Genomic DNA, 121,896 nt, shown 5'->3' on the forward strand with positions numbered 1-121,896 from the left:
CCAGTTGCTGGGAAGGCAGGAGCTGGACTCATCCTACTTTAGGGGCATCTTTTCATGTTTCCTAAGTTGGGCTATGCGAGGGTGTACAGGGCAAAATCTTGAGTAAGATTCCTCTCTATTCCTTTGCCTCTCTTTCAGGAAATCCCACTTAATGTCTATCCTCTGTTCTTCCTGCTATACAGTCTGTTCTGTTTGCTGCCCCCAAAGCCAAGTTCCTTTCTTATCTCTTCCACCTACTGAGTATGTACTGTATTCTGGTACTTTCTTTGTATGAGTCATCTCATTTACCCTTTTAGGATGGCTTCATAGTTAAGAAAGCATATTTGGGATACAGCTCACGATCTGTCTTTACTAGTTGGGTGGCTTCCAGCAGGTCAGTTCACTGTTCTGTGCCTTATGTCCTTATCTGTGAAATGGGAGTAATGACTGGGCCTTCACAGCTTTCATAGGGCACTAGTGAGAATCAAACACAAGTACTCCACTGACAATGCTTAGCATATAATAAGCTTCAATACATATTATTGTTATTTTTTCACATCCTCAGGGGGAGGTGATGCCTGAAGGAAGCACAGTCTCCTGTTATTTGTTGTTATCTGAGTTGGACCTGGTTGGTTAAGCTGCCTCTCTTTAGTAGCTCACAGGGAGGCAGAGGGCTGGTCCTCTGAAGTCCAGCTGGGCACTCTGCCAGTCCCCAGCTCAGCCCAGCTCCTGTGGCCCTAGCAGGGCCTCTCTTCACCCACTGGGGCTGCACCAGCCCTGGCCCCCACTCAGCTTCCTGTCTCCCTTATCTCTCCCCAGCATGTGCTCTCTGCAGTGGGAAATCCTACCACTTGCTTCCTTCACTTCCCTTTGCTCACAGGACCCTCATTCTTTAGGTCTCAGTCAAATTCCAGTATCTGGCCCTGTGCCACTCTGCTTGGTGGTTTTCTGCCCTCTCGGCTACCCAGGCCAGGCGCAGCAGAGGCTGTGGCTCCAAGCGCAGTGCTTCTCTTCTCTTACCACTCTCATCCTTAGCTTTAGAAAGGGAATGCGGACACCCCTTGAGCAGCCCCCACTTAACCAGCTTCCTCACCCCCGACATTTTCTTTGTTCTTCCTGTGCCCAATCCCATACCCCATCCTCTTCGAGTTTCAATCCCTGCACTGCACCTCTCAGCTCTGTGACCTTGGGCAAGTTCATTACCCTTCCTGTGTTTTAATTACTCAATTTGTCACATGGAGACAATGAGCCTGGGGCTATCTGCCCCAGAGGAAGCTATAAGGGCCTAACACTTGGTATGAACTTTTGGCATGTTTTATATATTTATAATATATAACATATTCAAGCATGTTGGAAGCATGTGTTCAAAAATATATTGATGGAGAGTTAGCTCCCCCAATTTTTGAGATACTATGTGGTACTTAAATTCACAAACTTTGGCATCAGAGAGATGTGGTTTCAAATTAGAGCTTTTGCTGTAAGATCTTAGGTAAGTCTTTTACCCTCTCGAAGTCTCTGTTTCTTTATTTGTAAAATGACATTAATGAAACCTACCTGGTAGGGCTGACATATGAATAATGTGAGATTATCTGTGTAAAGATCTTAACTCTGTTCCTAGCCATGATAAATGTTACCTATAATAATTGCTATCTCTACTACTTAATTTTCAGGGCACCGGTGTGTGAAGAGGGTGCTTGGGAAACAGCTGTTGCTGTTATCACTGTGTCCACGACAGATCTTACCTTGGTGGGAAAGACCTCTCTGTAGTTAGCTCTATGTGTACTGGAGTGGATCCACTTTTTAAAATTTTTATTTATTTTTTAATTTATGGTTTTGGCCACGTGGCATGTAGGATGTTAGTTCCCTGACCAGGGATCAAACTTGCATCCCCTGTGTTGTAAGCATGGAGTCATAACCACTGGACCACCAGGGGAGTCCTGGTATGGATCCACTTTAATAATCTCAGTAACCTAGGCCCTATATACTTAGATCAAAGACTCACAGCCTTCAATTCCAAATTGGTTCCATCATATACTTTATTATGCTTCATCCCAAAGTACCCTTCCAGTCCCCAAGGGAGACAAAAGGCAAAGCAAAAATGCACAAACTCACTTGGAACCACATAAAGCAAAGGAGAACCAAAACCAAGTGCCACTTGACACCCAACATCTGACGATGTCTATAGCTGGCCAGGAGATGGATGAGGGAACTCTCATGCACTACTAGGGTATAACCTGGTCCAAACTTTTTGTAAAGCAGTTTGGCAATATCTAGTCAAACTGAAGATGTGCATATACCCTATGACTCAGCAATTCCACTCCCAGGTTTGTATCTACAAAAACTCTCCCACGCATGCACAAGAAAATGTTTATAAGAACATTCATGCTGTTTACAATATCAAAAAGTTAGAAAAAAAGACTGAAATGTGTAATAACAGGAAAACAGATAAATAGTGATATGTTCATAAACATGGTATGTCATAAAGCAGTGGAAATGAATAGACCAACACATGGCAGCGTGAACAAACCTTCTTAATATGTCAGGTGAAAAAGAGCAAATTGCAGAGGAATACAAACACTTCAATACCACTTACATAAAGCCCAACTTCTGCAGAATACCACCATATATTACTTAAGAGTAAATGCATATGCCATATAGGAATACAGAAGTGTAAGATGGTAAAAAATAACAAATTCTGATTAGTGGTTACTTTGGTGGTGGGCCATGGGGGAGAGAGATGCAATTAGGGAGGAGTATAGAAGGGGCTTCAATTATACTGGTAATATTTTACTTCTTACGCTGAGTGCTGGGGGCTTGTGTGTGTATGTGATAAAAATTCTTCAAGCGTGAATGACTTATTCAAGTATGAATTATTTCATACTAATTTTGTATAAATTTATATGCAGAGTACTTATAGGCAGAGTACAACATGAGAAACGCTGGGCTGGATGAAGCACAAGCTGAAATCAAGATTGCTGGAAGAAATATCAATAACTTTAGATATGCAGATGACACCACCGTTATGGCAGAAAGCAAAGAACTAAAGAGTCTCTTGATGAAAGTGAAAGAGGAGAGTGAAAAAGTTGGCTTAAAACTCAACATTCAGAAAACTAAGATCATGGCATCTGGTCCCATCACTTCATGGCAAATAGATGGGGCAACAGTGGAAACAGTGACAGAATTTATTTTGGGGGGCTCCAAAATCACTGCAGATGGTGACTGCAGCCATGAAATTGAAAGACCCTTGCTCCTTGGAAGAAAAGTTATGGCCAACCTAGACAGCATATTTTGTTTTGGTTTGTTTGTTTGTTTGTTTGTTTAGACAGCATATTAAAAAGCAGAGACATTACTTTGTCAGCAAAGGTCCATTTAGTCAAAGCTTTGGTTTTTCCAATAGTCATGTATGCATGTGAGAGTTGGACTATAAAGAAAGCTGAGCACTGAAGAATTGATGCTTTTGAACTGTGGTGTTGGAGAAGACTCTGGAGAGTCCTGTGGACAGCGAGGAGATCAAACCAGTCAATCCTAAAGGAAATCAGTCCTGAACAGTCATTGGAAGGACTGATACTGAAGCTGAAACTCCAATACTTTGGCCACCTGATGTGAAGAACTGACTCACTAGAAAAGACCCTGATGCTGGGAAGGATTGAAGGCGGGAGGAGAAGGGGACAACAGAGGATGAGATGGTTGGATGGCATCACTGACTCGATGGACTTGAGTTTGAGTAAGCTCCGGGAGTTGGTGATGGACAGGGAAGTCTGGCATGCTGCAGTCCATGGGGTCACAAAGAGTTGGACACGACTGAGCAACTGAACTGAACTGATCTGAATTTTGTATAAAAGATGAGACAATATAATTGGCAGCGACTTAAATTCTGCTTTTCCTGAGACTCAGTTCATGAAAACAAGGCCCATCTTCTCCTTCAGACTAGACTGTTTTGAGGAACTGGAAAAAACTTGTTATTTCTATGTTGTTTTATAACAACTGAGAGGTGAGTATGGACTCCTGCATATTTTCAGCTCAGAGACTGGGAGCCTCGTATGTACCCAAGGTTTGCCCCCAATTCTGACATCAACTCTCCCTCTGAGAAACAGTATGTAAAATAAAAAGTTAAAATCCCCGCATCAGCCCTTTATCTAATCTCATTTCCCAGAGGTACTCTCTACTGATTATCCCCTTGCAGGCATTTTTTTCTATGCATATAGTAATACATAGGTACACACATAAAGTTTCTTTTAATATAATAATGGAATTATATATGGATTACATGGACAGAAGTAAAATTTTTAAACTAAAAATAAACAGAATTTTATTGGGTTGGCCAAAAAGTTTGTTTGGGTTTTTCTGTAATATCTTACAAAAAAATCTGAATGTGGGAGAGGTGCGTTACATCCTTGGGTTGGGAAGATCCCCTAGAGGAGGGCATGGCAACCCACTCCAGTATTCTTGCCTGGAGAATCCCCATGGACAGAGGAGCCTGGTGGGCTACAGTCCATGGGGTCGCAGAGTCAGACACGACTGAGCGACTGAGTACAGCACAGCAATACTGTATGTATTGTTCCACACTTTCCTTTTTCATTTATCAGCATCTCATGTCAACACATCAGCTCATAATCATTTGCCACCTTCTTCTACCACAGTTTGTTCCTGAAACTTCTATTTTTAATTCAACAAGAGATACATGATCACATTCAAGATGCAAAATTTTCAAACAATACAGATAGAATGATAAAATCCTTCACAAAATAGAGAAAACCTTTCACAAAATTGCCATCCCTAACACACACACCACACACACTCTCTCTTAATCTCAGGCCCCTCCCTGGAGATAAACCACTGCTGTATTTGATGTATATCCTTCCAGATTCATTCACTCCCACAAAGAAATAGGTTGTTTAGTTGCTGTGTATGTGGTTGACATGTAAGTGGTTCTAAACTGTACATAATGTTCCATAACTTACTCTTGATGATTTCTACATATTATAACTATCTCATTCTGTCATCCACTAGCTGATATTTATTATTTATTATGCTATTATTTGCACTGTTCTAGGTATAGAAGCAAATAAGATGGACAGCCTCTATCCTCATGGAGTTTACATTTTGATGGGACATTCAGACAATAAACATGTAAATGAGTAGCTAATATAATTTCAGGTAGTGCTAAGTAATATGATGAAAATAGAGTGGGCATTGGTAGTAAGTTCCCTACATATAAACCTTCCAGTTGCAAATGTTCAAAGATTCGAACATGCATGCCAGTCCCTGTATGCCAACTGTTGTATTGTACTACTGTACTTTTCAAGGAACTGTACTGGAAGATTAAAAATGTTTTCTTTTTTTTGTTTGTTTTATTTGTCTGAAAAGTATTATAAACTTATTACAGTACGGTACTATATAGCTAATTGTGTTAGTGGGTACCCAGGCTAACTTTGATGGACTTATATGAATGCACTCTCAAAACAGAACTCATTTGTGTATAGGGGACTTACTGTATTTGCTTCCTAGAGTAAGATATACACTTTACACTGCTACTTAATATCCATCATAGAAACCTACATGCACAAAATCAATACACACACACATGTACAGTTGAACAAATATTTCATGAAATAATATTTACCCTGATTAAGGGTGATGCACTGAAAATTTTTATACTGTTCTATTACATTCAAAGGAAAAACCCTGCTAATCATAACCTGCCTAATTGTCTTCATTGCCCACTAATCAGAGAAGGCAAGGGCACCCCACTCCAGTACTCTTGCCTGGAAAAATCCCATGGATGGAGGAGCGTGGTAGGCTGCGGTCCATGGGGTCTCGAAGAGTCAGACACGACTGAGTGACTCACTTTCACTTTTCACTTTCATGCATTGGAGAAAGAAATGGCAACCCACTCCAGTGTTCTTGCCTGGAAAATCCCAGGGCCGGGGGAGCCTGGTGGGCTGCCGTCTATGGGGTCGTGAAGAGTCGGACACGACTGAAGCGACTTAGCAGCAGAAGGAGCAGCAGCAACCCGCTGCTAATAGTCGCTAATAGTTTGCGACTTCATTTTGAAAAATATTACTGCAAGGAACCAGTTCTCTACTGAGAAGTAGATTATTTATAATTCTCCCCTGTTTCAAACAATGCTGTATGAAGCAGATTTATCTTCATTTTGTGGCTATTTCTGAGAACAAGATCCCTGACTGTATAATTACTATTTATTTAAAATTCCGGTAAAATGCAGTCAATATATCGGAAAACTGAATTCTAATCCTGGCTCTGTCATCACCATGATGTATACACTTTGGGTAATTCCTTACATCTCTCTGGGCCTCAGTTTCCCCACCAGAAACATGCTGATCTCAACATCCTAAAATCTGCTCTAAGTGGATGCCCCACCCCCTGACTCAGCGAGGGCAGGACTTCTTTCTGGCCCTTCTCCCCCCTTTCCGCTGACTGTTCCTCGGAAGCGGCCCAGGGAAAAGGGAAAAGGCAGGTCTGGGCAGGAGGGTGTGATGCCGGGCGGGGCGGAGGGAGGGGAAGAGGGAGGCCGGCCCCCTAGTAGGAAATGAGACAGGGTAAGAATAACACTTTATAAGCCTGCCGCCCTCTTTCTCCTCCCAAGCCCTGGCCACCTTCCAGCCACCTCCGTCCAGCCTCCTCCCCTCCCAGACAGTCCTCATTTCTTTTTCCCCTAGGCAGCAGCCAGCCGGAGTCCCCAGTCTGCCAGAGCCAAGAGCCCAGGTGGGGTTGAGAACCTCAGCTACAGAATGTTGACAACACTGCTGCCCCTGCTGCCACTACTGCTCCTGCCCGGATGGGCCCGCTGCAGCCAGGAAGCCTCAGATGGTGAGTCGAGGGCACATGTCCTGTCCTGGGATGGTTCCAGTGACTCTCAGCCTGTCTGGGTACCCGGGCAAGACCAGAGGAAAGTTTATCCCCCAGGTTCTGGGCCTGCTGCCAGCTGGATCCCTCCAGGGGGCAGGCGATCCTGGGGACTGGTTTGTGTCCCAAAGCCAAGGTGAGGAAGTTACAGTTCAGCTCCTGGGAAGGGGGAGATGGGGGGGCTAGGGGGAAACAAGACTGGACAAATGGGAAAGGGGCTGGTAGAAAGGGTGAGAGAGTTAGCCATGGGGAGAGGGGAGAGATGGGTGGGTGAAGTCTGGAGAAGGAGAGGTCTGAGGGTGATGGTGGATGGAGGTGAGTTTAGGGAAGACGGGAAAAGAGATGAGACGGGAGATGGAAGGAATGAGAGACACTGGGAGAAGTGATGGGAGTTTGGGGAGAGACTAGATCTGAGAACTGTGAGGCAGAAGAGGAGACTAGAGACGATGGTGAGGGGAAATTCAGGGGAGAGACAAGCTGTAGTCAGTGGGAAAACTCAATGGGGATCAGGCTGTCGCAGTGGCTCCATTTAAGCAGAGAAGGGGAGTTTCTGCCCTGCATTATATTGCACAAGGACCTCCTCTCTCCTCTCCTGCAGTCCCGGTAGCTTCAGTCTCTCCCACTCCCTGCCCCAGAGAGACAGCAAATAACCAGTATTCAATGAATGCTCACTACACTTAATATGTGTATTGACTTATTTAACCTCAACAAAATCTTTACAAGGTGGGCAATGCTATTATCTCCATTTTACAAAGGAGACTGGTAACCAAGCAGGTAAGAACCTTGTCTGGGGGTGACCCACACAGACATACTTATTCACATCTATAGATACAGAGCACAACTTCTCAGATGCAGACATGGACAGAGACACACCCCCCACACAGATTTACAATCCTGGACTCATTTCCTCCTCAAACATTCTCTGGGCACCAATTCCATGCCAGGCCCTTGGCAGGTGTAGGAGGCAGAGATAACCAGACATGATTCCAGCGCCAAGAGGGATGGAAATCTGTGTGTTTGAAGACAGTTAAGCAGAATCTGGGATCGCTGGAATTGACCCATTGTGTATGAGAGGGTAAAGAGGAGAAGCAATAGGAAAACTTCTCCAAGAAGACGGCAATAGAGCTGGGCCTTAAAGCATAAATAGAAGTTCGCGAAGAAGCACAGCAACCCTGCCATGCTATTCACATGTCAGCAGAAAGGCAGCGTGATGGACTCCAAGTACTGATGTACTATCTAAGCATAGGGAAGAGACCAAAAGAGCTGGGTGGGGGGGCCGGGGGAGGGAACCAGCCTTCGGGAAGCTTTGAATGTCAGGCTAAAGACTTTGGATTCATTCTATAGACATATAGCTTAGGGGAAGACAGTGTAGTTGAGTGGCTAAGAGTGCTGGATTCAGACAGCCTGCATGCTAACCTTAACTCTCCTATGCCACTTGTCTGTTTTTCCATATGATGGGGTTAATAATAGTAGCTACTACATCAACTTAATGGGAGGAAGGCACAAATAAGATAATAGTGCATGTAAAGTATAGTGCCCAGGTCATAATAAGCACTTAATAGCTATTATTGTTGTTGCTGTTGATAGAGGAGTGTGTCCCTGGAAGATTTTAAGCAGAAGGATGTAATCTTATTTCTGGGCCAGGTGGAGGTCAGATAAAAAGGGGTGAGACTAAAAGATGAGTGGAGGGGACCAGGAAATCACTACTCCAGTCCAGATGAGAACGACTAAGGCCTGAAGTAGGGCAGCGGCAGAAGAGGCAGAGAACAGGAGATGAAATTGGGTCTTCATGTGAAAATATATTAGTTCCTCAGTCGTGTCCGATTCTTTGCGACCCCATGGACTGTAGCCCGCCAGGCTCCTCTGTCCATGGGAATTCTCAGGCAAGAATACTGGAGTGAGTTGCCATTTCCTTCTCCAGGGGATCTTCCGGACCCAGGGACTGAACCCAGGTCTCCCTCATTGCAGGTGTCTGAGCCACCAGGATTTAATAACCAACTGGAAATGACGGGGCGGAGCGGGGGGCAGTGGAGGGGAGGAAGGGGTGAGAGCTTGAAAGGAGGTCAGAGTGGCTCTTCCACTCGTCTGGATTATCCTGGGGCAAGTGGCTTCTGCACGTCTCGCCTCAGTTTCCTCATCTGTAAAACAAAGATAATAACCCCCGTCCTGCCCTCCTGACAGGGTTACTGACAGCGTCAAATGGGTGGAAGGGTGGGAGGGCAATTTATGTTTATAAAGGACCAAGGAGGTGGGCGGCTGACCTCTGGGTGGGGGGTTATTATCTCGAGTTACACGCTGACCCTCCCACGCCGGCCGGGACCCAACGCTCTTACTCCCGCCCCCAGGCCCGTTGGACCTCCACATGACCCAGGTCTCCTACTTCCGCAACCCCTCTCAAGTGTGGCACCGGGGCAACGCGACGCTGGGGGGCGTCCTGACGCACGTGCTGGAAGGCCCAGGCCACAACGTCTCGATCGAACAGCTGCAGCCCTTGCAGGACCCCGACAGCTGGGCACTCACGAAGAGTCACCTGAATCGCTACCTGGAAGAGTTCGTGGGCCTGGTGCAGGTGGTGCACCAGGAGCGGGGCGTGACCTGTGAGTGACGCACACGGGGGCGGGGCTGGCGGGGGCGGGCCCTTGAGGTGGGGGCGTGGCCCGTGGGCGGGCCATAACGAGGGGGCGGGCTTATGGAAGAACGGGGCGGGGCCGAGTTCTGGGATGGGTGTGCCCGCCCGGCGTTGCCTTTGCTGATTGCTGGGTGGGTGCTTGAGGCTGGAGAAAAGTCGGTATCCTAGCTGACCTACTGTACTGTCCGTCAGGCCCTTTTCCTGCTGGGCAAGACTTCGGGGTAGTCCCTGTTGGGAGTCCCTGTCCCTGGTCCACCTTGCACCCTGAACTCCCGTTTCCCCCTCACACCTGACACCTTTTCCACACTGTCCCCTGATCCTGAATCCCCTACCTACAGTTCCTCTGATCATTCGCTGCTTCCTGGGCTGCGAGTTGCCTCCTGAGGTCTCGGAAGCCCGTGTCTTCTTCGAAGTGACTGTGAATGCGAGCTCCTTTGTAAGTTTCCAGCCAAAGACAGCCTCATGGGTGGCGGAACCTCATGCACCGTCCAGAGTGGTCACTTACACGGTTGAGCAGCTCAACAAGTACAATCGTACTCGGTACGAACTGCGGGAATTTCTACAGGACACCTGTGTGCAATACATACAGAAACACATGACCGTGAACAACTTGAAAGGTATGATGGGCTCAGAGAGGGACCTATGTGTTGGGTGGGTTCCAGGTAAATGGGTGGAACTGAAAGATGGATATCTTGAGCAACAGGAGGCCCAGGGCTGGCGATTTGGGACTGAGTACACACATATGTGAATTGGTAAACTAGCCCCTCCCCTGCTTCCTTTGGGGAAGAAATCCTTTGGGGTTTGACTCAAACCAGGGACTCACTTGTTTGGGGGTATGTTCTTCAAGCTAACTCTTCCCACGTTCAGCAGGAAGCCAAACAGGCCGTTCCTACACTTCACTGGTCCTGGGCGTCCTGGTGGGCTGTTTCATCGTCACTGGAGTGGCTGTAGGCATCTTCCTGTGCACAGGTGGACGGCGGCGGTGTTGATTATCTCCAGCCCTCGCTGGAAAAAGGCTAGACTGATTCAGCTCACTGCAGAACTGTGCAGACTCTCCATCTGGGACATTATATTCCAGAAGATTTAGAGTGGCAGCTCATTCTTCTCTGAGATCTGCCCACGAAGAGTTTGGGGGAAGGAAGGGGAGGAGCCTAGGTAGACAGGGTACTAGGCTTGCCAAGAACCAAAGAACTCCCATATTTTGCTGAATTGGTCTGGGAAGTGAATGCTTATTTGTATTTGTGGAAAACAGATAATGGAGTTGGGGCAACGGAGGTGGTCTATGACCCATCTTTCAAAGACAGAATCTGAGGCATTCAGAACACTCAACCAAGTAAAACAAGTCATCCACAACCCAAATAACCAATATTCTGTGCTTTCAGGTATGTTAGATTTGGGGAGAGACACTGGTGCAATAGAGGTAGTGGTAACCAGAGAAATGATGGAAGTGTGACATTCAAGTAATGTGGGAGCAAGGAGTTATTAAGTAATCGATAATAATAACTAATAAAATTCCTTTCTTATGTATACAGCATTATTATTTCCTCTACTTTGCAAAACTTTGGGGAAAGTAGCTTATACCCCCTACCCCCGCTTTTTTTTTTTTTTTTTTTTTTTTAAGAAAGAGAGAATTTCTTTTTTAAGAAAATATTTATTTGGCTGTGCCAGGTCTTAGCTACAATATGTGGGATCTTCAGTTGCAGCACGTGGGATCTAGTTCCCTAACCAGGGAAGTCCTTAACCTATACCCTTGCTTCTGCTTCCTCATCTCCCACTCACTATCCAGCCCACTGCAATCTGACTTGTCTATAAACTACTCTTAAATCATCAATGACCTCTACATGTGAAACCTTCATCTTCTGTGATATTTGCAACAATTCACTTTGTGGACTAGGAATTTCTTTTTACCCTAACTTCTGAGATAGCATACTTCTCACTTTTAAAAACTGTTCTGGCCACTCAGTCAGTCCTTTTGCATGTGTCAGCTTCCTCAATTCACCTTTGAAATGTTGACTTCTTTAAAATTCCTTTTTTGGCTCCTTTTGTCCCTCCTTAAACTGTACCATTTCCGGTGACCTATTAACTTCCATGACTTCAAAAAGAAAAAGAAAAAAAACTTCCATGACTTCAAATACTGTCTACATACGGTGGTTTTCGTGGGGAGACATGGTGTCTTTGAGAGCATGTGCTTTGTCGTAAGACAGACTCAAGTTTTGCCTCCTTGAGCCAGGCACTTAACTTCCTCACTTCATAAACAAAAGGTATAATAAAATATACAAAAAGGGTATAATAAAAACAATACCTACCTCATAGAGGCATTATGAGTATTAAATTATATGTGTGTGTGTGTATCTATCTATCTATCTATCTGTCTATATATATATGATAAATGGGCTTTCTGGTGGCTCAGCAATAAAGAAACTGCCTGCAGTGCAGAAGTGGGTTCGATCCCTGGGTCAGGAAGATCCCCTGAAGAAGGAAATGACAACCCACTCCAGTTTTCTTGCTTGGGAAATCCTATAGACAGAGGAGCCTGGCGGGTTACAGTCAATGGGGGTCACAAGAGTCAGACACAACTTAGTAACTAAACCACCACCACACCACCATATAAGACAATATATGTATACTTAATAAATTTGGCACTTGCTGCTGAGCTCCTCATCCACCCCCATTTGCCTTGATTTTTTGAATCATCTCTACCTTAATATTTTGCAGACATTTTAGAGTCAACATGTTCAAAATGAAATTCCTTATCTTCCTCTCCAAACCTGTTCTCTCCCATCTGTTGTTTACTCAGGTTAAACAGCATTACCGTCAAATCATATCGATGTAGAGACCTCAGTGTTAACCTTTGTTTACCCCCTCTTCATCCCCACCTACAAAATACAGTATCTGTGGAATCCTCTCCCTCCTTTCCACTCTATTGCTTTGTTCACGATGTTATAATTCGTCTTTTTCTCTAGTAGGCACAACAGGTGTGACACCCAGTTCTGCCTTCAAGGAAAGATGTACTGTTAGCTATGGAGAGTCTAATCAGCAGATCCCCTCTAAAGGCTTCCGTTCCTTTAGCGTCTGTCTCACTGCAGGACACAGTCCTGCACAAGGTCATGCTCATCCTGGGATGGTTCTCACCCAGTGACTGAGCAAAGCCAGGGTATAAAGTATAAAAGTTCAGCCATTCTGACCCACTGTATTTCTTTTTAAATTTTATTTATTTGCTTATGGCTGTGCTGGGTCTTTGTTGCTGTGCTCGGGTTCTCTCTAGTTGTGGCAGGTGGGGGCTACCCTTCATTGCAGTGTATAGGCTTCTCATTGTGATGGCTTCTCTTGTTGTGGAGCACAGGCTCTAGGCACACAGGCTTCAGTAGTTGCAGCACTCAGGCTCAGTAGTTGCGATTCACAGGCTCCAGAGTGCAGGCTCAGTGGTTGTGACACATGGGCTTACTCGCTCCAGGGCATGCAGAATCTTCTCCGATCAGAGATCAAACCCGTTTCCTGCCTGGCAGGCAGGTTCCAGTGGACCACCAGGGAAGTCACTGAAATACAGTGAAACACCACTGTATTTCTGATGAGCTGTATTCACTCCAGAGCTCCCCACCAGGTTGGCTGGGTCTTTGTCAGACCCACATTATAGTTTGATTTCTTCTCTTTTCAATCCTATTTCCTGACCCTAGTTAACGTCTTGCACCTCAAATCCTGTCTTGGCATCTGCTTCCCAAAGTTCCAATCTGTGACTGACTCTCTCTGTGTCTGTTTCCAAACTGAGAAAATTTCTCAGTCTTCTGACTAGACCATGATGATAGACTCTTCCTCATTTTTGTAATGATCTAGTTAAGGATACCGCAGCTGGAGTCACCGTTTTCATCACCACTGCATGATGCCATCTTAGAGAAATTCTACCCTGTGTCTTACACTACTTGTTCAAGATTCAAAGTCCTGGTGGAAGCATTCAAATGGCCATGCCTGGATCATGTTGCCTTTGCCATAGTTACAAGGGAGTGATGGGAGGGAAACTTTAAGTATCCTTGGTTTCTCTTGTGGGAGGTGGGACCTTATCTCTCATTAAGATCTTCACAGACGACAGGCTTTCAGATGTTGGAAAACCAAAACAAAACCCTAAATGTTCCTATATCTCTTACTGTATTTACTCATTTATTTATCAGTGCATTCACTCATTCAGTAAATGTTTATCAGCAACTTCCACATACAAGGGTTTATGCTATGTACTTTGTAAGATACTAAATGATTAAGACATGATCCTTCTTGAGGAGCTCATTGTTTACTTGGCAAGATGAAACATACACAAATAAAAATAATACAAGACAAGGGACTTCCATGGTGGTCCAGTGGTTAAGAATCTGCCTTGCAATGCAGGGGACTTGGGTTCAAACCCTGGTTGGGGAACTAATATCCCACCTCCCATGGGGCAAGTAGGCCCATGAACTGCAACTAGTGAGCCCACATGCTCTAGAGCCCATGCGCCTCAACTAGAGAAAGCCCAAGCACCACAGCAAAGACCCAGTGCAAAAAAGAAAAAAAAAAGTTGTGATATCCTAATATCTGGAAGAAACATATAAAGATGCTATGGTGTGATTTACATAGTACTTTATAATTTTTAAGTTCTTTAACTTTCATTTATGCTTTAATACTCCATAAGATCTCTTAAGAAAGGCAGTCTCCTCATTTTAAATTGGAAACAGGCTTAGTTAGAAGAGTATAAAAAGTAAACTAAGTAAACATAAGCTAAGTAAGTGGCAGAGTCAGAATTCAAACCCATGACTTCATGTTCTAGAATTTATGCTTTTTCAACACTTTCCAAAATAGAGCACCAGAGGAATGTGTGGAGTGAAGGGATGGGTTTTATGGAGGGTAAGATCTGACTGTGCTTAAAATATAGAGCAGCTTAAATAATGGCTTAGAGTTAGGGAAAAAAACAAAACAGAGTAGGTGTTAGGAAGGATAACCAGCTCAGTAGGACTAGAGAATAGAAGAGTGGAAAATGAGACTCAAGAGTAGGCTGGGGTTTTGTTGTACTGAACCTCTAGTGCCTGGTGACGGAGCGTTCTCTAGGTGGTAAGAAAAAACCTGGAAAATTATCACATGTTGTTGGTTAGAAAACTGCTGAAGTTTTCTTTCCCCTTGCAGCTGCATTGTATTTATTTATTTATTTTGGACACACCCTGCAGCATGTGGTATCTTAGTTCCCTGACCAGAGATAGAACCCCTGTCCCCTTGCGGTGGGAGCATGGAGTCTTAACCACTGGACCACCAGAGAAGTCCTCGGCTGCAGATAGACTGAGACCCATCGACCCTAAGCTTAAGGACCTGGCACGGACACTGTCCAGATCAAGACTACACGAACCCTTCTCCCAAGTTAGGAGGCAAAAGGGAAAGGAGAAGGTGGGAAGAAACCAGTCTGGAAAAGAGTGAAATCTTGGAGTGTGAGCCAGATGTACTAATGCTCTGAGATGTTACATCATCCCTTTCATCAATGCTGGAGCTGCTATAGTTCAGACTTTCACCAACTCTGTTAGAATTAGATCTAACTCTCTTTTAGTCCCCTCAAAAGGTTGCCATCAGAATGCTTTTTATAACATGCCAGTCTTCAGTTCAGAATTCTTTAGTTCTTCTGTTGTGTATAGGATAAAATTTAAATTCCTTAGTTTGGAATTCAGGACTCTCCATGAACCAGCACCAACCTATCTTTTCTCTAGCTTCATCTGCAACCCCTCTGTCTGAGTCTGTTCAGACTGGGTGGCTTAAACAAAAAACATTTATTTCTCACAGTTCTCAAAGCTAGGAAGTTCAAGATTGAGCTGCTGGCATATTCAGTGTCTGCTGAGGGCTTACTTCTTGGTCCACAGGTGCCCATCTTAGTGTTCTCATAAGGTAGAATTGGGGAGGGAGCTCTCTGGAGTCTCTTTTCTAGGGGTACTTATCCCATTCATGAATGTTCTACCCTTATGACCTAATCACCTTCCAAATGCCCCACCTCCACATATCACGCAATAAGGAATAGGTTTCTGAATTTGGGAGGGGGAAACACAAACATTCAGTTTATAGTACCCTCCCCCTCTCTCAACCTACCTTCTATCCCCTTCAAGCCACCCTTGTTTTCCCCACCACTTTTCTGGTCATGCCATTTCATGCCATGTTCTTTTCTCTCCCTGGCAAATTCCTATCCAACAATAATAGTTGCAGGCTTCAGTACTCCATTTATAGTAATGCCAGAAAATCAATAATGACACAGAAGACTTGAACAACCATATAAACCAACTAGACCTAATACACATCTATAGGATTCTCCATCTTACAACAGCAGAATATATATTCTTCTCAAGTATATGTGGACCGTTTTCAAGGACAGATCATGTGATAGACCATGAAACAAATCTCAATAATTTAAAAACAAATCATTAAAAGTATGTTCTTTGGGATTAAGTGGGATTAAATTAGAAATCAACAATAAAAAGAAAATTTGGAAAATTCACAGATTTGTATATAAACAACACATTCCTAAAATTTAAAATGGGTCAAAAAAATTTGTGAGGTAAACTAGAAAATAGTTTGAGGTGAGTGAAACATCTCAAAACTTATGAGATGTAACTAGATTAGTTAGAGATGAGGGAAATGTATAGATTTAAGTGCCTGTATTAAAAAAGAAGGAATAGCTCAAATCAGTCACCTAACCTTCCATCTAAGAAGCTAGAAAAAGAGGAACAACCTAAACCTAAATCAAGTAGAAGAATGGAATTAATAAGATTTAGAGCAGAGAAGTGAAATAGAGACTAAAAAATAAAACAGAAGTTGATCTTTGAAAAAATAAACAAATTTGACAAAACTTTAGCTAGACTTATCAAGAAAAAAGAGAAGATCAAATTACAAATATTATCACAGAAATTAAAATGATTGTAAGGAATAGTACAAACAACTGTATGTCAACAAATTAGATAACATTGATGAAACTGACAAATTCCTAAAAAATACAAACGACTGACCCAGACTAAGAAGAAATCAAAAATGTAAATAGACCTTATAACAAGCAAAGATGTTGAATTAGTCATTTTTAAACTTCCCACCAAAAAATGCCAGCCCAGGCCCAGATTACTTCACTGGTGAATTCTACCACATTTAAAGAAGAACTAACATTAATCCTTGATAAACTCTTTCAAAAAATAGGAGACGGAACACTTTCCAGGTCATCCTGTCTATGAAGCCAGTGTTACTTTGAAATCAAAACCAGGTAGAGAATTACAAGACAACTACAGCTATCTAATTAATATAGACACAAAAATTCTTAACAAAGTACTAACAAATTGAATCCAACAAAATATAAAAAGGATGACATACCATGATCAAGTAAGATTTATCCCAGGGATAAATATATGGCTCAATTTATGAAAATCAGTCTGTGTAATACACCATATCAATAAAGTAAAAGACAAAATCAACCAGTCATCTCAGGAGATGAAGAAAGAGCATTTGATAAAATCCAATACCTTGTATTAAAAAAACACTTAACAAATTAGAAACAGAAGGAAACTTGTTCAACCTTATAAACATTATCTACAGACAAGCCCATAGCTAACATCATACTTAACTTTTTCCCTAAAATCAGAAACAACAAGAATTTCTGCTCTACCTTAAAAAAAGTACTGTATCAATACTTGAGGTTCTACAGTTAAGAGTAAAATCAGACAAGATAAAATGCACCTAGATTGGAAAGGAAGAAATAAAAGTATATCTATTCAGAAATGACATGATTTTATATGTGGAAAATCTTAAAGAATCTACTAAAAACAACCATTAGAGCTAATAAACAAGTTTGGCAACATTGCAGAATACAAGATCAATATATAAAAACAAATTGTAATTCTATGCACTAGCAACAAACCATCCAATAATTAATTTAAGAAGAAAAATCCCTTTATAATAGCCTGAAAAGGAATAAAATACTTGTTTTATTCTTATTTTAGGCTCTTATGTAAAGAGCATAAGATCTTTACAACAAAAAGTAAAAATCTTTATTGAAAAAAGTAAAGAAGTTCTAAATAAATGAAAAACAGCCTGTATTCCTTGATCAGAGACTTAATATATTAAGGCAGCAATAGTCTCCAAACTAATCTACAGATTCAATGCAGTCTCTATTAAAATCTCAGCTGTCTTTTTTTTTTTTCTGTAGAAATTGGTAAAATTCACATGGAAGTGCAAGAGATCCAAAATAGCTCACAAAAGTATATTGAAAAAAAAAGTTGAGGGCTCACACTTCTTGATTTAAAAACTTACTACAAAGCTACAGTGATCAACACAGTGTTTTACTGGCATAACAACAGACATATAGATCAAAGGAAAAGGACTGAGACTCCAGAAATAAACCCTTATATCATGGTCAATTGATTTTCTACAATTTGCTAAAGTAATTCAATGGAGAAAGAATAATTTTTTCAACAAATGGTGCTGGGACGGCTGGATATCCACATGCTAAAGAATGAAGTCAGAATTCCAACCTTACACTAAGACACAAATTAACTCAAAATGGATCAAAGCGCTAAATATAAGCCATGAAACTCTTAGAAGAAAACATAAGTGTAAATATTGGCCTAAGATTGGGCGGTGATTTCTTAGATATAATACAAAACATACAAGCAACAAAGGAAGAAAATAGATAAATTGCACTTCATCAAAATAAAATACTTTGGTGTTTCACAACACAGTATCAATAAAATGAAAACATATCCCACAGAATAGAAGAACATATTTGTAAATTGTATATCTAATAAGGATCTAATATTGAGAATATATAAAGAGCTCTTACAACACAACAATAAAAAGATAATCCAACATAAAAATAGGCAAAAAATTTGAATAGGCATTTCTTAAAGAATATATGCCAGTGGTCAAAAGCACATGAAAAGATGTTCAACATTATTAGTCATTAAGAAATGCAAATTGAGGCTATACTGAGATCCCATTTCACACCATCAAGAATGGCTAAAATTTAATGACAGACAATAAATCAGTATTGGTGAGGATGTAGAGAAAGTGGAACCCTCAGACATTGCTGTTGGAAATATAAAATGGTACACATACTTTGGAAAACATTTGACAGTTCCCAAAGAGTTAAACGTACTTTTCAATTGACTCAGCAATTCCAGTCCTGGTATGTACTCAAGAGAATTGAAAATATGTCTACACGAATGCTTCTGTGTAAATGTTCATAGCAGTATTGTTCACAACAGCCAAAGGGTGGGAACAATCCAAATATCTATCAGTTGATGAATGGATCAACAAAATCTGGTGTGTTTCTACAACAGAATATTGTATAGCCATAAGCATGAATGAAGTACTGATACGTGCTACAACATGGATAAGCCTTGAAAACATTATGATAAATGAAAGAAGAAGCCAGTTACAAAGAAACACATCTTGCATGATTCCATTTACCTGAAATGTCCAGAATAGGAAATCCATAGATATAGAAAATATATTGGTGGTGCTTAGTGTTGGGAGGAGGAGCTGTTGAGAGAAAGTGACTGCTAAAGGATACAGGGTTACTTTCTGGGGTAATGAAAATATTCTAAACTTAGACTGTGATGATAGTTGCATAAGATAGAGAAAACACTGAATTGCATTCTTTAAATGGATGAATTTTATGGTATGTGAGTTATATCTCAATGCAGGTGTACCTTGTTTTATTGTGTTTTGCTTTATTGCACCTCACAGATGTTGCAGGGTTGTAGGTCTGTGTTCCTTTTTTTTTTTCTTTTGGTATTCTTTTTTTTTTTTAATTGGAGTATAATTGCTGTAGAGCAACATGAATCGACCATAAGGATACATATATCCCTTCCCTCTTGAGCATCTCTCCCATCCCCCACCCCACCCCTCTAGGTCATCACAGAGCACCAGACTGGGAGTTGTTTTATACAGCAACTTCCCACTAGATATTTTACATATTACAGTTTTTTACAAACTGAAGGTTTGTGGCAACCCTGCCTTGAGTACGTCTACCAGAGGCATTTTTCCAACAGCATTTGCTTACCTCCTCTCTTTGTGTCACATTTTTGTTAATTCTCACAATATTTAACTTTTTCATCATTATTATCTCTGTTGTGGTGATCTGTGATCACTGATCTTTGATGTTACTGTTGTAAACTGTTTGGGGGCTCCATGAACTCTGCTTACGTAAGATGGCAAACTTATTAAACGTGTGTGTGTTCTGACTGCTCCGCCAACTCCAGGTTCCTCTGTCTCACTCCCTTTCCTTGGGCCTTTCTATTCCCTGAGACACAACAGTATTGAAATTAGGCCAATAATAATCCTACAATGGCTTCTAAGTGTTACATGAAAGGAAAAGTTGTACATCACATTAAATCAAAAGTTAGACATTATTAAAGTTAGTGAGAAAGGCATATTGAAAGCCAAAATAGGCTGAAAGCTAGACCTCTTGTACCAAAAAGTTAACTAAGTTGTGATTACAAAGGAAAAGTTCTTAAAGGAAATTAAAAATGCTACTTCAGTAGCTCATGAATGATAAGAAAGTGAAACAGCCTTATTGTTGATATGGAGAAAGGTTGGTCTGGAGAGAGGATCAAAGCAGCCACAACATTCCCTTATGTCAAAGTTTCATCTAGAATAAGGCCCTAACTCACTTCCCTGGTGGTTCAGCTGGTAAAGAATCTGCCTGCAATAGGGAGACCTGGGTTTGACCCCTGGGTTGGAAAGATCCCCTGGAGAAGGGAAAGACTACCCACTCAAGTATTCTGGCCTGGAGAATTCCATGGGGTCAATGGGGTCGCAAAGAGTCGGACACACTTGAGCAAATTTCACTTTCACTTTCACTCTTCAATTCTATGAAGCCTAAGAGAGGTGAGGAAGCTACAGAAGAAAAGTTTGAAGCTAGCAAATGTTAGTTCATGAGGCTGAGGATAGAAGCCATCCCTGCAACATAAAAGTGCAAGGTAAAGCAAAAACACTGATGTAGTTGTTGTTCAGTAGCTCTTTGTGACTCCATGGACCACAACATGCCAGGCTTCCCTGTCCTTCACCATCTACCGGAGCTCTGTCATCCCCTTCTCCTTCTGCCTTCAATCTTTCCCAGCACCAGGGTCTTTTCTGAGTCAGCTCTCCACTTCAGGTGACCAAAGTAGTAGAGCTTCAGCTTCAGCATCAGTCCTTCCAATGAATATTCAGGGCTGATGTAGAAGTTACAGCAAATTACCCAGAAGATCTAGTGAAGATAAGTAATGAAGGCAGTCACACTAAACAAGTGGGTTTCCCTGGTGGCACTAGAGGTAAAGAATCTGCCTGTCAATGCAGAAGACACAAGAGACACTAGTTCGATCCCTGGGTCAGGAAGATCCCCTGGAGTAGGAAATGGCAACCCACTCCAGTATTCCTGCCTGGTGAATTCCGTAGACATAGACAAAGCAGCACACACTAAACAACAGATTTTCCATGTAAATGAAACACCCTTTTATTGGAAGATGCCATCTAGGATTTTCATAGCTAGAGAAGAGAAGTCAATAGCTGGCTTTAAAGATTCAAAAGGCAGGCTAACTCTTTTGTTAGGGGTTAATGCACCTGGTAACTTTAAGTTGAAGCCAATGGTCATTTACTATCCCGAAAATCCTAGGGCCCTTAAGACTATGCTAAATCTACTTTGCCTGTGCTCTATAAATGGAACAATAAAGCTTGGATGACAGCACATCTGTTTACAACAGAGCTTACTGAATATTTTAAGCTCACTGTTGAGACCCACTTCTCTGGAATAAAGGTTAAAAAAAGATTCTTTTTAGAATATTACTGCTCATTATTGCAACTGGTCACCCAAGAGCTCCGATGAAGATAGACAATGAGGTTAATGTTATTTTCATGCCTGCTGACATAACATCCATTCTGTAGTCCATGGATCAAGGAGTCATTTCAACTTCACTTTCTTTATTTAAGAAATACTTTCCGTAAGCCTATAGCTGCCATAGTAGTGATTTCTCTGATGGATCTGGGCTAAGTCAATTAATAACCTTCTAGAAAGGAGTCACCAATCTAGATGCCATTAAAGACATTTAAGACAAGGCTGGACTTTTCTGGCAGTCCAGTGGTTAAGAATCTGCACTTCCAGTACAGGGGGTGGGGGTCAATCCCTGGTTTGGAAACTAAGATTCCACATGCCATGTGGCACATTTGAAAAAAATACATGTATATTAAGGGGTCAAATAGCAACATTAACAGAAATTTGGAAGAAGTTGATTCCAACCCTCCTGGGTGACTTTGAAAAGTTCAAGACTTCAGCAGAGAAAGCAACTGCAGATGGTGTGGAAATAGCAAGAGAACTAGAAGTAGAAATGCAGCCTGAATATGGGACTGAGTTTCTGCAGTAAAGATAGCATGGTACTGGCACAAAAACAGAAGTATAGGCCTCTTTCTATCTGTAAGTGTTTTGGAGAAATGTCTGTTTAGGTCTTCAGCCCATTTTTTAAAAATATATTTATTTATTTATTTGACTGTTCCAGGTCTTAGTTGTGGGATCTTTAGTTGTGGCATGTGGGATGTAGTTTCCTGATCATGGATTGAACCTGAGCCCCCTGCATTGGGAGCTCGAAGTCTTAGCCACTGGACCACCAGGGAAGTCCCTTCAGCCTGTTTTTTGACTTAGTTGCTTGTTATTTTTGGCATTGAGCTGCATGAGCTATTTGTATATTTTGGAGATTAATCCCTTGTCGGTTGCTATGTTTGCAAATACATTCTCCTATTCTGAGAGTTGTCTTTTCATCTTGTTTATGGTTTATTTTGCTATACAAAAGCTTTGAAGTTTAATTAGATCCCATTTATTTAGTTTTGTTTTTGCTTTCATTGCTCTAGGAGGTGGGTCAAAAAAGATCTTGCTGCAATTTATGTCAGAGTGTTCTGCCGATGTTTTCCTCTGGAAGTTTTTATAGTGTCCAGTCTTACATTTAAGTCTTTAACCCATTTTGAGTTTTTCTTATGATGTTAGGGAGTATTCTAATTTCATTCTTTACATATAGTTGTCCCGTCTTCCCAGAACTGCTTGTTGAAGGGACTGTCTTTTCTCCATTATATATTCTTGTCTGCTTTGTCATAGATTAAGTGATCATAGGTGTGTGGATTTATCTCTGAGCTTTCTGTCCCATTCCATTGAACTATATTTTTGTTTTTGTGCCAGTATCATACCGTCTTGATTACTGTAGCTTTTTAGTATTGTCTGAAGTAAGGGAGCCTGATTCCTCCAGATCGGTTTTTCTTTCTCAAGATTGCTTTGGCTATTCAGGGTCTTTTGTGTTTCCGTACAAATTTTAAGTTTTTTTGTTCTAATTTTCTGAAAAATATCATTGGCAATTTGAAAGGGATGGCATTGAATTTCCAGGTTGCTTTGGGTAGTATAGCCATTTTTACAATATTGATTCTTCCAATCGACCAACATAGTAAACATCTCTTAATCTGCATCATCTTTGGCTTCTTTCATCAGTATCTTACAGTTTAATTTCTTTTTCTGGTTTTTTATTGCTAGTGTATCAAAATGAAATTAGTAGAAGGAAATAAATCATAAAAATCAGAGCAGAAATAAATGAAACAGAAACAAAGTAGCAAAGATCAGTGAAACTAAAACCTGGTTCTATGAGAAGATAAACAAAATAGACAAACTTTTAGCCAGATTCATCAAGAAAAAAAGAGAGAGGACTCAAATCAATAAAATCAGAAATGAAATTACAACTGACACCACAGAAATACAAAGGGTCATAAGAGGCTACTGCAAGCAACTACATGTCAATAAAATGGATAAGCTGGAAGAAACTGACAAATTCTTAGAAAGGTATAAGCTTCTAGGACTGAATCACAAAGAAATGGAAAATATGGACAGACCAATCACAAGTAATGAAATTGAGACTGTGATTAAAAATCTTTCAACAAACAAAAGTCCAGGACCAAATGGCTTCATAGGCAAATTCTATCAAACATTTAGAGAAGAACTAACACCCATACTTCTCAAAATCTTCCAAAAAACTACAGAAGAAAACTCCCAAGCTGATTTTACAAGGTCACCATCACCAGATAATGGTGATATCACCATTATCCAAAACCAGATAATGATACCAAAACCAGATAATGATATCACAAAAAAAGAGAAAATTATACACCAGTATCATTGATGAACATAGAAGCAAAAATCCTCAACAGTATAATAGCAACCAGAATCTAACAATACATTAAAAAGATCACACACCATGATCAAGTGGGATTTATCCCAAGGATACAAGGACTCTTCAGTATATGCAAATCAATCAATATGATACACCATGTTAACAAATTGAAGAATAAAAACCATACAGTCATCTCAATAGATGCAGAAAAAGCTTTTGACAAAATTCAACACCATTTATGATAAAAAGTCTCCAGAAAGTGGGCATAGGGGGATCCTACCTCAACATAATAAAGGCCATATATTGAAAATACACAGAAAATATAATTTTCAATGGTGAAAAACTGAAAGTATTTCCTCTAAGATCAGAAACAAGACAAGAATGTCCACTCTTGCCACAGTTATTCAACACAGTTTTGGAATTCCTGGTCACAGCAATCAGAGACAATAAAGAAATAAAAGGAATCCAAACTGGAAAAGAAATAAAGCAATCACTATTTGCAAGTGGCATGATACTACACATAGAAAATCCTAAAGATGCCACCAGAAAGGGCAGTGCTAATCAGTGAATTTGGTAAAGTTCCAAGATACAAAATTAATGCACTGAAATCTCTTGCATTCCTACACCATATACTCTCATCAGGTCATATACTCTTGACCTGATGGAAAAACTGAAGCTGGGACAGACTAAGCAGCCTATCCGAGGTTCCACAGTTATCTGGTATGAAAACTGACGCTAGAACTTAGGACTTCTGACTTTTGATCCTGAGTTAATGCTCCTTTGCCATGCTGTGAGAGGTGGCAGGAATCATAAGTTGTAGAGGTAATGGGATTACTTGCAGGCTTTTTATGAAATTTCTTGTTCACATCCTGAAGAAGGAGCGGTAAAGCATCAGAAAAACAGTGGGATGAGTAACTCTGACCTTCTAGGGAGATGATATGATTCTCATTTCTAGAAAGTTCTACACAGTAAAGAGTTAATAGAAGGTTTGTTGCCTATGCTTATACATGTGAATATTTGTTCATAGCTATGTGACCTTAGCTAAGTCACACTCTGCGAAAAGGGAACTTAAATTTCTGAGTTACTTTCCAGCTCTGATAACCAGAATTTTAAGTTCCTAAGTCCAGACAGCTGGCATTTGGGAACTGTAAGAGTTCTAGAAGTCCCATTCTTCTTCCTGGAACAACCACAGAATGTTTGGCTTAGGCCTACCCATCAGTAGCCAGCCTATTGAAGGCCCAATTTGAGTTTAAGTAAATAAGTAAACAAATCTGGAATAAACTTAAACAAGTAACACCCTCATAAATTCTCAAAGCCTCCTCTGGGTAGCTTGGCTTACAGTCTTCTCCCTCATTTTAATTTAGGTCAATATGTATGGTTTTATGGATAAATGGAACAGAATAGAGAACCCAGAAATAAAGCTACTCACCTATGGTCAACAAAGGAGGCAAGTCTATCCAATAGGGAAAAGACAAATTCTTCAGTAAGTGGTGTTGGAAAAGCTGGACTGCCACATGTAAATAATTGAGGTTAGAATACTTCCTCATGCCATACACAAAAATAAACTCGAAATGGTTTAAAGACTTAAATATAAGAAAAGACACCATTAAACTTCTGTAAGAGGACATAGGCAAAACATTCTCTGCCATAAATTGTAGCAATGTTTTCTTAGGTCAGTCTCCCAAGGCAATAGAAATAAAAGTAAAAATAAACAAATGGGGCCTAATCAAGCCAGCAGGCAGGTCTGGTTCAGCCTCCTCTATGATCAGTGCTCCTTTCCCTTGAGTCTTGGTACACGCAAGATTTTATTTGAGCCCTCCAAGACTGGAGTCTCTTTCCCCCAGTCCTGTGGAAGTCCTGTAATCAAATCCTGCTGGCCTTCAAAGTCAGATTCCCTGGGGATTCCCAGTCCCTTTGCTGGATCCCCAGGATGGAAAGGTTGACATGGGGCTCAGAACCTTCTCAACAGTGGAAGAATGTCTTTGATGTTATTGTTCTCCTGTTTGTGGGTAGCTCACCTGGAGTGTATGGGATTTTATTCTATTATGATTGTTCTCCCCCTACCACCCCATTGCGGCTTCTTCTTTGTCTTTGGACATGGGGTATCTTTTTTTGGTGGGTTCCAGTGTCCTCCTATCAATGATTGTTCAGCAGCTAGTTGCAATTTTGGTGCTCTCCCAGGAGGAGATGAGAACACGTCCTTCTATGCCACCATCTTGAACCAAGTGGAGATATGCAAACTTCCAGAAAAATAATTCAGAATAATGCTAGTAAAGATGATCCAGGATCTTGGGAAAATAATGAAGAAGATGCAAGAAATATTTACCAAAGACCTAAAAGAACTAAAGAACAAACAGAGATGAACAATGCACTAGAAGGAATCAATAGCAGGATAGCTGAGGCATAAGAACAGATTTGGGCTTCCCTTGTGGCTCAGCTGGTAAAGAATCCGCCTGCAATGTGGAAGACCTGGGTTTGATCTCTGGGTTGGGAAGATCCCCTGGAGAAGGGAACAGCTACCCACTCCAGTATTCTGGCCTGGAGAATTCCATGGACCTGTACAGACCATGGGGTTACAAAGAGTTGGACATGACTGAGCAACTTTCACTTTCACTTTCACTTCCAAGAACAGATAAGTAACCTGGAAGATAGAATGGTGGAAATCAGTGCCACAGAACAAAACAAAGAAAAAAGAATGAAAAAAGAAAATGAAGAAAGCCTAAGAGGCCTCTGAGACAGCAGTCCAATACATGATTGTTTGATAAATGAATAATGAGTGGATTTTGGATGGATATGATAGCATAAAGGCAAACAGGGTGAAGTAGCACCATATGTTTGGAAAATAATAAATGGTCTGATCTGGCTGCTCTAAATATAGTCTGTGTAAATGTCTTGGGACATAAAATGGATCATTTGAGTACCAGATTAAGAGCTCCATGCTGGGGACATTCCGTGGTGGCCCATTGGTTTAAAATCTGTGCTTTCACTGCAGGGGACTTGGGTTCGATCCCTTGTCAAACCTAGGCAGCAAAGCCAATTTAAAAAAGAAAGAAGGAAAAAAAAAAAAAAAGAAAGAAGGAAAGAATGCCATGCTAAGAAGTTATATTTAATTCTACAGGCAGTAGTTAATTAGTTCCTCCTCAAGGGAATTCAAACACGCTTGTTCATCCTTGTAGCCTTAGTAACTAGAACAGTGCCAGGAATTTAGAAGAAAGACAACAAATGGCTAGATGAATGAATAAATTGACATTTTTTGAGAAATGAAGTTATGTCATCCAGTCTTCTCCTTAGTTAATAGTAATAATAATCCCTTTTGTATACAGTTTTATCATTACAGAAACATTTTTATTCCATTATCTCTTTAAAATTTTTGTTGATCTGCCAACCAAGTTTATTAGGAAAGAAGGGCAGGTATTATCCTCATTTCCTGTTGGATGTTATTATTCTCATTTCCTGGCAGATGTTATTATTCTCACTTGCAGTGTGCAGAATCCAAAACTCTACTTCCTCTGATATCCCCTCATACAGCTGAAGGACTGGCGTATGTGGACCTACATGTGACAGCCCTCTTCTGAGCAGCCTCAGCCTCACTCCACACTCACCAGACTCAAGATTTTTGTATATTCCCTCCTCAAATAGATTCAATTCTACAGTGCAAGGATATTTTACTGATTACTTAATGGAGAGCCTGGTAAAAATGATCATCATGCCATCAGCAGACACTTAATCAAATTCTCCTGTAGATATTTCTGTCCTTTCCCCCAAGATTCCACTCCCGAGCCATCAACTCATCTCCCTTCCTTCTCTTTCCTCTCAGAAGCCCTTTCCAACAAAATAAACCAGCAACAATTCTGTGTGTGTATGTATTCCCAGGTGGTGCTAGTGGTAAAGAACCCGCCTGCCAGTGCAAGAGACATAAGAGACGTGGGTTCTATTCCTGGGTTGGGAAGATCCCCTGGAGGAGGGCATGGCAACCCACTCCATTATTCTTGCCTGGAGAATCCCATGGACAGAGGAGCCTGGTGGGCTACAGTCCATGGGTTTGCAAAGAGTCAGGCACAACTGAACAACTTAGCAAGGTTTCCTTTCTACGAAACAGAAATCATGTCACTTTTTTCCTTTCATTTTTTTTAATTTCCTGAGGTATACCCATTGGTCTCTCTCTCTCTCTTTCTTTCTTTCTCCAATCAGGAATTGAACCAGGGCTCTTAGCAGTGAGACCTTGCAGTCCTAACCACTGGACTTCCAGGAATTCCCTCCCTTGATATCTCATTCCATCCAGTAACAGGTGAAGAGGGAAGGATATTTGATCTGTGGAGCTCCAGAGAACAGATTTGAGAACTTCCCTGGTAGCTCAGATGGTAAAGAATCTGCTTGCAATGAAGGAGACTGAGGTTCGATCCCTGGATCGGGATGCTCCCCTGGAAAAGGAAATGACAATTCACTCCAGTATTCTTGCCTGGAGAGTTCCATGGACAGAGGAGCCTGGCAGTCTCTAGTCCATAGCATCGCCAAGAGTTGAACATGACTGAGCAACTAACGCAGAGAACAGATTAATGAATAAGAGGAAGTCACAGAGAAATAAATGTTACTTCAGTATAACTTTCTAGCAGAGCACTCCAATGACAGAACTGGCAGCCTCACAAAGTAGGGAGCGCTCTGTCACTAAAAGTATTCAAATGGGTCAGGTCTAAATTCTGATCTCCAAAACCACAGGTGATAGCCCTGCATAGCTTCAAAGACAGTGATCCTATTCCCCCAAATCTTCTCTAAGTTAAACATCTCTGGTTCCCTCAAGGGTTTCTTACGTGACGTAGCTTTTTAGTATACTGGTATTATTTTTCTGAACTTACCACAACTTGTCAATTTATATGAATTTATTCCAAAAAGACATTGTGTGCCTACTATGTTTTAGACTCTATTTGAGGAGCTGGGACTGTAACAGAGAACAAAACCAAGTCCCTGTCCTGTAGAACTTACTGTCGACTGCTAGGTAGAAAAGTAAAAGAACATAGATGCAGAGAACAAATATATGGATGCTAAGTGGGGAAAGGGGGCTGGTAGGAGGACTTGGGAGATTGGGGTTGACATATATACACTACTGATATTGTATACAAAATAGATAACTAATGAGAACATATTGTGTAGCTCAGGGAACTGTACTTAACTCACTGTGTTGACCTAAACGAGAGGAAGTCCAAAAGGGATGGGATTTACATACGCGTATGGCTAATTCACTTTGCTGTGCAGTAGAAAGTAACACAACATTATAAAGCAACTTTACTCCAAGAAAAATTAATTTATAAAAGAAACAGGAAAGGCGGTGAGGGATGTAATAAAGGGATAAGGAACACCAGGGGTGATGAGTTGCTGTTTTGTATAGCACAGTCAGGACAGACCTCTCAAATCTGACTGTTGAGCTGAGATCTGAAGGAAGGAAGAGACAGAATGAACCATCACAAGGCTGTGGGAGCAACAATCTAATCTGAGTAGACAGAGCAACTGCCGAAGTCCTGAGGGCTAAGTTTCATTTATTTGAGCAATAAGGAAGTGTGTTTATCTGGGGAGCGGGGGGTATTGCCAAGGAGAAAACAAGAAGCAGGATCACGAAGGGCTTTGGAGGCCAATTATAACTACTTTGATTTTTTTTTTTTTTTTTTTATGCTGAGTGAGATGGGAAGCCATTGGAGGCTTTTGAGAAGAGGAGTGATGTGATCTGACTTCATTTGAAGAGCGTCACTGTGAATACCATGGGGAAGATAGAGCTCAGGGCGCAGAGACACACTCAGCGAGCCCCACGGACACATACACCCTTGTTACAAAGCTGCGCTAATAACATGGGTGAAAAATTATGGTGCCGTGGACCAGGGTGTGAAGAGAAGAGGTGAAAGTACTTGGATGTTGGACATACTATGAAGATAGAGGTGACAGAATTTACTGACAGATTGGATACGACATGAGAGAAATAGAGAAATAAAAAAGTGACTCTAAGAAATGCAAACTAAAGCCACAATATGGGGCTTCCCTGGTGGTCCAGTGGTTAAGAATTCACCTGCCAATGCAGGGGATACCAGTTCAGTCCCCGGTCCCGGAAGATCTCACAGGCAGCGGGGAAACTAACCCAAGGGCCCGTGTTCCGCAACAAGAGATGCCCCTGCAAAGGAGAAGCCTGCTGCACCGCAGCCAGAGAAAGCCCATGTGCAGCAACAAAGACCCACCGCAGCCAGAGAAAGCCCACGTGCAGCAATAAAGACCCAGCGCAGCCAAAAATAATTAATTAACTTAATTATTTCTTTATAAACAATATCACAGAGGAAAAAACAGTTTGGGGAACTGTGGGACAATATTTAAGAAAGTTGAATTCACAGACAAAGAAAATGCCAGATCTAGATGTTTTCACTGGCAAATTCTACCAAACACTTGAGGAAGGGTTTAGTAGACAAAGTGGTAGAGTTCTACACAAACCGCCCCAGAAAATAGAAAAGGGGGGACACTGTGCAACTTAACCATGAGGCCAGCATTATCCTGACACCAAAGTGAAAAAAACAAACAGAAAAAGACATTACAGGGAGACTACAGACCAACATTCCACGTGAACATAGACCACAAGCTCTCAGCAGACTATTAGCAAATCATATCCAGAAACATATAAAAAGGATAATAATTCACTAAGAATCGGGGTTTACTCAAGGTAAATCAATGCTGATATACCATCCAAAAATAAATTAATGTAATTCACCATGGTGGCTTAGTTCCTAAGTTGTGTCCAACTCTTGCGACCCCATGGACTGTAGCCAGGCTCCTCTGTCCATGGGATTCTCCAGGCAAGAATACTGGAGTGGGTTGTCATTTCCTTCTCCAGAGGATCTTCCTGACCCAGGGATCGAACCCAGGTCTCCTGCATTGCAGGCGGATTCTTTACCCACTATGGGACCGTCACTACCCACTAGTGACGGACTAAAAAGAAAAAAACACATATTAATCTCAACTGATGGAAAATGCATTAACAGAATTCAGCATCTGGGAGGGGGGATCGGGATGGGGAACACATGTAAATCCATGGCTGATTCATGTCAACGTATGGCAAAAACACTACAATATTGTAAAGTAATTAGCCTCCAACTAATAAAAATAAAAGGGAAAAAAAGAAGAAAAAAAAAGAATTCAGCATCTATTTATGATAAATTCTCATAACAAACTAGGAATAGAAGGAAACTTCCCTAACCTAAAAGAAGGACATTCACCAAAAGGGCATCATCCTTAAAGACTGAATGACTTCTCCCTAAGACTGAGAACACAAAAGGATATTCACTCTTGCCTATTCAATATTATCCAGAAAATTCTAACTAATGCAACAAGGCAAGGTAGAAAAAGACATATGGATTGGAAAGGAAGAAATGAAACGGTCTTTATTAATAACCAACATAATTGTCTCTATGGAAAATTCTATTAAATCTACAAAAAAAGTTGCTAAAACTAATTAATGAGTTTGGCAAAGTCACAGGATACGAAGTCATAATGTAAAAATCAATTATATGTTGGACTTCCCTGGTGGTCCAGTGGCTAAGACTCCAAGCTCCCGATGCACGGGCCCTAGGTTCGATCCCTGGTCAGGGAACTAGATCCCACATGCTACAGCTAAGAGTTTGTATGCCAAAACTGAACATCCTGCATTCCACAACTATTAATAGGACATGGCACAGCCTAAACAAATAAAATTTTTAAAAATCAACTATATGTCTATATACTGGCAATTGGAAAACTAATTTATTTTATTTTTTAAAATATTTATTTGGCTGCACCAGGTCTTAGTTATGGCACTCCAGATCTTAAATCTTCACTGGGGCATGTAAGATCTTCTTAGTTGTGGTGTGTGGGATCTAGCTCCCTGACCCCCAGGCCCCCTGCATTGGGAGTGTGGAGCCTTAGCCTCTGGACCACCAGGAAAGTCCCAACAAATTTAAGTAGATAATAATTTTCACTTGCACCAAAATAATGAAAGTCTTAAGGATAAATACAACAAAATAAATGATGGATCTTTATGCTGAAAAACACATCAGTGAAGGAAATCAAAGCAATATAACATGTTCATTGATTGGAAGCCTCAATTTTGTTAAGACGTCAATAGTTCCCCAATTGACATACGGACTCAACACAATCCCAATCAAAATCCCAGCAGGAGTTTTTGTAAATATCAATAAGCTGATTTTAAAATTTATATGGAAAAGCAAATAAGCTAGAAAGCTAAAACAATTTTGGGAAAGTAGAACAATGGCGGAGAAATACCACTACATTGATAAACATAGCACAGTCTGGAAAAAGGATAGATGCATAGATCAATAGAACAGAACAGGGAGTCAAGAAATAGACTGACACAAATACGGTCAATTGATTTTTTTTTTACAAAAGTGTCATGGGAAAGATTATCTTTTCAACAAATGATGCTAGAGTAACTGGACATTTCTATGTAAACATGTAAATCTGACCTGTATCTTACACTTTCCATTTTTTAAATTTAGTTGCAATGAATCTTGGACCTAAATGAAAACCTGTGAGACTTTTAGAAGAAAGCAAGGGAGAAAAACCTTTGTAACCTTAGGTTAGACAATTCTTAAATGCAACATTAAAACAAAATTCATAAAAGGAAAACTTGATAAATTGGACTACAGAGCTAAAGACACCATCAGTGTGATCAGGGCTTAAGGGTAGGAGATGGTTTGGACTACAAAGGGTTAATACGTGGATTCTTTTTTTTAAAGATATTTTTATGTTATGTATTTATTAACTGGATGCATCACAAGCTGGAATCAAGATTGCTGGGAGAAATCTCAACGACCTCAGATATTTCAGAAATCTCAACTATCTTCAGTGAAGGACAGGGAAGCCTGGCGTGCTGCCATCCATGGGATCACAAAGAGTTGGACACAACTGAGCGACTGAACAACAAATGTGGAATTCAGGTCTTAGTTCCCCAATCAGGGATCCAACCCATGCCCCGCTGCAGTGGAAGCTTGGTGTCTTAACCATTAGACCACCAGGGTAGTCCCAATACATGGACATTTTTAGGGAATGATGAACCATTCTGTATTTTTACTGTAGTGGTTGGTTACATGACGGTGCGTTTGTCAAAACTCACACAACTATACATCAAAAAGTCAACTGTACTGATAATAATTACAATTAAGTTGTGTATATGGATACATATACATTTATTATAAGAATGGATGGATGGATATCTTTATGATTTTTTTAAGTTTTTCTCCTCATGTTGCTGTCAAGGCATATCTAGCAGATTCTGTATTTGTATAATTATTTTTCTTGAGACTAAGATTTGCTGTTCAGTTGCACAGTTGTGTCCGACTCTGCAACCCCATGGACTGCAGAATGCCAGGCTTCCTTGTTCTTCACCACCTCCTGGAGCTTGCTCACTCATGTTCATTGAGTCAATGATGTTATCCAACCACCTTATACTCTGTAGGACTGCCTTAATCCTTGTTAACTTTCCATTTTTTCTTATTCCACAGAACCTAAAGCTTCATCATTTGGAATTTATTCTTTTTTTAAAAAAATTTTGTCCGAGAAGCATGTGGGATCTTAACTCCTTGACCAGGGATCAAACCTATGCCCTGCACTGGAAACATGGAATCTTAACCACTGGACTGCCAGGGAAGTCCTTGGAATGTATTCTTTCTGAGTTGTTGTTTAATCGCTCAGTTGTGTCCAACTCTTTGCAACCGCATGAACTGCAGCACTCCAGGCTTCCCTGTCCTCCACTATCTCCTGGAGTTTGTGCGAATTCATGTCCATTGAGTCGATGATGCCACTTACCATCTCATCCTCTGTCACCCGCTTCTCCTCCTGCCCTCAATCTTTCCCAGCATCGGGGTCTTTTCGAATAATTCAGATCTTCACATCAGGTGGCCAAAATATTGGAGCTTCAGCTTCACCATCCATCCCTCCAATGAGTATTCAGAGTTGATTTCTTTTGGGATTGACTGGTTTGATCTCCTTGCTGTCTGAGGGACTCTCAAGAGTCTTCTCCAGCGCCACAGTTTGAAAGCATCAATTCTTTGGTGCTCAGCCTTCTTTATGGCCCAATTCTCACATCCATACATGACTCCTGGAAAAATCATAGTTTTGACTATACGGACCTTTGTCAGCCAAGTGATGTCTCTGCTTTTTGATACACTGTCTAGGTTTGTCATAGTTTTTCTTCCAAGAAGCAAGTGTCTTTGTCAAATTCCTAAAAAAATTAGTTAATTACTTTCTTTTTTTAAAAAAAGAAAGTCCAACTCCTATTCCTGGGGGCAATAAAATAACACACTACCTGCCTTACCGTGTTAGCCAGGGCCCCTTATTGGGTTAACTGGCTGTCGTTGTGGATGGCGATGAGCAGGCCTCTGAGGGGCTGGGACACAGGACAGACGTGCTTTGATGAGAGGAAAGGGATAGAATGGGCTGCAACAGCGCAGTGAGTGATAGGGCACGAGAGGGCAGAGGTGGAAGGGGCGTAGGCAGTGATCAGAAAGCAGAGATAGGAGCCTGCCAAGAGCGCACTGTGTTAACTTCACAGCTTTGCCTCCGGTTGGCTCTGGACTCAGGCCAGCCTCTTCCTTGAACTTTCATTCTATCTCTTCTGACTGTCCAGTCTCCGCTTACGTCTGTTCCAGAATGTAACCAGATCCTCTTCCTCTGTCTCCGTTTATTCAACAAATATTTATCATAACGGACTCCAATAACACTCTCTTTTGTTTACACTAAAGCCCTTTTATATCTACTTATCTCTTTTGACCTGCGGGGAGAAGAATTAGCCTTAATTTCCGAGGAAGAAAATAAAGTCTATGAAAAGTTAAATCATTTCCTTAAAGTCACCCTTTTCAACACTGAGGACGAGATGCGTTCCATTAGCTGTACCCTGCTGCCCCCTACTGGGCACATAGTATTAGGCACTAAATTGCCAAGATAGGCATAGTTGCTACAATCTGTGTTCATATTTGTTAAATTAACAATGTTAAATTTGGGCTTCCCCTGTGGCTCAGATGGTAAAGAATCCACCTGCAATGCAGTAGAGCTGGGTTCTATCCCTGGGTTGGGAAGATCCCCTGGAGAAGGGAAAGGCTACCCACTCCAGTATTCTGGCCTGGAGAATTCCATGGACACAGGGTCGCAAAGAGTCAGACACGACTGAGCAAATTTCGCTTTCATTTTGGAGAAGGGAAAGGCTACCCACTCCAGTATTCTGGCCTAGAGAATTCCACGGACTGTATAGTCCTTGGGGTTGCAAAGTGTCGGACACTACTGGGTGACTTTCACTTTCACTTTCTTTCTTTCAACGGATATTTATTGAGATCCTACCATGTGTCAGAAAAAAGGCAGGCATGGTCCGCGTGCTTTCGGAGATCATGACGTAAGAGGGGAGAGACTTCCACAAATCATTATGTAGTTACAATTTGAATAAGTATTATAAAGTACAAGGTGCTATATGAGGGTATAGAATGGAGGTATGTAGCCTAGTCTGGAGGCTTAGGGGAATCTTGCATGAAGTGTAATCCATAGGAATAGAATGCTTATTGGCTATGGAGGAGGTTAAAGAGGTATCAAGGATGCCTTCCAGGCCTCTGGTATGAACTAGGCAGATGGAATACTATGACTCAGGTGAGGAAGCTTAATGGTTCCTTAATGCTGAAGCAGAAGATGATATTCTTAATAGGACAAACATGAGTTTGGCTTTCAGGTTTTTTTAGCATGAATTCTGTGGGACCTTCAGGTATAGATGTGTAATAAGCAACAGGATTTAGGAATTTGGGAACAAGGTCTTAGGCTACAGTAAGAAATCTGGGAGTTGTTGGAATGCAGATAGTATTGAAAATTGTGGTTAATGGATGAAATCTCTTAGTAAGGAAAGAGCAAAAAGAGGAAGGGGTCTAGAGGCTGGATTATGGGTCTGGAGAATATCACTCAATGCCCACTGGAATTCCCTTAAAATATTGCTTTCAAGGAAAAGCAACAGAGAAAGACTTGTTAACATGAATTACTAGGAATAAAAATAACCAAAGGCAGCAAAAAACAAACAAAACAGAAAGAGAAGAGGGATTATAACTGAAGTGCAAAATTGCTGAATTTAGAAGGTCAGTTGGAAGAGATGGTACTAGAAAAGGAAACTTAAAATGAAGGGTAGAGATAGAAAGGTAAATTAGAGTATGACAGTGCAAAAGCCCCAGAAAGAATGCATTTTAAGGGGGAGGCTACCAACTTCACTGGAAATTATGAGGAAATCAAGTGAAAATTAAATAAATATGTTTTTTAAAAGGGAAATCATGTAAGGACTTCCCTGGTGGTCTAGTGGTTAAGAATCCATCTGCCAATGCAGGGGACACAGGTTCAATCCCTGGTCCAGGAAGATTTCACGTGCCATGGGGCAGTTAAGACTGTGTGCCACAACTACTGAGCCTGTGCTCTAGAGCCTGAAAGCCACAACTACTGAAGCTCAGGCACCATAGAATTAGGGCTCTGCAACAAGAGAAGCCACCGCAATGAGAAGCCTGTGCAACTAGAGAGGAGTCCCCACTTGCTGCAACTAGAAAAAGCCTGCAGGCAGCAACAAAGACCCAGTGCAGCCAAAAATAAATACATTAATTAATTATTTTTTAAAAAGAAATCAAGTAAAAATTATTTACCTGACCCTCCTGGTAAAATTGAGGTTCAGTTGCAGAGGCCCAGAGGTTGAGAAGACCAGGCCAGGACCTCCTAGGGAACCCTCCAGAGGCTACCATAGTGTGTTGTTTTGAACCGGTGGTCTTCATATTATTTTTTTTCCACTTACCACTCAAAATAATTGTGATAAATGATGTCCCCCATAATGAAAAGATATTTCCTTGAAAACTGTCAACAAAATGAAAAGACAGCTGGTAGAAAACACTGCTGGTGAAAATACTGACTGGTAGAAGATAGTTGCAAACGATATATCTGGGGTTAATAACCAAAATGTACCAAGAAGTCATACAACTCAACATCAAAAAAACAAACAACCCAAGTAAAAAATGAACAGAGCACCTGAACAGATGTTTTTCTGAAGAAGACATGGGGATGACCAACAGACACATGAAAAGAAGCTCAACATCACTAATTATTGGGAATTGCAAATCAAAACCACAATGAGATATTACCTCCCACCTATCAGAATGGCTATCATCATCAACAAGACAACAAATAAATATTGATGAGAAAGTGGAGAAAAGGAAATCTTCATGAACTACTGGTGGGAATGCAAATTGGTCCAGCCACTACAGAAAACAAGATGGAGTTTCTTTAAAAAATTAAAGCTGAAACTACCATGTGACCTGGCAATTTCATTTCTAGGTATTTTCCTGGGGAAAAAAAAACCATAAATTAAAAAATATATACATCCCAATGTTCATAGCAGTATTATTTACAATAGCCAAGATACGGAAGCAACCTAAATATCCAATGAACGTTTGATGAAGATGTGGTGTATATGTACAATGGAATATTACTCAGCCGTCAAAAAAATGAAATCTTGCCATTTGCGACAACATGGATAGATAAACCTGCAGGGTATTATTCTAAGTGAGACGTCAGACAGAGAAAGACAAATGCCATATGATTCATTTATATATGGAATCTAAAAAACAAAACAAATGAACAAACATAACAAAATAGAAACAGACTCAGAGATACAGAGAACAAACAGGTGGTTGCTAGAGGGGAGGGAATATGGAGATGAGTGAAATAGGTGAGGAAGATCAAGTACAAACTTCCAGTTACAAAATAAATGAGTCACAGAGATGAAATGCACAGCATAAGGAACATAGTGACACTGTTATAACTTTGTATGGTGACAGATAGTACTAGACTTATTGTGGTGACTACTTTGTAAGATATAGAAATACCAAATTGCTATATTGTGTACTGAAACTAATACAGTGTTGTAGGTCATTACATTAATACTTAAAAAGAAAAGATCTTTCCCAGAAACTGATACTCAGGGAAATGATGCCCCTTTGTCACTTTCAGGATTTTTTGTTGCCCTAGTCAATAAATGTATTTTTAATTGCTCCAGGCAATAGATGTACTATAGTAAGGTTCAGATTGGCCCAGGATACGCCTTTCTTATGAAGGCTAGCAGAACTACAGTTAGGAAGCAAAAGCCAGCTTGAAGCCTCTAGCCCAGAACTTTCTCTGGTAGAATATATACAGAAGTGGAGGATCTGGAAATTAATTCCCTTAAAAATGATGAGTACTTGAGAACCCCACAGGAAGTCCCTATGGCATAGGGGTATCCATATCTCCATTTGAAAGCCAGTGTTGCAAAGGATTAGAGGCAATCTGAAACTACTGCCTGGTTCCTGGAACTGACTGATGGGGTCAGTTGGACCTGATGAAATCAAACCCCTATTTTTAAATGCCTGAAGTGTATAAAAGGAGATGCAGAGATAGGGGTGGGTGACTTGGGGGGTCCTCTAAAGGCTTTCAGTTTCAAGCCTCTTCTTCCCCTTCAGGGGACTATCTGAAACTATCATGGCTCTTAGAATCAAAAGCCAGTCGTCAGGGCCTGCTGACCTCAGTGAAATTAGAATCTAATCTGATTTAGCAACATAAAGGCAAAGTATAACCGTGAAACCATATGACTGATAATTTAACACCCCCCCCCAACTTATCCACTCCTATTCATTCATTCCTCACCTCCAGGCAATGTATGAAGTTCTAGGGTTACGCAAACAAGCATAAGCCAAACCTTTGAGAAGCTTAGAGGGAGAGATTTTTAAACAAATAATCATAATACACTGTGTTAAAGAGTTAATAAAACAGGGACTTCCCTGGCTGTCTAGTAAAGACTCAGCGCTTCCAATTCAGGGGGCATAGGTTCAATCACTGGCCTGGGAGTTAAGATCCCACCTGCGGACAAAAAGGGGAAAAAAAAAAAAAAAAACACGTTAATAAAACAATCTGGAAGGTTTGGAGCAGCAGTGAAGAAAAAGTGTCTTGGGTGAGAGAGTTCAAGGGAGAATTTCCCCCGTAATTTGAGTTACTTCTTGACAGACATGACAGGCATCAGACAGTGGTAGAAAGATGGTAGAGGCAGAGGAAACTGCATGCCATTTTGGCAGCCAGTGTCTAAGCTGTCACTCCCGAAGCAAAGCCAGCTTCCTGGATGTGCAACCTCTGCGGTCACACAAGGCCTCGCACTTAAAAAGGCCCCCACTCTTGTTTTAATACTCTGCTGTCGTCATCTTGGAATTCATAATGTTTGTTAAACAAGGGGCCCTGAAATTTCATCTTGCCCTGGGCCTGCACATTATGTAGCAGGTCCTGCAAGATAAAGGCAGGGAAACCCGGCAGGACACTGTAGTCCAAACAGGCGATAATGAGAGGGAATAAATTAATCTTGTCATAACAGTCATACGGAAGCACACTGTTCCTTTCAACACCTACCTAGTTTTCCTCTGTTTAGATGTAGCAGTTTCCCCAATTGGAAAATATTTAGGTTGATTTTGATGTCTTGTGATTACAAAGAATGCTGCAATGAATAATTTTATACATTTGTCTGAGTACATATGCAAGGATTATCCATCCAGGATAAATTCTCCAAATGAGAATTGGTGAGTCAAAGGCACACTCTCATTTTCAAGGTTGAAAAGCATCACTAATTTGTGCTCCAAAGAGAACCTACCAATTTATATTCTTTCTCAAAGTACGTTCACCATGCCCTCTTTAACACTCTGTAATATTCAGCTTTTTGGCATTTGCAGTCTCACAGGTGAGAAAGCAACAGCTCATTGTTCCAATTTGCCTTTCTCTAGTTACAAATGAAGTTGGACTTTAAAAAGAAGAGCAAAAGTCCATGTTTCTGTTTACATGAAGCCCATTTATCCTTTGCCATTTCTAAACTGGGTAATGGATCCTTTTCTTATTGGTTTCTAAAGAGCTGTCTTATGTTAAGAATATTAATAATAAATATTTTACCTTTAGTTTATTGTTTTTTTCTTTTTATTTCTGATATTTTTTTGGCCATGCAAATCAAGGCCAGAAATTTTGAAACTGACCACCTAAGTAAACTGCTTTTGCTTCTACCATATCATAATATATTTATTTATTATTATTATTATTTTGGCTGTACCACTGATGGCATGTGAGTTCTTGGCTCCTGCCCAGGGATCAAATCCTTGCCATCTGCCTTGGAAGGGCGGAGTCTTAACCACTGGATCTCCAGGGAAGTCCCCATGTCATAATATAAATGGCCTCCTTTCAGGTAATGTCCTTTAGAGACTAATACACTTAGTTTTTCAAAAGTTCAACTTAAATTTACTTATTTATCTAGATAGAAGTTAGATAGAACAGTGAGCGGGTCTGAACATTCCTAGCTTTTTTTCTTTTTTTTTTAATTTAAGTGCTCCTAACTTTGTTTGTCTGTAACTAAGTTTGCTTTTCTGCCCCCTACCTCTGCAGGAGCTACACTTCGTACCTATTTTCCTTTGGAAGAAAGTGATAGTGTTAGTTGCTCAGTCATATCCAACTCTTTGCAAACCCATGGACTGTAGCCTGCCAGCCTCCTCCGTCCATGGAATTCTCCAGGTGAGAATACTGGAGTGGCTTACCATGCCTTTCTCCAGGGAATCTTCCTGCCGCAGGGATCAAACCCAGGTCTCCTGTATTGCAGGCAGATTCTTTACCATCTGAGCCACCAGGGAAGCCCATTTATTTATCTACTTGTTTATATTTGATGTGGACCATTTTTAAAGTCTTTATTGAATTTGTAATGATATTGATTCTGTTTTATGTTTTGACTTTTTGGCCTTGAGACATGTGGGATTGTAGCTCCCCAAGAACCCACACCCTATGCATTGGAAGGTGAAGTCTTAACCACTGGACTGCTAGGGAAGTCACTATATGTATGTTTTTTTAATAGATAATATATCTACATGATTAAAGAGTCATAGAGGTATACAGTGAAAATTTTCCTCTCACCATGTCCTCAAGCCACATAGTTCCTCTCTAGGAAGACAATCACTATTATCTGTGCCCTGGGTATTTTTTCATATTTTATTGTAAACAAGGGATTGAACATACACACACACATATATCCACACACACTCTTTTTTTCCCATTATACCCAGTATTCTGCACTTTGCTTCATCTAACATCTTATTTTGTAAATAATTTCCTAACATTTTATAAAGTACTTCTTCATTTTCTTAAATGACTGAGTGTGTTTTATTGAGTACACATCACTTTGAGGATGTTCCTAAGGGAAAAAATCTAAGTGGAAAATAACCCGGAGTCATTTGAGGCTGGATTCTGAGACAGAGGTAAGAGATTGAACCAGGACCTCTCTACATCTTGAGCAATCAGATCCTTTCCTTCCTCCATGCCTTCATCCCCGCTTTCTGCAAATTAAAACTTCACATACTCTTGTCATTGCTTATAACTTTTAAACACATGTGTGGTAATGTTCAGTGTATATTGCACGTGAAGCAATTAGTTTTAAACATATTACTTGGTTACGCTTATCTCAAATGCTATTTCTGTTGGAAGCCTTGTTGATCTGATTTTCCCCAGCCAGAGTGACCTCACCCCCTCTGAAATCTTAGAGGACGTTGTAACTTTTTGTGGTCATTTGACACAGCTTGTGCTCAAGGGCTTCCCAGGTGACACTAGTGGTAAAGAACCTGCCTGCCAATGCAGGAGATGTAAGAGACCTGTGTTCCATCCCTGGGTCAGGAAGATCTCCTGGAGGAGGGCATGGCAACCCACTCCAGTGTTCTTGCCTGGAGAATCCCATGGACAATGGAGGCTGACGGGCTACAATCCATGGGGCTGCAAAGAGCTGGACAGGACTGAGCGACTTTGCACGCACACATGCGTGCTCAAGGCTTAGTTGTTTTACCTGCAGACAGTCTCATTCACCATAGCACCTTTTGAAATAGTTGTTTAGTAATGTTTATAGAATTTTTGAGGTGATTAATGAATGTAAAAAGGAACAAGGCATTAAAGACACAAGCTTTAGTGTCAGACACTTGGGTTTTAGTCTTGCTTTTGCCATTTTCCAGGTGTATTATCAGGTAGATTGCTTCTCCTCTCATCTTTTCTTTGAATCTGCCTCACAGGCTAATTGTGAAGACTAAGTGACATAATGAAGATAAATTGCTTTGCACATAATAAGCCCTCATTAAATGTCAGCTGTTGAACTAGGAATTCAGAGGGAGGAGAGAAATAAGGACTTCCTGAGATGGATCATGCCCTCCAACCTCCCAGCTATACTTCCTTTCAGACTCAAAATCAGAACATCACTCTCCTCTATCCCTGTATTTTCTTTCTGTCTTTATCTTTTGTGTAAATTTGCCTAGTTTCAGGCCCAGGGCACTCCAGTACCAAGAGCAGCCCAGTGCTGCAGACTGTGGGGACCACTCCATAGTTTTCTTCTTTAGAAGAAGCTAGCATCTCTATACTGCAGTTGAGCTAACAAGTTACTTTCTTCCTACTCAGTGTTAAAGGGGAAAAATATTCAGTGACACTTGTTAAAGTGCTGTAGGGAAGACTTTATTCTTGGAGGGGGACTATTGCAATAGACATAGGGTCCACTGCAATGGAATTGTCCTGGGGGAGAGATATTAGGCTCAACTATGAATGCAGAATGGGCAGGTGGGAATTTGTAGGCAAAGAGCAGGGAATGGAAAATTACTAGACAATGCTGAGAAGAAATAGCAGGGGTAAGGGTATTCTGGTTAAACCAACTTAACAGGATTCCTGCTGAAGATTAGCCAGGGTGATTAGACATCACCTGAGGGATGGTGGAGGATGAGGGACCTGATGAGATATTGAGGGTGATCAGATATTGAGGGGAGGGGAGGCTTCTGGTTAAACTGACTTAGCTGGGTTCCTGCTAAAATTAGACATTTATGGGACTTCCCTGGTGGGCCCAGTAGTTAAAACTCCAAAGCTTCCAAAGCAGGGGGCAAGGGTTCAATCCCTGGTAGGGGAACTAAGATCCCACATGGCACATGGCATGGCCAAAAAATAAAAATAAATGAAATAGGGATTTCCCTCGCTGTCAAGTGGTTAAGACTGCGCTTCCAATGCTGGGGGATGCAATTTCAATCCCTGGTTGGGGAACTAAGATCCCACATGCTGTAATGCAACCAAAATATTTTTTTTTTAATTTCTAATGAAATAACAATATTAATAATAAAACAAGTTTTTTTTAAAAAAGAATTATTTTAAAAATAAAATTAGATGTTTATGAGGACATGTGCACAGATGGTCCAGGAAAGGATTTAGGAGCCTGACTCAAGTTTGGCCAAGCAAATTATCTTTATCACCAAATGGAAGGCATTCTGATATCTACAATGAGAAGCCAAGGTGATCTAGAAAAAAAAGAAAAAGTTCTATGGGAGAGAACACATAGAGCAGAGTCTCTTCAAACTTTAGGAACATTAGTGCAGTTCTCAACTTTTGTATCTTTGTTCCAACAGCCTTATAATCCATCTCCCTCTTATATCACCCACTTATATCAAAGACTAGTATGAGGAGAGCATCCAGCACAATGCTGGACAAAAGCAAGTAGCCAATAAGTACAAGTTCCCCTCTACTCTCTGCCACTCTGGCACCAAGCTTACACTCCTACAAATCCTCTTCTTCCCTCTATCTGTGGATGAAGTGTCCTGGCTCATAACCAGCTCTCCACTTGTATACTTGTATGTTCAAGGACGTAGCTTCAGCAATGCTCCCCCTCTCCTGCAGCATCAAATTTTCTCTCTCTTCTGGAGCATTCTCGGTCAGCATCTAAACATTATTTCTCCCATATTGAAAACAAACAAAAACAATTGACCCTCTTTTGACTTTACTTCCTTCTCCAGCTGCCACATGTTCTCCTTCCCTTTGTAGCAAAGCTTGAAAAAGGTATATATACACACTCAACATTTTCAATTCCTCTTCTATTCTCTTGAACTTACTCCAAATCAGATTTTCATCCCTTACATGCCCCAAAATTGCTCTTCTCAAGATCACTGACTCCTCCACATCAGTTAATACAATGACCATTTTTTATTGCATATTGTTTTTCATATTCTGTTCCATTATGGCTAATTACAGGATATAGGACATAGTTCCTCATGCTATACAGTAGGTTGTTGTTTATCCATTCTATGTATAAGAGTTTGCATCTGCTAATCCCCAACTCCCAATCATCCCTCCCCTACATCCCTCCCTGCTGATTATCACAAATCTGTTCTCTATGTCTATGAGTCTGTTTCTGCTTTGTAAAGAAGTTCATTTGTGTCCTACTTTAGATTTCACATATAAGTGATGTCATATAGTATTTGTCTTTCTCTTTTAGACTTACTTCACTTAGTATGATAATCTCTAGGTCCATCCATGTTGCTGCCCAAACCATTATTTCATTCTTTTTATGGCTGAGCAGTATTTCATTCTATGTGTGTACCACATCTTCTTTAACCATTCACCTACTAATGGACATTTAATTTACTTCCATGTCGAATGACTATTTCTTAATCTGCATATGATTAGATCTCTAAGCAACATGTAACACAGTTGTTTATTCTCTCTTTCTTAAAATGTTTACCTCCAGAATTTCTCACTCTCCTGGGTTTCTTCTTTTTCTTCTTCCTTTTCAGTGTCTTTTGTCGATTCCCCTTCACTTTGCTGTTGTTCGGTTGCTATGTCGTGTCCAACTCTTTGGAACTCCATGGACTGCAGCACGCCAGGCTCCCCTGTCCTTCACTATCTCCTGGAGTTTGCTCAAATTCATGTTCATTGAGTCGGTAATGCTATCTAACCATCTCATCCTCTGCCACCTCCTTCTCCTTTTACTTTCATATTTCCCAACATCAGGAAGTACTGATGTTGAAGCTGAAACTCCAATACTTTGGCCAGCTGATACAAAGAGCTGACTCATTTGAAAAGACCCTGATGCTGGGAAAGATTCAAGGCAGGAGGAGAAGGGGACGACAGAGGATGAGATGGTTGGATGGCATCACTGACTCAATGGACATGAGTTTGGGTAGGCTCCGGGTGTTGGTGATGGACAGGGAGGCCTAGCGTGCTACAGCTCATGGAGTCACAAGGAGTTGGAAACAACTGAGTGACTGAACTGAACTGAACTGAAGCGTCTTTTTCAATGAGCAGGCTCCTTGTAGCAGGTGGCCAAAGTATTGGAGCTTCAGCTTTAGCATCCGTCCTTTCAATGAATATTCAGGGTTGATTTCCTTTAGGATTGACTGGTTTGATCTTCTTGCAGTCCAAGGCACTCTCACAAGTCTTCTTCAGCAGCACAGTTTGAAAGCATCAATTCTTCAGTGCTCAGCCTTCTTTATGGTCCAACTCTCACATCTGTACATGACTACTAGAAAACATACAGCTTTGACTAGATGGACCTTTGTTGGAAAAGTAATGTCTCTGCCTTTTAACATGCTGTCTAGGTTTGTCATATCTTTCCTTCCAAGGAGCAAGCATCTTTTAATTTCATGGCTGCAGTCACCGACCGCAGTGATTTGGGGATTGAAGCACTAGAACACTTTTCTTTTTCACCTTCACTCATCTCCTGAGTAATTTCGTCTGGTCCCTCAGTTTTTAAATATTATCTTTATTCTGAGAACCTCCAAATTCTTTTTCCCCTCTAGACCTCTCTCCTGAAGTCAGACCCACACTTGAAACAGCCTACCTGCCTGTCACATCCATTCAGGAGTTAACAGGCACTTCCCACTTAACATGTCCAAAACCAAGCTCTTGATATTTATCTTCCAACCCATCCCTTTTGCAGTCTTATTTGTGTCAAATAATGGCAGCCCCATTCTCCTAGTTACTCCATAACCTAGTTACTCAAACTCAAAATGGTTGGCTCTTAACTTTTTTTTTTTTTTGCTCTTAACTTTTTATGATACCTCATATCCAATCTTCTGTACATTTGGTCAACTTTACAAAATTTCTGGAGAATCTAGCTACATCCAACAACCCCACTTGGACTCTGGTTCAAACCACCATGCTCTTGTACTTGATGAATTGCTGTGATAATCTCATTTCCAGCCTTTCTGCTTATAACCTTCCACTTGTCCTCAGTAGTAACCAAAGTGCTTCTTTGGTTCTTACCTTCTTTAAAGATGTTAGAAGATGTTTCTTCAATTCTCAAAAGTTTTTATTGTTTTTTTTTTTTTTTTTTTCTTTCTCAGGGAGAGCACCCCTTCCCTCCCTAACCCTCACTTTCTAAAACCCTCACCCTTCTTCCACTCCAATCACACTGGTCTCCAAGATATTCCTCAAACCTTGGAGGCATACTCTTGACCCAGAATTTTTTCACTTACTATTTCCCCTCCTGAGTTCATTTCTCTCAGATGATGGCATGGTCCACTGTCTTTCTGTTCCTTCAGGTTTTTACTGAAAACACACCTTCTTACTGAGGTTTTCCCTGGCTATCCTATCCAAAATTACACACACACACACACCTTTCAGCTTTCATATCCTGGTATCCTGCTTTTCTCAATAGCTATTACCAACATATAGTACTATATATATATTGATTATTTGGTTTGTGTTCTGTTACACCCGATATAACATAAGTTCCATGAAAACAGGGAATTTGATTTGATTTGCTGACTGCCCTATTCCAGCACCTAGAATTGTTGTTGTCTTAGCCAGTAAGTTGTGTCCAACTCTTTTGCGACCCCATGGACTGTAGCCCACCAGGCTCCTCTGTCCATGGGATTTCCCAGCAAGAATACTGGAGTGGGTTGTCATTTCCTTCTCCAGGGGATCTCCCTGACCCAGAGTTTGAAGCCAGTTCTCCTGCACTGCAGGCAGATTCTTTATTGATAAGCCACCAGGGAAGCCCAGCACCTAGTCTAGTGCCAGGCGTAGAGTAGGTGTTGAATAAATACCTGTTGAACTATTTGTTGAAATATTATCATGTCATTCTTTTATTGAAAACCCTTCAGTGATGACCTACTACCTAGAACAAGGTTCTCAAACATTTTGGTCTCAAGATTGCCTTTAGGGAGGCGGACTATACAGCCATGGCCAAGATTAAGGCTCGAGACCTTCGAGGCAAGAATAAGGAGGAACTGCTGAAACAGCTGGAGGACCTGAAGGTGGAACTGTCCCAGCTGCACGTGGCTAAAGTGACAGGCGGCGTGGCTTCCAAACTCTCCAAGATCCGAGTGGTTCGTAAATCCATCGCCCGTGTACTGACCGTCATTAACCAGACTCAGAAAGAGAACCTCAGGAAATTCTATAAGGGCAAGAAGTATAAGCCCTGGATCTGCGGCCCAAGAGAACACGTGCCATGCGCCGTCGGCTCAACAAGCACGAAGAGAACCTGAAGACCAAGAAGCAGCAGCGAAGGAGCGGCTGTACCCCCTCCGACAGTACGCAGTCAGGGCCTGAGCTTCCAGCTGTCAATAAAACACACAGACCACTGGGAAAAGAAAAAAAGATTGCCTTTATATTCTTAAAAATTATTGAGGACTCCAAAGAGCTTCCTTCATGTAGATTACATCTATTGACAATTACCACCCTAGCAATCAAAGCTTTAAAAATATTTACAGGGAATTCCCTGGTGGTCCAGTGGTTAAGAATTTGCCTGCCAATGCAGGGGACATGGGTTCAACCTCTGGCCTGGGAAGATCCCTTATTCCATGGAGCAACTAAGCCCGTGTACCACAACTGCTAAGCCCACATGCTGCAACTACTGAAGCCCGTGTACCTAGAGCCCGTGTACCTAGAGCCTGCGTACCACAACAAACAGTAGCCCTGGCTCCCCCGGCAACAGAGCAACAAAGACCCAATGCAGCAAACTATAAATAGTAAATGAGTAAAATTTTTAAAAACAGAAATATTTACACAGTAATTCATTTAAAATAATAATATCTTACAGTCTTGAAAACCTGTTAAATCTGACTTAAAGAAGATAGTTGCCTTCTCATGCCTACGTCTGCAGTCTGTTGTGACATGTCAGGAGGCCTCTGGACAACCACACAGTCCACTCATAAGAAAATTAGAGCTAAAAAGAAAAATAACATCTTACTATTATTAGGAAAATAATTCTGATCTTTCAGACCCACCCAAGGGTCAGGACCACATTTTGAAAATTACTGGTTTAGAATGTGAAGTCCCAAATCCTTAGCACATGGACTTTCCTGGCGGTTCAGTGCAGTGAGCTTCCACTGCAGGGGGCATGGGTTCAATCTCTGGTCAGGGAACTAAGATCCCACATGCTGCAGGGTGCAGTCAAAATAAATAAATAAATAAAGTTGTATTTATAATTTTTTTTTATCCTTAGCATGGCGTTCATGTATCTCTACACTTTTGTGTATACAGTTCACTTCCCACTCTACCCAGCATATCCCTACTGGTCATTCAAGGCCCATCTCACCGCCTGTCATCTCTAGACATTTGTTCTTTCCTCTCTACTCCCAAAATATATTTCTTCTCCCTCTTATATAGCACATACTATTTTATCTTCTTGGTGTCTATTATTTATGTATCTATCCCAAACTTACTATGTTTCTAGAGGAAGCAATTATAACTTAATCTCCTTTATGTCCCCCACCCCAGCTAACACCCAAATAATATCTCAGAAATATTTGTTGAACAAAAAATTAAGAGAGGAGGTAAAGGAGAGGGTTCCAGTTTCCGTATAGGGGCTCTAGCACTGATTAAAATAATGCCTCTTGATAAGGTTATCAATATCTAACTTGTTCCTAACATCTGCTCAATTAACTGTTTAGTTTACAAAGTGAATCCCAAGCATTTATGTTGTCCTCCACATGAAGTGGAGAGGGCAGGATCATTAGTTTTGCTTTATAAATGTGGAAACCAAGGCTCAAAGAGATGAAATGACTTGCCCAAAGATGCACAACAAATTAGTGACAGCCAATACTGAATCCAGGTTTCTGACTCTAAGTCCAGTGCTTTTTCCATGAAGAGGGGAAAAGAGAAGTCAGCACTCTAGTGATCGCATCTTAGAGTGTTACTCTGAAGCCTGCTAAACCTCCTTGTGGGCTGGCTTCACAAAGCTCTCTAGACCTTTCCTACTAGGGACCTACCTTAGGGTTACATTTTATAAGCATCCAGCCTCTTCCTTCTTTATCACCAATTACCTACTGCCACTCATGTCCACCACCCTTGGTAGCTGGCTCATGGACCACTTGAGCCCTACATTCTCATTTGCATTTCAATGAGCATTTGGCCTTACGAATAAGGAGATGAATAAGACAGATCTTGTCCTTAGCCTCTCAGTCCAGTCTGTTTCCTTTCACTCCTTGAATGTGCTTTTTACTCCTTCTGAAATGTACCTACTCCCAAATCTTCTAACTTTGAGCGGTCTTTCCTCAGTGTTTCCATAAGAGTTTGTTCTCATCTCTGTTGTAATTTGTCACATAACCAAGATGACTTGCTTATGTCTATCTCCCTCCTATGCTATGAGCTGTTTAAGCAAATGGTGTGGATGCAGTCTTCCAACTCTGTGATCTCCCTGACACTGCCAATACCTCTCTCTTGCTTTGAAATCCTTCTTTCCCTTCCTTGGTGGCTCAGATGGTAAAGAACTCACCTGCATTGCAGGAGACCCGGGTTTGATCGCTGAATCGGGAAGATCCCCTGGAGAAGGGAATGGCAACCCACTCCAGTATTCTTGCCTGGAGAATTCCATGGACAGAGGAGGCTAGCAGGCTACAGTCCATGGGGTTGCAAAGAGTTGGACATGACTGAGCAACTAACACATATGTATTTCACAACCCTGATTCCTCAGTCTTTTCTCTTTTCTACTCCTATCCTTCAGATTCAACTATCATACTAACCTGGATGTTTCCAAAATATCTATTCTCCGCCCTCCTCTGAACTCATTGCTGTACCCATCTCAGGGGTCACCTCAACCACAGCAAGCCTAAAACCAAACTCCTTGTTGATTCCGTCAAGCCTGTTCCTCCTTATGACAAGTCTGCAAAGATCTCATCACCCATTTTTCTGGGTTTGCCATTACTCCAAACTTCTGTCCTTCTCTCCTTTGTTCAGTATGTCTTAAATTTCTTTTTTTATGGCCCCATTCTAAAAGAAAAAAAAAAAAAAAAGAGTTATGCAACCAGATTGCTTTGGCTCTGCCACTTATGAAACATGGTTAAAGATACAAAACATTAAACACATACACAAAACATTAAAGGGCTTAACCCAGTACTTGATACGTGGTTCAGTTCAGTTCAGTTCAGTCGCTCAGTCGTGTCCGACTCTTTGCGATCCCATGAATCGCAGCACGCCAGGCCTCCCTGTCCATCACCAACTCTCGGAGTTTACTCAAACTCGGGTACATGGTAGGCATTCAAAAAGTGCTAATTCTGTCTGTTACCATCATTTCCTTGTATCTAGACAGTTCCAGTAATCTCCCAACTAATCTCTCTGCCTCCTCTGGGATGGGAACTAATATTCAACACCTACTAGGTGCCAAGCACTTCATCCTTACGGCAACGTTATGCAGCAATATCAGCATCATTTTATAAAAATGGAACAGAGTCAAGATCTGAACATAGATCTGACTCCAAAGCCTGACACTTCCAAATTACAGGTAACCATAAAACACCATTTTCCACACACCATCCTGCTCAAAAAAGCCTTCAATCACCATCATTCCCATTGCCCTTCAGAATATAATCCATTTCCCTAGGATTTACAGTCTTGGACTATTTCCCTACTTCCCAGCACTTTCCTATGGGAAAACCCTGTGCTTCAGAGAAACAGATCTACTGGCCCAACCACATCTTGTACACCCTCACCTTCATGCCCAATATCCTGCCTTCTCCATTCCCCTTCCCTGGTCTAAATCTGGCCTTTCCTTCAAGGCTTAGTCAGAGTCGCCCACCTGACCCCAATAATGCCTGTCCTGACTTCACCCCCCCCCCATATAGTCCCCTTTGATCCCTGGAGCAGCTGCATGTATGCTTTTTGACATTTTGTTTGCCGCCCAGTTATGTTTTCTCACCAAACAATAAATCTCTACACTTCAGGGAATCAGCCTCTTTTTCTTTTTCTTCTAATCCCAAGTAGCCCAGAGCCCTACATATATATATAGAAAGTGTTCGATAAATACGTGTGGTTTTGGATGAAAGATGTCTGGTTGATGTCTCTGGCTCTGGGAGTGAGAGAATGAGCTTCACTTTACTGTCACCTAAAATCTCCAGGTCTACCCCTGAAAGGCTCCTCGGGTTTATTCTTTGGTCTCTCACCCTCCCTGCCCTCCCTTCTCCCCTGCCTCCCTCTCAGACCCTCTTCTCCAGGGCTATTTCTTCAGCTCGTCCCCTCCAACCTCACCATGACCCCAGGGCGCGCCTCACTCCCCTCTGCCAGACCCAGACCCCCGCCTGCAGTGTCACCCCCGCCTCATCTCAGACCCTCTCCCCCAAAACTATGTCTTTGGCTTCGGACCCCCAATCCCAGATATCCTCCCTCAGCGCCGTGGCGCGGTTGTGTTTCCAGGATTATTTATTTAGCTTCTTCCCCCTCCCACAGGGCTGCCCCTCGGGCCCCCTCCTCCAGTTCCATCTCTTTGGACCCTGCCTCCGGAGCTGTTCTTTTGGCCTCTGCGACCCGCACCCAGAGCCACTCCTCGGCTCGCGTCCCGAGGCTGGTCCGGAGCCGGCGGCCCCGCGGGTCCCGCCTGGGTGCTGCCCCCGCGCCCCTGGCCGCCCCCCGCCGGGGCGGGGCGCGCGGAGGCGGGGGCGCGCTGGCGGCCGAGGCGGCGGCGGCGGCGGAGACAGGCGGGCCGGGCGCGTGTCCGCGGCGCGGTGACTCGGCGGCTCCGCAGCGGCTGCAGCGGGAGGACCCGGCCGGAGCCGGCGCCGCCGCCGCCATCGCAGCCGGGCGGCCGGGCCCCGCCGCCGGGATGCCGAAGAGCCGGGGCGGCCGCGCCGCGCCGGGGCCGCCGCCGCCGCTGGGCCTGGCCCCGCGCTGCAGCCGCTGGCGGGCCCCGGGGCGGCTGCTGCTGCTGCTGCCCGCGCTCTGCTGCCTCCCGGGCGCCGCGCGGGCGGCGGCGGCGGCGGCGGCGGCGGCGGGGGCCGGGGACCCGGCGGCGCGGGCGGCCGAGGCGGAGGCGCCCTTCGCCGGGCAGGTGGGGCTGGCGCGCCGGGCCGGGTTGCGGGCTCGGGGCTTCCGGGCAGGGCGGGGGGCGGCGCCGGGGCCGGGGGCGCGGAGGTGGCGCGCCGGGGGGTCGGCGCCTGGGGTCCGGGCTAGCGACCCAGGGCGGGGGCCGGGGAGGGCCGCGCAGGCCCGCGGGGCCCGGAGCCTCTTCAGCACCGCGGACAGGGGCAGCGGGCGGGGGCGGAGCGGGAAGGGTCGGGATTGTTGTGGCGGCGGTGGGGTGTGTGGCCTGCATGACTATGTGTGAGGGAAACCGTACAACGCCTGGGAGTAAATAGTAAGCGCAGCCAGTCTGTTGTGGGTTGGGAGAAGAAACCGAGGATGTTCGAGCTGGAGACGGGAAGGTTGGGGGGAGGGGGGTGGCGGGGGACCGGAGAAGGACTCGATCACTGTCTTCCTATCTGAAGGGCTGTCACGTGGAGGAAGGATAGACTTGCTCTGCGTGGCCCCACAGAACAGAACTAGGGCCCACAGGGGCGGGGGTAAGGGTTTCAAGAAGGCAGATTTCGCTCAATACAGGAACAAGTTTGTAACAATCGGAGCTGCTCAACCAGCTTGGGAGGCGATGAGCTGCTCATCACAGACATGTGCAAGCAAAATCTCCAGGAAGGGATTGGATGGATGCATGCATAATACCTGCATGGATACAAGCATAATAATAACAATCATGCCAGCTAGCGTTTACTGTGCACTCACTATGTACCAGGCCTGGTACTAAGTTTTACAAGAATTATCTTGTTTAAGCCTTGAAACTAGGAGATAATTTCATTTTACAGATGAGGATATAGACCCGGAGAACTAAGTAACTTCCCCAAGGTCACACAGCTAGTGAGTGATGAAGTTGGTATTCTAACCTAGACAGGCTGACTCTAGCCTTCACATATTTAACCATGATATTATCCTGTGTCACGTAAGTCAGGGCAGGGGCATTGGACTAGGTAATTTCTTTGGTCTCTTCAAACCTATAGCAATTCTGATAAGTGATGTTGAGACAGTGGGTTTGGGGGTGGGGTGGGGTGGTGTTTGTTTTTTGTTGAAGAATACCAGAGTAAATTGCCTCACTTATCATAAGAGATGGAGTGTGTTTGTTGAAGCAGTCTGTTCAGAAGAATCTGCCAGAACAAGGATTCGTAACTGGGCATCTGAGTCTGAAATCTTGTATAAAATTGTGTTTGCATGTGCAAATGTGTTTTTCTTGGAGAGAATCCCTAGATTTCTTCAGACTGTGAAAGGGGTATATGATTCCCCCAAATCAAAGTGTGTGGAAAGTCTCTAGTCTTGCTGGTAGTTTTCTTCCAAAGGCCTTATTATTGCTGTTGACTTTGAGTGAAAACTTTCCTTAGCCTGTTTGTGTTTTCAGCTTTATTTCATCTCAAAGTGATGCATTTCATGAGTTTATACCCTATAAAAAGTAGAGTTCCTTTAGTCTTCCCTGGTGCACAGGGTAAGATGGAAAGACCCCAGCCTGGGATTTAGGAGGCCTGGGCTTTTAATCCTACCATGGTTTCTGTGACCTTGGCCATTTTCTTCCTGAACTTTACCACCTCTAATACAAAAAGAGAGGGGCTTCCCCGGTGGCTCAGCGGTAAGGCATCTGCCTGCAATGTAGGAGAGGTGCCAGGAGCCGAGGGTTTGATCCCTGGGTCAGGAAGATCCCCTGGAGAAGGAAATGACAACCCACTCCAGTATTCTTACCTGGAAAATCCCAAGGACAGAGGAGCCTGGTGGGCTACAGTCCATCGGGCTACAAAGAGTCCAGACATGACTTAGCAACTCAACAACAACAGTACAAAGAGATGGAGGTAAATGATGACAACTTTGAAACCCTTTTATTACTGTGATATTTCAAGCATTAAGAGCAAGCTCTTTCATTGAAAATGTTAGGATCTGAAGAGAGAGTAGTGCTACCTACTTTTTTTTTATCAGTTTTATAAAGGCTTTGATTATTCCACCTCTCTTAGCCTTTGTTTTTTCATACTTAAGTTTCCCCCTTACAACAGATCACCTCTAGAATAGCCACATTCATTCTCTGAGTCATTTTAGTTGCCCTTTTCTAGCTATCCTTGGGCCATAACTTTCAATAGATGTCAACCTGACCATTGTCCCCAGATATGGGAACTTCTCATCTTATACAATAGAGAATGATTTCCTCTTTGGTTTTTAGGTCCCTTCCCACTTCTGTGCATCATTTTGTCAGCCTTCCTGACCCCAACATGTTAGGACACTGCCTTTAGGAGACAATCTGCAGCACCTCCCTGATCCCCTTCCTGGGCCAAAACTGATAGTCTGGAACACAACACCCTATCCGTGGATTATTCTTACCAGAGCACATTGTTACCTTACATTTCCCCAGGGTGACGTTTATCTGCCATTTGCATCCCACTCAGTACCTTCCTTCAGCGCACGCTCTCTCTCTCTCTCTCCTTTGGCAGAGCATGCCCCTACCTGAAAGGGCTTAACACGATCTGCAGTCCTGAAATTTTCACTTTGCTCTACTTCTTCTGGATCACTTATAAAAAATTTAAATCAGACAAGTCCTGGCATGGCCTCTTGGGGCCCCCTGCATTTTTAATCTCCCTTCATTTAGAGACGTGACCAGCTCCATCTATTTATTTGTATCCACCTGTTTATTTCTTGCCTTCTATTCTACTGTTGTTTCTTTTCTTCTACTGTTTTCTATCTCTCTCTGAGTTCTCAGGCCTTGGTTTAAAAAAAAAATCACCCTCAATTTCACAATGACTCCATTTTCCGTTTCTAATATATCATCCAAAACTTTCTGTAAGATAATTATATCCACTGCTTCTCTGAATAATTTGCACACTATTATCCTCTCACTGAATCAGAGTGGATCACATGATTGAGACCTTATAGAAATATTGTTGCTTTTCAGCCAGCACATAACATTGATTAGTCCTCTCTCAGACTTTTAAGGTTTCTGGAGTCTGACTTCTCCCTACCTCCTCACTAGAAGCTGCCTTTTTCCCTGTTCGTCCATACACATCCTTACTCCAGACAAGCTCATCTCTCCTTTATCCTAAGACAAGCTACCTGTGTTTCCCTGGACATTTACACATGTTGTTTACATCTGTACCTCCCCGCATCTGTCTGCCTCCTTTCTTAAAGTTCCAGCTTAAGTCCTGCTCTCTAGGAAACTCTCTCTGACTTCTCTAGGCATTATCTTCTCTTTTCTCAGAGGAGCACTTTGAGACAGCTCCAGACAGTTTGTCATTAAAAAAAAAAAAATCTAAGCATCATTTAGGGGAAAAAAAAGTTGTGTTCTTAGGCAGGACCTTCCCCAATCAAAGCATTTTATGTTTTTATTTACTTATTTTACCCCCTCACCACCACCACCTCACTTTATGTTTTTAGATTCAGCACAGTCCCCAACTCTTGATGCTCATTGTTGGTGTTTTGTTTGGTGGTTGTTTTTCAGTGTGAACCATTTAAAAAGTCTCTATTGAATTTGTTACAATGTTGCTTCTGTCTTATGTTTTGGTGTTTTGACAGCAAGGCATGTGGGATCTTAGTTCCCCAGTCAGGGGTGGAAGCTGCACCATGTGCATGAGAAGGTGAAGTCTTAGCCACTGGACCACCAGGGAAGTCCCTCAGTGCTCCTTGTTAATTACTCAGTAAGCAACCCATGATTCTGCTCTTTATCCTTTATGCCAAAGAGTTACATGTATCTGAAATGGACACTCATGGGCCTGTGGTCTCAGGATGCCTTCTAAAATCTGCTTAGGGATAAGACTCATTGCCTCCCTATCCTTCCCTCAATGAAATTAGTGTTACTCCTCTTGACAGTGGTTCTATGATGATACCCTTGAGTTCTTTCACAACTCTTTAGGGAGGCTGTCTTCTAGTGGTAGTGGCATGCAATAGAGAGGAATTAAGAGGTGGCCATGACCTTAGAGATCACCAAGAAAGCACACAGCAGTACTTAACAGGTATTTCTTGAATTGCTGTAAGTTGCCCAAGGTCACTAAGCCTGAAGTAGAACTTTTCCTTGGTCTCCTGACTTCTTAGTTGAAAGCAATTTCACTATCCTTGGCTTTTATTTCATATTTCCAATCTTTTATCACCAAAAGACAAAGCCTCCCCCCCACCCCCACCCCAAATTCATTCAATGTTTTCTCCTTTGCTTTCTTGAGTCTTTCTTTTATATTTTGCACTTTGGGTGGTCCCACTGATTCTCTAACTGGCTTCCTGCATTTGGTTTATTTAAAACTTCTCTTTCTCTTGTTATTAGCTGAGTGCCCCACAAATAGATTTTTGGCCCTCCTAACTTTCAATTTAATTCTGAGGAAGGTTGCTATAGGCAGAAAGGGGTAAACCAATCACCACCGGCCACATGAGCACAGAAAGTGACTCCAGGTCCCAGTGGTTAATGGATTCCTGCTCTCGACTGGTTTTGAGAGTCTGCCCTGGGCAGATGAAGAAAGTTCTTCAATTTGCACCTGCAGTCAAGAAAAATTAGAGTCCTGAGTGAGTCTAGGGGTGCATATGTATGTGTGCGTGCTCAGTCATGTCCGATTCTTTGTGACCCCATAGAGTGTAGTCCACCAGGCTCCTCTGTCCATGGAATTTTCCAGGCAAGAATACAGCAGTAGGTTGCCATTTCCTCCTCCAGGGGATTTCCACGACCCAGGGATCTAACTCATGTCTCCTGCATCTTCTATGTTCGCAGAATACCACCTAGCCACCTAGGTCTAGTGATGGGAAGCGCTAACAAATTCCCAAGCCAAAAATTTATTTCAATGTGATCATGCCCTCCAATATATCTTCATTCTTGTCTGAAAAAATAACTTGTCAGGGATTTCCCTGGTGGTCCAGTGGCCAGGACTCCATTCTTCCCCTGCAGAGGGCACGGGTTCAATTCCTGGTTGGGGAATTAAGATCCCGCTTGCCACTCAGTGCAGCCAAAAATTAAATAAATAAATAGAAAGTGTCACACTTTCCCTAAAAGCAGCTATTCAAAAAATGTTTTTCACCATGAGGAAGTTCTTCCTTTTGCCTAACTTGAGCCTAACCTGCTGTATCTTTCATTCATTTTCTCTTATTATGACTGTGTTTTTTCCTGTCACTGTAACAGCCTCATAGCTTACAGTGCTTTGCACTTTCCAGATGCTTTCATGCATGTGGCCCCATTTGATCCTGGAAACAGCACCATGAGTTAGACAGGGACGATATCATCCTCATTCTATAGAGGGGCAAACGGAGACTCAGAGAGACGTGACTTATCCACATGTTGTCCAGGGACCCATGTGGAGCAAATAAACAATAAAGCAAGGACCCGAAACAGGGTTTTCTGTCCCAGATCTGAGTTTTCCCCTCTATACTAAACTGTCCTATTCTGGAATATTGTAATAACCTTTAGCCATTCCAGTCATTGAAGGAGATAGTTTTAGAGCAAATAGAAGTAAATTATAGTAGTACCATACAGGTTAATCTTAGGAAACATCTATCTTTATGATATGGTAGAGTTTAGACTCAAAACCAGAGGAACCAATTCTTAATAAGACTGCAGCCAATGACACCTAGCACAGTGTCTGCTTGGCACATTCTAGATACTTGAGAAATATTTTAAAATTGATTATATTATCTGTGTCCCCCACCAACTTTTTTTTTAATATTTGTATATTTTTGGCTGCATCAGATCTTAATTGAGGCAGGCAGGCTCAGTATTTGAGGTGTGCAGACCTAGTTGTGCTTTAGCACGTGAGATCTTAGTTCCCTCACTAGGAATCAAACCTGAGTCCCCTGCATTGGAAGGTGAATTCTTAACCACTGGAGTCCTCCCGACCAACTTCTTTTAATAGTGGTTGGAATGGTACAGATGAACCTATTTGCAGGGTAAGAACAGAAACACAGACATAGAGAACGGACTTGTGTCCATCGTAGGGGAAGGAGAGGGTGGGACAAGTGGGAAAAGTAACATTGACATATATACACTACCATGTGTAAAATAAAGAGCTACTGAGAAGGAGCTGGATAGCACAGGGCGCTCAGCTGGGTCTCTGTGATGACCTGGAAGGGTGGGAGGCTCAAGAGGGAGGGGATATATGTAACACAGAGCTGATTCACTTTGTTGTGCAGTAAAAACTAACACAGCATTGTAAAGCAATTATACTCCAATTAAAACATGAATTTTTTAAAAAGTAAAAAAAAAACATCGTGGTTGGCATGCAAAAGTCAGTACCTTTTTTGAAGAAGGATGACTGTGTGCTAGAAGTTTAAACAAGGTCTGGGCAAGCACCAAAATGGGAGATGTGGTTGGGGAGGTCAGGGAGTGTTCTAGGAAGAAGGTTGTATCAAAGATGAAACTTTGAGGGAGGACAAGGACAAAGAATGGTGAGTGGGGCTGTCCACAGAGAGAGAAAACATGAACCAAGGCTCCATACTACAAGTGTGGGGCATATTTAGGAAATGGTAGAGAATTTGATGTGCCTGAGGCCGTGACTTATTGCTGTTTCCAGTGAGAATGTTTGAGAAAAGTCTGGAAAGGGAGGCTAAGAGCAGATTGTGAAATTGGCTTTTGTCCAAAGGCTGAGGGGAGTCATAAAAGGTTTCTGAGCAGAGAAGTGACCTGCTCAGAGCCGTGTTGAGTGGGTGGAGGTACCCAGGCCAAGTTGTTCTGGGTGCTGGCCCCTGCTGGGGCTCTTTCAGCTTTCTTAGCACAACCCAGGTCTGTGTTCCTGTCCTAGTGTGTGGATAAAAGCTGTGCACCCCAGCGCTGGCCTCCCCCAACAGAGTGATTCTTGAACAAATCCTTCGGTTTCACTGGACCTCAGGATTGCTTTTGTTCAAGTTCTTCCCTGGTGTTTCTTCATCATTACTTTATGCATTCATTTTTTTAAAAAATATGTGTTTATTTATTTATCTGACTGTATTGGGTCTTAGTTGCAGCACATGGGATCTTCAATCTTCATTGGGGTATGCAGAATCTTTAGTTCCGACATCGTAGGATCTAGTTCCCTGACCAGGGATCAAACCCTGCATTGGCAGTGAGGCGTCTTAGCCACTGGACCACCAGAGAAGTCTCATGCGTTCATTTTAATGGGCAATTTGGAACTAGGCTTTGATGATCTATAGGATAACAGCAAAGCCATGTATAAAAAAGATAATATTTTCTCAAAGATCAGGCACATTGTTATAACAAACAAGGTAGAGAAAACAAGGCATGGTTATTAACAACTTTGTTAGCGATAATAATTTTAAAACACTTCCGTACCACAAACACTCACATGCACACCATTCTCTGTGCTCCAAAAGCAATGGACCAGAAACAGGTATCCTTCCCTTCATCTTCCCCTCACCCGCCTCAGGAGAACCAGCAGCCAGCCTAGCACCTCCACCTCCTGGACCAATCATCCCTGTAACTGCTTCTCTCCACCACCACTGCCTCCACTTTAAACTTCCATCCTGTCTCGTCTGGCTTCCAGAAACTTCCCACCTGATCAGCCTCTCTTGCCTACTTCTAATCCTTCTTCCCGTGGCAGCCAGAGTGACCTTTTAAAAATAAATCTACACAGGGATCAGTTATATCTGAAGCAAATATGGCAAAGCCAAGATTTAACAAAGTCAATAGGTGATTATCCAAGGCTTAAAAAAAAAAAGCTATTTTTATGCCTTTCTGAATGCTTGCAATATTTAATTTAAAAAAATTTTAAACAAAAACATCTGATATGTGACTTCCACTTTCACTTTGCTAAAAATGGTTTCTAAGGTAAAGGCTAAACTAATATTGCTGCACTACGGCCAGTTCTCTTAATTCTTATTATGGAAAAATTTCAAACACACATTGATGGTATAACAAACAGTATCATGAAGCCCCTGGTACCCAGCACCAGGCCTCTGAGGCCCTAAATCACCAAATCCTCCTCAGCTCTCTGCTCTCTTTTATACCAGCTTCTCAGTAACCTCCCTGAGAGGTTAGGCTTCCCTGGTGGCTCAGACGGTAAAGAATCTGCCTGCAGTGCAGGAGACCTGGGTTCAATCCCTGGGTTCGGAAGATGCCCTGGAGAAGGAAAGGGCAACCCACTCCAGTATTCTTGCCTGGGAAATCCCATGGATGGAGGAGTCTGGCAGGCTACAGCTCATGGGGTCGCAAAGAATTGAACACAACTGAGTGACTAACAGTCTTCAGTAACTAACCTCCAGCCATCCTGGCTTTCTTTCTCGTTTCCTAATATGCAGGCTTCTTCCCATTCAGGAATTCAATAAGATATTCTTTTCCAGGAGTGCTCATTCTTTGACCTTCACCTCTTTCACCCGTATACAGGTCTCAGCTGAGATGATACATCGTCCAGGAGGTCAAGATCTCCTGTCACATACTTTTTTTAATTTAATTTTATTTATTTGACCACACCAGGTCTTACCTGTGGCAATGAGGGATCTTTGATCTTTGTTGCTGTATGTGGGATCTTTAGTTGTGACATGTGGGATCTAGTTCCCTGACCAGGGATTGAACCTGGGCCCCCTGCATTGGGAGCACAGAGTCTTAGCCATTGGACCACCAGGGAAGTCCCGTGTCACGGGCTGTCTTTCCCAACACCTTCTACTTTTTCCTCATTCTACTTATCACCGTTGAAATGAAGCGTTTCATCTCTGCATGCCTACCTTCCCCGCCAGTAAGCTCCATGAATAAGAGTTCAGTGGGACTGACAGGCATGGAGACCACTGTTTATGATGAACTATGAAAGACGATGTAAGCGACAGGTGTACATGGGACCACACAGGTGGTGGTGATGGTGATCTAGTCACTAAGTCATGACTGACTCTTGGGACCCCACGGACTGTAGCCCACCAGGCTCCTCTGACCATGGGATTTCCCAGGCAAGAATACTGGAGTAGGTTGCCATTTCCTTCTCCAGGGCATCTTCCCCAAGCAGGGATCGAACCCAGGTCTCCTGCATTGCAGGCAGATTCTTTATCAACTGAGCTACCAAGGAAGCTCTGAAGCACAGAGAAAATCCATTTAACCCGGGATAGTCCTCCCAGGTGAAGTGGCGTTCAGGTTGCCTTTCTAAGGATACCTAATAGATCATCAGGGAGTGACTGGTATCCATGTAGGAAAGGCCTTCTAGGGAGAGGGAGTGAACCAAGACGCAGAGGAAGGAACTTGCAGGCTGTGTTCAGGCAACCCAGGTAGGTGAGTAGCTTGAGGAGGGGGCCCGTGGGGTGGGCAGTAGGAGAAGGGGCACGCAAGTCAGAGGCTAAGGCTGGAAAGGTGCACTGGCATCAGACTGTGAGGCTTGTGAGTGCTGGGCTGAGGAGCTCGGACTTTAAGACTGGCGGTGAGGAACCAGAGGATCTGCTCCACGCTCAATCTAATTAAGCTAAAGTAATAGAACTTTATATAATTACTTAGAGGTTATCTACTTCAGCCGTCTGTGTTTCAGCTGAGAAACTAAGGCCTGACCACCACGGTCTTTGTCTACCCTCTTCCCTTGTCTAAACTCATCACTAAGTCAAGCCCAAGAGGGCAGAAAACATAGCACTGGAAAGGACAAGGAAGACAAGAGGCGCTTCTCAGAGAGTGAATGAGCGCATGGCTACACTCCTGGCCTTGGAAGGAGGCCTGCCCAGAACTGGGAAACTCAGACATCCCAGGGCTGACCCAAAACCCCAAATGTGCCACCTCCCTGGGCAGGGCAACTGTCTGGCTTGTGGTGGCCTCCTGGGAGTGGGCCAAGGACACTGTGCAGAATGCCAGGGAATTCCCGCTAGTGCACTTACCACCCACTCAAGAGACGGTGGCAGCCAAGAGGCAATGCTGTGCCATTAAGGTGTTTGTCAAGAAGCTAAGTTGGGCGTTGTGGGCGATCCTGAGAGCCCTTTTTAGACTGGCTGTAAGTGGGGGAAAAAAACAACACAGCATTTGGAGGCAAACCAGAGCTAGTGTGGAGGGTGTAGCGTGGCAGCGGGAACGCTCCTGGGAGGCAGGGCCACTAGGCTCCAATTTCAGCAACTCCACCAACTTGCTCTGTGATTTTGGATAAGTCATTTCTCCCTCAGTTGAATTTTTCTCTCCTGCAAAATAAGCATGTTAAATTAGATAATCTTTAAGTTATTTATTGATGACTGGATTTTCTTGATAAACTACATGGTTAAGCCCTCAAGTCTGAAGTTTGAAAATATCAGTAATAACTCAGATGGGCTCTTTTCAACAGTGAGAGACTTTATTTTGGGGGCTCCAAAATCACTGCAGATGATGACTGCAGCCATGAAATTAAAAGATGCTTGCTCCTTGGAAGAAAAGCTATGTCCAACCCAGACAGCATATTTAAAAGCAGAGACATTACTTTGCCAACAAAGGTCCATCTACTCAAGGCTATGGTTTTTCCAGTAGTCATGTATGAATGTGAGAGTTGGGCCATAAAGAAGGCTGAGCACTGAAGAATTGATGCTTTTGAACTGTGGTGATGGAGAAGACTCTTGAGAGTCCATTGGACAGGAAGGAGATCCAACCAGTCCATCCTAAAGGAAATCAGTCCTGAGTATTCATGGGAAGGACTGATGCTGAAGTTGAAACTCCAATACTTTGGCCACCTGATGCAAAGAACTGACTCATTGGAAAAGACCCTGATGTTGGGAAAGGTTGAAGGCGGGAGGAGAAGGGGACAACAGAGAATGAGATGGTTGGATGGCATCACCGACTCATTGGATAGGAATCTGAGCAGGCTTTGGGAGTTGGTGATGGACAGGGAAGCCTGGTGTGCTGCAGCGCATGGCGTCACAAAGAGTCGGACACGACCGAGCAACTAAACTGAACTGAACAGATGGGTTCAGCGGCAAGGCTGGGACCTCAGCAGTGTGGGCAGAGAAAGAAGCAGGATTTTGGTGGGACAGGAGTTGCAGAGAACTGCCACAGTGATGAGGCTAACCTTTGAGGAGTCACCAAAGAGACACAGTGATTCGGTCCAGCAGCAACGACCAAAGGTGATAGTCCATGTGTTGCTGGAGAGGGTGGGAGCAAAAATACACAGTAACATTGAGAGAATGCTTCCTGTGTCCTGGGACCTGCTAAATGCTTTTTTGTTGTTCAGTCACTAAGTCATGTCCAACTCATTGAAACCCCATGAACGGCAGCACAACAGGCTTCCCTGTCCTTCAAGAAACCTAAGATCTTGAGAAAAAGATTCAGGTCCTGGCAATCTCAGTTTAGGACCTGAGAGCCAGGCAGGGAAACTGAGACCAAAACCCACTCGTAAGGACTGAGCTAACATAGCAATGAAAAGGAAAGGAAGATCTTAGGGCACGCTTGATAGCAGTCTGCAACAACTCAGTACAGTCTCAGTGTTGGAGTTGTAGCTGCTGATCGACTGTTTGCAGATGTCAGGGCTGTTGGGGAGATAGGCAGGTGAAGGACCCAGGAATGTGAACAGAGTTGAGGCACAGAAGGCAGGGGCTGGCTCTTGAGCCAACTTTAATAGAAGGCTTTCCGAAATGGCATCATGCTTCCTGTCCTAGTAGATCAGAGGTGATACTGAACATAACATGTTCATTCTTCACGGCACAAAGTCGTCACTCCCAGCCGTCCTTACTGCAGTGGTTCTCAAACTTTAGTAGGCAACAGAGTCATCTTAGGTGCTCGCTTAAAAAATTTTATTTATTTATTTATTTTTGGTTGCTCTGGGTCTTCTTTGCTGTGTGTAACCTTTCTCTAGTTGCCATGAGCAGGCTTCTCATTGCAGTAGCTTCTCTTGTTGTGGAGCACAAGCTCGACAGCTCGGGTTCAGTAGTTGTAGCACACAGGCTTAATCTCTCTACGGCATGTGACATCTTCCCAGACCAGGGATGGAACCCATGTCCCCTGCGTTGGCAGGCGGATTATCCATTGGACTACCAACGAAGTCCCAGTGCTCATATTTTAAAAATGCAGGTTCCCAGTTCCCAGCTTCAGAGGGTCTGATTTTATAAGTCTAAGTTCGCATTTGGTAACATGTATTTTTAACAAGCTCCTCGGATGATGCGATGCTGACAGACCATGATGTACAAAGACTGTCCAATGAGGGAACACAGCCTCAGTGTTTAGGGCTGCAGTGGTGGAGTGAGGGGTTTGAAATTGTCACCTATCAGGAAAATAACAGCTATTATTATTGCCATCTTTTACTGAGCACTTCATACCACGTATTAGTTATTTAATCTTCACAACCACTCCATGGGGCACATGCTAAGAACATGATGGAGATGGAGCTTGACGTGAGCAGTAAAGAGGCTGAATAATTTGCCAAAGGTCATGTAACAAGTAAACCACAGAATTAGGATTTGACCCCAGTGCCTTGTGTCTTCAGAACGTACACCCTTAACCATAACCCTAAACGCCCTCTCCACCTGCCTCGCTCCTCACCGCTCACCACACCCCACCAGAAGCCTGTTCATGTTCACCTCCTCATATAAGGAAAGCCGCTCTCCTTCTGAGTCCCATTCTAGGAGGCTATTGACTGAATGCCTAGTGCTTTCCTTAAAATGAAGAATTTAGGGTTGAAAGAAGCAGTAGAGAATATTCCAGAATATTCTATATAAGAATCCCTTTATAACAGTTCTTAACATGGGCAATTCTGCCCACCCTTGAGGGAACTCTTTGGCCAATGGAGACATTTCTGCTTGTCACAGCTGGTGGGCGGCGGGTACTGCTGCTAGCATCTCATTGTAAAAGCTAGGGTTGCTGCTAAATGTCCTACAATGTACAGGACAGCCCCCCAACAGCAGAATTATCTGGGCCAAAATATCAATACTGCAGGAGTTGAGAAACACTGTTCTATAGCAAACTCTGACCAGCGATCATTCATCCTCACCCTGAGCGCTTCAACTTGTTTTCATGCAATACATAGGTGTCTCTGCTGGCCCCGTGCTAGGTGTGGGGATACCGTAGTGAAGAAGACAGATTATGGCCTCTGCCCCCAGGCCCTGTGTAGTCTAGGAGAGGAGACAAGCAATGCCACTGCAACTCCATGTGATGAGAACTGTGATGAGGAAGACACTTGTTCCTTGGGAGAAGAGCTATGACCAACCTAGACAGCATATTAAAAAGCAGAGACATTACTTTGCTGACAAAGGTCCATATAGTCAAAGCAATGGTTTTTCCATTAGTCATGTATGAAAGTGAGAGTTGGACCATAAAGAAGGCTGAGTACTGAAGAATTGATGCTTTTGAACTGTGGTGCTGGAGAAGACTCTTGAGAGTCCCTTGGACTGCAAGGAGATCCAACCAGTCCATCCTAAAGGAAATCATTCCTGAATGTTCATTGGAAGAATGGATGCTGAAGCTTCAATACTTTGGCCACCTGATGAGAAGAGCTGACTGATTGGAAAAGACCCTGATGCTGGGAAAGATTGAAGGCAGGAGGAGAAGGGGACGACAGAGAACGAGATGGTTGGATGGCATCACTGACTCAATGGACATGAGTTTGAGTAAGCTCTGGGAGATGGTAAAGGACAGGGAGGCCTGGCGTGCTGCAGTCCATGGGGTTGCAAAGAGTCGGAAACGACTGAGCGACTGAACAACAAGAGGACTTCCAGTGGTCCAGTGGTTAAGAATCTGCCTGCCAATGCAGGAGACATGTGTTTGACCCCCCATCCAGGAAGATGCCACATGTCTTGGGGCAGCTAAGCCCGTGTACCATATGTACTAAGCCCGCACCCTAGAGCCTGGGCTCCACTACAAGGGAAGCCACCACAATGAGAGGCCTGCACACCACAACTAGAGAGTAGCCCCTGCTTGCTGCAACTAGAGAAAGCCCATGCACAGCAACAAAGACCCAGCACAGCCAACAAATAAATAACTGAATACAATTAAAGGGAAAAAAAAGAATTGTGATAAGAAGGATGAACACTGACCAGGGATGTAGGTGGAACTCCTGAGTTAAGGTTCAAGGAAGGCTTCCCCAGAGAAAGAAGAGTGTGATCTAGATAGAAGGAGCTATGTATGTCAGAATCTGGAAGAGTTAGAACATAGAATGCTAGGTGGGGAGTGGTAAAAGAGGCTGCAGAGGTAGTCAGGAGCCATATCATGATGCCTCGATTTAAAGAAAAAAAACACTTTATTAAGGTAAAATTGACATACAAAAATTTGCACATATTTAATGCACACAACTTAATGAGTTTAGAGATAAGTATACACCTGTGACACCATCACCGCAATCTATGCCATCAACAAATCCATGACTTCCAGAAGTTTCCTCCTGCCCTCTTTATTTCTATCATCAGCAACAGCATCATTGTCTTCTGCTAAGAACTTAAGAGCTGCCCTTTTAGCAAATGTTGTAAGTGTATGATACTGTATTGTTAACTATAGGCACTATGCTGAACAGTAGGTCTCCAGGATCTAGTCATCTTGTGTAACTGACACTTTGTACCCTTTGACTTACACCTCCCATCTCCCCCTCCCGTGAAAGCTCTTGATGGGAAGCCTTCGAAGCTGCCTCAGGGTATTTGCACTTTCTGTTCCCTCTTCCTGGAATTCCTTTGCCTCCTGCAGGTCCCTTGCTCTGACGTGACTTCCACAGAGACGTTCCCTGACTCTTCTCTGTAAGATAGCTGTCCCATACTCGCCATATCGTTACCCTACTTTATTTTTCATAGCACTAACTGTGATGTGGTTCATCCGCAAGACTGAAGTTAGAAAGTAAAGAGAGTGTTTTTGTTTGATGTTCTATCCCAGAGCCCGCCCACATGCCTGGGACATGGAGGTCCTTAGTAAGTAGGTCCTCAGTAAAGACTTACTGAATCAACAGATAGATGGAAACAAATTTGATGTTTAGGAGGCAGAGCCAATAGTTCTTTGGTAAAAGACAATGTGGGCCAAGGAGAGGGAGGAAACCTAGGTCATAAGAAGCTTCTGGTTTGATGGCATAGCCTGGCATAGGAATCTAGCCAAAGGGTATTGAGCATACTGTGATCTGAGATCAGGCATTGCTCTGTAGGAGTGTGAGGTCCAGAAAGTCCTGGAAGGGGAAGCCTGACTAGTGATTTGATAGTGTGAAATGCCTGGTTTCAGGTAAAACTGAGTTTGAATCCTGCCACTTATTAGCTTTGTGGCTCTGGATAATTATTTAACCTCTCCGAATCTGTTTCTTCATCTGCAGACTGGGGATCATAAATTCTACCTTGTGGGGTTGTTGCAGTCTAGAGTGCCTGGTACAGTGCCAGGTATATAATAAATGTTCTAATAATAGTAATTGCTGTCATTTTGGGGCTTCCCTGGTGGCTCAGGGGTAAAGAATCTGCCTGCCAATGTAGGAGACTCAGGTTTGATCCCTGAGTCTGAAAGATCCCCTGGAGAAGGAAATGGCAACCCACTCTAGTATTCTTGCCTGGGAAATCTGATGGACAAAGGAGCCTGGTGGGCCACAGTCCATGGGGGGTCACAAAAGAGTCAGACACAGCTTAGCAACTAAAACAACAACAATGTTATCATGGTTACTATAATTATAGTATGATTTATAATTCCATAAGATGTTATAGAAAAATCCAAATGAACTTTTTGGCCAACCCAATAGAACATCTCTATTAAAAAGTAGTTTATGTTCATGAGTCTGGATATATGTCCTGTGATCTCCTGTGCTGATCTTAGCTTGGCCCTCTGTGCCAACAAGAATAAATCTCCTTCATCCATAGCCATTTGACTTTTTAAAGACAGCCCTCGCCCCTGCAGCCCTCCCTTTTCCACCCTAAACATCCCTCATCTTTCTTCGTGGGCTACAGTTCCCATGAATGGCTGCCTCACTTTCCTGACCACTCTTCCTCAGTCATGCTCTAGCTTGTCACTGTCTCATCTACAAGGCTTCCCCAGTGGCTCAGCAGTAAAGAATCCACCTGCCAATGCAGGAGATACAGGAGACCCGGGTTCGATCCCTGGGTTGGGAAGATCCCCTAGAGGAGGGCAGGGCAACCCACTCGAGTATTCTTGCCTGGAGAATCCCATGGACAGAGGAGCCTGGTGGTCTACAGTCCATCAGGTTAAAAAGAGTCAGACACACACACAAAAAAAAAATTAAAAAAAGAGTCAGACACAAAAGCAGCTTAGCATGCACACACTGCATCTACCACCTCTAGAACTGGACTTGGGCCTCCCATGCATGTTGAGGTCAATCCCTCATTCCTGTTCCTTACATCATCACCCTAGGTTATGACCTCAGCTGCCCCAACTCTTTGATCAGGATCTTTGACTGTTTGTCATTCCAGTCCATGCTTCCCATTTTAATAAGCTTCCTGCCTGTCCCTTCTTTGTAGACTTCGCCTCTGACCTTTTTGATATTACCTCTCACCCTCTGTGTTCCTGACCAAACACCGGATCTTAATCATTCCCCTGCTCCAGGCCTGTACAGTCTGGTTTGCCCAGCCAGGAGTGAGGCTCCTGAACACCCCCAGGAGACACCCTGTCTTGGCCCATCCATCTCTCTCCTCCCCCAGGGCCATCTCTGTTTGCCAAGAGCAAACGGCAGCACACCGGTTGATCTGCTTCTGGCCGCCTCCTTTGACACGTCTAACCTCACCACCGCCTCTGCTGTCTGCCGCTCCCTTCCCACTCCAGGGCACTTTTTTTCCTCCTTGTTATTCTCCACTCTCTCCTTTGCCTGCCACTACCGCTCAACGTCTCCGCTTCCGCTTCTCCGCTTAGGCTTCGCCCGAACCAGAATCCCGCCTTCTGACCAGCGGACCAATCACGCGGTGTTGCCTGTGATCACTGCATCTCCGGCTCAGCCCAGCTATTTTGGTCCCTGCTCACACTCTGAGATCTTTCTCACTTTCCTGTGGGTTGACACCTCTTTCAGCACTTAAAGGGTGACAGACGTCGTCTTAGAGTTAGTTAACTGAGCTGTAAAGTTTAGAATTCTGACGTGGCTGGTGATGGATTAATGGATCCAGGTGTAAAAAGATGAAAGTTAGGTCATTCTGTTTAAAACTGAATGGGGCTTCTTTCCTTTAGCGAATTTTATCTTTTTTTAATTGGGACCATGAAGCCTGTTGCCTCATCAAGCAAAGTCAAACCACAAAAGATGGAATTTCAGCAAATAGTTTTTTCAGCGCCGAATCAATACCATGGGTTGTTCTTAGTGCTTTCGTGTGTATTACTCATTGAACCTCCCTAGATGAAATCCCTTCGTGGGCACACAGACAACACCTCCTAGACCAACTGTTAATTCGTTCATTCATTCACTTACTCTGATTATTTATTATGTCAGGCACTGTGCTAAGTACTGTAGCAGATATAAAAATAAATATGGCAATCTCTGCTCCTTGGGTACCAATCTAGTGAGGCAAACATATCAACCAACAGGTGTGGTTGGTGTGATACACGGTGGTAGTTGTGTTTAGAGCAGCAGAGAAGTAAGCGCTACAGGAGGGAATGGGGTTGCCCACGAGCTCTGCCAGGGAGAGTCTAGGAAGATTTTCCAAAGAAGGTGACATATCAGCTGGACTTTGAAGGATGAGTTTGCTAGCATGCCTAAGGAGAATGGGCTCTGTTGGCAGCAGGAATAGCCTGGAAGGGTCAATGGGCAGAGAGTGTTCTGAATTAGGGATGACTGCAGTGTAGAAGACTTGCTTCAACATCAGGAACTTCTGCTCAGAGGAGCCAGAGGATTGTCTGGGTTACAGGGCAGGTGAATAGTAGAGACAGGGTTAAACAGCGGAAGCTGGAATTGTCTGGTCCCTAATGCATAGGATTTAGCCTTCCACCTTGTACACACACACACACACACACACACACCCCAGGTCCAATCTTAATGACCCTGACTTAGAGCTGTCATTTGGCCAGCCCCTCTGTTCCCTTTTCTGCTCTTAGGCGACTGCCCCTGAGCCCTGAGGATTGTCCCCAGCGAACCCAGGAGGGAAGCAGAATCCAGAGAAAGCTTATCCATTCCAGTGTTTGTCCATGACCTAGACATTGGCCAAGGTCTGAGTACTTAGATCCTAACTCCTGACACTGCTGAGCTAGACTCTGTGACCTTCACAATGGATCCTGGTTGGCTTTGAGATGCTCCTTGCTTGAGTTCCCTAGTGGTTCAGATGGTAAATAATCTGCCTACAATGCGGGAGACCCAGGGATTGAACCTGGGATCTCCAGAAGATCCCCTGGAGAAGGGAATGGCTACCCATTCCAGTATTCTTGCCTGGAGAATCCCATGGATAGAGGAGCCTGGTGGGCTACAGTCCATGGGGTTACAAAGGGTCAGACACAACTGACAGACTAACACTTTGCTTGAGTATCCGAAAAAGGGGCTGGGTAAACATGGTTGCCCTTTACCAACTAGGAGCTCCTTTCAATCCCCCAAAATTTTAGAAAAGAGTTTATGCTAAAAATTCTCTGTTCCCTGTCTCCTACAATATCATAGTAATGAGGATAGGAGGGGAGAAAATTGTCAAATTCCATACTAGCTTGAAGGCGGGTGCTCAAAAAAATACTCCGTTGACCAGTTTGTTGGAAGCATCTGTCCAAAGTTCCCCAGCCAAGACTTCCACGGTGATCCAGAGTGGTTAAGAATCCTCCCTCCAATGCATCGGACACAGGTTGAATCCTGGTCAGAGAAATAAGATCCTACATGTTGTGAGGCAACTAAGTCCGCGTGTGGCAAACCACAGAGCCCACGTCTCCAAGGGAGATCTTGCATGTCGCAACTAAAACCCAACACGCCAAAAATAAATAAATATTTTTAAAATAAACCTTCCCCTTAGTGTTTCTTTTTAATAGTTCTCTAGCTATTTTCCAGATACTGTAATTCATCCTAATTGGATTTTAAGAGAATTAACTAATGGAGTCCACAAATAAGGAGGAAATGGATTTTAGACTGGTACCACACCTCTTTTGGGAAGGGTTTGAGGCAGTTTACAGAGTGAAACAATCTTTTTAAGTAAGATTTTTAAGGATGAAACACAACTTAGTGGTCAGAAAAATGAAAAACAGCAACATGCAAGCATCACCGTGTTCAACACTTACACGATAAATTTGACCAAAAGATTCCCAGCAGAAACACCAAAAAGGAAAACCACTGGGTTACCCAATATGCATTTTCTGAAACCAGAAAACATACAGAATCTCCTGTAGAGACACCATTTTCCTCAAGGTAAAGCTTGATGGAGAGTGATTGTGTTTGGTCTCAGTAAAGCTGAGTGACAGGGCGAAGAGAGCCGTTCCAGTCAGCTGTCATCTCTCTGCACGCGGTGTCCCCAATGCTGTGAGAGAGGTGGTCAGCCCCACAGCTCTCCGAGAGCAAGTGGACTTGATTGTGACTGTCACACTGCCCTGCATAGCACCCACAAGGTGGTTCTCGGTCCAGGGGGAGGGCAGGATAACCAGATTTCAGAATGCAGAGAAGAAGTCAAAGACCGTGTTTTCTATCTTGATTTTACAAAAGGTAACAGAGACACCATTCAAGGGGATAATAAACGAGTCACTTTTGAGTGATTATGTCAGGTACATTCGATCCTTTCGTCTTAACGCCATTCTTGTAGAGGAGGGTCATTGTTTACATTTTACAGATGAGGAAAAGTGTTTGTTGCTCAGTCGTGTCCAACTCTTTGCGACCCCATGAACTGTAGCCCGCCAGGCTCCTCCAGGAATTTTCCAGGAAAGAAGACTGGAGTGGGTAGCCATGCCCTTCTCCAGGGGATCTTTCTGACGCAGGGATTGAATCCAGGTCTCCTGCATTGCAGGCAGATTCTTTACCATCTGAGTCATCAGGGAAGCCCACAAATAAGGAAACTGATACTCAATTTGCCCGAAGTCACATAGCTGGCATGTGATGAACTGGGATTCAGCCTCAAAACACTCCCATGATAGCGCCCTGTTTATTCAATCCAACAATTCTTCAAGGAAGTTTCTGTAAAGTACATAATGTGGCATTCTGGCTGGAAGGGGTTTAATACTTTGATGACATAACTGACCTAGGAATAGAAGTTAGAGTTTGATGAATGGACAGGCAACTTGTCAGTTGCCCTGTCATGTCCATTTCCAGATGTTTTGAGTTTTTTGGCTAATCCAAGGCCATGGTCAAGTCACAAGTGATTGATTCTCTGTGATTTGTCCACTGTGTGAACAGGTAATTAATAGTGTATCATCTCTCTCCACTTCCTCCATTCCAATCCTCTCCACTCATCACCATACTCCTCTTCCCCAAGTTCCTACCATTTTAAATACTGCTCAGAATGTGCCACGCTCTCCAGCACCTCCAGGTAATTGCACATGCTGCATCCTTCAAGACCTAGCTCAGGACTGCCCTGGTGGTCCAGTGGTTAAGAATTCACCTGTCAATGTAGGGGACATAGGTTCAATCCCTGGTCCGGGAAGATTCCACATGCCTTGGAGTGACTAAGTTCATGTGTCCCAACTACTGAAGCCCACGTGCTATAGAGCCCATGCTCTGCAACAAGAGAAGCCACTGCAATAAGCCCTCACACCCCAACTAGAGAGTAGCCCCCACTCGCTGCAACCAGAGAAAGCCCATGCACAGCAACAAAGTCCCAGCACAGCCAAAAAATAATTAATTTTAAAAATATTGAGATACCACCACCACCTGGAAGCCTCCCCTGAGTTCCCCTTGCTCCCCATCCCCAACCCCTCTGTGTGGATAACATGTCCCCTACTTTGTTCTTCCATGGAACTCTCTACACATCTGATTTTTAGTGCTATATTTTCATGATGGGTTTATTTGTTGCTTGGTGAGCTCCTTATTCATCTTTGCATTCCCAGAGCCATGCACAGCGCCTACTAGGTAGTCTGTGCCCAATAATGTTCATTGAATGGACACAATGATCAGCTACTGTGTCAGGGGCTCCCTGGGCACCGGATATAGAGAGATGAGTAAAACATGGACCCTTCCCTGGAGGAGTTCAGAGTCTGATGAATACAATAATGATTGGAGCCCAATATTACAAGAACTATACTGTCTATAACAGGGGATTTAGGGAACACGGAAGAGGAGGAAAGTACCAGGCTAGGGAGGGAGGTAAGTCTTTCAGAGGGAGTGATTTATAGGCTTAACCTTAAAATAATGAAAGATTTTTGCCAAACTAAGAAGTATGCCAGGCATACAGGGGGAAGACATACAAAGGCATGACAGAGATTCAGCGTTAGGGGAAGCACAAGAAGCATTGAAATCCTGTGCCAAAATTTATAATGAAAAACAGGTTGTAGATTTCTAATGAAAGAGTAAGGTTGTCACTCTCTTGGGGATGTTTTAAGACTTTATTATTCTGACTATTTTGTTCTTAATCAGTCAGATGGATTTCATCACAAGGCAGTGAAGATGTGACAGCCTCCTTAGTGAAATAAATAATAACTTATTTATAGTTTCTGGTCTGCCTCCTTCCCAAAATGGTTTGATTTGACTTGTCATAACAGACACAGCCATAATAAGATGTTCATATAGAAACAGAGAAACAAAATTATGACGACTTCCCTGGTGGTCCAGTGGCTAAGACTCAGTGCTTCCAATGCAGGGGGGGATGCAGGGGGCCCAGGTTCAATTACTGATGGAAGAATAGATCCCACATGTTGCAACTTAGAGTTTGCATGCTGCAACTAAAAAAAAAAAAAAAAAAGATGGAAGATCCCTAGTGCTACAACTAAGAATTGGTGCAGCCAAATAAATAAATAATATTTTTTAAAAAGAAACAAAACTGGAGTTGGGAAGAGCATTAATACAACTTCCTAAGGTCTTTTTTCTTCATTTGCTCACTCGGTGTTCAAGATAATCTTCTGAGGATGGTTGGCAGTTTCCATGTGACTTAGAGACCAGCGTGTACGTGCACTCTCTACAGGACATGCTTGTGGGTTCCATAGATACATGGATGTTTTCTTCATTTTCCAATTAATGCCACAGATATTCCCGGTCCTCTGATTTCTAACTGGTCAATGAAAATACTCATCTTTACTTTTCTGACCTTCAGATTCATTGTCTGAACTTCTTCATCCAAACTACTTTCAGATTCTCTTGCCCTTTTAAAGTTTATCTCCTTTTTTTTTTAATGACTCCATGCATAACACTTAAATAAGCACAGAAAAAAGAAGTCCCCCATGATATTATAACTAAGGCTAATCACGTTTATTCCTTTTTTATTAAAAAAATTTTTTGACATTATTTCAGACTTTCAAAAAGGTTTTCAAGAATGGGACAAAGAATTCCTAAACACCTTTCTCCCAGATTCCCCATCTCTTAACATTCTACCACATTTTTTTTCCCCTCTCTCTCCTCTCTCTCTTTCTCTAATTTTTTCCCTGAATCTGTTAAAGAAAATGTTGCAGACTTCATGCATTGCATCCTTATGTAAGCTGAAACACTTCAGTGTATATTTCCTAAAAGCAAAGAATTCTCTTACGTAGCTATATTATTTTTTATGTGTGCCCTTCTAGACTTTTTTCTATGCTCATATTTATGTAGTTATATTTAAATTAAATAATACATTGTTTTATTTTGTCTCTATTTATTAATAATAGCTTGCTTCTTTGGAGGGATTAGTAATGAAGACTGTAGATAATCTCATTATCTACAGATAATCTATTATCTACAGATAATTCTACAAAAGGCTCCTACAGCAGCCTCTGTCTCTAGATACAGTGGGTGTCTGGGGGGCACAGTGTTTCATCAAGTCCCTCTGGTTCAGAGAATGGACTGTTCTGGTCCTCTTGCATGTCTAGTCATACGTCAGTGGAAACCACTGAGCACGTGGTAAAGAGATGGGGTGCTGGAAAGGCTAGGATGCATTTTAATCTTTATTCCATAGCCAATAGAAATTCAATGGAAGCTTGATAGCAGAAGAGTAAGCCAACAAGAGCCATGTTTTCTGGAGGTTCATTTGACAGCATCTGCAGGAGGGAGTGGAGGAGACAGAAATCAGAACATGTGTCCTTAGTCCCTTGGGTAAAATGGTCCCTAGTTTCAAGGGCAAATGAGCCTTCCCCGAGTGATGCGTTCTTTTCTTTTTGCGTGTTTTTCAGAACTGGTTAAAGTCCTACGGCTATCTGCTGCCCTCTGACTCACGGTCATCTGCGTTGCACTCAGGGAAGGCCTTACAATCAGCAGTCGCCACGATGCAGCAGTTTTATGGGATCCCCGTCACCGGTGTGTTGGATCAGACAACAATCGAGTAAGATTTGCACAGGACATTGTGCCTTTGAACTTCCCAGAGTTACGTTTGGGTTCACATTTGTCATGGCCTCATCTGTATACCCCGCCCATCCTACCTTCCTATCTTCCAGTCCTGAGTGTCAGTCGGGAGGGAGTACCCCAAGGGGCCTTCTCTTACGTGAGCTGGGGATGTATTCTGCCATAAACTTGCTGTGTGACCTTGGACAAGACTCTTGACTCTTCTGGGTCTCAGTTTCCTTATCAACACATAAGCGGTTTGGTTATAGGTGGCCTTAAATCTCTTCTGATTCTAATAAGTTGTGGGTCTGTGAGTCACCCTTCTGGCATCCCTGAGATGTATGCATCTCACTAAATACAGGAAATTCTAGAATAATGATGGCAAGTCTTGTTCCACTTTCCCCATTTATTAAACATTTGCTGAATGTCTGCATGTGCTGGGCAGTGGGCTTGGTCCTTTGATCCCTGCGCTCCAGAAGCTCCCCATTTAGTGAAAAACCCCATCAGCTAGCTCTGCTGGTCTAGAACTCAGAAGGAAACACTGAACCTCAGGGAGATACTTAGGAGGTAAGGACAAGTAGGCCAAACCACACGGATGGTTTTATACTCAGGGAGAAGATAAAGAGGAGGGAGAGAAGAGTGATGAGGGTGGAACCCCCAGGAAAAGGAGCCAGCTGAGAAGTGGAGGAAGCATAGCAGGGAGGCTATGGCCATTGTGGGGGGCAGAGGGGATGGTCAGCAGGGTCAGCCTTCCGTGGAGGTCAAACAGGAGCCTGAAAGGTGTCTGCTGAGTTTGGTAACAAACAGGGCGTTGAAACCTCCATGGAATGATGGCAGCAAAGTCAGATTGCGATAGGGAGAAGGGGAGGCGAGGAGCGGCAATGGCAAACTTAGGGGCAACTTTCAAGAAGCTGAGCAGTGGGAGTTTCCTGATGGTCCAGTGGTTAGGACTCCAGGCTTTCACTGCCGTGGCCTGGGTTCAATCCCTGGTCGGGAAACTGAGATCCTCTAAGCCTGCCCACCCCCTCAAAAAAAGTGCTGAACGGTAAAGGTAAGGAGGAATAGATGGTGGCTAGAGAGGGATGAATTTTTATTTAAGATGGGGGAGAGTTGAGTCTTTTTGACTCTATGGAATAGCCATGAAAGTTATTAAAGCTATTTTAGAAAAGCCATTACTGACATGTTTACGCTGCTGTGTTTAAAATGGATAACTAACGAGGACCTACTATATAGCAGAGGGAAATCTGCTCAGTGTAAATGTGGCAGCCTGGATGGGAGGGGAGTCTTGGGGGGAGAATGGATACGTGTACATGTATGGCTGAGTCCCTTTGCTGTTCACTGAAACTATCATAACATTGCTAATCGGCTGTACCCCAATACAAAATAAAAAGATTAAAAAAAAAAAAGACATAAAAAGGAAAAGAAAAGCCATTACTGCCAGGAAGGCACAGCCAAGAGCTTGGAAAGAGTTTCCTGGCGATGGGGGAGGGGGAAGGGCGTTGGGGGTGGAAGGAGAGAGCAGGGCTTGGGGAGGATGCAGGCAAGTAGGCGACTGGCAGAGAACAGGAAATCCAGCCAGTGGTGGATCCAGGATCAATCCACCCCTTGGGTGAGTCACTCCTTGAGGTAATCATCTCTCTAGGTCTCAGCTTGCTCATTTACTGAAGGGGTTGGGGGAGGGAGGGTAGGGGATGGAGGGGAAATGTTGGATTTTGACTCTCAGATTCTAGATTCCATTATTCTAAGCCTCAAGCTTTCAAATAAAATTTGGTGAGTCTGGGGTTTTATGATCCCATAGTCCCATACAAGCACTTCTTGTGCCTCAGATCCTCTGATTGTGAGGTTGTGAACCCCTGAGACAATACACTTGACGGCTCCTCTGATGCTGTGAGTAAGTGGGGAGCCCGGCCGCCTTTCCAAGCCGAGGTTATTTTGAGGGCTTTGCGCAGGCCTCAGGGCAGCGCCTCCTGCGGCGGCAGCACTGCTGGCTCTGCTGAGGTACCACCTGGCCCTGGGTTTCACCCTGTTCCAGAAGCCCCAGGCCCGCTGGACTGGGTTCAGGGAGTGGCAGGTGGCAGCAAGAGGAGGAGGCGGAGGGAGGGGCTGGCATTTCCCGCTTGCCGCTCTGCGCCCCCTCTTTGTAGGAAGGAGAGCGGGGTTGGGGGTGCTGTTTTGGAGGCACGGGGAGGGAGAAGGTGCTCACACTTAATCCCAGACCTGAGTGGGGAGCATGTTTGCAGGGAGAACTTGGAGACCTTCGTTTTGGCTCCAGCTCTGTGACCTCGGGTGTCGCTGCCTCTCTCTGAGCTGGTCTCCTCCCGGCCCCACCCCGGGGCCCTTCCAGGTCTAGCTCCACCTTGGCTGTAGCAAAGGTGCCTCCTGGGTCTCTTCCCAGGGACTGTCAGTGAAAGGAAGCTAGATCAGCCCCTCAAAGGATTATTTTTGAGTGACTGCCTTGGGAAATGTCACACCTTATTCACTCCTTCATTCATTCAACAAACATAGCTCCTCTAACCCAACCAAGTGCTAAGCAGAGTGAAAAAGAAAAGAAAAACCCCAACTTTTGTTTGTTCAGGTACATTAGTTGATATTTCATTTATTCATTCAACAGAATCCCAGTCCTGCCTCACCCTTTGTTGTATTTTGCAAGCTACTGATTTTATCTGTGTATCTTTTCCCTTGTCTAAAATCGGGATCAATCATTTCTGATCACTTCACAGAGTTGCTTTGAGAATCAAATTTTTCTTTTATTTTATTTTAATATTTATTTATTTGGTCGTGAGGGTCTTGGTTGCAGCACAAAGGATCTTTAGTTGGGGAAATTCTTAGTTGCAGCATATGGGATCTAGTTCCCTGAGCAGGGAACAAAACTAGGCCACCTGCATTGGGAGCCCAGAGTCTTAGCCACTGGGCCACCAGGGAGTCCCTCAAACTAATTTTTTTTTAAAAAGAGAATGAACACCGAAAATTATACACATTTATATCAATGCCTGTTACTGTCACTTTTTAGTCTTTTATTATTGATTTCTGAGTGTGAACATTCTAGATGAGGTAGATACAAAATGAGTGGAACTTGGTTAAGTCCCTCAAGGGGCTTTTAATATTTGGTTAAAATAGTCTCTGTCTCCTTTCCTCTCTATTGCCAAAGGCAACTGCTTTCAACAACTGGAAATGAGGTCAGACTGCTTTCCCCCGCAGCGATCTCAACCTCTAGTTCAGTGAGCTGGTCATTAGGGCGGCAAAGGGACATGAGATGCAACGGTGACCCTTCCAGTCAGCCATGATCTTTTAAATCTCCTTCCCCGGGCCCCTAGTTCACATCTCCAAAGAAGTCCCAGGCTCACTGTTCCCTAATGCAACTTTACTGATAACAAACAGTCGTCAAGATTTACTTAGCTCCTAGCACAAGGCTAGCTTCTAAGGCCAGGATGATCATTCTTGTCCTCAGAAAATTTACTATTTATTCAAGGCAATAAACTAATAGATTTCAAATCACAGTACAACATAGTTAAGTGCTGTGGATAACTACACTCTAAGCCCTACAGTTGTTCAGCCACTTTTTGAACATCTGGAGTGATATAAAATTTACTGTTTCCCAAGCTGTGCCTTTCTGCCATGGGCTAGTTCTCATTCATTCATTTAACCATCACCCTTGAACACCTCCTAAGTCAGACACTGTGATGACAGTGGGAATACAGGCAAGGTTCCCGCCCTCACGGACCTTAGAATCAGGTAAGAAAGATAAAGGATAAACAACAAGCTAATATAAGATGTCATTTCAGGCAGTGATAAAGGCCATGAAGAAAAATTAAGCAGGATAAACAGTTAGAGGTGGGATAGTGGGGGGAAGCTATTATTTTAGATAAGGTGGCAGGGAAACCCTCTTGGAAGGGGTGATGTTTGAGCAGTGACCTTCATAAAGTAAGGGAACAAACCATGTGATGAAGAGCATGGCAAGCAGAGGACACAGCAAATGCAAACACCCAGAACTGGAATGACCTTAGGATGTTCAAGGCACAGCAGGGTGGCCACTGGAGCTGGAGCAGAGTGGATTCAAGGAAGGGGATACAGGTGCCTGGTAGACGGGGTGGTCACAGATCATGTGGGGGCCGTGGGCCAAGGCGAGGAGTTTATTTTGATTGTTTGTTTTTAAATATGTAATTACTTGACTGTTCTGAGTCTTAGTTGCGGCACTCGGGATCTTTAATCTCCATTGCGGCATGCAGGATCTTTACTTGCTACATGTGAATTCTTGTAGTATGTGGGATCTAGTTCCCAGACCAGGGACCAAACCTGGGAGCGTGGAGTCTTAGCCACTGGACCACCTGGGAAGTCCCAAGGTGAGGAATTTGGATTTTATTCCAGGTGATTGGGAGTTTTAAAGCAAAGAGTGATGTGATCTGATTTCACATACAGAGCATGTCCACAGGCACTCCCTCCTTGAAGGCTCCGCACAAGCTGAGACCAGGGAGAACTGTAATTCTTGCATTGCCAATGAGAAGACTGAGGCTCACATCGATTCAGTCACTGGCCTGGACTCATGCGATTAGTGGCAGAGTTGGAACTAGCAAGCCCGTGTCTTCTGACTCCGAGCCCATCACGCAGCAGTGCTTCTTCATATTCAATTGGGAATGAATGAACAGATGACCAATCGATGGTGTTCCTGTTGGGGACCCCATCAGAGCCAGGGGCCCAGAGTTTAGGTTGAATGTGCACGTTGCTATCCAGCTTGGGACCAGGGATGCTGCAGTGCCTTCCTAGAGTGTCCAGTGACCACAGTGTCTGTGGGTGTGTCCTCTCTCTGCCCAGGTGGATGAAGAAACCCCGGTGTGGTGTCCCAGATCACCCGCACTTGAGCCGAAGGCGGAGACACAAGCGCTATGCCCTGACGGGACAGAAATGGAGACAGAAACACATCACCTACAGGTGCCTCAACGCCCCCTCCTCCTCCCTGGCTTTGGCTCCACCCTCACTGTCTTTTCCCGGCCTGAGTTTCTGAAGTTCACACTGTAGGTGGGTCTGTGATCAGGGCCTGGCTCTAAGAGCCTGTGACTTTGTCCTTCTTGTAACAGCCAGTGATTGCTGGGTCTCCAACTTCAGGTTTGTTTGGTCCTTTAGGGGCTCATGAATTATGTTCTGTTTAGATTCCTCGCATTTTTAGTTACGGAAAGTGGGGTATGACTTGTCTGATAACTTTCACCTGGGCTAAAGAACCATGGCTGAACTCATCCTCCCTACCACCGCTTGCCAAACCCCACTCCCTCTCATCTGGATCGCTTCCCCACTTAGCCTGATTGATGGACTTCAGTGGAGATTCCCAGCACAGAGTTCCAGTTGTTTCTTAAGGACTGTAAAGATCTGGGAGCTGAACTGCAACAGTGTTACCCCTTGACTGTCTGGGGAAACCACGGGCAAAGCAGGAACAGGCTCCAATTCAGACCAGTGACCACAGGCAGAGATGCTGGAACCCATCACAGGAGACACAGACATCTGGATTCATATGGGGTGGGGCCAGGGCCAGGCATAGTACAGGCTCGGCTGGGCCCTGGTTGGCACCTCTCAAGTCTCTGATTCCATCTCAGGTGGATCCCCTAGGTTCAGGAGTAGGACCTAAGACAGAGATCTTCAGAGCTGAGCTAAGCGCTCTCCTGGGGCTTCTCTAGTGGCTCAGATAGTAAAGAATCTGCCTGCACTGCAGGAGACCCAGGTTCGATCCCTGGGTTAGGAGGATCCCCTGGAGAAGGGAATGGCTACCCACTCCAGTATCCTTTCCTGGAGAATTCCATGGACAGAGGAGCCTGGTGAGCTACAGTCCATAGCGTCGCAGAGTCAGACATGACTGAGTGACTAACACTAACTTACTAAAGGCTCTCCTGCTCACCAGCTATAGAGGCCAGAACAGAATCTTTTCAGAAATCTGACAAGAAGGAGGAAACTTAAGAAGAATCTGGGTTAAAAACCTGGGTGGACTCTTAGAGTCTCCAGAAGAGGTAGAGTAGATGAAGAGAAAGAACTGGCTCCTAACTGAACTCTGACCTTAACTTCTATCCTGCAGCCTTTCTGGGCTTCGGTTTCCTTATCTGTAGAATGAGTGAATAGTCCTTGCCCCAGGTGTTCATGGGACAGAGCAGCCAGAAGTGGTGATGCTCCATCATGGAGACCCATGCAATATGGATACAGTAACCTTACATAGCCGAACCTATAACTGATTCAATCAGACGCTACTCTATACTAGCTTCTAGGTAGACAAATAGTAGTAGTTGGTGCCAAAGACTTAAAAAAATTTTAATTTCAGCATAATTGCTTTACAATGCTGTGTTAGTTTCTGATGTACAACAACGTGAATCAGCTCTATGTATACATATCTGGGCTTCCCAGGTGATTCACTGGGTAAAGAATCACCTGCGATGCAGGAGACATAGACAGAAACAGTTTCAGTCCCCAGGTCGGGAAGATCCCATGGAAGAAGGCATGGCAAGCCACTCCAGTATTCTTGCTTGGAGAATCCCAGGGACAGAGGAGCCTGGCAGGCTACAGACCATAGGGTCACAAAGAGTCCGATACAGCTGAAACAACGGAGCATGCACACACACATATATCCCCTCCCTCTTGAGCCTCCCCCATCATACCCCTCTAGGTCAACACAGAGCGCCGAACTGAAATGCCTGTGCCATGTAGCGGCTTCCCACTAGCTATGGTAGTGTATGTACATCGATGCTATTCCCTCTCCTTCCCCCACCCCCTTTCAAAGAAAGGGATGTTCCACTAAACCCTCTACAGTGTAAGAGTTTTTATAACTTTTATAAATGTACATATTTTATGTGTGGAGAGAAAAACTTAAAAATTAGGAAATGCCATGCACCAACTTGATTTTCTTCTACAAATTCAACATAACCTTTTTCAGAGATCAAATACAAAAGCACCGAGTAAAAGGCAGGATGAGGACCCAGAGCCTTATCTACCCCGCCTCTTCCTCAATCCCTGGGCTACCTCAGCAGAATTCTAGGCCCACATAGCTTCTCATGTTCCTTTTAGCTCTGCTAGTCTCTAATTCCCTGTCTGTTCCTCCCTGTGGTTTCTCCCTCTCTCACCAGCATTCACAACTACACCCCAAAGGTGGGTGAGCTAGACACTCGGAAAGCTATTCGCCAGGCTTTTGATGTGTGGCAGAAGGTGACCCCGCTGACCTTTGAAGAGGTGCCATACCACGAGATCAAAAGTGACCGGAAGGAGGCAGACATCATGATCTTCTTTGCCTCTGGTTTCCATGGCGACAGCTCCCCATTTGATGGAGAAGGGGGATTCCTGGCTCATGCCTACTTCCCTGGTCCAGGGATTGGTGGAGACACTCACTTTGACTCAGACGAGCCGTGGACGTTAGGAAATGCCAACCATGATGGTAAGGCCATGAGGGGACAGGGGATTGCTTGGCTGTGAGGAAATGAAGCCCTAAGGAGGAGCTTGAAGGATCCCATTGTTGAGTTTCCTGGTTTCCAGAGTTTCTTGTCAAACATCTGAGAACCTAAGAGAGTGGGAACTGTGGTCAACACTTGATCCATTGGAGCAGGGAGATGAGTCAGATCACTTGGTTCATGGTCTAATTGAATGGAGTCGGGAGGAAGTTTAGGCCATGACTAAGAAGATAAAGTAATGGATCAGAGGCTAGAGGAAAAGGTTAAATGGGGATTAAAGCTGAAAGTGGTAGGCTCTGGCCTGACTGATGAAGGCTTCAAAGGCCACGCTGTGGGAAGACATGACTGAGTCACCCTTACGTCAACCTCACAGGTGAATAACAGGCCCTGTAATTACTCTAGCATCTTCTGTGTAGGAGTAATAACAAGACTCCTCAGGTTGCAAGAGTTCCTCATCGGTATTTACTTCTAAGTCACTTGCTTAGTAAGTAGGCAAGTGTACATCATTATGCCCATTTTAAAGATGAGTTTGAGGCTCATATGGCATAGCTAGTAGGCAGCACTGCGGGGGCTCAACTAAAGCTTAACCACCTGGCCATGTGACCTGTAGTGAATCGTTCACACTTAGTCTCCTCGTTTATCAAATGAGAGGCTGGATTAGCTGACCCCTTCTGACTCTAATAGAACATGACTCATGTATTTGAACATTTAAAAAAGACACTGCCAAGGAGACTTCCCTGGCAGTCCAGTGGTTAACAGAGGGCACAGGTTCGATCCCTGGTCGGGGAACTAGGATCCCACATGCCACATGGCGTGGCCAATTAAGCAAATAAATAAAAAAATTTTAATGTAAATAATAAAAATATAAAAAAGACACAATCTCTGCCCTCTGGAAGTCCAGAGTCGAGTGGGGAAGACAGATGTGTACAGAAGTCACCCTGTCACAAGGCGGACTATACTGAAGGATGTAGCAGAAGTACCAAGAAAATCAGTAGGAATCTAGAGGGAAGAGGGACAAAGGATTCGATTTGATCCTATTTTAGGTTATAATAGGTTAGAATCCAGATGTTAATATTCTAAGGTCTATATCAAGTATTTTCCACGTACTATATAATATGTATATGTTATTATCCCCATTTTACAGATAGGTAAACTGAGGTGTAGAGAAACAGTAAGTAACCTACTAGGATCCCTACTAAGGGCCCACAGTTCGTATGGGGAAATAAGGCTTCAAACCAGGTATGTTGACCCCAAAACACATACTCTTAGCCACCATGCTGTTTCTGTGGCTCTCCCACTGTAGGGCACACCAGAACCACCTAGAAAGTTTTTTTATGAATTCCGATTCCAGGCTGCAGGCCCCTGACCTCTTGCTGTTCTGATTCTCTGGTTCTGGGGTCAGGAATTTGCACGTGAGAATTTGCACATGGTCTCATAAATTCCCCAAGGGCTTCTGAGGTAGGCGTTCAAGAAACACCGTCTTAATCTGCAGTTTCCTTAACTTGCCTGATCATAAGAATCGACCGGGGTTCTTATTATAAATGTGGATTCCCGGGCCCTTTCCCTGGAGATTCCGATTCTTAAATTTGGGAATCCTTAGTGATTTCTTTGTCCTTGGCGATGCTTCAGGCTGAGAGCAGCCTTTAAACACCCATTTCCTCAGAGGCTGTGTCTGCTGCAGACCACCTCCTTGAAAGCTTTTCATATCATTGCAAAGATCAGGGACCAGGACTCTTGGCCTGCCTGAGGGTGATCCAGGGGATGGCCTGGCCAACGCTATGAAGCTGCTCATTCCTCCCTGTCCCCTCCCCTCTTGTTTGGTCCTCCTTCCCATCCAGTTCCATTTCCTCTGCCCAGGCATTCCTTCCCTTGTGTCCTCAATGTGTTTCCCGGCTTTCTAAACACCTATTCTTTATCTCGTTCTTATTCTTGGATCAGTGTCAACCAGTTAGCGGTCTGTGCTCACTGATAAAATGTGAAGAGAGGAGAACTAACATTTTTGAGCCCCCATTATGTGCCAGGCACTGCTAGCTGATAACAGTCAGAGCCCTGAGAGAGATAAATGAATGATTAAAGACACTCTTCCTCTGCCCTGCCCTTCCCAGCTCTGGGTTTACACTTCTACCATGCTCCTTGCTGGTGGAGACCTTGGGCCAGTCCCCAAATCCAGAGAACTTCTGGGGGTGCGTGTGGGGAGGAGTGGATGGGCCCCATCCTGACACCCTCTTGTCGGTCCCGCCCCATTGTGACCAACGATCAACAATTCGGATAGAAATTCCAAGACAGCTCGTGTCTTCTTTGGATGGGAGTCAGGACTTTGTTCTGGAAAACCAGGCATGAATTATCCAGAGGCAGTTCATAACCCGGGTAATAGACTGCTGGAAACCAGAATACGGCCATTGCCTAAGGACAGCCTTTGGAAGGAGACGGAAGGAAGCAAGATTGATTGAGCACCTGTGTGTTATCTCCTTTAATTTCTGCATAAACTCAGTGAGGGCACTGAATGCAGCTTCCTGGGAATTTTTTGTTTGGTGGCTTTCTTCTCTATTCTAAATTTCCATAAGGAAAAATTTCAAATTCACAAAGTAGAAAGAATGATAATATGAGCCCCCAGGCACCAATCAGCCTAATCCAGCAATTATCAACATTACATCAGTACTGATTCATCTTCCTTCCCCCTACCTTGATTTTTTTTAAATATATACTTTAAAGAAAATTTTAAATACAATGTCACCTTATCTGTAAATACGCTAGTCCTGGGCTGGCCAAAAATTTCATTCAGGTTTTTCTGTAAGATGTTATGGAAAAACCCATTTGAACTTTTTAGTCAACCCAATACATACCTCTAACAGACTTTTTTTTTTCTTGTTGCTAAAAGACATTTCTTTCTACAGTAGGTCCTTGTTGATTACCTGTTTTAAATGCAACGCCATGTACATGTCAATCCCAAACTTCCAGTCTATCCCTCCCTCCTACCCTACCCCACTGGCAACCATAAGTTCATTCTCTAAGTTCTAAAAGTTAAAAAAAAAAAGAAGTGAAAGTACTAATCACTCCATTGTGTCCAACTCTGTGACCCCACGGACTGTAACCCACCAGGCTCCTCCGTCCATGGGATTTCCCAAGCAAGAATACTGGAGTGAGTTGCCATTCCCTTCTCCAGGGGATCTTCCCGACCCAGGGATAGAACCTGGGTCTCCTGCATTGCAGGTGGATTCTTTATCATCTGAGCCACCAGGGGACCCCCTGAGTTCTAACAGATTATTTTTAACACGACCACAAAATTATGATCAAACCCAACAACATTAATAATAATTTCATAAAATCCAAATACCCAAAAATAAAATTTTAAAAAAATCCAATACCCAATCTGTTCATTTTCCCAAATCACCTAAAAATGGCTTTTACAGTTGTTTACTTGCATCAGGATCCAAACAGTATCCACACATCATTCATGGTTGACACATCTCTTGAGGCGCTTTCCGTTTACAAGTCACCTCGCTTTTCTCATCCCTGTATCTGTTGAGGAAACTGGGTCACTTGTCTTGTTGAGGCATTAGGCTCAACTAGATTCGGATTCACTTTTTTTTTTTTTTCCATTTATTTTTATTAGTTGGAGGCTAATTATTTTACAATATTGTAGTGGTTTTTGCCATACATTGACATGAATCAGCCATGGATTTACATGTGTTCCCCATCCTGATCCCCCCTCCTGCCTCCCTCTCCATCCCATCCCTCAGGGTCTTCCCAGTGCACCAGCCCTGAGCACTTGTCTCATGCATCCAACCTGGGCTGGTGGTCTGTTTCACCTTTGATAGTATACTTGTTTCAATGCTATTCTCTTCAGATCATCCCACCCTCACCTTCTCCCAGAGTCCCAAAGTCTGTTCTATACATCTGTGTCTCTTTTTCTGTTTTGCATATAGGGTTATCGTTACCATCTTTTAAAATTCCATATATATGCATTAGTATACTGTATTGGTCTTTATCTTTCTGACTTACTTCACTCTGTATAATGGGCTCCAGTTTCATCCATCTCATTAGAACTGATTCAAATGAATTCTTTTTAATGGCTGAGTAATATTCCATTGTGTATATGTACCACAGCTTCTTTATCCATTCGTCTGCTGATGGGCATCTAGGTTGCTTCCATGTCCTGGCTATTATAAACAGTGCTGCAATGAACATTGGGGTGCACGTGTCTCTTTCAGATCTAGTTTCCTCAGTGTGTATGCCCAGGAGTGGGAGGGTTCACTTTTTTTTATATATAATTATTTCTTTTTATTGGAGTATAGTTGATTTACAGTTGTGTTAGTTTCAAGTTTCTAGCAATGTGAACTAGTTATACGTATATTCACTCTTTTTTAGATTCTTTTCCCATATAGGCCATTACAGAGAATTGAGTAGAGTTCCCTGTGCTATATGGGCCTTATTAGTTATCTGTTTTATATATAGTAGTGTGTGCATGTCAATCCCAATCTTCCCACTCTTGGTAACTGTAAGTTTATTTTCTGCATCTGTAACTCTGTTTCTGTTTTGCAGATAAATTCATTTGTACCTATTTCTTAAGATTCTACATATAAGCAATATCATGATACTTGTCTTTCTCTGATTTAGGTGCACTCTTACCATATCTCTCTTCCCTGTCTATCCTGAATATCAATAATTAGATGTAGGCTTCCCAGGTGGCACTAGTGGTTTAAAAAAAAAAAAAAACTCCTGCCTGCCAATGCGACAGATGTGGTTTCGATTCCTGGGTTGAAAAGATCCCCTTAAGGAGGGCAAGGCAACCCACTCCAGTATTCTTGCCTGGAGAATCCCATGGACAGAGGAGCCAGGTGGGCTACAGTCCATGGGGTCACACAGATTCGGACACGATGGAAGTGACTTAGCAGGTACACACAATAATTAGATCAACAGGCCTGGCTGGATAGACTCTACTGGAGAGAATGCTCCCCAGGTGGCACTGGTCCCCCCTGTTCCATCACATTTGGGAAGCACTTGTGATGCAGGCTGTCCCACTCCTAGTGACATGAAGGTTGAACGGTTGGTACAGGTGTGTCAGCCTGACCCAACCACTATAAAATCCACCCAGGGGACTTTATTTTAAAAATATTGCCTAAGCCCTAACCGCTCAGTCGTGTCTGACTCTTTGCCACCCCATGGAACTCTCCAGGCCAGAATACTGGAGTGGGTAGCCTTTCCCTTCTCCAGGGGATCTTCCCAACCCAGAGATTGAAGCAGGGTCTCCCACATTGCAGGCAGATTCTTTACCAGCTGAGCTTGCTCCTTGGAAGAAAAGTTATGACCAACCTAGACAGCATATTTAAAAGCAGAGACAATAATTGCCAACAAAGGTCCGTCTAGTCAAAGCTATGGTTTTTCCAGTAGTCATGGATGGATGTGAGAGTTGGACTCAAAAGAAAGCTGAGCGTTGAAGAACTGATGCTTTTGAACTGTGGTGTTGGAAAAGATTCTTGAGAGTCCCTTGAACAGCAAGGAGATCCAACCGGTCCATCCTAAAGGAAATCAGTCCTGAATATTCATTGGAAGAACTGATGCTGAAGCTGAAACTCCAATACTTTGACCACCTGATGCGAAGAACTGACTCACTAGAAAAGACCCTGATGCTGGGAAGGATTGAAGGCAGGAGGAGAAGGGGACAACAGGGGATGAGATGGTTGGATGGCATCACCAACTCGATGGACATGAGTTTGAGTAAGCTCCGGGAGTTGGTGATGGACACGGAAGCTTGGCGTGCTGCACTCCATGGGGTCGCAAAGAGTCAGACACGACTGAGCGACTGAACTGAACTGAACTGAAGCACTAACCACAGACTTCTTAATCAGAACCTCCTCCACCTGTGCATTTAGAAGGCGTTCCTGGAGAACCACTCCTGGATTGTGTAGATGATTCTTTTCCCCACCTCTTCGGAGCCCGTGTGAAGGGCAGTCTGGCCAACCACACCTTTAGGCTAAGTTCGGGGAGTCTCCCAGCCACCCCATGTCTTCATCTCTTTCCAGTGGATCAAGCAGGGAAGTCAGCAGAGAAGAGACTGGAAGGGAGCCCGGCCCTGGGGAAGGTGACAAGACCAGAAAAGTCATAGAGCCAGCCCTTCGCAGTTACTGTAGAGACCGCTCCTCACCCCGGGAACTAGACTGGCAGGGCGGTAGGGAAAGGATCGTTCTGAGTGGTTAAGTTCACACAGGCAGTGGCAGAGAATAGAGCAGAGAGCCAACAAACAAAAAATGCCCGGGAGGGGAACTTCCCTGGTGGCCCTGTGGCTAAGATTCCACGCTCCCAATGCAGGTTCGATCCCTGGTTGGGAAACTAGATCCCACGTGCCAAAACTAAGCAACTAAGATCTGGCATAGCCAAACAAAATAAGCCTATTAAAAAAAAAAAAAATTCCCAGGAGGCTGCACTCACGCCCTCACTGAGTTTCTGTGGAAATTAAACGAGATAACAACACAGGTGCTCAATCAATCTTGGTCCCTCTTGTCTCCTTCCAAAGGTTGTCCTTGGGCAATGGCTGCATTCCGGTTTCTAGCAGTCTATTGCTGGGGTTATGAGCTGCATCTGGAAAGTTTACGCTTGGTTTTCCAGAGCAAAGTTCTGACTCTTGTCCAAAGAAAACACGAGCTGTCTCACAACCAGGACTCTGAATTTTTAACAATTACCCCAGTTGGTTCTGCTGCAGGTGATCCAAAGACCACACCTGGAAAAATACTGACCATTCAGCATGGTTCTGTCCTGGCTGCTGTCACCTTACCTTGTTAAGCACAGAGGTTCCCCTTGAGGAGCTCACAGTCCTGGAGCAGATGATGTGATGGCTGTGATGGAGGGTGGAAAGAGGTCAGGGCCATCAAGATGGTATGGGTAAACTGCTGGGAGAGTGTAGAGAAGGAAGCACTTGCTGCCAGCTGGGGAAATTAAGGAAGGTTTCCTGGAGGATATGGCTGAACACCGAAGGAGTATGGTTGTTCCAGGTGGAGGGGACAGCACTGGTAAAAGAATAGAGGCAAAAGGAAATGCTGTCGTATTTTGGAGTTCTTCCCATGTGGCGATAGTGGTAAAGAAACCATTTGCCAATACAAGAGGCATAAGAGATGTGGGTTCGAGCCTTGGGTCGGGAAGATCTCCTGGAGGAAGGCACGGCAGGCAACCCACTCCAGTATTCTTGCCTGGAAATCTCATGGACAGAGGAGCCTGGCAGACTATTGTCCATAGGGTCCCAAAGAGTAGGACACAACTGAAGTGACTTAGCACATACCATTTTGGGGGGTGCAGGAGTCAGTGAGATGGGACTCACCAAAGATGGAGGTGCTAAGAGAAGGAAATGAAGCTGAGATCAGGTATACTGGAATGGCCAAGTAGACTGCTGGGTGCTTGCTTGGAGGCCCAAAGGACCTGAGCGCCCAGCTCAAGGGAACTCTCCCTGTTGAAGAGAGGTCACAGCTCAACGTGACCCTGATAATTAACCACGATAGTTCTGTGCCTGGAGGCAGTGTGAGCACTTTGTGTGTACCTTGCTGCTTTAATCTTCACCCCATTTTTATGATGAAAGTACCATCAGTCCCCTTGTCCTACAGAGGAAGAGATTTAAAATGTCACACTGCTAGGACTGGACAGAGCCGGGATTCCTGGCAGTCTGGCCCCCAAGGACGCCACTTCTGACCACGCCATTTCTCTGCCTCTCGCCCTCTTGGATGGTGAAGTCCCGAACTGCCTCCTGCTCAGTAAGCACGGGGGGTCTTCTCTATCCCTCTGCTTTCCCCCTCACAAGCTCCAGGAGTTCTCCTGTCCCTCTCCTCTCTCCTTCCATCTCCCCAAGCGTCCCCCACACTGAACAGGTCTTTCTGTGAAGTAGTATGCTAGTTCCCCAGCTATCCTCTGCCATTTTGGTCCCTGGAGCAAATCTACAGGCCCCTTTCCTTCAAGACTTACTTCTGTTCTCTGCCGAGACCCAGCACAGAGGCTCACAAGGTAATAGACACAGGACCAAGAGTTAGAGGCTGGCCAGGTGCTCGGGCTCTGCTCCCTGGTTGCTAGCTGAGGACACCCTCCCACCTCCACCCACCAAGGAAGAGCCCGGTCAAGAGACCGAGGCCCGAACAGCTTGTCCCAGGTCGTGGAACAGGCCAGGAGCAGAGCCAGGACTGAACCCCAGGAAGCAGAGCTGCCTCCCGCTGGCACTAGCAGCCGCCTTTGTTTGGGATGGAGCTCAAAGATGAGCTCACCCTTCCCCGCTGCCAGAGGGGCCAGGACCTGAGGAAGCAACTGGGGGCGGCCTGGCCTCCTCATGCCAGCTTGCCCTGCCCCAGCAGAAGGCCAGCCCCAGGCTCTTGGCCAACCTTGCCCTGATCTTACCCATCCCCCTTCGCTGAAGGCACTGGTGGCATCAGCAGCGCGGGAGGCAGGCACGTGTGCCCCAGAGGGCTCTTCTTTCTTCCCAAGACCTTAGCCAGGAAGGTCAGACGCAATCCCCGGCCTCCTCTGGCCCTTGGGGGACCCTCAGCCAGGTGGGCGTAGGGCAAGTTGATCAGTGACACTGGGGCCGGAGTGGGTGCAAGGACTCTTGAGCACCTCCTGGGCTCCTAGCAGCCTCCCCTGCACTTCAAGGTGGCAGGAACGGGCTGTGACATGCCTTGAAAGTGAAAGGGTTAGTTGCTCAGCCGTGTCCACCCCTTTGTGACACCATGGACTGTAGCCCATGGGATCTCCCAGGCAAGAATACTGGAGTGGGTTGTCATTCCCTTCTCCAGGGGAATCTTCCAAACCCAGGGATCGAACCCACATCTCTTATTGCAGGCAGATTCTTTACTGTCTGTTAGGGCTAGAGAAGGAAATGGCAATCCACTCCAGTGTTCTTGCCTGGAGAATCCCAGGGAAGGGGGAGCCTGGTGGGCTGCCGTCTATGGGGTCGCACAGAGTTGGACACGACTGAAGTGACTTAGCAGCAGCATCAGGGCCAGACAATAGAGGCAGGGCTCAAGGGACATTCAACTGCCAGAGGTCGAGGCCAGCAGGAATCTGTAACTGAACACATATGAGTCAGGACTGTTGAAATGCCAGCCTGCTCAACTTCCTGCCCCTTGGATTTATTTCCCAAAGTCAGGGCAATTTCATCCTTACAAAGTCAGGCCCTGCCCAGTCCCAGACTTGATTAAGACACTCGGGGGGAGTTGACTTTAAGAGGATCTGGTTGCTGGAACCCCAATGGCTTCATGCTTCATTTCTGGTCAATGAGCTTGTTCCGGGGACCAAGCTTCTGTCTTCTGCATGGTGACAACTGCTGTAACATGTCTTATTCTATCCAATCCTCTCACAGCCCTGCGGGGTAGATACGATCTCCCCACTGTACAGATGAGGACACTGAGATTCGGGAGGTAGACCTTCTGGGCAAGTTCACAAAGCTGGGTGTAGAGGGGAGGGTAGAGCTGGAAATGAACAAGACCTGTCCTGTTCTGGGGCCCAGCTCATGACCACTCTGCTGTGTTGCTGCCTCAGCTTCACACTGGGGATCCCACGTCCCGCTTTCAGCACCCAGACCTTGTTGTTTTCAGTGGCATCTGAATCCCCGCATTGATCTTGACCTCAGGACTGACAGCGGCTGCGTGACCCAAGCCCCACCTACCCCGGGTCTCTGAGGATGACGGCCAGCCTGCCGCCCCCAGGACTCCCCTCTGCCCATCCTGCTCCCTCCTCCTGGCACAGGCCCTTTCTTACTTCCAGACAGACCCCGTCTGATCTCCCCGCCTCTGGTCTCATCACCCACTGATCCTTCCTCCAACTGCGGAGTGATTACATCATGCCACCACCCCCACTCCTGCTCAAACCCCCCGCGGACCAAGAAGCCAATCTGAGTTCCTGAGCAGGCATCACAAGCCCTGCCCGCCAGCCCGGCTGACCTCATCTCCCTCTGGCCCTCCCCTCCTGCTTTGTTCCGGAGCCAAGTGGAATGAAACTGCTTGTCCCTGGACCTTGTTTACAGGCATTCCCGCTGCCAGGAAGGCCACTCCCACCCCTCTTCCTCTTCTTCCCACTGAATCCATTCTCCTGACTAACTTCTTATCTTTATAGACTTACCTGAAGCTTCACCTCTGCGAAGCTCTCCCTTGAACATCTTCCTTCCAAGTGTTGATAACTTCTCCCTCCTCCTCAGAATCCTTGCTTGACCCCTGGAGACAGCTGTTGGAGCCCCTGGAACACTAATGTCACTTATTTTCTTTTCTCTGCCCCTACCACTGCCACTGTATGGACAGTTCTGGAAGGCAGGGACATGTCTTGATTTCTCTGTATGTCCCAGTGTCCGGCTCAGGGCCTTGAGACAGTTTATGCCGAGTGTTGCTGAAGTAATGGATTGACTGACGCTGACACCTAAGTGGGCGCCCCGGGCACCTCCCCGTCTCGCCCTCTGCAGGGAACGACCTCTTCCTGGTGGCTGTGCATGAGCTGGGCCACGCGCTGGGCCTCGAGCACTCCAACGACCCCAGCGCCATCATGGCGCCCTTCTACCAGTACATGGAGACGCACAACTTCAAGCTGCCTCAGGACGATCTCCAGGGCATCCAGAAGATCTACGGTGTGTGGAGGGGAGAGGGCCCACCCTTCCTGCCCTGGAGGCTGGGCTGTCACTGTCTGGGCGGAGGGGGAGGCTGGGGAGCACTGCGGTCTCTGACCACTGTCTGACCTTCAGAGACCTGTGGTGTCTTTGCTTAACCAGAGAGGGCAAGGCTGCTCCCACCTCCCTTCCTGAACACTTGGGGAACCTAGGGAGGGTCCAGGCTGTCACTGGGAGGGACAAAAGTGACGAGCGGGCCACCCATTCCCTCTCCTCCACTTACCTTCCCTCCACGCACCTACCCTTACCTTCTGCGGTTCCCTCTCAAGGGTCCCACCTCAAGCCAAGAGATTCACACGTCCACCCAAGTGATGGTGGTACAACAGGATGAGTATTATCACCAGAGCTTTTTGCTTAAACAAGAAAAAAAGAAACTAGGCTATTATCTTGATGGGATTTGAGGGGCCTGCTACCATGCCCCATTCCATGCTCTGTTCACACTGGTGCGGGAAGTTCTTGTTCTTGTCAAGGTGGTTGAGGCGGGAAGACCCGTTTATTAGAGCAGATGCATGTCCATATAGCACGACCCCCACAGACCCCAGGATGTGGAGCGTGGGAGGAGGGCTCCGTCTGGGGCCCTGAGGACCTCACAGAGGAGGTGGCCTCACCCAAAGCCTGGAGGATGGGTAGGATCTCCACAGGTGAAGCCTTGGAGGACTGGATAGGTGGTGGGAACTCCATGGTGTTTTGAAAATAAAATGGACCGTATTTGCTGACAGAGTAGACATGGAGGTGAGGGGATGGATTATGCCAAGGTTTCTGGCTTTTGTAATTACAGAGCAACGGGATTGACTCCTATCACTCAGAGATCTGGGCTGGGATATTGATTTGGGATCTTTGGTGTTCAATATGGTAGCCACTAGCCACATGTGACTATTTAAATTCATATTAATTAGAATTAAATAAAATTAAAATTTCAGTTCCTCTGCCACGCTAATAATTAGTCAGCCATTTCAAGTGCTCAACAGCCACACGTGGCTAGAGGCTGCTATACAAGACAGTGCAGATATAGAACATTTATGTCATCACAGAACATCCTATGGGACAGTCTTTACAGCCGAGAACCTAGAAGAGATCACGGAGGGCAGTGATTCTCAACTTGGCCTTCCATTGGAATCATCTTGGGAACTGAATTTTAAAACATACTGTTACTCAGGCTTTGCCCCCAGAGATTTGCTTTTAATTGGTCTGGGGTGCCTTCTGAACATCAGGGTTTTCAAAGTTTTCCAGGTAATCCTAATCCTTGCAGCCCAAGTTGAGAAACACCTAGGGACCAAAACAGAGAGATGAGAAGAGGGCTCAGGGCTATGCTGATCTGTAGAGCAGAGTGGATGAGGAAAGACTGCCAGCAAAGGAGGCAAAGCCAGAACAGTCCATGGAGGCAGAAAGAAAACCAATAGAGTGCAGGCTTCTGGAAAACAGAGAAGAGTGTTTTAAGGAAAGCATTTCTATGATCTTGCTACTCAAAGTGTGGACCTCAGACCAGCAACTTTGGCCTCACCTGAGAGCTTGAAGAAAGGTAGAATGGCAGCCCCACCCCACCCCCACCGCCAGATACCCAGTCTGCATTTTTATCAAGACCCCTGGATGATTCATATGGACATCAAAGTCTGAGTCAAGTAACTGTCGGATTTGGCAACATGGAGGTCATGGGTGATCTTGACAGGAGTTTCCACGGGTGACGGGGTAGAGGCCGTACTGGAGCAGGGTAAAGAAAGAGGGGAGCAGGGAGGGAGGGTAGGGGACATGGAGCCTAAGAAGGGATACCTACTCTCTTGTAACAGGAAAAAAGAGAAGATCCCAGCTTTGGGGGGTGGGAAGATGAGCGTTCCCATTTAATGGCCGTTTTCATCTATTTTCTGAAAGATTGGGGCAGTAAACAATGGGGAGGGGGGACAGGATAGGAGGCGGAAGTGTGACAGGCTCGTCTCACACTGCCTGGGCGACGCAGCGGCAACAGCAGCAGTGCCCCCACCCTAAGACGCAGCCCCTCTCTCCAGGACCCCCGGCCGAGCCCCTGGAGCCCACCAGGCCCCTCCCCACGCTGCCGGTCCGCAGGATCCACTCACCGTCCGAGAGGAAGCACGAGCGCCAGCCCAGGCCCCCTCGGCCACCCCTCGGGGACCGGCCAGCCACGCCGGGCGCCAAACCCAACATCTGTGACGGCAACTTCAACACGGTGGCCCTCTTCCGGGGCGAGATGTTTGTGTTTAAGGTAGGACCTCGGTGCTCCCCTCCCACCCCTTCCCCCACCGTGGGTGGGAGAGAGCGGCTGCTCTGGGATTAGGCCTGCAGGGGGGCCCAGATGGACGGGAGCGAGTCCAGAGGCCAGGACATGGGGTCTCTTCCTGGCGCTGCTGGGTCAGTGGACTATGTTTTCAAGAGGGAGTAGGGAAGATGGGTGAGCCTGCCCCTTCCCAGGGGTCAACGCTGGGGAAAAAGTGCTGGAGACTGGCCTCTGGTCTGTGACTCTAGCAAGTCATGTCCATTGTCTGGATCTCGGTTTCTTCCCCTGAGAGCTGGGGGAGTCATTTGCTCTAACGAAGGCTGTGTGCAGATCCCCCGAGTCGTGGCTGTGACAACAGCGGCTTGGAGTAGGGGCTGGTGCAGCCGTGGCTGAGTCTGGGTCCGGGTCCTGGCCGGGCTGCGAGGATGGTCCTGAGGCGCCCCTGACAGAAAGCTGGCCAGGCCACGTCCCTTGTCCTGCTCTGGTCTCTCTAGCCACGGGCTGGCAGGGTGGTGGCCTGCTCCTGTGTTGCAGTTGGGCTGTCCGGGAAGCCGACTCTGGGACAGTGTTTGGGATGCAGGGTTTTTTGGTTTTGGGGTTTTTTTTTAGATTATTTCGATTTGGACCATTTAAAAGTCTTTGTTGGATTTGTTACAATATTGCTTCTGTTATATGTTTTGGCCTTTTGGCCGTGAGGCACATGGGCTCCTAGTTCCCCAGCCAGGGATCGAAACTATGCCCTCTACAGTGCAAGGCGAAGTCTTAACCAGTTCTGCCAGGGAAGTCCTGGGATGCAGGATTTTGACTAGGATGCACCTTTGGGGCCCACATCTGTGGAAAGGAGAGGGAGGCCTGGCAGGGCAGGAGGAGAAGACATTACTGAGTAGCAACTAGGCCCACTAGAGGGACTTCCCTGGTGGCTCAGACGGTAAAGAATCTGCCTGCAATGCAGGACACCCGAGTTTGATCCCTGGGTCGGGGAGATCCCCCTGGAGAAGGAAATGGCAACCCACTCCAGTATTCTTGCCTGGAGAATCCCATGGACAGAGGAGCCTGGAGGACTTTAGTCCATGGGATCGCAGAGAGTCGGACACGACTGAGCAATGAACAATACTCACAAACCCACTGCAGACCTGGCCACCCCCGTAGAGAGCTCTGGAACTAGAACGGCCTGTCAGAGTTGTCCCACTTGGGCCCCAAATGGCTGGAACTTTATTCAGTCCCTGGACAAAAGAGGCCGTGACCTTGGGGGAGCTCTCTGGAGCTGAGGCCATCCCCAGAGAGGTTGACAGGTGAAAATTGCCTGCTGACCACACTCCCAGCCCCCAGGACAAGAAGCCCTCCACTGACGGGGATCTGGGCAGCGTGTCTCCAGCACACTGGGGGATTGTGGAGGGCTGCCCCACCCCACCCACCCTTGTGGATTCTCCCCAGCAAGCTTTGAGCTCTGACTAAGAATCAGGTGACAGAGGTCCACTCCAGTCCTGCTCTGTGAGGCTCAAAGGAAGTTACTAGGCCTTTCTTAAGACTCTGTCTATCTCAGATCTACTTAACAGGAGTTGTGAAAGTTAAAATAAGGTTTAAAAAACTGGATGTGAAAGTGCTTTGTAAGACAAATCTTCTCTAGCTTTTGAACCATCTTTTATGTATCATGTTCACTCTTCTGTACCCTCGGATCCTCCAGCTGAATGATTCCTAAGCAAGTCTGGGTTGCATCATTCCCATTGACACATAAGAAAACTGAGGCCCTGGGAAGTTACGGGCCTGGCCCAGAGTGCCTACCAACCAGAACTGCAGTAGGACAAGGCACCAGTGTGTGGAGGAGGGCTTTTTTCCACCCTTGGCCTGTTGAGCTACCATTTAGTCAACATCAGCTATGTGCCCCGTACTGTTCTAGGCACTTCACCTATAATCTCTCATTTTCCCCTTATTACCTGGCTCACATGGCAAAGAATCTGCCTGCAACGCAGGAGACTAGAGTTTGATCCCTGGGTTGGGAAGATCCCCTGGAGGAGGGCATGGCAACCCACTCCAGTATTTTTGCCTAGAGAATCCCATGGACAGAGGAGCCTGGTGGGCTACAGTCCATCAGGTCACAAAGAGTCGGATACGACTGATCGACTAACCACAGCACAGTGCAGGTGAGGCTCTTCATGTACTGAGCCCCAGGCCATGCAATTGTAAGAGGATGAACCTGAACTCACAGCCAGGGCTTGCGGGAATTTCCACAGCTTGCTTCCCAAGGTCCTTGCGCTGCTTGCCAGCTGGAGCCAGCCATGAGGCGGGCACTCTGCCCGGCATCAATGAGCGCCCCCTGCTGCCCAGCCTCGGGAAGGGCGCCTCTGATGTCAGTAATTGTCCACTGCCCTCCTGTGGTCAACCCGGGCACCGCAACATCCTTTCCAGCTCCTCCACGCTGCCTCCTCTTCCCCCTAGGTCTGTCCACCAACTATGTCTCACCGCCCCTTGGGCAACAAGAGTCATTGGGTGCCTTATTGAAGAGAGGTGATGAGCATCCTGGCTTCGTCATTGGGCTCCGAAATTTAGATGCAGTAAATGGACAGACTTCATGGAAGCTTGCAAGGGGGGGACAAGGGGAAGGTGTTGGATTGTTGGGGCCCGAGTCCCAGGGCTCAGATCACTGGGTTCAAAGGCTATGCCTCTTCCTTTCCTCATTTTAACCCCCAGGATCGCTGGTTCTGGCGCCTGCGCAATAACCGGGTGCAGGAGGGCTACCCCATGCAGATCGAGCAGTTCTGGAAGGGCCTGCCCGCCCGCATAGACGCAGCCTATGAAAGGGCAGATGGAAGATTTGTCTTCTTCAAAGGTAACATGGTCTGTGCGGAGGGGTGGCACAGTCCCTTCCCTTTTCGGGACGCCCTTTCTCTACCTTTGAAGAGGCGGGGCGGGGCAGGGGGGTGCGGGGGGTGCGGGTGGTTCTCCTGCAAAGGTCTTTCCAGCCCTAACACTGACATTTGACAGGACAGACCCCTGCAGGCAGTTAAGTCAGGGAGTGACCGTTGAGGGTTTCTATGTGCCAGAGTTGGCAGGGTGACAGGCCTCACCCACACGGGGTAGAGGATGGTGGACAGGGCATCCATGCTCCACGGGAGGCCACCGCGTCAGCTCTGTGAGAGCTGGAGGGAGGGGCACACAGGCTGGAGCATCAGGGAATGCGGGAGCGGAGCTAGCTGTCCAGCTCACCCAGCAGGTGCTGGGTTGTTTCACTCCAGTTGACTTGGCCAGGCCTCAGAAGGATAAGATACAGGTAGTGAGAAGTGAGGGAAGCATTCCAAGGGGAAGGAAGAACATGGCCAAAGGGGTAGTTCAAGTCCTTTTAGAAAACCCACTGGATGGCCATGGAGTGGCACGCGAAAGCCATGCCTGGAAAGGTAGTTTAGGGGAGAGTCCTGAGAGCCCTGGTTGCCCAGCCAGACTGTGGTCTCCATCCATGAGGTCAGTGCTGGCATTCACTCTTCGCCTGTGAGCGGCAGAGAGCCAGAGGGCAGGCGGCAATTGGGGCAGAGGTGAGAAGCCATTTCTGGAGTTGAGGATGTTGCTGGAGTTGAGGAGGGCGATGTCTCTAAGGCTTGTGCCGGGAGGAGCAGTGAGATCAGGAGATGGCAAAGGCCTTGTAAGAGGCTGAGTGCTGAGAGGAGGAAAGAGAGGACCAAGGGTGATGCCACCTTCTTGGGGATGCTGCAGGGCAGAGAGGTGGTGAGGGAGGGAGCCCTCGCAGTGGAGATGAGGCACTCTGGAAGGAGACCTGGAAATTCCCAGAGGTCAGTGGGCAACCAGGGTCTTGGGCCTGGGGCCCAGGGCCACTGGGAGAGCGGCCATGGGCCACAGCCTCAGAGCTGGGTGTCACTGGTGGAAGGTGAGTACTTGTGTGAGGCCAGGAGAGGCTGAGGTCACCCAGAAAGGAGAAAGGAGCGAGTCACATGAAACAAAAAGAGGGTGGGGCACAGACCTGGGGCAGCGTGGGTCGAGTTGCCCAAGATCTGAGACTAGATTCCGGCTTCTTGCCCTCTAAGCTCTGCCTGGGCCAGGGGGCCCCAGCCTCCCCCGCCATGGGGATCAAACAGGCCTAGGGCTGTTTCCCCTTGACACTGGCTTCATGAATGATTTCGGTCCCAGTAAATGATGGGCAAGTGGATCTAACTACAATCTCCGGCATTGAATGACTGAGGAAAGCTAACCCTGGGCTCCTCTTGGCCACAGGTGACAAGTACTGGGTGTTTAAGGAGGTGACGGTGGAGCCTGGATACCCCCACAGCCTGGGAGAGTTGGGCAGCTGTCTGCCCCGAGAAGGCATTGATACAGCTCTGCGCTGGGAACCTGTGGGCAAGACCTACTTTTTCAAAGGCGAGCGGTACTGGCGCTACAGCGAGGAGCGGAGGGCCACGGACCCCGGCTACCCCAAGCCCATCACCGTGTGGAAGGGCATCCCCCAGGCTCCCCAAGGGGCCTTCATCAGCAAGGAAGGATGTACGTAAGAACCCAGCCGGGTTTGGGGGGATCTGGTTTAGCATAGGTCTCAGCGGGGTCTGCCCACGGGAGGCATACTCTCATGGTATCCAGGTTTGAGAAATATCACCTGGTGGCAAAGACAACCACCTCATATCGACCCACATTCACACAGTCACTTAATCTTCTCTTAACAGCTGCCAAGTCACAGTTTCTCATCTGTGGATATCATTCACAACTGAGAGAGGTTTTCATAATTGACTTCATTCCCTCAGGCAGTATTTCTCAAGCAGAGGTCCTCAAGAGTACTCTAGGAGTGCCTTGAGTTATCAGATCTGAAATGATGGATGTGGAGGTTCAAAGGGCTTTTTCACAGGGCTTGAAGATAACAGAGAGAAGCCTTAAAAATTTTTTTTTAACGTATGAGATATTTTCTAGGCTTCTCCTGGGTGGCAGGCTGACTTAGAGCCTCTCTCACCACTAGACTAGAAGCTTGTCAAGAAGAGGGACTGAGGGAATGCCGTGGTAGTCGAGTGGTTAGGACTTTGTACTTCAATGCCGAGGGCCTGGGTTCAGTCCCTGGTTGGGGTACTGAGACCCCACAAGCTGTACAGCACAATCAAAAAGAAAAAGAAAAAAAGAGGGGCTGGGACTTGCCAGGTGCCGAGCACATATCCATGAATGTTTGAATTCATCTCCATTGATCTGGTCAAAAGCAGACTCTGGAGCCAGCCTGGCTGGTTTCATATCCCTCCCCCACTACTCAATATGAGTTTGGGCATAGCACTTAAGTTTCTTCATCTATAAAATGGGGATAATGATGGTCCCTACTTCACAGAGCTTTGTGAGGATGAAGATAAATTACGTAGAGCAGTTGGCCCATACCACGTAAGTTTCAGCTGTTATCATTATCATCATCTTGTTGGGATGTTTTAGATTTTATGGAATGACAGGAGGCATTCATTCACTCCACAGTAATTACTGAGAGCCAGGTTGTGTGGGAGGACTGGAGATGGAGCTTGGACTGAGACGTGCATTGCATCTCTGGCTCCGAGCCTAGAGGCAGAAAAACAAGTAAGGTGGCACAAAGGCAGTACGGGAAAGCACTTGGGAGAGAGTATCTGAGCAGAGGGCCTTGTGAGAGAGGGTTGTCAGGAAGGGCTCTCCAAGGAGACGTCTCCGGTAAGACAGACAGGGGCACAGGGGTGGGGCTGCTATTTGGTGGCTCTCCTGTGTAGCTGATGCTTTTACATATGTGGCCTCACTCTTCAGGGGAGCCTCAAAGACAGGTGACATCAGGAACCTTAGCCAGTGAAAGTCCCAGCCAGGGTGAGGAGCCGGCCAATGGGAGAACGTTGAGTCAGTTGCTTTGCATCAGGACTGACTCGGCTGATAAGGCTGCTGCAGGGAGCCTTGTGGTGGCTGCCAAGCCCTGCTACCTCCTTTCCTTCCATCCCCTCCCCCAGCAGGGTCCCAGCGCCCCTGCAATCTGTGTTGTGAAGTCACGTGTGCCAAGCCCCCAAAAAGGCATGGTAGTTACCAAGAGGTGGTGTCCACTGTCGACAAAAGAATTCTGGCTCCTTGGCTCAGGCACAGCCCTGGAGCTAGCTGTGGAGGCAGCGCTGTCCAAGCCCTGAGTGGGGGTTTCATCTGACCATGTGGGGGTGGGGGGGGCATGAGGGGGTATAGACATAGTACAACAGGGCTGAGACCCCAGGCTGAGAAGGGGGCTTGTCTGGGAAACACAAAATGAACTCACCAGTTCTACCTAAAGCCCCTCAGTGGCTCCCCAGCACCTCTGAGATGACAGGGTGGGCTGCTCCGGGTCTGGGTGCCTCTGCAGCTGGGCAGGTCATAGTCCCTGACCAGCCACACCCTCTGTGGGGTGTGCCAGGCACTCCAGGTGTTCCAGCACGCTGCTCCCACCACCGCATGTGCCCACCCCAGCTTTCGAAGCTGCTCTGCGCTCCTCCTGGGTGAGAGAGGTACCCCCTCCTCCACACTGCCACAGCCCCTGTGCCTTTCCATGCTGGCCCAGAGCAGGTGCAAGGAAGTGTCTGGGATGGTGATGCTGGGCCGTGTTTCTACAGATTACACCTACTTCTACAAGGGCCGGGACTACTGGAAGTTTGACAACCAGAAGTTGAGCGTGGAACCAGGCTACCCGCGCAACATCCTGCGGGACTGGATGGGCTGCAACCAGAAGGAGGCGGAGCGGCGCAAGGAGCGGAGGCTGCCCCAGGACGACGTGGACATCATGGTGACCATCAATGACGTGCCGGGCTCTGTCAACGCGGTGGCCGTGGTTATTCCCTGCATCCTGTCCCTCTGCATCCTGGTGCTGGTCTACACCATCTTCCAGTTCAAGAACAAGGCGGGCCCTCAGCCTGTCACCTACTATAAGCGGCCAGTCCAGGAGTGGGTGTGAGCAGCCCAGAGCCCTCTTTGTCCACTCAGTCTGGCCGGCCAGGCCCTTCCTCACCAGGGTCTGAGGGGCAGCTCTGGCCACTGCCCACCGGGGCCAGCAGAGCCCTAGGCCAGCGGTCACGTAGCTGAAGTGGTGGTGCATTGGCCTGGGCTGAGCATGGAGCAGGGAGTGATGGCGGCTGTGCCCCAGGGTGGGTGCCTGGTGCCCAGCTGCCAGCCTTCTGTCCTGGGTAACCGCTCCCTACTCCAGGGAACAGGCCAGGCCCCGTCAGGAAGCAGGGCCCATGCCAGGAGGTGGCCCTGAGGTCACTGCGCCCCGTGGTGCCCATGAGGCACCACGGCGCCATACCTGGCTGGACCCAGCACCTTCTGTGGGAAGCCAGCACAGCTCTCGGCCCCATCTGGGAGATGCCACCAGTCCTGGTCCCCCTTTGCCAACACCTGCTGGTCAGATGTCCCCCCACCCCACTCCCACTGTCCTCCACGGCTACAGGACCCCTGCCGCCGACACAGTGGGCAACAAGCCTGGGTTTCCCCTGCTGGCCACAGCAGATCCCTCAGGAAACCTGCTCCACAAGTCAGGGTCTCCTTGGAGACCCAGAATTTAGGGTCACATGCTGCAGGCAGGGCTGTGGCCCAGCTGGGTCTGACAAGTACCCAGCTGTCATGTCGTGAATATTTTAATGTCCTGTCACTATTGTTTAAAGTCCCATTTTGCAAAGGCTGCTTGAGGCTTTAGGTGAATTAGCGGTGACTGTCTTGGCGAGGCCAGCCCTCCCCCCAGCGATAAGGACCAAGGTGCTGTTAAGGCCACTCCAGTGCCCCGACACCCCAGGAGCCGGGCCCTGCTAATGAGGCTACCGGGTGGGAGCAGGAGTTGACCCCTCTCTGGAGGCTGATCTAAGTTTGTAGCTGTCCTCTACTCTCCCGTCTCTCTCACCATCCCCCAAGTCCCTTCCCTGCTCCTGCCCTGCTCCAGCCTGTTGCCTGTGACCTGAGAGCTCAGCCTGATTGGTTAGGCGAGACAGAAATTATTCCAGGCCAACACTCTCATGACCCTGGGGGAAGGGGCCCAGGGCAGTCTTCTGAAATGCTCAGAGCCCGCACCCCTAGGTGCCCTGAGACCAACTCAACTTCTCAGCCCAGAAGCAGTGTTTATACCATGAGCTTGGCCCCTGCTAACCCAGCTCTCTGGGCCCACCACCCTGCACTGCTCTTCAGAAAAGGGCACCCATAACTGCTAACAGCCCCAAGCCTAGGGGCCTGCCCTTCACTGTCTCTGGCAGGAATTCCTAGGGCTCGGCTTGCCTCACACCAACACAGGAAGAGGCAGACCTGCTTGTCGCTAAGGAGCCAGAGGCAGGACCAACGGGCTCAATGATGTCCATGGGCTCTCTGCCAAATCCAAGAGGAGATATCAGTCTTTGGGGGTGCTGGCAGGGCCTCTGAGCTTTGGGTCTGCTTAACCTGTAGCAGACAGGGCCTCTGGGAGCCATCTTGAGCAAAATCTCTCTTGTCCCAGAGACACCTATATGGGTCCACTGTGTTCCGTCATCATCCTTCTGTTTCTTTTTTTTTTTTTTTTTCCTCATTTTGGTCAAGGGCGGGCTCCCTGGGGCGGGTGGGGAACAATTGCGGAGATATTAGTGATTCATAGGTTTGTACAGTGTTTTATACTTTGCAAAGCACTTTATTAGGTCACCCCTGTCCACTCACATGTAATTCATGTAGTCCTTGGGAGGCCAAGGATAACTCTCACTGTGCCCTCAAACACAGCACAGAGAGGCTGTTACTTGCCCAGGCCATTCAGTGGGCTTGCTGGGCACTGGGTCCCCACCTGTGGACCCCCTCCAGGGTCCAAGATGAGATCTGAAGTGTCTCTTTTATCCGTCTTTCCTCGGCCTCCCTTTCCCCTTCCCTGGTCCCTCTCCACTCCTCAGGTTGGTGCTCTCACTTCGCGAAAGCTCTAGGACCCCCAGGCTCCCCACTGGCTCCTGGTACTACTGAGGTCAGCTGACAAAGAGCAGGAGATGGAGGCAGGCAGCACAGGCTGCAGATGTGAGGGACGCAGGGCCAGGCCCAGAGAAGGCTGAGCCTGGAGGCTTCCAGTCAAGGATTCTCCTGCCTTGGGGTCATCTGTTTGTCCATCATCCCAGGACAGGGCAGACAGACAGAAGGGCAAAGCACTGGGGACCCCAGAGCCCAGCTTCCCCTCAGTCTGGGGAACATCACAGCATTTCAGTGTCAGTCACATTTTAAACTGATCAGCCTTTGTATAATGTTTTTTAAATCATTTCTAAATAAAACAAAAATACAGAGTGTGTCATTTCCCTGGACTGTCGGAACAGGGATCAGGTTCTGAGTGGCCTAAAGAAGCTTCTGGGAGACAGGATGCTTTGGGGTGTCTGGGAGCTGCCCCACACATCTCATCTGCCAGCCCCCAAAATCAGATGCCCTCTCTCTCCAAAAGGGTGGCCCTGGAGGCCCTCTGTGACTGGGGTCCCAGTGATACAACCGGATAATGCCAGGGTGGACACCCAGGATGGCGCCTCTCCCAGAAGAGGTATGGATGGGCAGGTTCACTGCAGCAAGGTCTTTTCTGAAGTCAAGACACAAGGTGCTATGACCAATACAAAAGCAAGAGCCCAGATCTTGGTGACAGGGAAAACTGAGGTGTGATGAGGTCAGTAGCCTTGGGGTCTTCTTACCGAGAGTCCTGACCTGGTTCTGGAAGCCAGTGACAGGAAGCCTGCCCCAGGACCCAGACAGCCGGAGAAACTGTGGGGTGGGCAAGAACACGAAGGTCTGAGCGAGTCTGGGTGCAGGCTAAGAAGCGAACAGATCCAGGGTAGCGGGAAGGGCCGGAGGAAAGACGGCGCCCTGAGGCCAGGCTGCGAAGGCTTCCTTCCAGGCCCCCTCGGGCTCCCCGACTCTCCGCGAGCCTCCAGGGTGGGCGAAGGTGGGGAAAGACAAGGGCCCGACCAAGAGAAGCGGGCCGGACGACAGGAGGCGGCGGGTGCTAACTGCGGAGGGCAGCCAGTCAGTACCAGGAGGTGCAGGCGATGAGAAAGCGCACGTCGTCCAGCGGCCCCCAGGGACTGGGCTCTGGCCGGGGCCGAGCAGGGCCCTCCGGCGCCGCAGGCTGGGGTTGGGGCTGCGGCTGAGGCTGCGGCGGCTCCGCGGCGCCCTGGCCACCGCTCAGCTGAGTGCCCATGTTCTGGAGGAGGAGAGGCCCATCAGGTGCGGGCCGGCCACACACCAACCCTGCCCCACCCCGCCCCGCCCCGCTGGGGGCCCGCCCCTCACCTCGCACCGCTGGAACCCCAGGTCGGAACGGTCCCAGCGCGGGTCTCCGCTGCCCGCTCGCCCGCACAGCTGCGTCTGGAGGCACCGGCGTCCTGACGTCACGGCGCACGAACCACGCCCCCTGAGCGCCTCGGAAGGTTTCAGAACGCAGGGGCGGGGCCCAACGTACCCGGCCCCACCCACCAGCAACCAGCCAAACCTGCCCCCGAGTTCCGGGCCCCACCTCCGCGAGCGACTCGGAGGCGATGGGATCCGCCCCAACTACCCACGCCTCTCCAAGGCTGGCTCCACACGCACCCAAGGCCCTAAGGCAAAGGGCGGGAGATGAGTCTGAGACTGTCCAGGGCACCTAGCAGCCAGGCCAACAACCTACATCCACCACTGAGGGACAAAGAGGACAAGGCTGCCCTGTGGCCAGGTGACCCAAAGCCCTTCATGATCCTCACATTGGCGTAGGGGAGAGTTGAAACAGACTCATTCTTTGAAGCCAAAAGGATGAGGCTGAAGTTGTGTGGAAAATGGGAGTAGAGTGGAGGGTTTCTTTCTCTTGCCCTGGGATGAAGCTGCCCATCTAATGATGGGGGGCAGGGCTGTAAAACTATGGGATATGTGCATCCTACTCCACCTTCCCCCTGGAACAATGATGAGGGGGCTGAGTGCAGGCTGAAATCCCCAAATAACACATTCAGAATGGCCAGAGGAAGCTGCCCTTTTAATGGGGTGGCACAGACAACAGAGCTCTCAGCCAGAAGCCATAGGACCTGCCAGCCAGCATGATGTGGCAGATTTTTGCAGTAACTATAGATTCAGGAGATGGGCACAGATGAAGAAAGGCTGGGCATACAACCACGAGTCCAGGTGAGTTCTCTGCCACCACCCTGCCAGCATTCAGGACAGACTGGGTGGAACACTGAGAGGGAGCCAAAGTCCAAGCCAGGACCAGTATGGAAGGTGACTCAGGTGAGGCTGGAGAGAGAGGAAGGAGTGTTGTCAGTAGGTGCTTCACAGAGCACAGCTCACCCTCCATGCTCAAGGTGCTTGCCTCCACCCTCACCCCAGGACCCTCTGTTCCAGCTCTGCCCTGAAGAGCCCCTTCCAGATTCCACTGCTCCCAGGAGTAACAATCCAGTCCAGAACTCTCAATGCTTAAAAAGGAAAAGTAACTCCTCCACTCAAGGGGGTGAACTCAAAATAACTTATTCAAATGGCTGATCATAATCAGAGCATCACAGGTCAAATCCACCACACTAAATTAAACAAGGGGGGTGCTCAGAGAGGGAAAAGAGACAGGACTAGGTCACAAATCCTCTAGTGGCAGGACTGAGGCCAGAACATTCTTCCTGGAGGTGGATAATCATTTGCAAGATTGTGAAAGTGAAGTACATCTTTTTTTGGCTGCACCTCACAGCTTACAGGATCTTGGTTCCCTGACCAGGCCTGAACCCAGGCCTTCAGCAGTGAAAGCAGTGAGTCCTAATCACTGGGCTTCCAGGGAACTGCCTGAAGTACACATTTCTAATCCCTTATCTGACACTGCCCTTGTAAGGTCTCATGGGCACCTCAAACTCAACAGGTTCAAAGCCAAAGGAGTCTAACGAGTTTTGTCGCTTCTTTATCAATACCCATTTTTAAAAAATACAATGCTGATGAGTGCCACTGCCTGTAGGCAGTTCTGCCTGGCAGTTTCTGAAGTTTTTCCATTAAATACAACATTGCTGTAGTTTTTTTTTAGTAGGTAACAATTATCAGGTTGAAGCTGAAACTCCAAAACTTTTGGCCACCTGATGCGAAGAGCTGACTCACTGGAAAAGACCCCGGTGCTGGGAAAGATTGAAGGCAGGAAGAGAAGGGGACGACAGAGGATGAGATGGTTGCATGGCATCACCGACTCAATGGACATGAGTTTCAGCAAGCTCCAGGAGTTGGTGATGGACAGAGAAGCCTGGCATGCCACAGTCCATGGAGAGTCAGACACGATTGAGCGACTGAACTGAACTGACCTGAATTATTAGGTTATAGAAATTTCTTTCTGTTCTCAGTTGCTAAGAAGTTTCTGTTTTATTCTTTAATTAAATGGTTAATTGTGGAAGTACTGTTTTATGAGGGTCAATGTTTCAAAAGGGGAGGGAGGGTATATTTTATTCATCACATCATTATTGTCTGATACATAGTAGGTATTAAAAAATAAAAGTTGTTAAATGACAAAACCACTGGTACCATTTTCCTGTTGAGAACTTTTCAACTGCTCTCCAGTGCTGAGAGCAGTTTGTCAGTGTGGTCTCCAAACTGCCCTCATCAGAATCACCCAGGAAAGATTACTGAAATAACTACACGTGGCTGGGTCCTACGCCAAACTGAGAATCAGGATTTGAAGGATGATGTCAAGAATCTACATTAATAAGCATCCCCAACACAGAACAGAGGTCAAAACACCTACTACAGTCAAAACTTCTGGACATGGGCATTCAGAGTCCTCAACCCTGGGGATAAAACCTTTCCCCTTCACATCCTCCACACTTCCCCACCCTATCTCTGCATATTCAATTACCTACTCATTCCCTGAAGCCCAGGCTGATTGATTTGTCTTTCCTAAAACCTTCCTGGACTCCAGGTAAGAGTCTCATGGGAGCCTCCAAGGCCACAAAAGGCGCTTTTTATTTCTTCTTTGATGGAAGCTAAGTTATATGTGGCCGTTACGTCTTCTCTCCCCAGCTACACACTGAATCCCTCTCAGAGGCAGGATGTAGCACTAAGTTGCCTGACTATCCCACATGGAGCCTTGTTCATAGGGTTCCATGAACATCAGGTGACTGAATGAATGAAGGTGGGAAATGAAGGGAAATTTAGGCCCTACTAAGGAGGGTGTCTGCTACTAGGCCCTTACTCTACTTTCTATCCTCATAAAGACTCCTGTGCCAGCTAGGTATGGCATGCCTTGAGAAGGATCCTCAATGGGGGAGGGGGTACTAAACATCCAGCACCTGATGCTCTTCCAAAGGAGGAGATTCTAGAACCTAACACTCTAAAATCTCCAGAGTTAGGGCTCAAGAACCCACTTTTGATTTAAACCCACCGAAGTACAGATGACGGTGATTCTGATGCACTCACCACATCCACCCCCAAGTCCCTTAGGAACCAAAGTAGCCTTCCCTTCTTCCCTCAATAAAAAGATCTCTCCTGTCTCAGGCTACTGGCTGGGTACACCAACACACAGGCAGATAAAAAACTTAAAAGAAGGTTGTCAGCGATAAAGCAAGACAGCCTAAAGAAGGGATACATTGAGTCAACGTCCTCAAAGATGGGGATGAGCAGATACTCAGGCAATGCTTGTGGCCTGTACCCTGTGGCTACTCAGCACTGTGTGGATGCAGCCTCACAGAGGAGAGCCTACCGGTATGAACAGTGTGGCTCCCACTATAGCTGGCATCTCCCTCCGCCCACCTCAACAGAAGAAAGGCCCAGATACCTGTCAATGAGGGAATCCCGCATGCTGGTAGCAATGGTGCTAGGCTGGGCTTCATTCAGCTTGAAGACACTCTCCACGACTGACAGCTCTGTGCTGGTTGTGTCCAGGCCACAGAAGGCACACCAGTCATTCACCACCATCCCAGCAGCGATGACCTCGCTGCCTCGGTTCACAGTGCCCGCCTGCCAAAGGATGGCTCAGTGTGGATCATGGTACCAACAGCCCAAGTCACGAGGACTCTCCCCAATCCCTGGTCTCTGACCCGCAGCCGCAGCCTCAACCCCAAACTGCGACACGTAATAACCCAGATTCCTAAATACTGGGCAAAGGGATCTACTCCAGCAGAAAACAGAGGTCAGAACATGACTGCTTACCACAAGGGGGACCTGAAGGAGAGAAGACAGCTCATCCTGGTCTTCAATTGAAGTCTTGGGATGTACCAGCCCTCCCTGGTTGCTGAAGACACAGTAGCTTCCTACCAGCACCTGGTCAGCCACTGTCTGTCTGAAGACTTCCACCTTTAGCACATCAGCCAGGATTTCTTCTGTTTCCTGTTAGCCAAAGGTACTGTACTCAGCACCCAGAACAAGCAGAGCAAAGTACCCAGGGCCTCCACACCCAGACCCACCCAGGGCGTGACTCCCCAAGCTCATTCCTCTGCTATGCAGCTGCATAAGGAAGCGTCACCCAGAAAAAGGAGGGAATACAGCTTGCAGCAGAGTCAAGGCCAGCTACAAAGCCATGCATGCCCTGAAGAGCCAGAGGCTGGTCTCCACATCACCTTCTTTCCCTCTAACCCATAGGCAAGAGTTCAACTGTCAATCTTCTCTCCAGCCCTGGCTGCAAGACTGAATGAGTCAATCTCCCTGATTAATACAGGGAGGATTAATACACTCCCTAGCTTCTTTTCCCTAGCTGGTCACATCACGAAAGGCCTCTATTCACTCTTCCAACCAGTGCTTGAACTGCAGGAGTCCAGGTATAAAGAGAAACCACAAGAGATACCCCAAATTCCTGCTTGATAGGGAAGAACAGTGGCTAGCCACTGACTAGGCTAATATCCTGTGACTCTTGGGCTGAACTGGGCTGCCTCACCCTGTCCAGGTCTGGGTGGACTAAGGCCACGTAGTCGTTGCAGGTGGTGACATTGCCCAGGGCTGAGAGTCGTTCCTCCACCCGCCGGATCTGCACGCTGTCTGGCAGGCAGTTGCGAATGTGCTGTAGCTCCTGGTCAGTGGTGTTGTTGGGCACCAGGAGACCATGCCTGTTCCCTGGAGACCCAAATTAGAGCAGGCTGTGTAAGGATGAACTGTTAATTCACAAGACCCCTGCTGAGCGCTTGGGCCTGAAGATACAACCCAGTCCAGGTAGCTTCCCCAGGAAAGCTTTAGAATCCAGACCCCAGTCCTTCAAACCACTGAGCCACACAGTCCCCTGGGAACCAGGAGTCCCACTGGGCAGGCCAGAGATGGCCTAGGAGTCTGTCCCAAACATCCTGTCCAATTCGCCATCATCTACCAGGGATGACCAGGACCAAAAGGAAGGGCTCTTGGGCATTAATTGTATATTTCGCTACTTAAAAACTGAGGTAACACTTCATACGTACCAGACGGCTAAATTCTTAAAAAGAACATCAACACCAAGGGTTGGCAAAGATATATGGAGCAACCAATAGGAGTGTAAATTGGGCAACAACTTCAGATACTTATGTGACATCATCTATTACATTGGATACCCAGCCATTCCTCTCCCAGATATTATATATCCAACAGAAATACATACATTTGTTCACTAAGAAACATAGCAGCACTACTCATAGTAGATCAAACTGAAAACTACCCCAAAGACCCACTGTCAACAGAATGAATGAATACACTGTGGTACATCTACACAAAACTGAGTACACAGCAACATGAATGAACTCTAATTATATTGTGACAACAATGACTAAACCTCTGCCTAACTCTGCAAAAACACAACTATGAACTTCTGAACTATGAGTTTCTCCCATCCTTAAAAAAAAAAAAAACCAATGGTCAGGCTAAATTCTCTCTTATTACATAAGAACTAGCTTCAAGTCCAAAGATCACCAAGTCCAGAGATAAGAGTGTTCTGCCTGAATAAGAAACACTCAAAGAGTCCAAGATCATCAAGCTTACAATATAAAATAAAGGAAAAACTCCTATTTGAGCAGAACTACAAATAAGGGGTGGCAGTAAAGGAAAACGGAGCCAGTTCAAAGGACGGACCAATGGCCAGAGTCAACAGTGCTGATGGATATAGGGGTACCTGCTAAATAGAACTTAAGCTTTAAAAAGCTAACTGCACAGGATGCCCCAGAATCTTAGCTTGTCATTTTTTAGAGGTAGAAATGGACCCTCAGAAAGAGGAAGCAATCTACCAGAGTCAGTGGCCAGGGAGGGAGAGATGACAATCCAATCTTCCCTCACAGTAGGTGTGGAACCAGGTGAGTCACCTGGGTTCTTTGATTTTTCAGCTTCCTCATCAATCAAATTAGGCCAGTAATTCCTACCTGCCAGGGTCTTCAGTGAAGAAGGACTGAAACAAGTGTAAAAGTGAAAACCTTTGCCAGAGGTTGTCCCTGATCTGTTGACACTTAAACCGGGTCCGGCACAGAACTGAGAGAGTCTGTAGTCGCTGGAGATGATGGATGAAAGCCTAGAAATTCCTGGGTCCTCCGGGTCCCTTCTAGGGGGAAGATTAAAGGCGCTGGGGGGCTCCACTCCCTCCCTCGGCGACTTTCAGCTAGCTTACCCACACACATGCGCCCGATGATGCGGCAGCCGGCGATGGACGCGTGCACTACGGGGATGGTACCAGCAAGCTCGCCCTCGAACACACTGTGGGGACACGGACTCAATGATCACGGGGCTGAGGGGCCCGAACCCTCCTTACTCTGCCGAAGCCCGACTCCAGCGACCTCTACCCGCCACCCACCCACGCACTGCCCGCGGGCCCGGGGCTTCCACGGCACCTGTAGAAGTTCTCCGACCCTCCGATGGCCACCAGGCAGTAGGAGTTGGTAAGTTTGGCAAAGCAGCCGATCTCGCAGTTGTTCTCGAACGACGCACGGACCGCCATGAGGCCTAGGGGTTGTGGGACTGGAGTTCAGGGCCTGAGGATCCTCTCCCGGGACCGGGTGCCTCGGCCTCGACGCCGGGCCCGGGTCACCGTCCCCCGCCCGGCCTCCGCGCGTCAGCCCCACTGCAACCCCGCCCCTCAGCCCTCAGCCCTCAGGTCCCGCCCACCGCGCGCATCCAGACTCTCTGGTCCCGAATCCTCTGGCCCCCACCCCTCACGACTCAGGACGCCCCGAGCTGACCCTTCCGGTGTCCAGCCACAACCGCTCACCAGGTAAACGCAACGTCCACACGCGGCAACAGCCCTCCTCTGCTCTCGGTAGGTTTCCGTTTCCGCCTCTACCCTAGGGGATTTCCGATAGAGCGCGGCGCACGCCTCCACGCATGCGGCCACTCTAGCTCCCAGCCCCTGAGCGGACTCTATGGTTGTAAGTGATCCGGCCAGACCCCCTCCTGGCCCCGCCTCCAGCAAGCTTCTCATTCATTCTTTTATTCATTCGTTCAATCGGGAGCTTTACAGGAGGAACAGCTGACAGAGACCTGTGCTGATTGGATGTGAGGTATCAGAATGGAGGAGCCAGGATGTCTCGCAAAAGATGGGTTGATGCTGGAGATATGTTCATTGAAGTTAAGCCTGGGGAGGAAGAGAAGGTGTAGGGGAGGTGAGGGACAGAGTAAGGTACGGGACAGATTTCCAGGCCGAATATGGAGCCCAGGGGAGACTGAAGGGCTGAGATGTGGGGCCGAAGCCTGGGATGGATGAGGTCATTCTTGGAGAAGGTGTCCATTAGGGAGGAGTGAGAAGTGACAGAGGCTGGAGGAGGAGGCACAGCCAGAGAAGTAAAGGAAATCATCGTACTGAAGAAGGTATTGGAGAGAGGATGGTAGATGAAGCAGAGTGTCGGGGAGCGGGGAAGGGGTGGTGTCCAGAGTGGGCAAGGGTCTGGGGGCTGATGGCTTCCACTTGTGCCCTTTGCATAGGCTTGATCACACTCAGCAGGCCAATTTCTGCCCCCGTCCCACCCCACCCACAAATGGTGGCAGTCAAGAGACATGCTTTGGTGGACAGATGAACTTGGCCCACGCTTTGAACAAAAGCCCAGGGTCTCTCAGGATGTCACTCTCAGAGAGAGCAGAGGGAAGCTTGGAGCCCCTTTCCTACCCCGGCCCCTGCCACTCCCACCCTCCTACAGCCATCCACTTTCCTCCAGGGAAAGGCCCGAATGGTGCCCTTCCCTTGTCCTTCACCTGCATAGTCCTAACTCAACCTTCTCAGTATATACCAGGCAGCCTCTGAGTCCAAGCTTGTCTACTTTTATTGATTTGTATCACAAATACACTCCCAAGCAGGCCGCAACTCAGGAGAGGGACCCACATCTGACAGCATATACTTCTGGCGACACTAAGCAAGATGATTGTTTGTGTATGTGTGTGTTAGAATCTGAGTATCTGTGTCCTCTCCATCCTCCTCGGTTCATCTCAGACCCACTCCCTCAGTCCTCTCCCTGGTCTCTCTTCACCTGGTTCCCTCTCCCAGGAATTCCTCTAAATCTCACCTCCACCTATCCAAGTCCTTCCCACCTTTCAAGGTTTGGCTCAAAGGTTGCCTCCTCTAAGAAACTTTTCTCAGCACTCCATCATCACCACCACTCTCTGGCCTTCATTCTCTACCACCTTCTGTCACTGGTTAGCCTTTCATTAGAAACACCAATGATTTTTGCACTGAATCCTTATTTTCCAGGGACTGGGAGCCCTGTTGTGTGTCTAGCACAGGACTGGATACACAGCTTTAGGTACAAAAAGTTATTGGATGGTACATGCATGCCCATGAGTGTGTATGTGTGTGTGTGTGTGGTTATGTGCATATTTATAGTCTGTGGATCCTGAGGGGTCTACAGTGTGCACCGAATGTGTACTGGATTCATTTAGCCAAGTGACATTTATTGAGTACCTACAACTAGAATCCTGAGTGTTGTGGTTTATCACATGGACCGTGTCTGTGGGTGTGAACCCTGTCAGTGTGCAGTGTACATTGTGCAGGTATTTGGGGCACCTCTGTGATATATGGATTTTGTGTGTATGAGGACATGGGAACTATTGATATTGTGTGTCCCATCTGTGCAAAAACAAAATCATAAGAAATAAAGATTTGAGCCCCTGTCAGTTACTTGGACCTGATTCCGAGAAAGTCATCAAACTCGCTAGATCTCAGCTTCCATATTTATATTATAGGGAAGATGATACCTATGGTCCTAGAATTGTATACCTACCAGAATCTGTCTTGTATGATATTGTGAGTAAGCATGAATGATGAGAAGTAACCAGTATGGAGGGCCCAGCACAGTGACAAGTGGCAGGTGCCCGGTAACTGTAAATTCCATTTTCCCATGTGTGTGCATGTGCGTATATGAACAAGAATCCCAAGCCCAGGGAATGTCTAACCTGGGCTTCTAGATCCCTCTCCCCATACAGTTCCTACCCGAGCTTCCTCCCCAGAGTCTGGGACCTGAACAAATCTGGTCACAGTAGGTGGAAGACAGACATGTCCCTTTCTGGGAGCATGACTAGGTCTCAAAGCGGCTTCGGAGCAACCTGAACTTGGACTTGTTGTACTTAGTGATGAGGTCCAGTTTGCTATGACCCAGGGTCCGCCGTTTCTCATCCTCAGACAGGCCATTGCTGTTGCCATTGCGCTGGCTACCCGCAGGGCCCCCGGAGAGGCTGGGCTCGGGTCCCTGCCTGGTGCCCTGCAACTGATGATACTTGGTGATGAGGTCCAGCTGGCTGTGGCCCAGCGTCCGCCGCTTCTCCTCCCCCAAGTCCACTCCAGCCTTTCGAGCAGGGCTCAGCCTAGGGAGTTCACTGGGCCCAGGCCCCTCACCCCGGAATGGACCAAACTTTGTGATAAGGTCCAGCTGGCTGTGGCCCAGGGTCTGCCGTCGTTCATCTGGACCCTGCTTGCCAGCACTGGCTGGGGAGTTGGCTTCAGGGGGCACTCTGGAGCCCCCAGTTTGGGGGGACTGCACCAGGAGGTCCAGTTGGCCATGGCTGTGGTTTGCGGACAGCCTCTTGTCCTCTGGGATCCAATTGCCAACCTTGGGTGAGCCTGACTCAGGGGCTCCCCTGGCAGCCTGGGCCTGGGGCAGGAAATCCAGTTGGTTATATCTCTGATTTGGGGCCAACCTCCTGTCCTCTGGGGCCCGCTCACCAGGCCAAAGAGAGCCTGAGTTGCGGCCCACCCCCAAATCAGGGCCTCCTGCTTCTCGTGCTCTGGGGAAGGGACCAAGGAGATCCAGCTGGCCTTGGCTCTGACTCAGAGACGGCTTGTTCTCCTCCAGTGTCTCCAGGGCTGTGCTGGGTACCCAGCGGCCTCGTGAGGGGCTAGGCTCCTGGCTTCCTGGGACCCCGTTCTCTGGGAACCGGGGCAGAGCTGAGACACTCCAGGGAAAGGGGAGGAGAGGGCGAGAGCAAGCAAGCAGAGGTGAGCCCCCTGCCAGGGTCACGGGGCTGGTGCTATTGTGGTTGAGGGCAGGGGAAGACTGGCACCAAGGGGATGCCCCCAGCTTGCTCAGGTTGGCCCTGTAGGGCCCTAGCAGCGGGCCGTGGTTAGGGTCTGACAGCTGGCGTTGCAGGGAGGGCTGGCCATCAGCCTCACAGCGGGTAGGGCCGGGGGATGAGGACCCCACACCCTTGTCAGTGCGGTTACCACCTCCTGGCAGAGCGAGGTATGAGTGGCCCATGCGAAGTGAGCGTTTGATGCTGCTGAGGCTGGTGCTGGAGGGTGATGAGGATGTGGTGCTGGGGACTCCTGGCCCAAAAGTCAAGGCCACTGGGGGAGGGCACGGTGCCCTGGGGGACGGGGGATCTTCACCTCCACAGAATCCCTCCACAGGCCGGGACTCGGCATAAAGACAGCGAAACTCCCGGTCAAAGTCTTCCACAATGCGGCCCCTCAGCTGCAGCACCATGCTCGTGTGGGCCTGGCTGCAAAGCCAGGTGAAGCTGGGGGCAAAGAGTCAGGGTCAGGAGGCAAACTGCAGGCCCTTGGGATGAGGCAGGAGTCACAACCAGGGGAGGGAGACAAAACCACCACCACCCTGACCACCACGAGGGCCCAGGTGAGGGGCAGAGCTCTGACTCCAGAGTCTGTGCTGCTCGGTTTAGTAGACTTGGACACACAGTTTCCCATCGCGGCCTCAACTTCCCCATCTGTAAAATGGACCGAGGGTTAGGTTCCCTGAAGTCCCTCCAGTTCCAAGGTGCAAGGGTTATTGGTTGACCAGAAAGTTCATTCAGGTTTTTCTATAGACTAGTATGGGAAAGCCTGAATTAACTTTTTGGCCAACACCAATATTTTCTAGGCTTCTCTGGTGGCTCAGCAGTAAAGAATCCGCCTGCCAAGACAGGAGACACGGGTTCAATCCCTGGGTCAGGAAGATTCCCCTGGAGAAGGAAATGGCAACCCACTCCAGTATTCTTGCCTGGAGAAGCCTGTGGACAGAGCAGCCTGGCGGGCTATAGTCCATGGGGTCGCAAAGAGTCGGACACAAGTTAGCAACTAAACAACAACAACAACATTTTCTGTGCCGGGGCTTTAAAGTAATCCTACCACAGGGTGAGTGCCTCCAGGGCCCAGTCCGGGGCTCTCTTGCTCCCCACACTGGTCCCTGGGCCCTGCACCATGCCTGACATTAGGCGGCTGCTCAGTCCATATTGGAAAGGATGGATGAAGGAAGGGCAATTCAAAGCTGCCAGCTCCCAGGCAGCTTCACCAGCCCATGGCCCAGCCCCAGGTGCATCACCCCCATCCCACTCACTCACCTGTAGCTGCCCGCCACCACCTGCTCACAGTCGATGATGACGAACTTCTCCAGGGCCTGCCCTGTGAAGCGGCGGCCTGCCTTGCTGCAATATGTGTCCCCACACGTGCTTCGTACACGCATGTTCTGAGCCAAGGAGGGAAGGGGGTTGGGGGTGACCTTGAGAGATCGGGGCTCAAACCATGTCTAAGTCCCATGGAGTCTCTGACCAGAAAGAGCTAAGAGAACCCGGCCCCCCTCCCATTGACTCCCAGTGCTCATGGACCACCCCACCCCATGCCCCGCCTCCTGCCCCATCCCTCGCTGACCGGCAGGTGCCCTCCGTTGAGGTCCATCTTGTAGCACATCTCCAGGAAGTGCCTCAGGTGATCCTGAGCCAGGAGCAGGTAGACAGGGACACCACGCCGGCCCGAGGCCTCCATGAGGTCACAGAGAAGCTCCATGTCGGTGAATATGTCCATCACGATAGCCACCACCTGGGGAGGGAGGGGGAGCTCAGCCCTGCCGGGGGGGCAGGGGCTAGATTCCAGGAAACAGGCACTGAACTGAAAAGCAGGAGACCATGAGACCATCTGAACTGGGAGCTTTTAATGGAACTTTTAGCCCCAGCCTGGGGCTTCTTGACTTAGAAAGAGAGAGGTTTCACTGTCTTGAAGCCCAGAAGGCTGTCTGAAAGGTTTGTGGGTGGTTTTTTTTTTTAATTGATTTATTGGATGTTTGAAAGTTTTTGTGTGCATTCTGATGTCAGAATCTCAAAGAGGTCCGTGGATCAACTGTACCAGTCTGAATGTCTACTCTACATAGGTGAGGACTGATGCCCAGAGAGGGAAAGTCAGAAGCAGAACCCAGACCCCAGTTCCCAGGCCAGCACCTCATACTACCCCCCCCCCCCACTAACTCCAGCTGTCACTCTGTGACTCTGAGGCTCCCTTGTCATGGATCAGAGCTGCAGGCAGTGACTGGGGTCTTCGGTGCCCTTTGCCAGACCCATCTGTTCCTCTGTGAAGCTGCAGAGGTTGCTGTGACCTTTTCCACCCACACCAACTGGGACCAAGTTTTCTGCTCACTGTCCGCTGTGAGAACCTCCCCTCCCAGTCCTCCAGGTTGAGAGGCAGCAGGTGTAGAGCAGAGCACTCCAGTTCTGGAGCCAAACAGAACTGTGTTCAAACCTGCAGTCTGCTACTTCCTAGTGACACAGCCATGAGCGAGTTCCTTCACCTCTGGGTGCCTCGACTTCCTCATCTGTTAAATGGAGATGATGATAGCTACCTCTCTGAGTTGTGGAGAATCAAACGTGAAAAGCCTCAACACACAACCGAAGCTCAATAAATGATCCTTTCCTGCTGCTTCCTTAACAAACAAGGACCTTGGGCCATGGGGATAGGAAGCACTTTGTAAGGTCACCGAGAGTCAGTGACAGCCCAGAGTGGAAGCCTGGCTCCTGGCCCAGAGGCAGAGGGTCTAGATGCGAGGAACCAAAGCACTGAGGGATGCCCTGGTCCATGGCACAGGTCTGGCCAGGAATGGTGATTGGGGGTTGGGGGGGGGGGAAGGACAAGCAAGAAAGATCAAAGGGGCAGAAGTGATGACAGCAGCCTCTCACTAATAACCCCATTCCAGCTACCAATCAGGCCCTGCCCTCCCCTGCCTGGGGCGTAGGGAGACTTGCCAGGGAGGCTCTGGAGGTCCCGGTAGGTCCCAGCATCCTGGCTCCTAACATCTGCAGTGGGTTCCCTGCAGGCTGCTCCCCTAGCCAGGGCATCAGGGCTAACCTGCCTCCAACCCTGCCTGGGGTCATCTGATTCATCCCCCTGCCTCCTGAGTCAGTGGTCTGGGCTCCAGGAGTGAGGCTGTGCTAGTCTAGCTACAGTCTTCCCAGCACTAGCTCCCCTACCTCCCCTCCCCCGTCTCCCTTTCTCCTGAGCCCCTGCTCCCCATCCCTGAGCCCAGCAGCCTCCTCTCCTCCTTCTTTTGGGTGCAGAGCTAAAAGCCCAGACCTCAGGGCCAAGTAGAGGCCCAGGCTCCAGTGCCCCTTCCCCTGATTCAGGCCAGCGGGACACGGTACACAAGGGGCGAGGCGTGGTCAGGGCCATACGTCAGGACAGTGCCTGGGTCTCAGGGGCCTGAGTCAAGACGTCTTTCCTCTCCCTGAGCTCCGGCTCCATTTCACCAACGGACTAGACCTCCCTGAGTGAGCCCCATCCCCTTCCTGGCCTCAGTTTCCTCCTCTGTAAGTCAAGGGGGTGGCTCAGATGCTTACCGAGGTTGGGGCTCTTTGTCTTGGGAGCATAGATCTTTCTGAGAATCTGATGGAAGCCATGGACCCTCTCCCCCAAAAGAGAGAGGATTCCTCTCTGCAATGAGCACTCCGTTGCACCTGTTTTCAGGGTGTTTGTGGTGTCTCTGAGGCCCATCCCCTGTTCTAAGCTTATCCATAATGTCCCTGAATGCCAAGGGATCGTGCTGTGCTCTGCTTAGTCGCTCAGCCGTGTCTGACTCTTTACAACCCCCTGGACTGTACCCCATGAGGCTCCTCTGTCCATGGGATTTCTCAGGCAAGAATATTGGAGTGCGTTGCCTTTCCCTCCTCCAGGGGATCTTCCCAACCCAGGGATCGAACCCAGGTCTCCCGCATTGCAGGCAGATTCTTTACCATCTGAGCCACCAGAGAAGCCCGCCAAGGGATTACCAAGGTAAATAAAACCTCTAGGACTTTGTGACTTGATAGGGGACAGAGGTTCTCATCCCAGTGCTGCCCCCAAGCTGCTGGGTGGCCTTGCGCACTCGTCCTTTCCCTCCCTGGGCCTCAGTTTCCACATCTGCAAAATGGGTGTCTGAAGAGATGGGGCCCTTACCGTGCGGGCCTGGCTGAAGAGGAAACGCAGAAGGTCCTTGATGCTCTTGGCTTTATCCCGCTGGAAGTGGACCACAGCCTGCGTGGGGCTGAAGCCTGTGGCATGTGGCACCTCGGGCCAACCCAGGTCCAGGTCCGGAGGGTCTATGTCGGAGGCCAGGGGAAAGTAAGTGCCCGAGGTGACTTCAGAGTGCAGGCTGAGGCGGTCGGGCCCCAAGGCCTCGGGCCCCTGGGCCTCGCCGAGCTCCGGGCCCCCGCGCGTGTGGCTGGTCATGTACTCCATGTCCAGTGCACTCAGGAAGGGCAGCTCCCGCTCCTCGGAGATGACCCGCAGGTAGGCATCCTCGCCCCGCTCCAGGAGGGCGTCGGCCGCCAGCCGGGCCGCCTCACTGTGCTGCAGCACCAGCGGGGAGCTCTGCCGCCACCAGGGTCGCTTCAGCTCGTCCACCCGGCTCCTCAGGGGCCCCGCCATGCCCTGGGCCCCCAGGCCCCGGGCCTCCGAACACGCCCGCCCACCGGCTCCTCTCACCCTCCAGCGGGCTCCATGGCCTGCACCCTGGGCTGGCCACGGCAGGAAGATCCCAGCGGGCCTGCCTGCCGCCCCGCCTGCCCTGTGTGCAGGGCCCCGGGCCTGCTGTCACCCTATGTCAGAGCCACGCTCCACCCCTTTGCCCCTGGCCTCAGGAACCTGTCGGGTCAGCCTCACCTGTCTGCCTGCTGTTGGGACTCGCCCGCCCAGGGAAAGGCAGGCCCTCAGCACACTCTCCTTCCCCACCCCCCACAGCCCCACCCCAGCATCACCTTCTCCTTCCCCACCAGGCTCCAACAGTTTCCTCCAAACCCTGACCTTCCAGAGTCCGGTGAAAAATGCTGTCCCACTCCGGAAAAATTCTGTTCAGATGGCTGTTTCCAACAAGCTCAACTCTGGGAAAGCTCTTGACCCGGTAGGGCCAGACCCTAACTCTAACCCGAACCCTCCTCAGTGGCTGGATATTAAATGATTATGGGCTTCTCCTGTGGCTCAGTGAATGAGAATCTGCCTGCCCATGCAGGGGACATGGGTTCGATCCCTGGTCCGGAAGATTCCACATGCCACGGAGCAACTAAGCCCGTGAGCCACTAACTACTGAGCCTGCGCTCTAGAGCCCATAAGCAGTAACTACCGAGCCGGTGGGTTGTACCTACTGAAGCCCGTGCGCTTAGAGCCATTGCTCCAGAGCGGGAGCACAATGAGAGGCCGGAGCACCGCAGTTAGAGTAGCCCCCGCTCACCTCAACTAGAGAAAGCCCATGCAAAGCAACGAAGACCCAGCACAGCCAAAAATAAATAAAATTTAAAAATTTTTAATAGTTATGAGAAAGTCGTTTGAGAGGATCAGGGCACACGTTGCATGGTTCAGAGGCAAACAGGTCTGGAGGCAAGTTTCTGTTTTCTGTCACCATCAAGGGCCAAAGTCCCAGAGCCCCTAGGAGCAGGGTGAGAGGCCTTGTGCTGGAGAAAAGTAGTCAGCAGGTGGCAGCTCACTGGGGAGGCAGGCCGGGCAGGAGTGGTCGCAGTGGTGCACAGTGCCAGCCCGAGGCACCACCTTTCTGCGGAGGGACAAGGTCCGATGAGGATGGCCAGGACAGCAGGAGACCTCAGGTCATGTCTCATGACCCTGTTTAGTGCTGGCTGCAGTAGCTTCAACTGGTCTGAGGTCATGCCCAGACCAGACACAGGTTCCTCTGTGTCCACAGGGCACAAGTTTGATCCCTGGTTGCAGAACTAAGATCCTGCGTGCCATGCTGTGCGGCCAAAAAAAATAAAAGGCGGCCCTTCCCTGGAGGTGGGGAGGCTGAGTGAGGGGTGGGGGTGAGTAAGCAGAGCCAGACCGTGGGAGGGTAATAAGCTGTGGGGGTGGCCAGGGTGGCGGGGCCTTCATTAGGGCCTTATCTCCAGACCTGTTGAGGGGGGAGCAGGGGCCTTGTCTGGCTCAGAGAAGCATCATTGGGAGGGGAGCAGGCATATTTCAGTGTTGTTGAGTCTCTGTGGTTCATCCCTCAGTATGTGTATATCTACCTGATGACACATATTTTGGGCTCTTTTTAAAAATTACTTTTAATTAACATAAAGTTTAGCATCTTAAATTTTTTTTTTTTAATTTACATTTTAAAATGTACTTGACTGCACCAGGGTCTTAGTTGTGGCACGTGGGATCTAGTTCCCTGACCAGGGATGAAACCCAGGGCCTCTGCATTGGGAGCCAGAGTCTTAGCCACTGAATTCCCAGAGAAGTCCCTCATCTTAACTGTTTTTAAGTATGTCGTTCAGTGGTTCGCTCAC

At 46.5% G+C, this 121,896-nt stretch overlaps 5 protein-coding genes, 1 non-coding gene and 1 pseudogene across 9 annotated transcripts; 3 read left to right on the top strand and 4 right to left on the bottom strand.

Moving 5' to 3' along the window:
* The first annotated feature begins 6,412 nt into the window (after positions 1-6,412).
* On the top strand, positions 6,413-30,373 carry PROCR (protein C receptor). 3 transcript variants are annotated; one of them, XM_065919771.1, is made up of 5 exons: positions 6,413-6,457; positions 6,664-6,810; positions 9,192-9,443; positions 9,814-10,092; positions 10,343-11,002. In XM_065919771.1, the coding sequence occupies exons 2-5, from the start codon at positions 6,732-6,734 to the stop codon at positions 10,462-10,464; spliced, it is 732 nt and encodes a 243-aa protein (XP_065775843.1). In that variant the 5' UTR covers positions 6,413-6,457; positions 6,664-6,731; the 3' UTR covers positions 10,465-11,002. The 3 variants fall into 3 exon arrangements, with proteins under 3 accessions (XP_065775843.1, XP_065775845.1, XP_065775844.1); XM_065919773.1 differs by lacking the exons at positions 6,413-6,457; positions 10,343-11,002 and adding an exon at positions 29,305-30,373 and having other exon boundaries at positions 6,559-6,810; XM_065919772.1 differs by lacking the exon at positions 6,413-6,457 and having other exon boundaries at positions 6,559-6,810; positions 10,346-11,002.
* Positions 30,374-46,660: 16,287 nt separating this feature from the next.
* Positions 46,661-47,451, top strand: LOC136157987 (large ribosomal subunit protein uL29 pseudogene; annotated as a pseudogene).
* Positions 47,452-51,529: 4,078 nt separating this feature from the next.
* Positions 51,530-103,670, top strand: MMP24 (matrix metallopeptidase 24). The gene is made up of 9 exons (XM_065921876.1): positions 51,530-51,754; positions 74,723-74,871; positions 79,680-79,796; positions 81,965-82,269; positions 92,706-92,867; positions 94,907-95,121; positions 97,822-97,960; positions 99,355-99,621; positions 101,691-103,670. The coding sequence occupies exons 1-9, from the start codon at positions 51,530-51,532 to the stop codon at positions 102,026-102,028; spliced, it is 1,917 nt and encodes a 638-aa protein (XP_065777948.1). The 3' UTR covers positions 102,029-103,670.
* On the bottom strand, positions 60,230-60,302 carry TRNAG-CCC (transfer RNA glycine (anticodon CCC)). The gene has a single exon. It is a non-coding gene; the product is annotated as a tRNA-Gly (tRNA).
* A 26-nt stretch (positions 103,671-103,696) lies between the features above and the next one.
* Positions 103,697-105,892, bottom strand: MMP24OS (MMP24 opposite strand). The gene is made up of 2 exons (XM_065921879.1): positions 105,334-105,892; positions 103,697-105,244 (listed from the first exon to the last, which is right to left on the bottom strand). The coding sequence occupies exon 2, from the start codon at positions 105,239-105,241 to the stop codon at positions 105,068-105,070; it is 174 nt and encodes a 57-aa protein (XP_065777951.1). The 5' UTR covers positions 105,242-105,244; positions 105,334-105,892; the 3' UTR covers positions 103,697-105,067.
* Positions 105,893-106,026: 134 nt separating this feature from the next.
* EIF6 (eukaryotic translation initiation factor 6) lies at positions 106,027-112,297 on the bottom strand. 2 transcript variants are annotated; one of them, XM_065921877.1, is made up of 7 exons: positions 112,172-112,297; positions 111,795-111,906; positions 111,575-111,660; positions 109,895-110,070; positions 109,174-109,350; positions 108,800-108,981; positions 106,027-106,299 (listed from the first exon to the last, which is right to left on the bottom strand). In XM_065921877.1, exons 2-7 carry the CDS (start codon positions 111,899-111,901, stop codon positions 106,290-106,292), a joined length of 738 nt encoding a protein of 245 aa, XP_065777949.1. In that variant the 5' UTR covers positions 111,902-111,906; positions 112,172-112,297; the 3' UTR covers positions 106,027-106,289. The 2 variants fall into 2 exon arrangements, with proteins under 2 accessions (XP_065777949.1, XP_065777950.1); XM_065921878.1 differs by having other exon boundaries at positions 112,143-112,235.
* Positions 112,298-114,464: 2,167 nt separating this feature from the next.
* Positions 114,465-120,046, bottom strand: FAM83C (family with sequence similarity 83 member C). The gene is made up of 4 exons (XM_065919180.1): positions 119,576-120,046; positions 117,029-117,196; positions 116,722-116,846; positions 114,465-115,902 (listed from the first exon to the last, which is right to left on the bottom strand). Exons 1-4 carry the CDS (start codon positions 120,044-120,046, stop codon positions 114,465-114,467), a joined length of 2,202 nt encoding a protein of 733 aa, XP_065775252.1.
* Positions 120,047-121,896: the final 1,850 nt, after the last annotated feature.

The sequence above is a fragment of the Muntiacus reevesi genome, chromosome 2 (genome assembly GCF_963930625.1).
Source record: "Muntiacus reevesi chromosome 2, mMunRee1.1, whole genome shotgun sequence".
Classification (NCBI taxonomy): Eukaryota; Metazoa; Chordata; class Mammalia; order Artiodactyla; family Cervidae; genus Muntiacus; species Muntiacus reevesi.

Bases quoted from the DNA above. Each gene is read 5' to 3' on its own strand.
- PROCR (XM_065919771.1), top strand. From the start codon at position 6,732: ATGTTGACAACACTGCTGCCCCTGCTGCCACTACTGCTCCTGCCCGGA. The intron at 6,811-9,191 runs GTGAGTCGAGGG...TCCCGCCCCCAG, and splicing joins CAGCCAGGAAGCCTCAGATG to GCCCGTTGGACCTCCACATG. The intron at 10,093-10,342 runs GTATGATGGGCT...TCCCACGTTCAG, and splicing joins GACCGTGAACAACTTGAAAG to CAGGAAGCCAAACAGGCCGT.
- MMP24 (XM_065921876.1), top strand. From the start codon at position 51,530: ATGCCGAAGAGCCGGGGCGGCCGCGCCGCGCCGGGGCCGCCGCCGCCG. The intron at 74,872-79,679 runs GTAAGATTTGCA...CTCTCTGCCCAG, and splicing joins TTGGATCAGACAACAATCGA to GTGGATGAAGAAACCCCGGT. The intron at 92,868-94,906 runs GTGTGTGGAGGG...CCCTCTCTCCAG, and splicing joins GGGCATCCAGAAGATCTACG to GACCCCCGGCCGAGCCCCTG.
- MMP24OS (XM_065921879.1), bottom strand. From the start codon at position 105,241: ATGGGCACTCAGCTGAGCGGTGGCCAGGGCGCCGCGGAGCCGCCGCAG.
- EIF6 (XM_065921877.1), bottom strand. From the start codon at position 111,901: ATGGCGGTCCGTGCGTCGTTCGAGAACAACTGCGAGATCGGCTGCTTT. The intron at 110,071-111,574 runs GTAAGCTAGCTG...TTGGGTCTCCAG, and splicing joins CATCGGGCGCATGTGTGTGG to GGAACAGGCATGGTCTCCTG. The intron at 108,982-109,173 runs GTAAGCAGTCAT...ATCCTTTGGCAG, and splicing joins TCCTTCAGGTCCCCCTTGTG to GCGGGCACTGTGAACCGAGG.
- FAM83C (XM_065919180.1), bottom strand. From the start codon at position 120,046: ATGGCGGGGCCCCTGAGGAGCCGGGTGGACGAGCTGAAGCGACCCTGG. The intron at 117,197-119,575 runs GTAAGGGCCCCA...CTCCCTCCCCAG, and splicing joins TCTTCAGCCAGGCCCGCACG to GTGGTGGCTATCGTGATGGA. The intron at 115,903-116,721 runs GTGAGTGAGTGG...CTTTGCCCCCAG, and splicing joins GTGGTGGCGGGCAGCTACAG to CTTCACCTGGCTTTGCAGCC.